Source organism: Macrosteles quadrilineatus, unplaced genomic scaffold (assembly GCF_028750875.1).
Source record: "Macrosteles quadrilineatus isolate MER2022 unplaced genomic scaffold, UCM_ALF_1.0 Scaffold_9__3_contigs__length_116548681, whole genome shotgun sequence".
Taxonomy (NCBI): domain Eukaryota; kingdom Metazoa; phylum Arthropoda; class Insecta; order Hemiptera; family Cicadellidae; genus Macrosteles; species Macrosteles quadrilineatus.
Window position 1 is genome coordinate 43841765 of NW_026542602.1, and position 144179 is coordinate 43985943.

The window sequence follows — 144179 nt, forward strand, 5'->3', positions numbered from 1 at the left end:
AGAAGATTAAATTTTCTACAAGAAAAGTATATAATGTGTTTATTTTGGTTCAACAGATTACGAGTTATAACTTATTTAATTGATATCTTATTAAAATACTCCTTCCATAAGAAATACATGTAAATTAGTATGCGAAATGGGGCGAATCCTATCCGCCCAAAGGAAATATAAATGATATTCTGGAAATCTTGACAAAATTTCCAGTAATTTGACACTTTAATCAATGAAATTGATCCAAAATTAAGGCGAGGGCGAGGTAACAAAATGTCGAGTTTTGGTGTTTTTTTATTGGAAATATAAAAAAAACCTTAAATCATCCCATTTTTAAACGCTCACCCTCGCTTTAATTTTTGACAAAATTTCATGATTTAAGTGTCAAATTACTGGAAATTTGGTCAAGATTTCCAGAATATCAGTTATATTTCCTTTGGGCGGATAGGATTCGCCCCATTTCGCATACTAATTTACATGTATTTCTTATGGAAGGAGTATTTTAATAAGATATCAATTAAATAAGTTATAACTCGTAATCTGTTGAACCAAAATAAACACATTATGTACTTTTCTTGTAGAAAATTTAATCTTCTTCAATTTTATAATTTACTATAGTATACAAAAAGTTGATAGTTTTCGAGATATAATCAAAAAACCCAAAATGCGTACCTTTTTCCCCCCCCTTTTCCCGCCCTCCACCCCTGGCTCACCACCTAGGAGTCAGGACTTTTGGTATGTTAACACCCTAAGCCCCCTGAACAAGTTTCTGAAGGAATCGCTTAGTTACCTGCTCACGCACTCTACACCTACTTTTGGATCATTCATTGACTGGACTAATAAGCAGCTGTTTAGTAAGTGATTCAATCATTTCGTCTATTACGATTGTATTACAGTACATTATACCATCGATACGACGAACAATGGACATCAATAGGCTAAAACCTTACATAATATATATTATACATAATATAAACCTTAAATCAGTCGATATATATTTTTTATTTATACGTTTGCCACAGTCAAATTGTTCATCGCTGATTTTTATTCCTTAGAGACTAAAAATGATTTTTATTCCTTAGAGACTAAAAATGATTTTTACTCCCTAGAGAGTAAAAATGCTACTTGAAATCCACAATGCATGTATTGAAATGGCTGTTTTTGCTGCAGTATGACAAAGAAGTAATTAAAATACATTTGAGATGTTCCAGCACTTTTTAAGACGAACGAACAAAAACATGCCTGTGAGCCTGCTAAAGATTTTCTACAACTTGAATACACTTTAGCAGCTAGTTGAAGAAGCAATACGAAATAATAAATACTTGTAAATAAAGCTTTGTTATATCTATAACATTGTTATTGAGATATTACAAAACAACTAGTATTGTGTAACTGAACGGTGGATTGTGGAATTAACTAATTTGTTTACCAAACCATGTTCCGGTCTTTAACTATTGCAGCTCATTTCACTCTCTGTATATTCTGATCCAGTTAAATCGGATTACTATTGAATTGCTTTTAGTGTTTGACACAGTATCAAAGCCACAATTGTGTTAATAAACCAAATATGTCCCTTTGAAACCTTTTGAGTTGAGTTATTTGATGTGTACAAGGTTCAATTCATTTCCAATAAATTTCTACACACGATTTGATTGATGACGTAATATGATGTGAGAAAGAAACACTTGGAATTTCTAAAGATACGATCAATCTTGTACTCGATAGATGGTGTCGAAGTTTGCTTCGCATTATTAATAACTTTTAAACATCTGGTGTACTTGAATCACATGTAGTACTCGTATTTTATTTATGGTAAGAAAGAAATTGGAATTTTAATTTGAAATTGGAAAGACATTCTCTTAAATTCAGCGAATACTATTTTTGTAACACAGTAGTTTTAGTAGTTGAAGTATGTAACATTATTTTAATCTAGAACGGTAGTCTACTCTAGTTTCCATGGAGTAGGTCGTGTAAATCAGCATTTTGGTGTCACAGACATACAGAAAATGAGGCAATACTCATTTTGTATTTCTTAGGCTGTGGAACGTCAAAATAAAAAAAAAAACTTCATGATTCTACACAATGTACGGATAGAACTGTAATTTTATTTTTACAGTTATCCACATACGTCTTGACAGTGACAACATAAGTGGTTTCTATGTGTGTGTTTGATTCGAATAAATGCAAAACCTGCCGAGATTAAATTTCACTCTAAGGTAGACCATATGTTCTCTGCCAATATAACCATGTATAGTCAGAATCCCCTTGGGCTACGCCTCCCTTAACGTCCAAATTTCAAATAGAATGTTATATAAGTGAATATTGATTTGTATGAGCACTTCTGAAACAGGAACCACACATTTATTTACATTTTGTCGAGTTAATAAGTTTTACACTAAAAATAATTTTAAGTACTGATTAGGAGCTCAAGAAACGACCATATAGCTGTGCGGTAGTAATCAAATTAAATTTAAAAATGGTAACTTTATTGATAGAGTACAAAATTTCACTATAAATATGGTAACGGTTTCCTATAATATTATTATACTCGTGTTTTAAAATACACGTGGTTTAGCTGTCCGCACCAATTAGTCAAAATGTTCGTTAAAATAAATAAAAGTAATCCAACGTAGTAGTAATCTATGAAAATCATTTCCCCCTAAATCGAGCACAACATAAATTTCTAGATTATTTAAATAGTATGTGACCTTTTTGGACCACCTTTGCCTTTTTCAGATTTAATTATTTTTAGGTATTTAATATCAAATGAAAAAAGCTTACGTCCTACTTTCCTACATGTGCTCTTTTAGGATAAAAATAAGCCTTTCCCTGGGGGCTTAAACATTAGCTTAGAAAGCTTTCATGATAATGAAATCAAGTTAGCCTTTTCCAACCAGTCTGAAAATTTTAATTAGCTAAAGTATGTGTGAAATAGTAAATCAATTTTAACAAAGTAAACAAGAGGAAAATGTAGATTTATTCTGTATATTATCAATTATCAATTATTTAAGATGGGGACGCCACTATGTGCGTATTTTAACCCAAATATGAGTGAATGATGAGTGTAGGATGAGTGGCGTGATCTTGTAGTCTTGTTAGTGACTAAGGCCGACATGTTCCTTAGACACAGCTGTTAATTAATAGCCCATACAGCTAATGGCAACTAAGGGACCTACAGTTTATAGTGGAATCCGAACCACATTTTTTCCTTGTAATTTACGAATTGGTCTAATTATCAGGATAGTACTACGGATAGTCGTAGTACTCCCTAGTGCGGACTTTAATCCACAGCATAGCATCCACAGTGCATCCCTATAAATATCCACAATTCGTGACCTCCTAGTAGCTGGACTACAGGACGACGCCACCCGTCCCGTTTTAGCAATATAATCGAAATATCATAGAGGGTTAGTTTGGTTTTAAGCAACAGTTTGTTTAGTTCGTTTGGCTTTATTGCTGTAAATAATCACAAATGGATGACGTAAAAATTCCAATTCACATTTTAACCTAAGTAACATTTTAATGTTACTAAGAGAACTAAACTAAGAGAAAATGTAATTTATTTTCTGGAAAACAACAATATTGTTCTGTATGTATTCTGACCACCTAATATTCGTTTAGACGATCAAGGCGTTTTCAAATTTTCAAAAAAAGGTCTGCAAAATCGCCAAAATGGGTTGGCCATTCCCCACTTCTAACATTGGCCACTGCTAGGGTTAACTTTTGTAATGATGTATAGGCCTACGCTTCATAAGTTTGGACCAATGCAAGAAAATTGTATTTGAAAAGGATAAATAATCCTACCATTAGTGTGTGCCACTGTTGAGATTCTATTGTTTCTCTTTGTTTAAATTCTACATAATATAAAAATATACAATATATTATTTCCCTTTCAACATATTGAAAGGAACTGACCTACTAACCTATATAACCTACACTGGCACTGACCTTTTAACCAATACATATATTGGTTAAAAGGTCAGTGTGAAATAAAGAAATTAGTAATTGACAACATAGGCTGCGAAGGCTTACTTATTGAACTTGTAAGTTATTTGTTTTGTCAGACTACCAAACTCGATGATGGATTCAGTATCCACAGAAATTAATCCATTTGGATAAGTTCTACTAGAAGGTCATACGAGAATTCATTATGGCTTAGTATTCCAACGGTACAACTTTAACCTTTGAACATTACATTAGTAAATTGTCAATAATATCAAAATGCACACCACAACTTTTACGTCACTAAGATATCTCTGTTCTTGGAAGCCAAGAAGTACCAAAGACACAACGTAAAACTAATAACTGCGAAGTGCCGTAGGATACAAAGTAATAAAGGAGAAAGATTAAGAAGTGTTCCAAAACTGACGGAGATGCTTGTTTGTGTTGGAAACGCTTTTGGCTTTCCTCTGTAGCTAGGATTACAAATAAACTGAGTTTTGAGTTACATTTAAACTTAAGAAAAGATACTTTTTATGTGACTGTTACAAACCGTAATGGGACAAAACGTGTGTTTTCCAACTGATTCTATTGGATATAAACTTTTGAATGGGAAGTTTTATTTAACATTCTGTAAATATTTTTATGGGACCATATTCGGTTAATAGCAGTTGTGTTGCTAGCCTAGTTGGACTTGGTTACGGGAGGGACGGGTTCAATTCCCGGCACATACACAAAACTTGGTTTTGGACCTCTTTCCCCCTCTTTTCCTACTGGCGTTGGCACAAGCAAAAGCAGTTTTTTAGCAGCACATTATTAATTTATAAAAATTTTTATAATTACTTTTGAAGTTGTGTTTAATAAAGACTAATTATTAGTTCTGCATGAATTGTAAATTTTTCATAAATTAAAAGAAATTAATACAAAACTAAAAGAAAAGGAAAACCCTAAAATAACTGCGTAAAATTCGAAATGCCAAAAGTTCACCCGTGATAAAACAAAAATTAAGTGGCATTGTTAAACGAGGAGAAAACCTCAAGAGTTATTTGCAAACTTTGCCAAACTTAATTTCCGTATCGATAAGCTGACGAGGATTTTACTTAACGACGGAATTTTTTCTTCAGGTTTTCCACCCGTCTATTTAATTGCATAGAATTAAAAATCTGTTTTTTAAGTATGATTATTACAGATTTTTTTTAATACATAGTTAAAAAATAAAAAAAAAATATATATAAATAGGCTACAAAGCATAAATAACTTCTTGATCAGCATTGTATGTGTCATTAATTACCTGAAAGTACTAAACATACCTCTAATAATACTTGTAATAATATATTTACACTAAAAATATTGACTCACAAGCCGGTAAATACACATCAAAGATGATAAGTGGTCCATCTTTATTAGATGGCAAATTACCATCTTTTATATACACATATCTATCGTCTTGTGAGTCAACAGTATATGTGTAAATATATTATTAAGAGTGTTTTAAACGTATTTTTGTACTATAAGAATATATTTTTAGTGGCCTATGTTTATACTTGTACATTTTTACATAACTGTCAGCCTTTTTCGAGCTCATGATTTGTGCCTTAATGGCCTCTCACGTGGTAACGACCCAGTAATCACTTGCTAACTTCCCTAATGACTTGTAATGGCAGCTGATCGAGGGCTGGAGGGAAACTTCCCTCAACTCCTATATGTTTCTTGTAAACTTCTAAGAATCATTTATCGTTCAGCTTTTACATTTTGAACAAAATATTTATTTACACTTTACGATCTTTGTTTTCTGATAGGCAAGACAATAAAACACCCACAGTGTATGCTTGACCATGTTTTTAAGTACCACAAATATTCGTTAAGTTAGTTATTAGGCTATTCTTCTTTGTGTCTATTATACGATTCCATGAACACAAAAAAAAATATATACTTATAAAACAAATGTTAGTGGAGACTCAGTATATATGATTAAAAGTAGTAATTTTGGAAAACTCATCAAGCTCATGCAAACATTTTATACGTACATAAAAATAGATTTTTGTGTAGGGAAATACGATTTGGGCACTTAAAATACACATTGTACCTTATATGCTTAAAATCAATAGGCTACCATTATTTAATCAATCTTTTTAATACATTCTGCTGGTGTGAGAACTTGTAGTTTTAAAACGATACACAGAAGAATAACACTGGTTACTAAACCATAATATGTTTTTTTACTGAATAAACATTTTTAGCTTTAGAATAACAATAAGTAGTACATGTAATTTGATCAGAACCCTTGTTTATAAAATCATTTAGTTAAATTAAGCTATGTAATAATATAACCTATACATTTCTGAGTGGCTTTTATGGTTTAAAAGTAGACCTCCCTGTACTTGATTTTAGCATTGACAAGTGTAAGTATTATTTTGATTTTTTTCTATTTAAAATTGATACTATATGGTATATACTTAAATACTAAAGCTGATATAATGAAACTAGTTGTTTCTGTTTTACCATAAGATAACCTAATTAAATGGGCTTCACTTGCTATAGTCCAAGATACAAGATTAAGAATGTTGATATATTGATACTATATTGAAATAGAAACAATACATTACATATTTTGCAAAGGTAGGCTAAGCATAAGATTTAAAATACATTTAAATCAATATTTTAATCAGTTCAAATTCACACACCAATATTATAAGATATATTTCAGCCCTCAACTTATTCATTTTTTTTATTACTATTCATTTCCCTACCTAATTACTTTTACCTTTCATTCAACCGAGTACATGTACGTAACCTAACATTTTTCAACTGGTGAACGAATCAAATGTATTCTAACTTTTCTCCCTGCAACGTACCCTTGCCAATGCGACAGTTCACCCTCTGAATATTAAAGTGGCTAAGGGGAAGTTAGGAATACGAGCACAGAAAAAATATCCGGGTGCATTAAAATATATAGGGTGTCCCACGAAGGGGTTTAAACGTTTGATTTAATATTACGTGCCCATTCATACACCGAACTTTTTGAAACTTTACACAGTTTACAAAGTAGGTTCTAAAAATATTCTGGAAAAATTTCAACTCCCTTACCTTAGTAGAAACAAAATGGCGGCATATTGAAAAACGTTACTTTAAAAACGTTAAAAAAGGTATTTTTGGTTTTATAAAATACTAGCTGTTGTACCCGTGCTTTGCAACGGGAAGAGGACACAAAAAAGAAACATTTTTATCTTAAAATCTGTTGCATATAATAAAGTTACACATCCACCAATGCTTTTAGAAACAAAATTCAACTTTTATGGCCTTAATAGAAACGTTTAAGTTATCATTTTTAAATCTGGTAAGTAGTGGATACCACCATTTTGGGTTTGATTAATTTTAAATCTTGTGTAGGCTGATATGAGAAAAACTTACCATATCTTCGAATAAAACTTTTACATACATGATTTACCTTCATCTCCCTTTGTTGCATACCTTTTTTCTTTATTTTTGAAATTTTAAATTTCTATTTTGAAGTTGCAAAAATACTAATTTTTTAATTTAAATTAACATTTTTTAAATTTCACTTTTTTCATATTAAATCACAAATCCTTCCATCTTCAGTTTCTTCACTCACAATAAATCATTAGCAAAACTAAGTCAGCTGTTATAATCTTTAGAAATATTATTGTGCCTTATCAATAGTCTTTTGAAATATTAAAAAAACTATATCTGTACTATAAAAAATGTTAAACAAATAATTTTAGTATTAACGACAGCAGACAAAACTAATATGATTATCAAAGCATCAAGGACCAAGGACAAAAAAATGTAATAGCAAATACAGTATATGTTTCATTGCATCTCTGATTCTACTCTAAAAAAATATCAACAAACAACTTAATATCATACCAGTTCTTTTAATCAGTTCCATCGTCTATTGCCTTTACATTTTCACACTTACCATTAAGTAAACATGGTAACAGATATTTCATTGATTTTAGAAACAAAAGAACACTGTGTACTGCTTAGTTTTATTATATTTTCCTTTCATTTAATTTAATCAGTGATGTGACAAAACACAAATAATAAATTTATCAAATAAAGTAAATGTGAACTAAAAACTATGTTAAGATAAAGCAATAGTATTTAAATCAACGATATACAATTTAGTTATTGATGATCTTCTTTAGTTTAATTTAAGCATTAGTATAGTAGCAAAACACAATAACTAAATTTACCTAAATATACATATAAAAAAAAACAATGTGATGTGAAAGTTATGTTAAGTTAATCTTACACATGTTAAGCAGTTCGAATTTACTTAAAGTAGACTCCAAATTCATATAAAACATCTATACATTGTTATTTTCTTATTGTTTCCATGAAAAAATATCAATAACATTATTTTCATAACACTTAAGACACCTTAAAATCAAAAGTAGAGCCTGAGGTGATGCAGCAATGCGTTTAGAATATTTTGTTATTTCTATAATCATTGACATAGTTTTTGAATAAATGATCTTTGATAAATTTTTAGATTAAATAAACCAACCACATAATTGTATGAAATATTATATTAAATTTCATTGGATCAGCTGTCTTAAAATGTGAAATATGCAATTTGGCAGTTCTTCTTGTTTACATTGAAATGTCAAAGCAAATGTAAACATTGTGAGTATTCTCATTGCAGCCATGGAGACCAATCAATATTTACTTTTAAAATCCTCACCTCAGAACCTTTAAAGCCAAAGGGGCAAAGCCCATGGTCAGTATGGAAGTGTGAATAGTCCTATAATGGTCCTTGGTATGGTAACTATATTTTTGTAAAATTTAAGCCCAGTTGGTTTAGTAGTTTTTGCACCTATTAGTAATACACATACAGACAGACACCATTAGATTTTTATATAATAGTACTAGCTGACCCGGCGAACTTCGTATCGCCTAAGTTATATGTTTCCCCTAAGACAGACCGATGGAAAGAAAGTACCGTTACGTTTAATTTTCAAGATGATCTCGTTCGCATCGCTCAATCACGTCCTGGTTGAAGTTCGTTCGCTACGCTCACTCACCTTTGGGTTGGAGCTCGTTCGCTGCGCTCACTTGCCTTTAGGTTGGAGCTCGTTCGCTACGCTAACTCGCCTCCAGGTTAGCTCGTTCGCTACGCTCACTCGCCTCCAGGTTGAATCGCATCGCTCAATCACGTCCTGGTTGAAGTTCGTTCGCTACGCTCACTCACCTTTGGGTTGGAGCTCGTTCGCTGCGCTCACTTGCCTTTAGGTTGGAGCTCGTTCGCTACGCTAACTCGCCTCCAGGTTAGCTCGTTCGCTACGCTCACTCGCCTCCAGGTTGAAGTTCGTTCGCTACGCTCACTCACCTTTTGGTTGCAAATTAGCTGTTGTCATAAATGTAAAAGAAATAATAGTGCTGCACCCTGTTGGTAATCCTTGTAACTTTAATGCTATTGAACATCATAGAACAGAACCAACTTGTTTAATTGAAACAGCTGTAAGATTCATTAATTCCATTTCTCATAAGGTTAACATGGGAAACTCCTGAGCCACTGGGGCGGAGCCCTTTTAAGAATTTCGAAACGGGAAATAGTTTACTTCCTATTCGCATACCTACAGAATTTACACACCAAATTTCATAACGATCGGTGAAGTCGTTCCGGAGGAGTTTGCAGACAAACACTGTGACACGAGAATTTTATATATTAGATAGATTTGTATTGTTACTTTCCAGGGCAATATGACTTTTAAATAAAAAAAATTAGAACATAGCCAAATGGAAAACTAAAAATAAATCAAATAACTAATAAATAATAATAATAAATAAATAACTAATAATAAATCATGAAAGTAGTTTTTATAGAGAGCACATTGGTAAATTTGTCAATAAGCCGCCATTTTGTTTCTACTAAGGTTAGGGAGTTGACATTTTTTCAGAATATTTTTAGAATCTACTTTGTAAACTGTGTAAAGTTTAAAAAAGTTTGGTGCATGAATGGGCACGTAATATAAAATCAAACGTTTAAACCCCTTCGTGGGACACCCGGTATTAATAACACATGTTAGCATCATGTACATCTGTACAATCAGAATATTCTTCCATGAATATCGACTGATCAATAATCCATTCACTTATCCACAAAATTGGTAAATTTTAAGTTTCACGTATAAAATATTTGCCACACCTATTCATCCATTCGTTTATCCACTAAAATTGGTAAATTTTAAGTCTCAAGTATAAAATATCTGCCAGACCTATGTTTGGTGGAATAAAACACAGCAAAGCCAACATAACGTCATGTAAAGAACATAACAAAACATAAAGTGTTTGTTTTGTCTGAAAGGCAAAGCCTGGGTTCCATCCTATTGAGTATAAAATGTGTACAACTTCAGAGTGGACCTTGTTGCTTTTGTTTGGTATTGTTTGCTAAATTTGACAAATACATTATTTTTGTTATTTATTTATTATATATTTACCTTCCTTTTATTTTTAAGTACCATGAGGATCCGATTACTATAGCTCACTTATTTCCAAAAAATATATCATGACTGTGTTCAAATCTTTAGCCATTGTAACGTCTTTTAAATATATCAAGTAATGTGGAATAAATCTTCTAAAAACTAAACATTCCTTTTACCAAAACTAATACTGTAACTTAAAGTATATCTTGTATACTCAACTGATCCAAGAACGTTAGATTGGTTTATATAATATCTAAAACTCAATCAGTGTATTGATTTGTTAACCTGTTTTATTGTACAACTTAATTTATGGTTTTCCTTTAGAGTCTTCTTTTTATTGCTTGTTTAACCAGATGGAAATAAAATAAAATAAAAAAAAGAAACGGGTCAAAACTATTTTGCAAACCAGAATTTGTGTTGTTGTCGTTGCATTTCAAAATAAATATTCTGTATTATTTTGTTTTAACTACTGAATTAATAACTTGTTAATCATATTTTATACTAATAAACTTTATGATTGTTGGCTTTTTAAGACATAATCAGTTCAGTTGGCTTAATTGGACAAAGGTAAACAATAATTTTAAAGACAATGCTTGGATTTAAAAAAAATCATGGAAAAAGTTATCCAGTGGCAAACATTTTTTTTATAAAAATGGATGAAAAATGCTACTGAAAAAAAAACAAACAAAATAAAACATCTTTACGATCAAAAGTGTTTTATCAAGCTCATTAAAAAGAACACAAACAAGTACAGTGTCCAGAACATGTTCTAACAGTTAACCAAAATAATTAGTTCAGTCAGGGACAAGCAATGTTATCTGTGGGACACATTACAAGGGTCCAGACCCTCATTATTGATGTGTACAAATGTCTGTCTTTGTCAAATTGCACCTTAAATGCGGGGTTTGTCCTGAACTTTGTATTTAGTAAAGGTCAGTTAGTTGAAAAGCCTTCAATTCCTACCCTACAGCTTCCTAAAAATAAATATGCAATGAACAGTGAACACGGAAACAGCTGGTTTTTACCCCACTTTGACACTTTGACGTGAGCCCCTACCCACAATATTTTTACTTTGCAGCCATCCAGATTTTTAAATTATAGTCACGAATAGATTTTTCCCCTTAATTAACATTTTAGGACGCTACGCTCTTATATGAAACAAACAGTTTTATGCATTGGTAGACCTAAAGAGCCGTGGTATTGCCAAAAATAATTAAAATACACCTATCGTATACAAACAAATATTTTAGTTTTTGAGATGCAAAAAGTAAACAATTACATGAATAAATCAAATGCTGTTCGAAATGTTATGGATTTAATTAATTAACAAAGCAGGGCTTAATGTTTAAAAAGAGAAGTTAAAGAAATGCAATTATAGCTATTCTCTCTTATTGCGATTATAAATGCTACTGCAGTAACCTTAATTATTGTTACTTTGCTGATTCAAGCTTTTAAGAGCTCCTAGAAATTCTCAAACGTTTGTTTAAGACTTTAATTATAGTTTAATAATTTCTTTTTTCATGTCGTTAGATAGTACAATGAATTCATATACTGTTTTTGTCATTATAATATAAAAATATATTAAATTTGATGTAATAGTAATATGCTGTGATTTTGTAGTCAATTAGTGAGTCACTGGTGTTAATTTATATAGTCACGGTGAGTCAATTAAATAAATTTAATTCGATTTCATTGGTACTATTGGATTGTAATTATATGCATGAACTTTATATACAAGGTGTTTTTTTTTAAACTTGCATCTTTATTTATGTAAAACCCGCAATAGATAGAAATATGCAGTTGGTGGGAATCATCTGTTGACGTAGGGGGCAAAATTTTTTTGAATTCAACGTTACATTCACATTCCCCCCCCCCTTTCCCCCCTGCCCCCAACTTATTTTTTTTTAAATAGCAAGGTACCCCTTGTGACACATCAAATTAAAGACCATAAAAAAAAGAAAATGTTTGATGAAATAAAATTGAAAATCGGTTCATAAATTTGTGAGATATTCCCCCCTCCACGCCCCGGAACTTAAATTTTTTTTAATAGCAAGGTACTCCTTGTGACATATCAAATAAAACAGCATGAAAAAAGAAAAATGTTTGGTGAAAAAAATTAGAATTGGCTCATGAATTTGTGAGATAATCCCCCCCCCTTTTCCCCTACCCATGACTTTTTTTAATAGTAAAGTACCCGCCCTTGTGACATATCAAATGTAAAATAAATTTCAACAAACATTTTCTTTTTTCATGCTCTTTCATTTGATATGTCACAAGGGGTACCTTGCTATTAAAAAAAATCAAGTTCCGGGGAGAGGGGGGCCCGGAAATATCTCACAAATTTATGAACCGATTTTCAATTATTTTTCATCAAACATTTTCTTTTTTCATGCTCTTTCATTTGATATGTCACAAGGGGTACCTTGCTGTTAAAAAATATTAAGTTGGGGAAAAGGGGGGAAAGGGGGGGAATGTAAATGTAACGTTGAATTCAAAACAATTGGGCCCCCTACGTATAGATGATTCCCGCAAACTGCATATTTCTATCTATTGCGGTTTTTACATAAATAAAGATGCAAGTTAAAAAAAAAAAAAAACACCCTGTATATCTATATACATCTTTAGCAGATTTTCATTAATTGGGATTTCACAATATTCAGAAAAATAAACTAAATAAAGGTATAGTAGGAAATTTATACTATAGTTATTATATTATTGTTTTTGTAAAATGTTTAAGAGATTTTTCCCACCACTGATCAGTAAAGATGCTCATGCAATTTGAGGTACTCTGACTGGGTGGAGGTAAAATGTTTTGTGTAAACCGAGTTGGTGGTCTAAGAACAAACCTTTTTGGGTTGTTTATCTTTTCAGTAATTTTTACCCTTCTAAAACATTTCATGTTTCTATAATAATGTCTTTCCCTAACATTCCTATTTGTGTGTCATATAGGTTCCTTACGACATGAAGACAGTGGAATCTTTAGTTATATTCCGAATCCAAGTCAAAAATGGTTTCCCCAATTTGTTTGTATATATATATCAACAGTCATATAAACATCAGGATATTAAAAAAAATAAAGGGGAATTACATTTGGCTTTGAAAATCAGGTTGTTTCATTAATATTTATTTGATGTAGGAGTCCAAGTAATACTAATATTTTACTGACAATTCTTCGGTAGAAACTGAGCGAAGTTCACGAAACAATAACAACAATTTCTTATATGCAATAAGACTCCTTTTGAACGTGGATAAAAAGTGAGAAAGAAACATTACCATTCCTTGAAACAGGCAGGAAAATACAATTAAACACCTCTTGTTTTCATTAGAATTGTAATGCCTTTGCAGTTAACTTTTAATTGTTTTCCAGATAGTGTTTCAATTTAAGGCTATGTAATTATTCAGCGAGATTGACGTTGAATAAATTATCTGCTTTATAATTACATATTTTGTAGGATTGTAACAATAAATTAGATTTATAAAACCTTCACAAGATCAAATATCCCCTGTAAACCTGCAGACTAAGCAAATTTTCATTTGCCTGGTTAGATTTCCATTAAAACATCATTTCCCTAAGCATGTCTAACTAAAAATCCCCTATTCAAATTGTGTTTTTGATTGTGAACTTTATGTGATGTTGATGAAGACTTCTGCCGGATTTATGACCAACTCCAATTTGATATTGAAACCGATTTGATAATGTGTATTTGACCCAAAAGTAGTAATCCCTTGACAAATTTATGACTGAAGACGGACTAAAAGTGTGCAACCTATTATATATTTTTTTTAATCAGTCGTGGTGGCAAAGATGTTTAAATATACCATAGACAAAAGTTATTATTAGCATATTCTCCTAGTAATAAAGTGAACATATTTCAAGCTTTTCGCATCAAATCTAGAATGTACATGTGAATTGTTATAAAGCTATGAAGTGCCACGTAACATATTTTCGAAACTACCTTAAAGAAGGATAAATGGAGGACGGTAAAATATAAGATCCCGCCCCTGATCCCGAAACAGTTTCGGCTTAGGAGCTTTTCTATACATCTTGCTTCAAGTTTCAAAATGTTGCATAATTATAGAACCATTTCTATTTTTCATGATAATATGCTTGATCTTTTCTGCAACAGAGTGTTATAACATTATTATATTCGCATTGGAACATAAGTCCCTAAAAAGCTCAAATGTAAAACAAATTCTTGTAATATTTAAATAAACTTAGAATCCATTGATATTTCGCGCAGCAGCTCTGAAAATTTTCAGTTAATCATATTTAGATCACTTTAGTCAAAGCAGGATTTATCTAAATAATTTGTTGATTTGTAAACGAACTTCACGTACTCTATCAACATAATTAGAAGAAGAATATTTGTAATCACATGTTCAATGCAAACAAAGAAGATTTTTTTCAATCCCAATGAGTTTTAAATTAAAGAAATTTTTAGTTTTCTTAAAATTTATAGAAATTTCTAGTAGATTTGGATATAATTTGCTATTTTTCCCGACCCCCTGAGACCAACACCTTAAATTTGAGCCCTCTCCCATCATCCTGCGAGCTGTCAAACTCACACAATTTTGATTTTAAAAATCGCTTACAGAATTTATTAATACTATATGGAGGATTAAAATTAAAAATTGTGTGTTGTGTGACAATCGTATACATCACCCTATAATAGTCAACGACCATTGAAATTGGAAGAAAAAAATAGTATACCATTTTCAAGTTGCCAATTGTTTAGTTACACGTCTGCTAAAACAAAAATTTATCATAATAGTTCAGTAGAATTTTAGCCCACTGAATTGTAAAGAATTCAATTTAAGAAATAATGTATTCACGGAGTAAAAAGCTTCCACCACTAGGTATCCGGTAGCCGTGTTTGAACTAATTAAGATTTTCAATTAGTCGAACGGTTGAAGAGTTTGTTAAATAATTTCGTTCCAATACTTCGAAGGAGGCAAGCTGATAATTTAATCTATGATATCCTTGTCCACGTTGCTCCCTACTCTTTGTATAAAATTGGATAACTGCGTTAAAAAAGAAAGTATTTGAGTTTGTAAAACTGTTGTAAAAAATTGTATATAAAATATATATTATTGACTTGGTTGGTTCAATATTTTAACAAGTACAAATATGTAGGACAATATATATTTCATATTTTACACCAATCGATATTTGAATCGTGTTTTTTTGTTAAAAAAACGTTACTGGTTTGGTTACAATGTAATATTCTAAATTATTTGCCTTTAATGTCAATGCAAGTGTTGGAATGGTTTTCAAATATGCCACAGTTTTAAATTATACTAAAAAAATATACAATTAATTATACATAAAAAATACTAATATTTAGTAAATATAAAAAAAAACTTATATGAGGTCCAAACCATTGTAAACCCTCTTGTTCGAAATGGAATCAAGCTAGTTTGCAAACTGTTTAAATTGATATTGGTATACACGATTCGTAAAGATGTTATAATATATTTATTATAATATATAATAATATTTTATAAGCATTTTTCAAACTACTGAGCACAATATTTATCAAAGCTTTAAGTGTTAAAGTATTTTTATCAATATTTAAAATACTTGTCACAATATTTTTATAAAGTATTAAAGTGCAATTTATATTAATTTCCAGGGATACAGTATTTTAATAAAGATTTCTAGAAATCGGGGATTAAATCAAATAATTAATCAACCTTTTGTGACAATGAAAAATAATTGTCACCAAGTTAACTCCAGGGAGTTGTTTTTGCTACAGAAAGCAAAAGTTTTTGCATAAAAATAATAATTTACGAAATTTAGTAATTACAATAGGATGATAAATAAATATATGTTAAATATTTAGGACACCATCTAAAATACGGAAGTGAAATGCGGTATGAACAATGTTGCCATTCCTAAACTTTTTAAGCTAATAATATTTTTTTCATTAAATAGGTAATATTTTCCAACGAAAAATAATGGTATTCAAAACTACTTTCAAAATTAGCATAAATACATACAATAGTAGTAAGCGTAGTTAAGGTTTATAGAGATATTACTTTCTAATAGGTTTGCAGTACTGGTGTTAAGTTTTCAAAGATAAATCTTTTGGTTAAAATATTCCTAGAGGAATGGAGACATAAAGACAGGGGAGGGTTGGGCACATGTGTTATGTAGCGAGGTCTAGACCACGAAATACTGTTATTGTATTCCACGTTTACTGTAGAACATTCAGTGATGTAGTCAAACATGCGAATAAAATATTGTCGAATTTCGTAAAAAGAATTTACAAATAGCTATGTGAATTAGATCTTGCTAGATGGGTGAAAATAAAATTTGGAATGAAAAAGCTAATATAAATTACCATCCCTGGTTTTAGGTGGTTAGAACATTAAAATGTATAATGATCATCCATAAAACACAATTATGGTTACGTAGTTTTACATTTTAAGGGTTTTAAAATATATCTGATAAAATATGTCTATTGGTGCTTCTTGACATTTAAAAGTTTGAATTTTGTTACGAGGTGCTGAAAATACGGTTCTACTATTCTTCATTATTTTAATAATAATTTTCCATTATTCTAGGGTATCTGAGTGCTATTGTTTATTAGGAGGCTGCCAATTTGTTTGCTAGAAATGTCAGTAGGATTTTTATTGTTTGAAACTGAACACAGTTTTCCTTGTTCATTGGTTTTTTAAACATGATCCTGGCAAAAAAAACAACGCTGGATTTTAAGAAAACAGGTAATTTCACTCCAGTATACTCTCACGCTCTATCCATGTTCAGTTTTAAATACGGACGTTGTTCTATAAGTGAACTGGTTAAGTGATTAAACACTAATAAATGAACGCTATCAAATCACTGCCAATGAGAAAAGTCAACAATTAAACTACTCCTATCCAATCAGATTGTTGGTTTGTCTAAAAGCCTCAGTGGTTATTACTAAACCCTAATTATTAATGGGAATTTTAAATTGTTTGTATTGTAAGTTTGTCACTGTCATGTAATTTAAACTGTATTATAGACTAAAGTCTAATATTAAATTGATTAATTTTATTACCAATCGTAAATTAAATGTATCTCACCCCATTCTAAACTAAGATTAAAATACTAATCATCGCGTCTCCGTCTTAATTCCGTGGCAATATTAATGATAATACAACGCTGAGAAGTAAAAGGACGCTGGTAGTACAACACTGAGAAGTAAGAGGACGCGGATAATACTGTACTGATAAGTAAGAGGACGCGGATAATACAACACTAAGAAGCAAGAGAATGCTGATGATACAACACTGAGAAGAAAGAGGACGCTGATAATACAACACTGAGAAGTAAGAGGACGCTGATAATACAATATTGAGAAGTAAGAGGACGCTGATAATACAACACTGAGAAGTAAGAGGACGCTGATAATACAATACTGAGAAGTAAGAGGACGCTGATAATACAACACTGAGAAGTAAGAGGACGCTGATAATACAATACTGAGAAGTAAGATGACGCTGATAATACAATACTGAGAAGTAAGAGGACGCTGATAATACAATACTGAGAAGTAAGAGGACGCTGATAATACAACACTGAGAAGTAAGATGACGCTGATAATACTACACTGAGAAGTAAGATGACGCTGATAATACAATACTGAGAAGTAAGAGGACGCTGATAATACAATACTGAGAAGTAAGATGACGCTGATAATACAATACTGAGAAGTAAGAGGACGCTGATAATACAACACTGAGAAGTAAGATGACGCTGATAATACAATACTGAGAAGTAAGAGGACGCTGATAATACAATACTGAGAAGTAAGAGGACGCTGATAATACTACACTGAGAAGTAAGATGACGCTGATAATACTACACTGAGAAGTAAGAGGACGCTGATAATACAATACTGAGAAGTAAGATGACGCTGATAATACTACACTGAGAAGTAAGAGGACGCTGATAATACTACACTGAGAAGTAAGATGACGCTGATAATACAATACTGAGAAGTAAGAGGACGCTGATAATACAATACTGGGAAGTAAGAGGACGCTGATAATACTACACTGAGAAGTAAGAGGACGCTGATAATACAATACTGAGAAGTAAGATGACGCTGATAATACAATACTGAGAAGTAAGAGGACGCTGATAATACAATACTGAGAAGTAAGATGACGCTGATAATACAATACTGAGAAGTAAGAGGACGCTGATAATACAATACTGGGAAGTAAGAGGACGCTGATAATACTACACTGAGAAGTAAGATGACGCTGATAATACAATACTGAGAAGTAAGATGACGCTGATAATACAATACTGAGAAGTAAGAGGACGCTGATAATACTACACTGAGAAGTAAGATGACGCTGATAATACAATACTGAGAAGTAAGAGGACGCTGATAATACAATACTGGGAAGTGAGAGGACGCTCAGATTAGAAATCGTGATAAAGTGATAAATCCCGGGATTCAGGATGGATCTCGATGTTTGATCGTCTTTCTACGAACACTGGGAGTAAAGCCTCTTGAAAATATCCTTTTGAGTGGAATTAAGTTAGTAGCTTGTGCCAATATATTTATTTTAATCGATGCTTCCTTGTTTTAAAATGAGTAGGCTACATATGTTCAAAGTACGACACGACATTGGCAAAATATTATTTTAACACAATTGTTGTAAATGCATTAACAATTGGGGGACATTTTAAACGGGAAATTTGATTATTTAATTGTAGTTTATCCAAGCTAAACTCTTAAATTATCGAATATTTAACTAGTCTCATAGTAACTGTTTTATGATTGCTTTTACAATATTTTTTTGCAGTTTACCTCAAACCACCTTTAATCATAACTACAATTGGTATAATATTCGTTAAAAACTAAATGAATGGTTAACGATTTGATTATATGCAGAATTAAATACTAAATATGATGATTTACATTCTCTATTGATATACTGTTAGATTGATATGTCACTACTTAACTACGAAGTACTAAGACACGTCAACTTTTAAATTATCTATGAATTTACAACTCAAGTCGTGTTAGGAATACAATTGAATTCATACTAAATATTTCATATTCAATAGCATTGAATTGTAAACTCTTATAATTGCTTTTTTATACATTGCACTCAAGTGTTTTTCAGAGTCCTTGGAGACTAGATGTTTTAACTAGTACAAAAATAAAAAAAAAATAAAAAAATTCTTATCGCACAGTTTACTAGAAATTTTAAGTACAATCACCCTGGTGTTTTTAGACAAATATTTTGAGATGGTAAATAAATCTTCAGCGGCTGTTTGAAATCAACGAAATTAACATTGCTCTTATAGCGGGCAAATCCAAGATGGTCGTTAGCTTTCATGGACTCTCTTGGAGAACAATTCAAAACTACAAAGAATCCTACCAATCACCAATAGATTTTATCTAAGTGAAATTACCGTGACCCTCTCCATACCTAGCCTAAAGTAATGTGAAAAACTATTCCGGGTTATGACCTAGATAAATAAACATTTTAATAATGCTATAGAATTATAATATGAAGGTTGACCGTCGACTGAAACACGAACACCAGGTTTTAAACCGTTCTCCTACATAAACATAAAAGATAATTATGAAGTTGACACAACATAACATAATCATAAATGTAGAATTTATGATCACTAATTCATGATTATTAATTGAACAGCGTAACTGTACATTGTGGAATTTACAATTATTGTTAATGTTTAATATTACTTTCTGTAAACCAATTGCTAATGCAAATGAAGTATGTTTTGTTCAACATGCTTACAAATTACTTTAGTAGAAACCCCGAAGGTCTATTGAACTTGACACTCTCACTTGCACACTTGTCTTCGCTCTCCCTCCCTCACATAGTTTATACTAGCACACTTGTCTTCGCTCTCCCTCCCTCACATAGTTTATACTAGCACACTTGTCTTCGCTCTCCCTCCCTCACATAGTTTATACTTGCACACTTGTCTTCGCTCTCCCTCCCTCACATAGTTTATACTTGCACACTTGTCTTCGCTCTCCCTCCCTCACATAGTTTATACTTGCACACTTGTCTTCGCTCTCCCTCCCTCACATAGTTTATACTAGCACACTTGTCTTCGCTCTCCCTCCCTCACATAGTTTATCGACAGCTCAAGAGCCCATTATCGTCCATTTCAGCTCGTAAAACATCGCTACCAACTGTGAACGTGCTTTCAATAGTTTATATACAATTTTCATAAATGTATAGTTCATTTTTAGACACACTGTTGACTAACCGTAATTTTGTCATTTGTAATCCACTAAAGTAAGTATTATGAGTTGATATTTTTCCTAGGACATTAGGTACGAGCCCGGGATTGTTTTTCACATACTTCAGGCTATAGACCAAGGGGTTTGCAGCATTATCACTTGGATCAAATCCATTGGTGATTTGTCGGGATTTGAACCCGGGATCTCCTCAGGGACCGAAGTCCCACGCTTGCCACTAGACCAACACTCCAACGAGTTGATAGTAGAGATTGAATACTTCTGTCAATTTAATTATACTTAGGAGACACAAGAAATCTGTCATTTTGGAGGCCATGGGGATTGTGATTAACTAAAAATAAAGCTATTGGCATGGTTGCAAAGCAAATCTAGTGGTGTATTCAAATTGTATGTGTTGTATTAAAGCGAAATCACAAGGTATTGCTCATGCATGACATACGTTAAAATGTTGAAACCTCACCGTCCCATAGGACTATGTGCTTCTTAAATTTCCAGGTGTTGATTTCACCACCGTTAAAATATTGGTGCAAAGTACTTTCCTTACATGGGAGCTTCATGACACCATTCTTCTTTCTTTGCCATTAAAATAACCTACGGATCTGTTTTTGACCATATTTGAAACTTTTATGTTGTAATTTATATGTGACTTGTGTTTTGTAGCATGCAATCTACAGTTGACTTGTATATGCGTCAATTTACCTTAATGGACTAAAATGATTCACTTTTTCTGTTTTTAGATATCACTTACATCTAACTTATTTCATTACTAGAGCCTGAAGCGACTCGTTTTAACACGTGGTCAAGTTCAACTACGGAAGCGGCACTGAGGTTGGAATATGAGTAACGATCGATAAACTCTTATGATCCATGTGATGATGTATGTCTTTAGCCAAACTGATACTTCTCTATTCGTTCTGTAAATATGGTAAAAACTATTCTGAATCGTCTTTTTTTTATTTAGTTAGCTCAGTATGACAAAATATATTGTCCAGCAAACAGGCCTGAAGTGCCTTTTCGACCGTAGTTTTTTCTTCACCAAACATGTTTTATGAGTCCCATTAGGCCCCAGTAATGATATACTGGTAATGCGAGTATTTATATATATAGATATTATTGTAGTGAAGAGTTAAGTGGGTACAAGTGGGGGTGAATGAAGTGCCTGTATAATAATTAGTTAGTAGTCTTTGTATCTTAAATGTAGAGAGGTATGCATGCAATTAGATTAAAATATTGCGAAATAATATTACAACTTAAAATATTGTGGGACCTTATACAGTTGGTCGTTTCAGAAATTATATAAAAACATTTTCTATCACCGTAAAAATTTAATATATAATACTTTTATTTTCCATCGTAAAGGATCGGATCTTCTTCTTGACATGAAGACGAAAAAGTTAATTTAATTTCTTCAACCAACAAATTCATGAGCAAGAACGGCGTGGTTAATAAACTTGAGGCTTCACTTTAAGAAAGAGGTTCCTAAGTGCTATAAATTTCCTGAGAAACAATAAAAGGAGGAGTTGCTCGGATCTTCGTATTCCATTGTTTACTTCTCTCGAATGCAGGCAGAGTGCCTTAGTTCGATCACTAATAAGTCTAAAGCTAGGAGCAATTCAATGTTTGCATAGTTTGTTTTTGTATGCTGTATGTTGGTTATAACAAACTTCAAAAATTGTAACAATTCAATAGTTGTTTAAATTATTGTTGCTACCTTCTCATTGTCGGTTATTTCACTCTACAAATAACACAAGTTCTGAGATTGGTTAACAAACTGTGCAAACCTTGAATTGCAATTTCTTTAAACAACCTATACAACTTACCTACAATTATTATATTGAAATTTAAGTTATAATTTAGTTAGTTGTAATTCTAGCACTTGAAAGTGTTTTTCTATATCAAACAGTATTCGAGGAATACCCTTACAAAATGGGAGTGCACATTAACATATTTATTTTAAATGGTGTTCAGGGGTACCCTAAATTTCTAAGGATAAAACAGTTAAAAAAACAACATTACCTACTCATTACAACCGTTAGAGAATCTTGAGCATCTATGAGGTGTGATAACCAATCAGTGATGGAAAATTATCACAATAATCTTGTCCTAAAGTCACCCTACAAAGTGGGCTTCCTTGCACAAATTATAGTACAAAAAACGTTACTTTGGCGCACACCAGTTTTCCAACCAACAACGCAAAACAGCGTGCTTTTATTATGCAGGTTATCCCTATACGCTTGAAAATAAGTTGGCAACACTTAAAGATATTACGACTACGATCAGCTGATGCAGCGTTTACCATTTCGTTTAGTGTTTGGATTTAACTTAACCTAAAAACGTGTAGTATAGTGTTTGAAAGACTAATTAATTAATTATATGATTTAACTGTAGGAATAATATAATGTGTAACACGAGTGCAAACTGCCTTTGCAGCACTCGAGAAACTTTCCACACTCGCCTACGGCTCGTGCGTAAACATTTCTCTCGTGTGCAGCAAAGTGCCACTTCGCCAACTAGTTACACAATAGTTATTTGTGCAACTAGTGAGCAATTGTACTTTACACTCGAGTTGCACATTATATTTTTCCTACGGTTACCATAAAACAAATAAATTGGTAAAGAAACGTGCCTTCACGTTGCAAATCTGGAGTGAGACAAAGTAATTAGAGTGAAACAATGTTAATATTGTCTCACTGATGAGCGAATTGGCCACTTTGCTTTCTCAAATCAGTGAGAGAACATGTACATTGTTAGGTAACTGTAGGAAAATAACTATTTCACACCATAAACTTGGTAATACAAACAATGTACTTAAGAGTACATGTTTATAGTAAGTAGAGTAAGATGTTTTACAAAAATAGACTAATTTCTTAAATTATAGGTAGGCCCAGTTCCAAACACAATATTATAGATCTTCAATCAAGAACACGTAATTTTAGATTTTTTTTAAATGGCAATATATTGTTCGAACTTTTCTATAGGTACATGAATAGCGTATAGCTTCATACCAGAAAACATATTATAATTGGGATTTTGACTGTATGAGTCTAGCTAACTACAGTCAGTAAAAAATAATGAAAACTGTGTAATGACAAACTTGAAAAGTCCTTTAAAAACTATGTCACCTTTGAAAAAAAAAAATATAAGTACAAGTAAAATTTAGATAATTTTACATGAGCAATTTAAAAAGATGTAACGATGACTTCTTGTTTGCATATATCAGACTGAAAATGAATTGTATTACACAGGATGATGTATGGTAGCTGTACATGTCTTGTAACGTTGCTAAGCCTGGATCAACCACAAATTAACAACGTCTTGTCAATTTGGAATATCAAGTGTCAAATAAATGGGAGCATTACTCATATTGCCCATGAACTCTGGCAATTAATTGTTTTAGGACTTCCTTTCTCTTTTAACTTCCGTAAAAAGATTAATGCTTTGGTACCGTTCCGCAGGGCGCAGCACAAACATTTTATCGGCTTAAGTTTGTCATTGAGTTTTTGCCACGTAAAGCCGTGCAATCCTATTAAAAGCACCCGCAACTTTTAATTGGCTTTTAAGCCCTTAATGGTGACTTAACTTTTTTACACACTGTCTGTGGGTTTTATGTGAAAATAGTTAGACTCAGGACATACATAATTTCTTTATATTGGTTAATTAGTTAACATTAATATTAATAGAACTCGTCGTATCTAATCAGAAAATAAAAATAACTACGACTTAACTTCAGTAGGCACCTAACCTTGTTTTAATTTTAGCATCACTCCAGTCAAGTGACTATGAAAATTAGCAATTTTAAACCTTATATTATTTTTTTCCAAAATAGTTTTGTTTATTAAAAAAACAGTCTTCCCAAGTTTGGAATATGGTTTGAAGAAGTTTCATTATGCATAGCTGTCTGGTTCTTGTGTCTGTTGCTATACATAATAATAATTAAGTCAAGCAAATACGTCTAAAACCAGCCCGTTTTAAAGTGATGCCTCTACATAAATATTTAGCTTAAAGAATATAATTTTTGGCACTATTTTTTTATTATCATTTGAACTGTGGACACATTCATACAGTACACAGTATGATGAATGGTCTTGCTAGGAATTACTGGTTATAAATTGCACAAACTTAATTTAGGTGCTTTTGTAGGTTTTTAAAATAGTGTTGTTACTGTTAATGTTATGTTGAGGAGGATATGTTAAGAGGTTTAATGTCACGCTTTTGAATAGCTAAACTACGGTTTTATATATTATCGGTTATTTTTTATAGGTTTGTGGATTTATTTTTTGTAGAAAGAGGTAAAAAATGGTTTAGTGCAATAAAAGTCTGTAAATGCATTTTTACGCTGGCAAGCACAACTGAAATCCTTCAGGCTGAGAATGTCAATATTGAAATACGAAAAATTTGTAATTCATAACAGCGAGACAAGATGAAATCTTCATGAGAAATCTATTGTTAAAAACGTCTCTTAAATCGTCTGACTCGGTAGGAGCTCAGTGAGATTTATTAATGCGGAGTCTCTCTGCCTCCAAAACAAATCTAAGTAACTTGAAATCTCATTAATTCCTGGCAGCAATTTAGTTTAAATTGAAACAGTGGAATTAGAAAACATAGGACGAATCTAGGTTAAAATTTATATAGCACCCAAATATCATGAATACTTTAACTTGATTATTTACAGTATTCTTAAATTAAAAGTTTCCTTTTTATGTGTGAAATCAAACTGGATTAGTTTTTATGTTATGAAATATTATTTCAATTTTATAAAGTAAAGCTAACAAATCAAACGTGGAGTTCATTATTCTGCAAACAGATGCAATTTGTCATTGGGCTACTAATGTTGGGTTACAAAAAGCTAGATTGAATCAAGACCAGGGTTTGGATCGTTTCATAAAAAAGGTAAAAAAAAACCAGAAATACAGAAAAAATACAACCAGAAAATATCAGACATTACAGGCAAAGTATCAGACATTCTATAGAATTACTAGGCATTTTATACTATGCCTAAAATGAATCAGGAAAAGTATGAAATATAACTTTAAATTTATTCTATACTACTAATTATTAATATTATATTACAAAGAATATAAAGCATTAACGCAAATATATAAAGCATTATATAATGTTTTCAGGGTATTTTCACATATTGGTTAAATTGCCGCTTAAAAATCGTAAAATTCATCGGTTAAGTGCATAGCTTTAGTAAATGAATGAAAAATTTGGGTAGAACCACCTGCTCTAAATTTAATTTAGTGCCCATTAGAAACTATTGTATTCTTCATTGAAGTTCACTATGTAGAATTTTAAATTCTTAAAAAACAACGCACAAAAACGGTGAAATGTTGAAACTGCCAACAATAAAGAAGTGCTTTCTGCATCCCCGTTGCAGCATAATAAGAATCCCTACTGTCTGCTTACAACACCACGCTAAGTGCAATGCATTGTTGAATGTGAATTGTATATTAGTTTGAAAGCCTACCACAAAGAAGTCATTCAAAGTTTGCTGCCACGTTAACTTTAAACATATTTTCGAGATATTTGACATGAGAATGGAAGGATATTTTATGTATCTAAATTCATGAAGACTTTGTTACCACCCTAATACATTTTGTTTCTATTTATTTTGTTGTCATTCCTTGATCTATGATGACAATTTAGATTGCACAACGGACAGTTTTTAACTAAGTAAAAAGCTACGCTAACAAAACTAACAGGAAACCAAAATGTTTAATCCAAATGCTACTGAACATCCGTTCATAAATGAACGCTTGCATTTTTCAACGCGAATCACACCAAATCAATAAAATTGTCCTCTAATATATGACAGCAACGTGTTCATCCCTTGATGTACTCTCAAAAATTGGAGTACGCAAAATATTTTTTACTCCTTAGTAAATTTTACACACAAAAACGATGGTCAAACTGCAACCGAAAAATGTGTTTCCTTTAATGTTTGTTTGTACAATTTTCATCCTGTCATAAATCCTGTCATACAATGTTCATGTCTTCATAAAAATTTGAATACCTTGTCTCACAAAAAACTAAATAAATACAATACCCGGAAACATAACGCAGTCCGTATCACAGTACAACTCCCTAGACTAAAGTGTTTTGCTACAAAGTTACATACATTAAGTCATCCCTTGACACCGGGTTACCATTGTCGTAAAGGTGGGTTAACCCAGTTTCAGGACCTTCCCCAAAAACGGGTCTCGGCCGTGAAGCACAATAAGTCGTATTGATTGTGCAGCGGGCGGGCGTCAGGGGTGGGTCGGGCATTCGGGCGGCTTCGGATGCTGTACGGAGCTCAGTTAGTGTATCGCGGTGGTAGTGGTGACGTCATCGGTATGTCGTGGGAGTCCATCGCCTCACGGGAGTACCTAGGGTAGGTCAACATGTATATATATATATATATATATATTATTTATTTTTCAATTTTGGTTTGAATGTGTTGATTTTTGAAATTCAGATTCGTAAAAAACAAACTTTGACTTTACAGAGTTTTAGTTTCCCACCTCAAATTATTGTGGTAAAAGAGACACTCGTTAAACATAAATTGTGTATACTATTTCTTGTATTTTCTTCAATGCTTAATCGTGCTCAAATATTTTAAATTTAGTTGCAATAATAGAAAAAATTGTTTATCATTTTTCTCAGAGATAATATAATTAATTTTAAAAATCCTACCAATGACAGAAGGAAATCCAATTTTAAAATTCTTACTACAGAAGCATACAATAAGTATTTATCCTAAAAATACATAAGTTGAGAATAAATCTGCATTTAACTTTTCCTAGTTATATAATGAATATAACTGTGTGATTAATAAAAAAATAGTTCCTTCACTATCCAAACCAGTTCAAAGAAAACAGAGGCCTTGACCTACATAAAAGACAAAGTAGGTCAAACGATTCCGCGTGAGTTAACGAAAAAACACTTTCAATTCTGTGGCATTTGAAACTCCTTGCTTAGCACCCGTAATAAACTAGATTATATTTTGAGCGACACGAATTTCTATATAATATAATAAAAACAAGGTAAGGTAATGCAATAGTATGTAAATAAAAATCTCACACACTTTTATAAAGGATTTATTATTAAGTAATCACACCCTTTAGATAGAAATACTATAAAGATTTACCATACAATAAACTTAAAAACAAACACCGGACTCTATTTAATAGTAAAATTTAAAAAAATGCTCTAATCTGGATCATTATCGAGAGATTTTTTATCGTTTTAATCCGTTTATGTAAACGGTTTTGGATGGAGTTTAGCTTCAATTAGTGAAATTAAACCATTAAAATAATTCATAATAATTTAGAGTTAATTTGCAAAAATCATCTTTATACCGTTGCGTTTGCAGAAACTCACTTTTAATGCCTGTTAGTCAGCTCTAATTGCCTCAGATTTTTATGAAGTTAACAAGTCTGTTTCAAACTACAATGAATATTTTTTATGTTTACTCACATCATTGAATAAAATAGTTAAATTTATGGTACATTCATTATTTGATAACTAAAGCAAATACATTTTACAGTAATTTTGAAGCATGAAAAAATATTATTTTTTTTATTTATGCTAAAATTTGTTTAAATTTAACATGGGAGAAACAAAACTACGTAAAACCCAACAAGAAAAATAATTTAAATGATATGCTTATTTCAAGAAAAAGCTGAGAGTATTAAATCTTTTAATTTTATAACCACAATTATATTTCGGGATTCTATTCTAACCAACTTTGAATATATTTGCTGAAACATTTCAACAAAATTTTCAAATAAATTTAATATGAGGAAATATTTATTTACATTATGATACAGGCATGAACGAGAATTGTTGATGCAGTGAAAATCTTATATACTAAAAAACGTTTGCAAAACTTATGACAGCTAGCCTGACCATACTACTGGACCCAATTTCACGCGGTTGGTACCAAATGAAAGATATTTTCCTGTAGATAAGCAGAATCTCTGTATAAATTAAAATAGGCCCCAAAATAACTACCAAAAATTAATTTGTAATTTAAAAAAAATTAACATGGTGGGCCTTTTGGGTTGCCATGTTGGCGACGAAAAAATAAACACAAAATAAAAACAAATGGAAGAAATTCCAATCACATGTTTTATTTACAGCTTGGGGTAAAATAGAGAAGTTTGCAAAATACATACTTTCGATCGACTTTTCGACCACTGGGAGAGCTCTCGTTAAAACTAATTTGACCTTATAAATTTTACTATTGAAGGAAGAAAAACGACTGCTTTTATTAATTTATATTAATTTTTTGTTATCAAATAAGTACTCCAAATTACAAGTCAGTAATATCAAACATTCATACTACCTCATTTAAAATAAATCAACTTATTTGATGATTCAGTTATTTTAAAACAACGTTAAAAGTTAACAAAGAAATGTTCCACTAGAAAAATGGACCATCTTCAACTAAAATATATGAGTTGTAAAAAATAAAATGAAATACATTCTTTGCCAACATAGAAATTGTTATCCTTTAAGACTTCCAGAAGATTTCATACAAGAGAGGCCATTTTCCATGTTATTAGGGAAGACAGAAAAGCTTTAGGAGGGAAGAAAATTGGCAAACGTCCAACTGATGAGGTGCAATAAGACAAAGGGGATGAAAGCCGGGAACCACCCTTACGATTGATGACTTTCTTTAGAACTCCTTACACAGCTTATCATTACTAGCTCTTGATCGATTTGGATGTTTTAAAAGTCACTATGTAAATGTATATTGTAATAATGTAAAATGTAACAAGCTGCTATACCCGTGCTTTGCAACGGGAAGAAAATGTGCCCTAGAGAGCTAATAAAGTGGTGCTGATGTGTGTTTTAAAATACGCAGTAACTCTATGATTTAGTTTGAAAATATAAACTGATTTAAAAGTGTAATTCTTCTTACTTTCAAACCCCTACTTTTGATATTAATAGATCACTTAGAATACGACAACATACCTTAGTGTAGCAATAGCATCAATTATTGCTTCATATTGATGCTTTATGAATAACATGTTTTACCATTTTCTTCAATTTTATTCAACCCTCTTCACATGTAGCTTACAATATAAATGAAAAAATGAAACTTTGAGCAATACTTTACAAAACGTATACAACCTCACTTTAAAACCAAACATAACCCTCCTCAATCTACATAAAGCGTCACAAACATCTTATTCGAGTAAATAAACAAACACCAGTTCATTGTACTGACCAGCTGTTTCATTAGCTAAATTAAATTAAATCATGTGAACATTGGAAGTATGCCAGGCGTATCCCTTTGGACATCAGCCTGTGGGGCAGAGCCCTGAGGAAATCCGTCCATATCAATACTTTTCGGCAAATATACACACTCTAAGCTTCATTTTTATGTGCCATATGCCTGTATTTTTATTTTGTAAATGACCTCAACCGTTTACATAAAGTTTGATTGTATCACTTTAATAATGTAATAGATTGAACATTGTATTAGAGAAGTGTGAAAGTAGGCCTATGCAGTTGTCTTTGAATGTAAAAAAATTAAATTTCACACTAATTTGTATATGAAAGAGGGTATCTTTAAAATATTAGCTGGTTTTCATAACTATCAGCTATTTTTATTCGATATTACTATCCAGCTATGGTTCGATCAGTACACGCCTAATCTATCTACATAAGCCTCAAATACCACTGACTCATTCATTCACTCACTCATCACGAAATCTCAGAAACCATAAGACCTAGGAACCTGAAACTTGGCAGGCATCTTCCTTTTGGGTAGTAGACGCTCACTAAGAAAGGATTTTACCCTCCGACCTCTGGGCTCCGCCCCAGTGGCTCTGGAGTTTCCCATGTTAACCTTATGAGAAATGGAATTAATGAATCTTAACAGCTGTTTCAATTAAACAAGTTGTTTCTGTTCTATGATGTTCAATCAATAGCATTAAAGTTACAAAGATTACCAACAGGGTGCAGCACAAGGTGAGTGAGCGTAGCGAACCAACTTCAACCTGGAGGCGAGTTAGCATAGTGAACGAGGTAACCTGAAGGCAAGTGAGCGTAGCGAACGAGCTCCAACCTAAAGGTGAGTGAGCGTAGTGAACGAACATCAACCAGGACGTGATTGAGCCATGCGAACGAGATCATCTTGAAAATTAAGAAGTTAAACGGGGCAAAGCCCGCGGGTTACAGCTAGTAATATAATATATACGGAATAAAATGGACCACATTGAGCTAGTTTTGCAACTATTTAAAGTTGCAGTATTACAAACGAAGTGGGTATAAGCTTGACATAAATATCAAAACGAGTAAATTCACCGGGTATTCGTTATAAATGCTAAGAGATGAAAAGTGGGTCCATGAATAATTTTGTTAGGTTTTATTTTAATAAAATAGATGTTGTTTTATTATTGTTTCGACAAAGTCAATCACAGAGGAACGACCAAAATATAATCTAGGAATCGGAATATTTCTCAACTGATATCGTGATTGATGCCGTATTTTGAGGTCTTTCGTAGATACAGTAGTAATAATTTCCTTTTCTAATTTTCTTTCAAATTAACATTCTATTCAATTTCAATTTTTATTGTTTCCATTACAGTTCATTTTATTGAACTCCCTCTGATTTCTTAGTTAGAAATATTTTTCCTTTTTCAAATCAAAATCTTGAGGTGCATTTATATACACCAAGTTTTGTTACACGCCTAGTTCTTTAATTGGCTTCATAGTACAGGTAAAATAGGGTTTTATAAACAACAAAATTTGTACATTCATGAAATTTCACCTGTGAGTTACTAATAATATGAGAAATGAAGATCCGATGAGTCTCCAAAATGTTGGGCGTCCTAAGGCCCTTTTTGCTCCGAAGGGCCCCCTTTCCTGAATAATTTTGTTTTTACGTTTAAGGTCGAGTGAGGTGTGGTTTTCGATGGTTTTAGTTATTTTAATCGATTAGGAGTAGTTTTAAGTGTAATAAACCACATCATACAGGGTGTTTCGAAATATTATTACTTTTTACGATATTTAAACATTTATTTATACAGTAATAAAATTAGTTACCTCCATGCTCTATATAAAAGGGGATTATTGAAAATAATTGTAATTCTTTACTTTACTACGTAAGGGGAAAGGATCACAAGGAGTAAGAGAAAATATTAAATACCCCCGTCACAGCAAACCTGCAGACCTAGCGAATTTCCGTTTTACTTACTTGATTTTCAATTAAATCTAAAATAGCATTGCGTTTAACGATTACCTAGGTTTGCTGCAACAAGGAGGCTAATAAAGTGTCTTTATAGTAAAATAATAATAGCCTAGTATAAAACAAATAAGTTTGATCAAAATATCTCTATTAACATACAAACAAAATCATTTTAAACTATTCTACATAAGAATAACATGGGAATTTTAAATTTACAATTTTAGTATTTATATCCGTAACTAATAACCATACAAAACACGTTAATATACTAAATTATTTGTTTTTAAGCTATTTAAAATGTTCTAGAGAAAAATTGGAAAACTTTGTGTTTAAAGTAAATAAGAAAACCCAAACTTTACCCCATAAACCTCGTTCCCATTGTTCAGGACAAAAATGCTTGTACCGACAATGCTGCTCTGATGTCTTAGTGCTGTCCTGGTCGTCATAACCACGAAAGATAACCGTACTTGTATTGATTGAAAATAAGTTTGAGGAATTTAAGAAACAAGTTGCAAACGCCAGTATGTATGAAAGGTGTTTTTGCACCACATTGTTCGTGCTTTAAGATAGGTGTTGCCTGTTCTGCAATATGCAAGGTAGGTTTGTAAAGGGGAATCCTGCTAGAACACCAACTTGGACGAAATCAGTAAAGATGGACAAGTTGCTAAGAATAATAAAATTGTTAATTAGTCGTTTGAGAATAATTATTGTGATGATGAAATTGTAAAGAAAAAATACTAGAAAAATAGCTTTAGTTTAAGTACTTCGTTTTAATATGTAATGTAAGGTTTTATACAAATACAATTGTTTTTATTTTTAATAAATGTAAAAAATAACTTAAATAACTACCTAAGAAAAATACATATCAATTTGAAATTGGTCTTAATAGATTTGCATAAAAAACACGTTGAAAGATTATTCACACCACCTTAAAAGTTGAAATTTTAGCCTAGTAACCTATGTAACTATGTTATAGTGTAAAACTTAATGCCTCCCCTTTTAGCGAACATCCCATATAGGAGATAAGCTATTACCGAAGGTCTTATGGTAAAACATAGACCCGAAACCGATTTACGTTTTCATTTTGATGCCCCCAGAAGCCTAAAGCACCATCCACTCAAAATATTATATATGTGTTTAAATACATATATATAATATAATATATCCATGTTATATACGTGTACGTAAACATGATAACTCGAGTAATTTTTGTTCAATTTTAACGAAACCGGCATAATTGGTTCATGGAACAGGGTTTTATGTGGTAAAAATTTTTAATCTTTGACCCTCAAAAGACAAAGTTTCCCAATTTTTCTCTAGAGCATTTTAAAAAGCTTGAAGAAAACAAATAATTTAGTATATTAACGTGTTTTGTAAGAGTATTAGTTACGAATGAAATTAAAAAATTGTAAATTTATAATTCCCATGTTATTCTTAGGTAGAATAGTGTAAAATGATTTTGATTGTTTGTTAATAGATATATTTTGATCAAACTTATTTGTTTTATACTAGGCTATTAATATTTTACTATTAAGACACTTTATTAGCCTCCTTGTAGCAGCAAACCTAGGTAATCGTTAAACGTAATGCTATTTTAGATTTAATTTAAAATCAAGTAAGTAAAACGGAAATTCGCTAGGTCTGCAGGTTTGCTGTGACGGGGGTATTTAATATTTTCTCTTACTCCTTGTGATCCTTCCCTCTTATATAGTAAGGAATTACAGTTATTCTCAATAATTCCCTTTTATATAGAGCATGGAGGTAACTAATTTGATCACTTTATGAATAAATGTTTAAATATCGTAAAAAGTAATAATATTTCGAAACACCCTGTATGGAGTGGCTTAATACACTTAAAACTAGTCCCAATCTCTAAATGTCGAAATGCAATAAAAAAGTACTATATTTAAATTAAATGAACAATGAATGTAAGATTGAGTTAGATGCACTTAGTTAGGACTTAATAATAAAGGACACCTTTAGGCCCTGTTTTGCATTGTAACGGTTATTTAATAAACGATAGATACAGATAGTTATAAATTCTGAAACAAGCACAGAATGCTTATTAAACACCGACGTATAACAGCCAATTAGAGTCTAGTAGGGACTCTGCTCCTTTGTCAACCTCATACACACTAATTGACTGTTGTGTTTGAGGAGGAACTCCTGAGAGTTATTAAGCTACATAAAACTGGTATACAAGTTACGTGGAATTTATATTGACTTAAATGCATGTTTATCTAAATAGGATGTATCATTGTATCTTTATAACGTGTTAAGGACGCAACTAAAAATTTTTTAATCCAAAACTAATGGGAGATTTGTTAGATTACTTGTGCAGCTGTTATTGTGTAAGATCAGCTGTTTTTTCATCCAGAAACACCTATTATGGAGATTTGTTAGATTACCTGTGCAGCTTTTTTATTGTGTAAGATCAGCTGTTTTTTCATCCAGAAACACCTAGTGACACAGTAACATTTGTAGCAATTGTTTTAGGCCTTTTACCAAATAAAAATACAGGCATATAGTAATATGGCACATCAAAATGAAGCTTAGAGTGTGTGAATCTGCCTAAAAGTGTTGGTGTGAGTGAATTTCCTAAGCCTTACATGATTCCAATGTTTAAATTATTCGATTTCATTATTTAAAAGAAACAGCTGGCCAATTCAGTAAACTAGAGTTTGTTTATTTTCTTGAAAAATACGTCTTTGATGTTTTATTTTCATGAAAAAGTTCGTGTGTTATTTAGTAAGAGGTTTGGTTATGTTTGGTTAAATACAGTAAGTACGAGTCTTGTAGAATATATCACTAGGTGATAAAATGATGTTTTTATTTTAAAATGAATAATAGATTTGTGAACTACTTTATACAGAAAACCGAAGGAATAACCTTTATTCTCCTCCCGTTGTAGCACGTTTATAGCAGCTCGTAATAGTGTATTTCATCACTAGGGCCTAAAGTTACTGTTTTTGACGCAAGTAAGGGGGAACGGAATATGAGTGGGAGTCAAAATAAAAGTTACTGTGTGTATAAAACACTTTATGTTTGTCATACTGCATCGTTATTTTTGCCAAATCACTCACGTAAACTTCGTGCATTGTGTAAATTCAGAAATTAGCTCCCCAATTCAATTATATACGAACATCTGTTATTGATATTCAGATGCAATATGTATTACTTCCCCAACTATAATACATTCATATATCCAGAAATAACGTAAAATTTGTCTAAGGGTTTATATTGTAATGAAATACACAACATGCAACTATTAGTAACCGAAACAAATATTAATAATCATACAATTTAAATATGTGTTTATAGTCACTATTTTCTTTGAGAATCATCGGGCAAATTTTACGTCTATAAAAATGTAAAGCTGATATTCTTGACTCAAGCTGATTATTCTTTGCACTGCAGAGAAAGCTTTACTACCACAACGCATGTTTAAAACAGCTGTTTTCTGCAGTGTGACTAGAAAGCCTAATTTTCAAGCTCAGCTGACCTAAATCAATCAGCTAGAGACTTTTCTCAGGATTGTACCAGCAACCTTATTATTAGACGAGCTCTAGCACTATTCATCTTTAAAATAAATGTTCTGCACAAATTAAGTTACATATAATAACGTTTTTACACCACTGTACGTGAAAAATATATTAGTTATCTGGATCCAAATCCGTACCTTTATGGCATTCCCAAATCATATTTAAAATAGTGAAAAATACTGGTTTTCTGTATTAAAAAGAGAACCATTTTCTTCTCAAGTTAGTAATTAGCGAAGTAATGAAATTGAATAAACCAGGATGTCATGAGTTGTATTTACGTTCATCCAGTTGGCAGCCCTGGGTTGACCCTGTGGTGGGGTCAAGGTAGGTCAATATTGCCAACCTACGTGCGACAAAGTTTGCTCCATTACACTCGGTGCTAGGATCCAAGGCAACCAACCATGCAGTTATTTATTTGGTTGGTATTATCGTGTATAAATATACTTTTTTGAATGTTGAACACTTGAAGAATAAAGTAAGCGATAGAAACAAAATGTATTGGAAAGGTAAATCGGGGATTTGTTGACTCTTGGAAATGTTTGCTTTACGATTGGGGGGTTTATTGTTGTTTAACTCCTACAGTTCTACATTTCTTTTAAACTCCAAACTTGTAAGAGATTGATTCTAAAATTTTTAATAGTTTTAACTCTATAATTTACATTTGTTAAATCAGTGGGTAGAAAAATGTATTAAAATTCTGTTTGGAAACCAAATTTTCAGCAATTCCAATACGACATTTGCTAAATATTAGGATTATAAACTCAATTTTACAGCAAGGGGTATACAATATTTATGCTAAATTATGACCATAATTATACAATTATACAATATTTTTGCTATTGATAAGTTGATGCCATATTCTGTATTATACAATTAATTGTCGAATTAAATAAGATAGGCTATATCACAGGTTTATTATACAACAAATAAAGATTACGCTGATTAATAAGTAACAGCGATACGTAAGTGGGTTTTAACTCTGAAGATTGTAAATAATTACTCTGAATACTGTAAATAATTTTTACTTAAACCTGTTTTTTATTATAATTTGCAAAATTAATCATGAGCTTTCACAGGGTGGTTGCATTAGTAAGAAAATCAAACAACTTACGTTTAATGAATATAAGATTTTAGTTATAATACGTGTTACCAACCTATTGTGTTGTATGGGTAGGTTATGTTATAACATACTGTAGAGGGTTGCGGCTGGACTAGCATTTTATACTGCTGAACTTCTGAATTTGAACTTTGGGATCAATCCTAGCCAATCATTAATGGTCCTTAGCTCATGATAACTTTATCCAGTTGTTCGGAGGCTATCTTTATCTGCAGGTTCACTTACATACAAAAAATCTGTCAGTTAATACTATGATTACAAACTGTTAACAATTTCATCGTGACAGACTCAAAATGATAATCAGTGTTTCTTCAAAATTCTATCCATGAGATTAAATTTTACAACGTGCCTTCTCCAAGATTTAGCCAATAACACATGTAATAAAAAATATCCAAAATTTTTGATCATATAATTTTTCACATCAGGAATGCTTCTGAAATTCTATCAGTGTCTCAAAAACATCACAGAGAAAGGATCTCACGTTATCAGCTGAAAAGCTGCTTCCCTCATTGATTACTTCTTGATCAGTAACTTCATATATCTCCAAGTATTGGGTACAGAATGAGCAGTCGCCTCTCGTTCAATATTACCAACATCTTCTTCTATTGAAACCCGTATTTTCTTGCAGTATCATGTTGAAATAATTCTTTACAGTAAATACAGCGATGTATTAATTTTCAAAGATATTGTTTCATCATCCGACCCAACGGTTTAATTTTATTTCAGAGTTACACACATGTCGTTTCTTAATGATCTGACATTGATTGCAGCTCAGTATTTTACGTTTCCAAATTTTTGATTAAATTTAATTTATTTAATACCTTTTCAGAACGATCTGACATTCAACAAGTCGTAAGTTCCCTCTCAACCCTGGTACATATTAGTTAAAATCAAAGACATCTAAGTTGTAAAGATAAGATTGCAACGCTTCCTTCGCATAAATTTTGATCAATTCAACGACATTGGATACGAACATTTAATCAGGTAGCAGCATCTCTTTACATCTGTGCAAAATACTGGCAGTTTTTAGTCACCAATGTGGTTTTAACAAGGATTTTGGTTCAGCAGAGGAGTAAAGCCTCTAAAATTCAACACGGTACACAAATCCCCTTCGTTGAGTCGCTAAGGTTAGAATGTAATTAGTCAGGTAATAGTTGAGCCGTTTTTATGTGTCTGGCTTTTTTGTGTACAAGCTTATTTTCATACATTAGGCAATACAAATCCTTAATTCATTTGAATATTTAAATGACACATTTTATTAAACATGTTAAGAGTTTACTTAAGAGTAAAACATGCATATATCTGGTTTTATTCAGAAACAAACCTAATATTCATGTTTCTATTGGTTACGGTAATTTCAATCACAAATGAAATAAGTAATTAGCAATAAAATTATTTAATTATATTATTTACAATAAGTGATCCCTCTTTAATATAAGTTAGGCTGGAGGCAACAATTGGGTTTGAAGTATTGTAAAATAATGGTACTTGATCGTGGTGTAACAAAGGAGTCGAAGGCTCTTGACAGACTTGTGGACAAAAGGAAACTGGTAATTTTCTCCTAAACGGACTATTGAAGTGTATTTATCGAACTTAAATACAAAACCAATTCAATTGATTAAATCAGATTCTGATGGTATGACAGTCGTATGTTCTTTGATAAATATAGGTGTATAGGAAATAAATAATTAAGTACAAAGTGGACAATTACAGCAACAATAACACTACAATACTACGGAATATGCAAAACATAAAATAAAACCATAAAACAACTTTTAATCGTGAGCTTTAGCTAATTAGCGAGTTTTTGAAATAACTTTTTGAAATAAAAATTGTGTTTTAAACAGTTCAATATCGTCTTGCTTTAAAATACTGAAAAGAATTAAACAAATATTTATCAGATGGCTGTTTGTAGAGGAATATTCCAATTTAGAGAGAGCTCATTATTACTAATAAACATATCGATTTTACAGTCAGGTCTACAGATTAAAATAAGCTAGGACATTCAGCATTGGTTATTGGTGGGATTTAAACTCTAGACCCCAGGACTAAGGTTCCGTCCTCTAACCACTACAGTCTGTATAATGGAACCTGTCTCCTGACTGGGTCTACTTGGAGACTGACCAATGGTTTAAGGCCCGGGTCAGTCCCATTTAGACGAAGGGTCAGGAGACAGGTACCATCATACCAACTATAGTTTACCCCCTCCCCTACATTCATGGTAAACAAACAACCAAAAACGCTTACAATTCAAAAACAAGTTGTTATTTAATTTTAAAATATGTGAATCTTTAGCTATCTGAAGCATTACATAATATATAGGTATTTGAATTAAGACCACAAGGAAAGAGTAATTGGAAAAAGTCAAAGACTACAAAACCCCCAAGATTAATCTTCTCCTGGGTATTAGTTCCGTCTGATGACATCGGTAAATCCTCTAACTTTTAACGGAACTTAAGTAATTAATTTATGACTCCACTATTTTTGGAAAATGCTCACTCGAAGTTCCCTTTAGGGAATTGGTGTTGCAGATACTAATAATTATTTATTTACAAAATAAAATAATTTATCCATTATAGTCTACCATGATGTGGTAGGTTTTGGAAGAAAAGGAAGGATGATGGGTTAGGGGATGTCTGTGTTCTTTGAGATAAGGATAAGATAAAATGACCGTACGTGCTCAAGCGAGAAATAAGCAAGATCAAGAACCCTTCACATGTATTTTATCTTCTTTATCAGCATTTCCGATCAAATAAAATAAATAAAACCAAAAATATTCTTTTACTTTTGAATATGATGTAAACATATATTCAAAACTAATAAAAATCTTATACGTTAATTGAGGTACTTGTAGGTAACAAATATAGTTTTATATTTTAAGGTAATATTTGTAGTAAAATTATATGTGACTGCTAAACACTCTGTTTTCAGACAAAAGCCTGCCCTAAACCTTCTTAATTTTTATAGTAAACTAGCTGTTGTACCCATCCTTTTACTACGGTAAGAAAATTGACCTTCGAACAAATGGGTGTCCCCTTAATATCAAAATATATCTTGATAGTTAAAACTATCTCGTAAATATCAGCCTTTTAAAACTACATTTAATTTAATCTAGATTATATATTATAATGAAAGTAGCCTAAACGTTTGACAATAGGACGCCAAACGTAGACTTATAATAGTATACAAAGACAAAGCTAAGAATCAAAGTTAATCAACTACCTATTTTAAAAATTCAGAAAAATTCAGAAGTTGTTGTAGGTATTTAAAATTATGATTACAAATTTGTATAAGAAAGGAAATGGTGTCTTAAATTTGTAAAAAAACAATATTGTCTTGCTATTATAAAATAAATAATCTATGACAACATTTTAGACTAGATAAACCCACCACAAATAAACCTACCACATGGAGTTGTGTAAAATATTATAATTAATTTGTTTGTATTAGCTGTTTGAAATTGTGAAACAAGCATTTGACAGTTCAGATTGATTAAATTGTAATGTCAACGCAAAGGTAAACATTGTGAATTTTCTCATGCTTCCATGGAGAACGATTAATATTTACTTTTGAAAACCTCACCTCAAACTTTGGACATCCAAAGGGCGTAGCCCGAGAGGAACTCAGGGAAGTGAATCGCCCTAAGACATTTCTTCATATGTTGACTATATTTGTGCTTGATTTTAGGTGTATCGGTTTAGTATTTTAGTCATGAGAGCTGCAAAGACAGACAAACCATCTCAATTTTATAAGAGTATAGATTTAATAGATTGGCAAGGCTACATGGTTTTTTGAAAAAAAAACACAAAGATTTCCCTAATAATCTTTTTTATCGATTAGACCTCACCGAGATGTTTTGTAAAATTGAGGAGAAATGTTTCTGAGATACCAGAAATAAAATTATTTCAATTTCGATTTAAAATACAGTTTAAACTGTGCATTCACAAGTGTTTCACAAACAAAGTTTAGAACTTAAGTCGCCCTTTGTTGTGAACTTTAAATAATCTTTTTTATTTTTACCTTTAGTTCTAAGATTTAAAACGAAACCGTTTTAAGGCTACAGAGACTAATTGAAAAATACCAGTATTTAATCAAGATTCAACAGTTACTTCAATGCATTAGTAGATTAAAAGATTATCAAGTGGAAAAAGGAATCGGAGAAATTATCGAGTTATCTCTAGAAACCAGCAAGATTAATCTTCTCCTGGGCGATAATTCCTCGGAGGATCTTGATGTCAGTTAAGCGTGTGATGCTATCAGTAAATCTTCCAACTTTTAACCGAACTCGAAGTTAATTAACTTATAACCCAAAACCTTTCTAATCCATCTGATCATAATGGTCTGTCATGTAGTGATTGATCTATTGTTCTCAGCCTAAAGGAAAATAAGGTTAAACGTTTTTATCATCAACTTCATCTCCTAAACAACGGTACTCTACAAAAGTAATGAAATAAGCCAATTTGAGCCAAATAGTAAAACATTTTGAGTTCTTGTAAAGTTCAATTTAGGGGTTGGAAGTAATGAATATGCATAACATTTTTATTGACATAACAGTTGATAAGGCTCGTACCTTAAATCTTCTACTCGTGTCGTTAATACTATTTACGCCAGTTGCGTACACTACTTTATCTACGGCAGTGTTTTAATTACTAAAAACCACTTCTCATAACTTCTAAGAGAGAACTTACATAACTACTAAAATAACTAAAAGAGAAAACTTCTATTTTTTCGTTTATAACCTCTCATTGTCACTGACAGTGATACAAGTTGTACCAAACACTAATTGCACCACTCAACAATTAAATTGGCCTGAACAGCTGATTAGTTGAAGTTCGAATCCTCAAAATTTTACTTCTTCTCTTTCAATCCTTGAACCTCATTGGTCCGTTACCCGTGTTGTTATGAGTAAAACTATGCTGTTATGTGAAACTTTTCAATTCTGAGAACTTGAGTGAAACGGCTACTTTAAAAAACGGTCGTAGGTAAAGACATTTTATCCACGTAACAGATGCGATATTTTGTCTACATAACTTTTACGGTATTTTTGAGACGTTTTACACGAGACTGAAAGATATTGATAATATCTAAATTCGCGATGACAAATCCGGTTGGATGCCAACTTTGCTGTTAAGTCTGGGAGAAAATCGGATTATTGGTGTATTTTGTGAGTGGATTTCACATGCGAAACACACTTATCGATGTACATCAAATCTGCTATATTACGATGTTGTGTATTAAGACAAAAGGTCACGACAATTTCAATGGTTTTTTTATATGATTCAAACATCCAAACCTAAGTATTTCATTTCTTTTTGTTGCCGAGTAGCTACAGTGTTTGCCCTTAAAACTGAAGAATGCTTGCTCGATCTGAGCTGGGTCGATTGTGGACTAGAACCCACTACCCAATTACATTATTTGTCATAGGGCTATCAATAAAAGGTGCTAAAAATGCTGACTTTAGATAGCACCAAGTAATACAAGATAAAGTCCACAAACCAACCAACAAAAAAAGACAGTCTCTTACAAAAAACATAAAACGGATAACTTTAAACAGACAAAATAATTCTATGAACTCTATTTTGGTATTTTAAAAACCATATAACTATAATGCTAGCACAAGCTAAGGAATTTGTAATTGAATTTGATAATAAATCACTAAGCCAAACGTGACATAAAACTAACAGGTCAATGTAACATAATGGTGAGCCTCGAATAATAGGGTGTGGTTTGTCTAGTGGTTAGAGGGCAAAACTTTCTATTCCCAAGGACGTGCTTAAATCCCGCAGATTACGTATGTGATAATGGGGTGATCCGGTGGTTTAAGAGTTAACTTAAGGTTTAAGTTTACCTGAATGGAAAATAAGGCTAATATCTCATGGTTGAGATTTATCTTTACTGGGAAACACTGTGTACTAAAAGCCTTGCGACAATGTATGTTGTTGTGTTGTAATAATGGCTCTTAAAAATGAAACTGAAATACAAACGTATGGCTTTGATGAAATGTTCGACTATTGCAATGATAATAAATAGATATAGTTTAGGAGTGTGATTAAATTAACAGAACGTAGTTTGTTCTATCTGTAATTGTAATCTGTAATAACAAGGCTAATCTTGGCTACGACGTACATCTGTTACAAAACTGTATATTCATCAAGTAATAGCTTTAATTCCAATGGTTCATAAGCTATATAAATAACGTGTTTTAATAAATTTCAAACTATCAGTAATAGTATAACTGTACTATATTTCTCTATAAATAATAAATTAATACCATTATTTACTATATTAAATAAATTACAACTGCCAATACATAGATTATCCTTTAAAATGTATATGAGCTTGTAAATTTTGAAAAGAAATGGAAGTTGATGGGTTAGGGGATGTCTGTGTTCTTTGAGATAAGGATAAGATAAAATGGCCGTACGTGCTCAAGCGAAAAATAAGCAAGATCAAGAACCCTTCACATGTATTTTATCTTCTTTATCAGCATTACTGATCAAATAAAATAAATAAAACCAAGATTATTCGCTTACTTCTGAATATGATGTAAGCATATATTCAAAACTAATAAGGAAATTATACGTTAATTTAGGTACTAGCAGGCAATTAAAATAGTTTATATTTTAAGGCAATATATTTGTAATAAAATTATATGTGACTGCTAAACACTCTGTTTCAGACAGAAGCCTGTCCTAAACCATCTTAAACTTTATAGTAAACTAGCTGTTGTACTCGCTTTTACAACGGGAAGAAAATTGACCTTTGAAAAATATATCTTGTTAGTTAAAACAACCTCGGAAATATCAGCCTTTTAAAACTACATTTAATTTAATCTAGATTATATATTACTAGGTGAAACCCGTCGAAATCGACGGTTACTTTCAAGGCTTGCAACTGATATAACTGCGACAAATTGAGTGAAATTATACATATTTTGAGCATTTAGCATTGTTTAAAGAGTAATAAGTGTAAAAACAATAATGATATTAATTGCGTTAGTTGCCAAATATGGTTGATCATTCAATGAATAAAATATTTCCCATACTGTACATCATCGGAGTTATTATTAGTATGTTAACTGGTACATCTTCTTTTAGAAGAACCTTTAAATAGTATTAAAATCATATTGGTGGATCTTTTGTAGTTAAAACTTCCGCGATTTCATCTGTCTAATAAAGATTAATCTATGATTTTATTGGAGAAAAATATCTGTTTATTGAAAAGACACGTTCTGACTTTAAAAGGGAGGTCCATCCGTTGCAGTGCAAGTTTGATTTTTCCTTCGTCACGTCACGTCAGTTCATATCGTACTTCTGTGCCAATAAATAACCCTCAAGCATAGTTTTGGGAAATTGGTTGGGGGGATGTTGAAGCTAATAAGACACTTCTGCACTTGTATTATTTTGCATTTTATTACACAATCGAAGATTTTTCCAATGATTTAAAACATGTATGGCAATAATCTTATAGTATGACAAAATATAGCCAAAAGTGGTGAAAAAGACAGACACCAACCCGTACAATAGATATAAGATAGTTCAATAAGAAATAATTGTTAAATAACAGTTACTGTGATAAAAGGATTTTCCACTGATTTCGTAATGGAACGTTATATTGCAAAATATGACATGATACAGAAGAAAATCAATTTTAAAATCAGAAAATAACATTGCAAATACTTCTTTTGGACAATTCAGTAACTCCCAATAAATTTGTGTTGTTTAAAATACAATTTTAAATTAACAGCTGTTTCATTAAAAAGTATTATCCACATGGACAAAATGTAAACAAATCTGTGGAGGGATCTTTAAGAGCTTCTGGGGCAGAGCCCTAACGGGATTCACTTAGTTTTTATTTTGGTAACTCATCTAGGGACCAAGACCTTTCTTTGGACACCTCTACCAAGTTTCTACGCCCAGTCGTTCTCTCAAATTCATGGAGACAAAGTTTCCAATTAAATATTTAGATTCCCCCATGTTAATCTTATGGGAGAAAATCCAACTTTGGTGGAGGATCCTGCCCAAACTAATAAAGATTTCAAAAAACGAAAAAGACTTTGCAAAACTACAGATCAGGGCCATTCATTTGACACTTTAATCATCAAAATCGGTCTAAAAATGAGGGAGGAGTTCTGTTTACAAAAATCGGCTTAGCGTATTATATATATAGATAATGAAAGTAGCCTAAACGTTTGACAATAGGATGCCAAACGTAGACTTATAATACAGTAGTATACAAAGACAAAGCAAAGAAGCAAAGATAAGCAACTACCATTTAACACTTCAGAAAACTCCAGAAGTTGTGGTAGGAATTTAAATTTATGATTAAACATTTGTATAGCAAAGCAAATGGTGTAAGCACTCGCTCTTCTTCATTTGTTAAAAAACAATATTGTCTTGCTATTATAAAATAAATAATCTATGGCAACATTTTAGACTAAATAAATTCACCACAAATAAACCTATTACTTAGAGTTGTGTAAAATATTATATTTAATTAGTTTGTATTAGCTGTTTGAAATTGTGAAACAAGCATTTGACAGTTCAGATTGTTTACATTGAAATGTCAACGAAAAGGTAAACATTGTGAATATTCTCATGCTTCCATGGAGACCGATTAATATTTACTTTTGAAAACCTCACCTCAAACTTTGGACATCCAAAGGACTAGAGCCCTAGAGGAACTCAGGGAAGGGAACAGCCCTAAGACATTCCTATATATGTGTACCATCTTTCTGCTTAACTTTGGGTGTGTCGGTTACAGACAAACCACCTCAATTTTATAATACTATGGATTAATAGATTACCAATTCTACTATACTACTATACTACAATACTACTATTCTCATGCTTCCATGGAGTTGATTAATATTTACTTTTGAAAATCTCACCTCAAACTTTGGACATCCAAAGGGCGTAGCCCTAGAGGAACTCAGGGAAGGGAACAGCCCTAAGACATTCCTACATATGTGGACCTTCTTCGTGCTTAACTTTGGGTGTATCGGTTAAATATTTTAGTCGTGAGAACTGCACAGACAGACAAACCACCTCAATTTTTATAATAGTATAGATTAATAGATTGACAATACTACATTTTTTTACTCAAACATAATAATCTTTTTTGATGGATTAGACCTCACCAAGAAGTTTTGTGAAATTTTTCTGAGATACCAAAAATAAAATTATTTCAATTTCGATTTAAAATACAGTAAAAGCTGTTCATTCACAGGTGTTTCACAAACAAAGTTTATAACTTAAGTCGCCATTTGTTGTGAACTTTAAATCATCATTTTTATTTCCCCCTTTATTTCTAAGATTTAAAATAAAACTGTTTGGGTAAAGAGACTAATTGAAAAATACCAGTATTTAATCAAGCTTCAATAGTTACTTCAATGCATTAGTAGATTAAAAGATTATCAAGTGGAAAAAGGAATCGGAGAAATTATCGAGTTATCTCTAGAAACCAGCAAGATTAATCTTCTCATGGGCGATAATTCCTCGGAGGATCTTGATGTCAGTTAAGCGTGTGATGCTATCAGTAAATCTTCCAACTTTTAACCGAACTCGAAGTTAATTAACTTATAACCCAAAACCTTTCTAATCCATCTGATCATAATGGTCTGTCATGTAGTGATTGATCTATTGTTCTCAGCTTAAAGGAAAATAAGGTTAAACGTTTTACCATCAACTTCATCTCCAAAGCAACGGTACTCTACAAAAGTAATGACATAAGCCAATTTGAGCCAACTAGTAAAACATTTTGAGTTCTTGTAAGTTCAATTAAGGGATTGGAAGTAATTAATATGCATAACTTTTTGTTCACATAACAGTTGATAGTAGTTAACTCAACGATTGCGTTAACATTATTTTTACGTGAGTTGCGTACGCTACTTTACCTTTGACACTGTTTTAATTACTAAAACCCACTGCTCATAACTTCTAAGAGAGAAATTACATAGTTACTATCATAACTAAAAGAGAAAATTTATATGTTTTCGTTTATAACCTGTCATCGCCACTGACAGTGATGCAACGAAACATTGTACCAAACACTAATTGCACCTCTCAACAATTAAATTGGCCTGAACAGCTGATTAGTTGAAGTTCGAATTCTTAAAATTTTACTTCTCAATCCAACCTCATTGGTCCGTTACCCGTATTGTTATGATTAAAACTATGCTGTTATGAAAGTAAACAATGCTCTTATGTGAAACTTTTCAATTCTGAAAACTTAAGTGAAATGGCTACTTAAAAAACGGTAGTAGGTCAAGACATTTTATCCACATTTTAATTTCCTAAGCCAAATGGTTACAGGGCTTGTCCTCAAAATTGAAGAGTGTTGATTCGATGCGATATTTTGTCACAAAATCCTTACGATATTTTTTAGATGTTTTACAAGAGACTGAAAGATATTGATAATATCTAAATTCGCTACGACAAATCCGGTTAGATGCCAACTTTGCTGTTAAGTCTGGCAGAAAATCGGATTATTGGTGTATTTTGTGAGTGGATTTCACATGCGAAACACACTTATCGATATACATAAAATCTGCTATATTACGATGTTGTGTATTATCCCGATGATTTCAATGGGTTTTTAGCGAATTCCCCTATAGGGAAGTAGCTATTACCGTAGGTGGCACGGTAAGACCTAGACCCGGGACCGATTTACTTTTTCATTTTGATGTCCCCAGAGGCCAAAAACACTATTCGTTCAAATTTTTATATATGTATATATATATATATAGACTTATATATATATATATATATATATATATATATATATATATATATATATACGTCCGTGAACGCGATAACTTGAGTAATTTTTGTCCGATTTTGATGAAATTTGGTTTAAAGGTGTAAAGCGGGATAAACTTGAATTAGTTCGCGAACCAGCACGATCGGACCATGGAAACAGGGCTTTACAGGGGGTTTTATGGGGTAAAAATTGGTTTTTCTCACTTTTGACCCTCAAAACACAAAATTTCCCAATTTCTCTTTAGACCTTTTTAAAGAGCTTAAAAAAACAAATAATTTAGTATGTAAAAGTATTTTTGTTCGATTATTAGTAACGGAGAAAATTAAAAAAATTTTAAATTTAAAATTCCCATGTTATTCTTATGGAGAATATTGTCAAATGTTGTAGTTTGCTTGTTTATGAATATATTTTGATCAAACTTGGCAAATTTATTTATTTTGTACTAAGCTATCAATATTTTACTCAAAAACACACTTTATTAGTTTCCTTGTAGCAGCAAACCTAGGTACTCGTTAAACCTAATGTTATTAAAATATATTTAACTGAAAATCAATTCAGACAAATGGAAATTCGCTTAGTCGGCAGGTTTGCTGCGGCGGGGGTATTTAATGATTCAAACATCCAAACCTAAGTATTTCATAATTTACTTGGTTATTGGGGAGCTACAGTGTTTGCCCTTAAAACTGAAGAATGCTTGCTCGATCTGAGCTGGGTCGATTGTGGACTAGAACCCATTACCCAATTACAGTATTTATCATAGGGCTATCAATAAAATGTGCTAAAAATTATCACTTTATATAGCAACAAGTAATACAAGATCAACTCCACAAACCAACCAACAAAGACAGTCTTTTACAAAAAACCTTAAACGAATAACTTTAAACAGAGAAAATAATTCTATGAACTCTATTTTTGGTATTTTAAAAACAATATAACTATAATGCTAGCACAAGCTAAGTAATTTGTAATTGAATTTAATAATAAATCTCTAAGCCAAACGTGACATAAAACTAACAGGTCAATGTAACATAATGGTGAGCCTCGAATAATAGGGTGTGGTTTGTCTAGTGGTTAGACGGCAAAACTTTCTATCCCTGAGGCCGTGCTTAAATCCCGCAGATTACGTATGTGATAATGGGGTGATCCGGTGGTTACTCAACTTAAGGTTTAAGTTTACCTGTATGGAAAATAAGGCTCAGGGTTGAGATTTATCTGTACGGGGGAACACTGTGTACTAAAAGCCTTCCGATAATGTATGTTGATGTAATAATGGCTCTTAAAAATGAAACTGAAATACAAACGTATGGCTTTGTTGAAATGTTCAACTATTGCAATGATAATCCTGGGGCTCCGTCCCAGTGGCTCTGGAGTTTCCCGTGTTAACCTTATGAGTAATCGTATTTAAAAAGGAATAAAAGAATTTTGTCAGCTGTTTCAACTACACAAGTTGGTTCTATGATATTGAATAGCATTAAAAAAAGGTTTACAACCTTGTTAACAAGGTTTACCAACAGGGTGCAGTAACATTATTTTTTTTACATTTATGACAACAGCTATCCTATTAATGCCATAAAGGTAAAATTTTGTTTTTAAAAGGCTTATGTGTAACTATTTAATCAACAGATGTAAAGATCAAAATGTTTCTATTTCGTGTTCTCTTCCCGTTGCAAAGCACGGGTACAACAGCTAGTAAATAGATATAGTTAGGAGTGTGATTAAATTAACAGAACGTAGTTTGTTATATCTGTACAGAACAAGGCTAATCTTGCCTACGACGTAGATCTGTTACAAAACTGTATATTCATCAAAAAATAGTTTTAATTCCAATGGCTTATAAGCTATATAAATAACGTGTTTTAATGAATGTTAAACTATCAGTAATAGTATAACAGTTCTATATCTCAATAAATAATTAATACCATTATTTACTATATAAAATAAATTACAACTACCAATACATAGATTATCTTCTAAAATGTATATGAGGTTGTAAATTTTGAAAAGAAATGGAAGTTGATGGGTTTAGGGGATGTCTGTGTTCTTTGAGATAAGGATAAGATAAAATGACCGTACGTGCTCAAGCGAGAAATAAGCAAGATCAAGAACCCTTCACATGTATTTTATCTGTTGTATTGGACTTTTCCATCACAATACTAGTAAGCGAAATTAATGTAACTCAGGCACTGAATAAATATTTCTGGTTCAAATGAGAATGTTGTTGAACATGAATAGATATTTTTTGGTACAAACTGTAAAAATGTAAATATCTTAAATTTATAAGTTGGGTATGACGGAAAATACAACTTTGGGAGCTGTGAGCTGATATAAATTATTTGTGGTGAGGTTAAATCACTTTACCTAACCCGCCATGTTAAACTTCCCTATCCTAAGCGTGATGTATACAACTTCCTTACTTCTCGAGTGATGTAAAGTATCAAAAAACTCACTCGGTGATGTAATGAAACCCATTTAAATAACATTGAGTGGATAACTTAAAAAATATAACTCTATGGAGCCAACGACGTTTAACGCTAGAAATCAGCTGTATGCTTGAATTTTATTGTTATTGTTATGTTTTGGAGAATTTTCCTAACCTAGCTTTTATTGTTTGTAAATGAACCTTACTGTTATAAGATGAGTGAAATGGGTAATGAAAAATATTGTTCGTAACCTCCTGTATATTGTCGGGTCAGGTAAAATCTTGTACGTTACACGTTACGCAAGAGCGTGTTTACATCACTTAGGTAAATTATGCAACTCGCTTCGCTCGTTGCACAACTTTCACCTGCGTGATGTAAAAACGCTCTTACTACACTTGTAATGTAAATAGCTATTACTACATTTGTTTACTTATTTATACCACATGAATGTTTGTACGAAAGGACTTGACGATTTATCTAATGCAAATTTGTTTCAAGAGACAATGGTTGATATACAATAAAATACTAGGTGGCGTTCGCAGATGCATCCACAAAATTGAGCGGAGTCATCAAGGGTTCATATTATATTGTTTTTGTCATACTGCAGTAAAAACAGTCGTCATTGGTGCATGCGCTGAGGGTCTAAAGTAGCATTTTTATTCATTAGGGAATAAAATTCGTTTAAGCCTCTATGGAGTAAAACTCAGCTGTTGTCAACTCAGTTGTAAATTTCTATTGTAAACGATTGAATACGTATCGAAATATGTAACGATTCGTGCTTCATAATCATTTTAACCTTCAGTCTACAGTCTCTTCCCATAGCATTTTAGAACTGCAGATACATTAATCCATTCCCACACTCAACACTGCCCACCATTACTAATTCCTTCACCACCCCCTACGTCGTGGAGCTGTTTCCCTCTCTTCCCATAGCATTTTAGGGTTGCAGATACATTAATGTAATTGCCAAAGACAGTTCCCACACTCTGCACTGCAAGCCTTACTACTTCCTTCACCATTTCCTATGTCATAGACCTGTTTCCTTCCCTTCTCATAGCATTTAAGTATTAGATACATTTATCTAACTGCCCAAACGGTTCCCTCACTCTGCAATGCCAGCCTTTACTACTTTCTTCACCACTTCCTACGTCGTGGGGCCTGTTTCCTTCCCTTCTCATAGCATTTTAGGATTGAAGATACATTAATCTAACTGCCACAGACGGTTCTCACAATATGTTCATACTTTACTAATTCCTAGGCCACTTCCTACATCGTGGACCTGTTTTCATCACTTTCCATAGCATTTTAGTATTTTAGATACGTTAATCTAATTGCCACAAACATTGCCCACACTCCGCACTGCTAGCCTTTACTACTTCTTTCACCATTTTCTATGTCGTGGGCATGCTTCCATCCCTTCTCATAGCATTTCAGCATTGCAGATACATTAATCTAACTGCTACCAGTTCCCAAACTCCACACTGCTCACCTTACTTCTTCCTTCACCTCTTCTCACGTCGCAGACCTGTTTCCCTCTCTTCCCATAGCATTTTAAGATTGTAGATATCAAGATCCTTAATCTAATCGTCATAAACAGTTCCCACCCTCCGAAAAACTCGCCTTTACTGCTTCCTTCATCACTTCCTACGTCACGGACCTGTTTACCTCCCTTCCCTTAGCATTATTGGAATGCGAATACCTTAATCTATTGGTCATAAACAGATCCCACACTCCAGGCAGCTCGCCTTGACTACTTTCTTCACCACTTTGTACATCGCGGACCTGTTTTCCTCCCGTCCCATAGCATTTTAGGATTGTAGATACCTTAACCGAATAGTCATAAACAGTTTCCACACTCCGGACAGCTCGCCTTGACTATTTCTTTCACCACTTCCTACGTCGCGGACCCGTTTTCCTCCCTTCCCATAGAATTTTAGGAATGCAGATACCTTAATCTAATCGTCATAAACAGTTCCCACACTCCGGGCAGATCGCCTTGACTACTTCCTTCACCACTTCCTACGTCACGGACCCGTTTTCCTCTCTTCCCATAGAATTTTAGGAATGCAGATACCTACCTAAATCTGTCTTAAACATCCTGTCTTATAATCTTGTATAATCCTGTGTATAATCCTGTCTTAAACCGTTTATACACTCCAGACTGCTCACCTTTACTACTTCCTTCACCACTTCCTACGTCACGGACCTCAAGCTAGTGTCTTCATTTGATTATATTTATGATCCATACCACCGTTTATGTTCTAATATCTGTGGAATATAATGCTATCAGCTATTTATTTATCTACTGCATTCAAAAGTCAACAGCTGATCATATGTCTTTGTTTTTGTGTCAAATACTGCTTCCATAAGGATTACATTGAAACTTTGAGACCCAGTGGGGCGGATTCCTGAGAGACTTTTTTAACGCCATATAGATGTTGGCACTCACCGATATGGTCTTTATCACCATGCAAAATTTGAAAACGATTGATTCAGCCGTCTAGGAGGAGTTTGCGTATTACGAAATGCATAAAAGTCGACGTATAAGAGCTTCGCTCGCTTCGCTCGCTCCCCTCAATAAAGATGATACATTCAGACATTGCTTAAAAATTTACTTCTAACAACGTATTATTTATGTCAACATTTTATATAATTTACATTGTTAGTATCAGGTGTTAACATTGACTTTGGAATCATTGTTTAGTTATCTCATCTGGACAAGCTGCGGCCTGTTTTTATCCAAATGTATTACATTTGAATACATATGTAATAGATCGTACTACTATGTGTGCAAATACTTGAACTTGTTAGTAGTTTTCATCCAAAGAATATTTGAAAACAATTTATACTGATTACATATTCATTTAAAATTATACTTCAAGGTAATATTTCCTTGTATATTGAGGGTATAACATTTATTTTGTACTTATATAATAGCCTCTAATAACAGTTGTTGAATGAAGGTGTTACGCGTTACGCTAAGGATTAGTTAAGTGATGGCTTCGATAAAACAAAAGAGATCAAGAGCTTTTGGGTCTTTAGGCCAAGTGAAATCTTTCTCATACACGATACTTCAAAGAGTTATCTGTTGCATTTGCCAGAGTTTTACTTTCAATTTAAAATATTTTGAACAAATAATTAAGCGTAAAAATTATGATATGATTTTATTTTAGGATCTATTCTGCCACTTTTGTTTGAAGTGTCAAACAAGAACACTGATTTATAATTTTTTGGGCCAACTAAAGACTTAAAATGGTTTCCTGCAAATGGTAATCCTTCGTTGTTGTTTTGGCAAATAGTTTGGGTTCTTCTGAACCATCATCAGGCCTCAAGGTTTCAGGTAATCACTTCATTTGAATGTCGTTAACAGAGTTAAATAATACACCTGATGATGGTCCAGAAGAACAGAAACTAGTTGTCAAAACAGCAACAACGGATTACTATATGCGGGTATAGTGAACCATTTTAAGTATAACACAGTAATACGGAGGCTAATCAACTCTTTGACAACTAAATACGTTTATGTTTATTTTCGGAACACTTGAGAGAGTTGAAGATTACAATCTTTTTTCGATTTTTAGGTAGATTTAAAGCCGTTACTAAATTGACCCAAATGCAACAAATTTTTGCTTTCCCTTCGAATAATGCAATTACAGTACCAATAAGGCTATAAGTAATAATAAAAATAATACTAAACGTAGAATCTTTATTTGTATGCAAGCCATTGACTTTTAATACATATAAACTAATATAGGTAAAAGTGTTGAACAAAGCAGTACGGCAAGGAAAAGAATTCTCAAAATATGGCTTCAGATTTTTCAACATAGCAGTAACTTCCTAAAGAATTATTTCTTTCCAATAACTATACAGGACTAATATTACTATTGATTTTACAAAGGTCAATGGTCGAATGCTATGATAATGTTCATATTTGGCTCATGCCCATATATGAATCCAATAGCTACGACAAACAAAAATAATATATACAAAACTTAAAACAGTAATATACATATTTCTGGCCAGCATACTTTAACTTTACGTTCCCCATTTCACATATATATTTTAAGGTAACGTCAACATTCTCAAACGTAAGTTTACAAGGAAATAAGCTGATAAAGTTATTACAGTAGGATGGGAAAATTACTTACATCTAAAGTCAACAGACCCATTTCATACTGAAATGTTTATGTGGAGAAATACGTAACACGAAGGCAAGAGATACAGGGAGGACGTGCCTCTGAGATAAGGGGGATATAAAATATCTGGACGTGCAGGGTGTGAAATACGAAGGTTAAGATCTCTCCGCGCGTGTGTTTGCTCTAGTTTTCCTTGTGTTTCCTCAAAATCTTTTGTTACTCAGACACAATTGTTTACGATTGTACACACGTTATGGAACAGCTCCATAGAGTTAGTTCTGTCCGATGCACTGTAGAAGTCGTGTTTTCTAATTATTGTGTTATTTCAGTTATTTAAATCCTCTTTAACCAAATAAAACTATCTAATCATAAACCAAAACTCGTCCCCTAGTTATATAACCAAACAGTAAAGCACAAAACCATGAAATTAACCCTAAAATAATGGAAACGTCATTTCGTCAACACTCAACACTAGCGATCAATGTCACCGGATATGAACTAGACACGAAGAGATCGAAATAACAAATATTTAAACTTTATTAATATTATATAATACAGGATTATTAAGCTAAATGAATGTTGGAAAACTCTTTTGGTAAATTTCCCATATAGGAAATAGTTCGTTATCATAATCATTATTCGGCCCATTTTCGTGGCACTTTTACGGATGTAATGGAGCCTATCTTACCCTGTAAATCGCGGTCAAACTCGGTAAAGACAGCAATTTTGGACGAATTTCAGGGTGAAAACTATATTTGCGGAATAAGTGTGGCGGGTAGTGTTCAAAATAGGCCAAATAATTATACAAAAGAGTTTAAAAAAAAATTGTTTGGAGACCCTAAGCTAAGAAAATACCCTTTATATATACTAGCTGTTACCCACGGGCTTCACCCCGTTTGACTTCATAAGTATTAATAAAATTATTGGTTGGTTAAGTTAAGCTTAAATAAACAAAATAGAATACAGTAATAAAAACAAATAAGTACAGCTGAAGTATTTTTTACATTAGGTATATGAAAAGTTCCCTTTAGAAAGGAATTACGACCTTAAAGGGCAATTTATAAAACAATGGATAGTTTTGTGCAAGGTTTCTCGTCATGACGAACATTTAATATGGTTTATGGGGGTGTGACTTGTAGTTTTCTCAAAGGTTCATGGGTACTTTTGGCTTTATATATAGAAGATTCAGTTTTTTTTTTTTCAACTGAATTCGACTATCTGTTTACGTCAGGAAAAATCTTTTAAAAAATATTCACACTTTCCTTCTCTTTAAGTATTAGTCACAGCAATAACTTGCGCCCACTTCGAAACCACAACTGGAACCACTCATTTAACAAATTTCATAAAATTTTACGGAATCTCAGGACTTTTTTGACAGAAAACAATAAATTATATATTTCGATTTAGCGTGAAAATACAGTAAGCAGACTATATATGTAATTTTTACTATTATATGGTGGGTTATATTAAACTTTTGTCAATAGCCTAGATATCTTTTAAAAACTTTATTAATAAAACATTTTTATGACCTTTTGGCCCGTTATAACACTTTCCCTAGAAATACTTTTGGTGAAAACGCCTCCTTCATCCTGAAAGTCACGGTCACAAAAGCGCTGGAAATTGGAGTTTTGACGATTTTCAAAAAAAACTTTTGTGGGTAAAAATAATATTAGCTGAAAATTTGCCAGAGAGAAAAAGTGTTTATAATGACATACGTAATACATTTTAATCAACATAATGGTTAGGTATAGCCTACCTTAGTAAAAATGCCATTGAAATAAATATTATATAATTACTGTATTTTTTACCCTAAATCCGAAACTTTGATCGATGACAAAAGTGACAAAATCAAAAGAAAAGGCATGTAGTGAAAATAAACAATTGCCTTAGCCTTAACTTATTACCAATACTTAATAGACTAATGACATTCATTGGGTCTGATGATGATTGGAGTATCCAATCGAAACCGATTACATCTTACCATATTTGATGTAAATTTACCGTCTTGTGAATTAACACTATAAGCGTAAATATATGTTTTAAGTGTTATTAGACGCATATTTTATTTAATTTCTGTAAATTTAATATCACGTACAATGCTGAAGTTGTTCATTAATTAAAAAGCAGCATAATCTGTTCCGTAATTTAAATTTAATAAACTAAAAAATATCGAGATCGAGAATCAATGGTTTTTAATTTAACAAGTCATTACATGGGAACGACCATCTCGGGGCGCAATAGAAGCCTCCCTCTCGAGAAGTAATTATTAAACCCCCTCCCCCCCCCCATCATCACGACCAGGGAGCACAACGCTTCCACCTCAACCCATTCAAGGGCTTACAATGACTATTGAGGCGAAGAACGTTTTTGCTCTTGACGTTTAAGGGCAGACCCTCATTACGAGTATTATTTCTTTCATAATCCAGCTTTTAGAGTTCTGAGGTTCAACCTTTCAATAAATGTAAACGCGTAATTCTTAAGTTCGACCCACTACCGTTCTCTAGATTGAAATTGGTAGTCCGTTATCTATACCCCCTCCCTAAAAATTTAAGTAATCCTAAGATAGGCTTAGTATCAAAATCATTGTATGGGACTTACTTTTGGCTAGTCTGGGTGAGGCATTAATAGTTTCATCTTGAACCTATTTTACACAAATAATGTAAGTATATCCGTGATGTTCAAACAGGGAGATCAATATCTGGGCGACTTAGTAGACATAATGTATTGGAGGCTGGTTTCATGCACTCTTACCACTGTGGTCACCAGTAGCCTAGGTGACTTAACACGGTCACGGCACAGATCAATGGTGCAAGTGGTACAACAAAAATAACTGACAGTTAAAGATAGAAAAAATTACAAAAATTCCATACCAACAAATCACTGAGTAACAAAGTCCAATTAACGGCCTTGACTAATGTTATACCTTTTGAAAGAAAGCTTGTGACTCTAACAAAATCAAAATTGAGTGTATCGCTAACCTACTGGGCAGTATTTATTTTTCTTGATGTCGATGCCAATATCATTTTCATAAAGAAAGTAGATACAGTACATACAGTGGTACTCAAATAACAGTTTTAGGGAAAATGGTCAAAACCATACGTGCTGTGGATCTGACGGGAATCAAACCCATCCATCCTGCACTGAAGTTCGATACGCTAATCTAGGCTAGCAACACACCCGTACTCTTGGACGTAGGCACGAAAGAGATAGATTTGATCCTTGATGTACCGGCAAATATTTTTGGGGTTTTGACAGCTTTCCCTCAAAGCCGCTTTAAAAACCTTTCCACAGGTGTTAGAAGTGTATTATAAAAATAAGGTTTAAGTTAGTCCACTCTAAATTACATTCGTGGAAGTATTAATATACAATACATGTTTCTAATGAGATTTACATGTTTTGTATTCGCTTCAAATTTGATTCCAAAATTAGTACAATGTAAATCGGTTTATGTGGGTGTAAGCTGCAAAACGCTGTTACAGTAAAGAGCTTAAAGTCGTATCAGCCATGTTTATTGGTTTAGGTATTTCGATGGAGTTTGTTCGAGTTTTGACACAAATCGTATTTTGTATAACTTTAAATTCATTGGATTATTAGATTATTGGATTATTAGATTCAGGAGTATTTTAAAATTTATTTAACTTTATTGTTGGTTTAACAGGATGGTTTTAAATTTATTTAACGGATTTTGCAAAAAATAAAATCAAAAATTGTTTTAAAAATAATGTGATGTTAAAATTGTGACTTTTATTGTTCAGTTTAGTGAATCGTCAATTTTTTGCAATGAGTTTTGCAGTTTTCTAACATTATTCGTCGAGTTGTTAGTGCGTTTATATTTAATTGACACCCACCCCCGTATTGAACCCGGGGGTGAGGGTTTGGTAGAAAACCCCCGTTTTGAAAACGAGATATAATAAAGTATTTAAATAATAAATCATTCTTATCCTGAAATCTAAAACTTTGGCCCCTAAGTTCCCTAGTTAGTTACACCATGTTACACACTATTTATGAAATTAGCAGATATTAGACCCCTACAAAGAAGTTATCAGTATAAGGGAATCTTAATATAAAAAAAACCAATCGAATAAACATTTGAATAGCCAATTTCAACAGCTTCTCTCTAAAAAGCATCTGTGTTATATTATTCAAAGTGAGTCTCTTTTAGTTTATCTTTTGTAAAAAACCACATTATGGGAAATCTTTCATGAAGTCTCACCTAAAATATCTTACAATAAAACTTTTTTGTTGATTTAAAGGATGATAAACAGCCTGAGCTAGACCTAACTATTGCTAAGTCGCTGAGTGGGTTTTGATCGTATGGTTATCGAACAGTTTGCAGGTTTGAACCTGAGAAATGTATGTAGCTTGTAGAAAGTTTGAAACTAGGCCAAATTGGCCTTCATTTGTAGTGGGCCAAGTGGGTATAAATGGTCCTGGCTAATAAAACAGCTGATCTTAGTCTGTAACAAAGCTATCATCTTATCTATCCAACATTCATCTTTCCCTCAAATACGGTACGCACCATGGTGTATCGACATCATACAAATATAATAATCTAATCAATATGCCAACGATTTTATCCTGTAAAGTTGCAGACGCTTTTCAGTAATTAGACCCATTAGAAACATTTAATCTTGGTCATCGTCAAAGCCAACACTCAACTTCACTAATTTTCAACTTAAAATACTCACCCTGGTGCAATTTCTTCGTATAAACTTAAGATATGTACATATTGATGCTGGAAAAGGACCTAAGAGAGAAAACTAAAACTGCCAAACTCCTGGTAGAATTCGTGATGGGTTGGTCGAAGAGAACAGTGAGCTCACAATAGAAAACAACTGCCCTGACGAATTTTCCATAAGCATCCCATCAGCAGGCGCCAGCTGACTATTCAAGTTCAAAAACAGCTTTAGTCCAGTAGGGTTTCAGCTGACTGGACTGGAACATTGCGACGATGACGAGGAAGGTATCCCCCTTCGCTATTCGTAAGAGATGATGTTTGAATCAAGGACTAAACCAAGTAATTGTTTTCGTGGCGTCTTCATCTCAACTTATCGATGAATTAATTGTACTTTTCCATGTTCCAGAGGCACCGCGTCCCACCAGCTGTCCGCCACCGCCCTCCTCTCCTCCCCGGACGGCTCACGGCATCCTCTGGACTTGTATGAGTTCACCGAGGAGGACTTCACTCCCCGCCGGGCTGGACCTGGACTGTGGGAGTGTCTGGTGGGGTGTCGACACAAGATGGACCAGCAGCTAGCCCGCAGGAGGGTGAGTGACTGAAAGTCATGCAAATAATGTAACATAAGAATAACACATACACACACACACACACACAACCTTTTACCATCCTCATGGAACAGCTGAAGCCAATATTATTGTTAGTTCTGTCCGGTTTTCTGTAGATGTCGTGTTGTGGTTACAATTTGTTTAAATTATTTTAGGGTTAGTTTCTCATTATTTGTGTATCACTGTTTGGTTATATAGCTAGTGGACGAGTTATTGTTTATGATTAGATAGTTTTATTTGGTTAAACGAGGATTTAAATTACTGAAATAACAAGAAACAAATTGTAAACAAACACGACATCTACAGAAAACCGGACAGAAATAACAATAAAATTGGCTTCAGCTGTTCCATAAGGATAGGAAATCTACTAAGGGACTATGTTTTATCTATGCTTTTACTGAAATAAAGGGTTTTAAAGCTCCTGTTCATATGTAAAAAAATATTACTTTATTCCCGAGGTGATTCGTCATATAACAGCTTTTGATGGTTTGAGCTATCAAACTTCAGTTTTTGCTATCTAATGACAGTGGTTGATTGTATTGACAGTTGATGGTATTCTAATGGCAGTCTGTATCTATTGTCAATATTACAATCTATTGACTGTCGTTGTATCTATTAACAGTAGTTGATATTTTATGACAGTAGTAATTTCTATTGGACTATTTTTCTATCTTAGTTGTTTGTTATCTACTGACAACTTTGTATTTTATTGGCCATTGTTGTCATTTACTAACAGCTGATCAGTATACAGCTGTTGTATTCCAATGACCTCAGTACCATTCTAATTATTTCAAGTCGATAATTATATGGTAAGAATACCAAGCTTTGGACTGTTAAGGCAACTAAAATATTCAAACGGCACGAAAAAAAAATAAAGTAACTTATATATTTAATTTTTCATTAATATATTCTTGGCTTTCAATACAATGCTTTTGAAGTATTAACCATACCAAACAAAAACTAGTACAGTAATAGTAATTTTAAACAATTTGTGTAAGAATCATTCATAAACTTTATTCCATAACAACAATACCGAGCTAGGACTTTTTTTAAACAACTCTAGCAAAACACAACCAAACGTCAATATTCTCAACAAAATTCTCAATATTCGTCAACCAGATTTACTCATTGTTAATACACAAGCAAGATTAATCCAAAGCCAGATAATATTAATTTTTGGGACATTAATTAATGGTGCTATCCAACAAAAATTTACATGTTACTGTATACATAAACAGAGGTTAGAAGTTTCCTTACAAACAAAGTTTTAAATTTGTAACAGCATAGAGAAAGACAAAGGTTCAGAAAAAGAGGAGAAAGGAACCATTTCAGTCAACAAATCAATCTCTAAAGAATGAAAACTACTTATAAATACGCAATATTTACGTAAGTAATAATAGTTTCCAAATTAACAATCTTTTAAAAACAAGGCAAACGCTAACTAATCCTTGGAAATTTTCAACTGCTCATAACACCATTACGACAATGGTGTAGTGCTAAGTGCAGACCCTTGTCTCAGAATTGCTCTGCTTAGCTTACAAAAGGGTTGTGCAACTGATCTTAGTAGGCTCTTAGTGTAATCGCCCAAACAACCCGGCTAATTTGACTTTGTGGTGTTGTGACCTTCGTCGATTGAAAGATCATTGAAATGGGTTTGGTTTTGATATCACTTTGGAGATTTCATTAACTGTGAACACATTTTTATTTGGAAATTGTTTAATTCACACTACTATTCATTATGGAAGAAAACTTTAAGTTAAAAACCTCTCCAGGATTAATTTGTAATAGACCTTCTGAAACAGAACGTCTTGTTTTGTAAGAAATTAAAACCCCACTTTATGTAAGTGGTTTAGGCCTCTTCAAGTTGAATTAATCAGAAGTATAATGTAATAATTTTTAACACAGAACTATTTCCTTTTGAGCAGGAGTTAACCTAAATTAAGTAGAAGCCATTTCCATTTATAACTATGATATTTTTATTATTAAATAGTTAAAGAATTGAAGAAATAGAACACTGTTACTGAATTTGCATCTGGGTATCTCACTCCTAATTAAATAATATTGAAGGATTTTACTTTAAAATATCAATATGAAGCCTTCTGTCGAGGTTTAGCTAGATCTGTTCTATAATATACAACAGGAACTCATCTGTGGAATATAAATGTGTATAAAAACAATTATTAAGCTAAATATAAATTTAATTAATTGATGTGTGTGTGTTCTTATTATCAGCATTGTTATATAGTCAAGCAAATTTAATAAATTGAAGTTAACAGTGAATTTAATTTTCTTAGACTTAGTTCAATAATATTTGTAATACGAATTTTAATAACAGATTTAATTTTAAAATATTCTAATGGATAGTGATTAATTAAATTAAATGATCACGAGTTAGTTCTCCAATGAGATAAAAGATAATTAATGAAACCAACTTTGGTCAACGGAAGTGCAAACAGAAACTTGGTTGCCTCTACGCAAATTGTAAATAATCAAATAATTCTTCTCAACATGTTATAATGACTAAATTCGTTTTATAACCAAAACATTAATTAGTATTGTGGTTTATTTCCAACATATTCATTTAGTAGATAACTTTTCATGAATGGTTTTGCGTTACAAATTTTCCTGTAGCCTTGTAAAGTCAATTTTTAAAGGTGATCAAACAAAGACCTTGCTTTTGTCATTACCGTTTAACAAATACTATCTGAATAAAAAAAAAATATACATCACAGATTCAACGTTTCAGTTAGTCGCATTATCGTTGATTGACTTTAGGTACTGGAAAAAGTAGTAGAGACTCAAATTGTAAATAGCATTATTCCAGCCACCTACCATTAGCCCAAAATCCAATGTCATGCCAATAAGCTTTGTGTTAGGGATGGATTACGTTGTATTTATTTTTACTCTTTGCTTATAATACACACTAAATAATTAAAATATATATTTACAATCTCAAACCCCTCTGACAGATGAGTCCAAATTATTTCGTAAAATGTTCCTCAATCACTATCTTCAGTGAGTACAAACGTGTACAGCAACTCTCATGAAGATTAGCTTTGAAACTAATTCGAGGTGATGACAAACAATGTTTATTTATATTTCCCAATATTTTTAAATCAAAGCACTAATACAGTCTCCATGTTGTTCAGGTGGAGCAGGGACTGCGCCTATACAACCAGCACAAGCAGCAAGCAGCAGTTTCCAAGTGGCGGAGCGCGCTCAAGAGGATACGGAAACCTGGGGACAAGTTTATCCTGCTAGGCTATCTCTACCAGGCCTACATGGACTGGGGCAAGTTCAGGTAGTTTATCTATAAAAATATTAATCGTTTCATTCAATTTGTTGACTTACCACCTTTTCACAATCATTGATTGAGATGGGGACACCTAGGTGTGTATTTGAACCCGAATATTGTTAAAGGATGATGAAGGATGAGCGTAGAATATAGGTATTTTTAGCTTTGTTGCTGACGAAGATCAGCTGTTTAATTAAACAGCTGTTTATTGAAAGCCAGGGATCAGGGACTGCTGGGTCTAGTTTTGAAGAATCATTTATGGTTTCAGGACAATTAATATAATCAGGAATTACATCTCGATTTGAGGTCCCAAACAGCTATCATAAAACAGCACGGAAAATTACAACGGATATTATTGATAATTTATGTTAATATGAATATTCCAATCAGTCTACAATCAAATCATATTTATAATTCAATAATAGTGATAATCACAATATTCATAGTCGGGGCAGCGTGTTTGTTCGACTAAATTATAAATGTCCACATTGAAATGCAGTAATTACACTCATTAAATCCTATGACTGGAAACAGTAAATCGTGTGTTAATTGCTTTGTTCGTGATTGAGGTTTTCTAAATATACATTTTGATTGTAGAACTACAAAAATACGTTATGCGATAGTCTTCATTTGAATGTTTTAACAATATGATTGATATATAATTAATTAGATGTATTTGTAATGTGCATTAAAACACAACCAACACTAACAAAAACACAAGGTGAAAAACCTTTAGGTTTTGATAATGTATTGTGTGGAACAAAGGCATTTAAAAATATCGATCAAGAGTAGTTAATTCCTGTAATACCGAGACAACTGTAAAGGTTGTCCTCAAATAATTGATCTCCTTTTCTGTTTTTTTTTTGTTTTTTTTTTTTGTATCCAGACAAACACATAATTTTTAATAGTCTGTGCGTAGTTATCTGTCTATCAGATCTGTATGTGATTTGCAATTAAATTTGGATTGCTTAAGATTTGTTTGAGGTACAAATTATAGCAGTAACACTATTACTAAGAATAATATGTATGTATTAATTTTCACGTTTCCAAATTTAACTATTATCGTTTCCGGATGTTGCATTAAAGAAAATATAGATATTAACTCAGAAAAAGTGGACTTGGTTTTCACATTGATTTACTCACTCAACTCATATTGTATTTACATTTTTAAAAGTAAACACTAACATTTTAATAATTAGAAAACATATGATTCAAATAAAGAATTGATGGTAAAGTCTAACCATGCATCTTTTACCAGTTAAACCATAACCTAAAACATGTATACGTCTACGTATTGAAACAAAATAAAATGCTATAAGCTTTGTCTTATGAATGTCTAAACATCTTACTTAAAGATAAATTACTTAATTATACTTAACACTTTACAAATATCTTTAATATTTAATTCCGTAAGCGAATCGGTCCACACGAAATAACTCGAGCTAGGAAAAAGGTGGCATGGATTTTGAGGATTCATTGTAAAGCGTATGGTTTCCAAGGACGGTGGGAAAAATACCAGAAGTGTCAAGAATTACCCCTGCTCTGCCCCACTGGCCGTCAAAGATCCAGTCACTGTCTAATGGCAGTCTATCAGTCTATAAGCTGTTTTGAATATACCAGCTGATTTAAACATTGGGTATTTGTTTGTTTATTGATTTTAGTGTTCTGTTTTTAAGTTAGAACAGTAATGCAGAGGTTTTTGGGGGAAGACTGCAACTAAATAGAGTATTTAGGAATGGTGCACAGCAAAAGGGATGGTTAAGGCCAAATTACTACGAAGGTAAAGGGCAGCAACTACTTCTATGGGCTCATATTTTTGTTCTTAAAATCACTATAGTATACACCACATTGTAAATCACTACAGGCGAAGGACTTTTGCACAGTTAAATCAGCTGATTTTGCCTATTTAACACTAATAAGCTGGTTCGAAGTTTAACTAAGAATGAACAATTTTGTACAGAGAGAGCATGGAGTTCGCACACCGTCAGTTGAACATCGCCGAGGAGGCGGACAGCCCCAACCTGAGGGCGGAGGCCTACCTGAACCTGGCGCGGACCCATGAGAGGATGGGCGCGTTGGAGCGGGCCCTGGCGTGTGCGAGACATTCCCTGTACAACGAGTGTGATCAGTGCAGGACTGCGGGGTTGGTGCAGATCACTGTAGGCAGTGTACATCTGGAGTTGGCTACCTTCTGCAAGGCGCTCCAGGCCTTCCAGCAGGCCCACAGCATCGCGCAGAGGATACAGGACCCAGCGCTGGAACTACAGGTAGTGTAGTCTTTGTAAAACACAACAGGGTCAACACAAACAAAACACAAACCTTTCAAAATACACACTCCACCAATCAATGGTGGGGAATGGTAGGGGCAGTGAGCTGGTCAAGTGGTAGAGCGCGTGACTTTGGTCCTTGAGGTCCCTGGTTTAAATTCCGCCGGAACACCAATGGATTTTATGTATGTGATAATGCGCCAACCCCTAAAAAACAACTCCGGGCTCGTGCCTAGCGTCCTATGAAAACAAAAAAAATGGATAACGGACATTGCAATCCTCTAAAGCTTGCATGAATGTGTAAACCCGTCTTGTGATAGAGCAAGGTGTCCTAGATTGTAAAGGGAGGATATAAAAATATTTTCATCTTCTGTATAGGGTGTCCAGTAAGTACAAAGAATTTAGGAATAGATTAAACGTATCAGATGTATCTATTTGAACTTGGTTTTTTTGATAGAAAACATTAAATTCTCGATTAAAATATTTAACATTTTTTCACAAAATTTGCCACTTTTGAATAGTTTAAGCTGTACGAATTTAAATGACCGCTATTTTGAAGAAAAAAATGTTTGCGAAGAAATGTATACTTGATTTTTTTGCATTTAATTTATTCCTACATCCGTGAACTTACTTACGGGACAACTTACATACACAGCAGATATATATATATATATATATATATATATATATATATATATATATATATATATATAGATATATAAATATATTTGTTATGCCTTTCCTACACATGATAGGGCATTATGCTCTAGCACAAGATGCTTTTACACACTCAGACTAGGGTTAAGGGGTCGCGGCATTATCGCGTGGATAACATCCATTGGTGATTGGTGGGATTTGAACCCAGGACCTCTGGAACAAAAGTCCCACACTCTACCACTAGACTAGCTCACTCCCTTTTTAGGATACATATCAAAGGTGTAATTTCCACTTACTAAAACCTGAGCTAGAGTCAAAATGGTACATTATTGATCTACAGATTAAATCTACCACAATACCTAATAATAAAGTACAAGCATTACAAAAAGGTGAAAAATGACAAAACATTCATTATGATTTCTTGTCAGTCATCGAGTTTGCAAAGTTTGATAGTGTTCATAAATTCAGTATTTCCCCCATTTTGATAAACTATGTAAACTATGGAATCCTACGGACACAAACCTTGGATGCTGAGCATCATGTTAAACTAGAAATGTATATGCAAGTAACATATATGGTACGTGAGGACATAAAAACAAACATTACAAGCAACGAAGAGGTAAGTCCCTATAATCCAGTAACAGACCGATGGGGACAGTTCTGACCACCTGATAATCTGTAATCTTTTATATCAACACCTTTCTTCTCACGGTAATCAGTGTTGGTAAAAATATTTTCACCAAACTTAAATACAGGGTTATTACAAATGATGTTCATGATTTCATACATACATAAAATATAGTTTTATTTGTTATACAAAGAAATAAAATGGTTACAACTTTTGAAAAACTCAAAAAGTTTCGACACAGATACACAGAACTGTAAATGCTCGATACGAGAACCCCTTGTGGTACGACAGATGTCAATAATGTAGTCAAGCTCTTGCTAGACTTTGAAAAGTGTGTCTAGGTCTATTGTTTCGATAGCATTGGTAATCCGTTGCTGGATCTCAAGTATGCTATCTGATAATGGTGGTGTGTACGCCTTATTTTTTATGTATCCCCACAAGAAAAAAATCAGGGGGTGATTTCCGGAGATCTTGTAGGCCAGTTCAGGGGTGTGTCATTATTCGGACCACCGAGCTCGTTCCATATCTCAGGCAGCACATTGTTAAGTTCAGCCCTACTACAAGTAACATTCAAATGCAGCCATTTCTCTTAAATTTCAAGTGTCACTTGCCAATATAGTGGTTACTAGGAGGATAATCGTTAAACCTGGTTCTAAAGTGTCGTTGCACACTAATAACAGATTGGTTAATGGTTAATGTAATATTCTAATTGGCAAAAAGCTTCCCTGCCTTCAAATTCAGCCATTACACAACACTTACAACAATTGACTTGACAAACAGCTGATATGCACCCAAACCAATGTAAATGAAACTTTATGAGTTTTTCTTTCCAATGGTACCAACTAAAATAGTCTTGAAACAAATTAACCCAGTAATATTTATAATCAAAATAAGGAACATCATTTGTAATAACCCTGTATTTACTTTCATATTAATAAGATGTTATTGTAATCGTTATTCTGGTGTAGTAATTAATATCATCTAGTAAAGCTGTAATATCCTCAATGGTAACTGTATGGGGAAATAGTATTTTATTTACAAGTAAATTGCACACATAAACAAATTTTGCTAAACATAAACACGATTACGATTAAATCAACACTCTGTAACATTAATTCTGCAGTCCGTAGTAATTACATTCTCTAGTAAAAATCTGTGAATTTTGGAGAAGAGTACGTATCTTTATACCCAAGAAATAGCAGTTATCGTTTAGAACCACATCTTTATTTACATAGTAACTTGTAGTTCAAAAATACCTCACCAAAATCTTTCATTGCATAAAAACTCATTTTTACATAGTAATAGACTTGGACAGCGCTGAACATAGGTAAAACCACAGTCATCTGAAATGAAAAAGCAAGTCCGCAAACGCCCCTTAGCACTTTAATATATAAACCATGGAATAATAATTTTACTGAACTTCAAATTTTAATCAATGTATGAAAAAGTTGCCATCACTCTTTTACATGAGGCTCCATATCTTCGGCCCCAATCAATTACGCAAAAAGCCCATCCTCTATAAACTACTTCAGCTTGTGTTTTGACATTGGAAACTTTAATTAGACTCGATGGACAAACGTCAAAGCAGTATTGGAGCTCAATGTACAAATTGATTGTTGATTACTAATTAACTATTTCCAATTAAATGATCACACCCGCCAATGTCAATTGATGTTTTCCGGTTTTAGATCACTTTGCTTATTGCCACAAAGGTTCATGTTTTCTTTTTTTATTGACTTACACCAATTTCCTTTGAGTGTCAATGTCATACAAATTTTGATGGTATTAAGCAAAAGAATGTTTTGTCAGCTTCTTTCTAAATAGGTAATTGTAAAACTTTTCTAAGTTGGATTTTTGTGGCTATTTTGTTATTTAAATTTAACAAATCAAAATATTCATAAACAGCAATAGTTTATAGTTTAGTTTATACGCTTATAGTTTATACGGCTTATAGTTTATACGCTTATAGTTTATACGGCTTATAGTTTATACGGCTTATAGTTTATACGGCTTATAGTTTATACGGATTTTGATACATTAGGACGTGACTGTTATCTTATTTCGTTAGAAAAACAACTACTGTATTTAAATAATTTATAACGTTTTGCTCAATTAAATCTTGGTATTTTGAATGTACTGTATATTCAATGTTAAGTATGGATTAAGCCCAAGTTGAACGATTTTACCGAAATTATTCCTTGATTATGGATCAGTGACAGCAAATAATGATTGTTACATTTTATAGTATGTAACAAATTAAAAAGTGGTTTTGTAAAAAAAAAAACTACTTAATCTGTGCTGCAACGGTAATTCTCTCTAAAATAACACTGAATTAAATAGTTTAGTGTCTCTATTAAGATATTAAAAACTAAACTCTTTAAATTAAAACATTGCTGCTCATCGTATTCATATTGCAACATTATTTTACAAAATAGCTTAGAAAACGAAATGACTATTCTCGTAAAGATATCTCAAAACAACAATTAATTTGTTTTCAATTTTTCTAATGCAAATGAGCAGCTGGTTAGTAAGTGATTCAATCATTTTGTCTATTACGATAGTGTTAGTCGACACTGTACTATCGATATGTCGAACTATTGAAAAGAGTGCAACAATAAGCTAAAGCCGATCAAATCAATCAATATATAATTACGATACATGCAATTGTTAGAATCGATTACGGCAGGGATACAATACATAGCTACTTTAGACCCACAACGCTTGTATTAAAAACGGCTGTTTTTGTTGAAGTATGACCAACATCTAGCATTATTATGTTTGATATTTCAAAACTGGGCTCAGCTGTCATTGATTGGGCTATAAACAATTCTGGCTGAATGTATCTACAAACTTCCAATTGTAGTTATAAATGCTGTAATAGTATATTTCGTACCTAGGGCCGAAAATAAGGTTTTGCTGACTCGATATAGTTTTTAAGTTCTCGACTTCGTCTCGAACTTAAAACGATCGAGCTGCAAAGCCATTTCGGTCCGTGGTACGAACGCTATTTTTCACCACACTATACCTTATTACCACTATTCACCACAATAATAATGCACAGTGATAGTCAACACAACTACAACTTTAAGGTTATGTGAAGAAATTAATTGAGGAATCAGCAAAAATTATAATAAATAGTTTCTAGGCAGTGGTGACAATAAAGCAATATTGCAATGCTATATGGATACTGATTGTGTATTTAATATGCATTCATGTTTTAGGAAATTAAGCGGGCAGCTGATTTTGCAGCCCTAGGGATGTAAAAACTTGCTCGGTCCCCAAATAGCGATAACAGCTGGCATGGCCAGCAAAACGTAACTTTCAGCCACCAATTAACGTACAGTATTATATAAAACAGCTAAACATATCATCGTGTGGTGAAAAAGTCATTTTGGCCTAATTCATTTTTCACTTATCTTAACATTCAATTTAGTTTGAAATATATCTTAGTTGAGTCACCATCTTATTACAGTTATGCAGTTATAAGCACTCAATGTAGATCAATGTGTATACAAGTGAGTAGCAAACGTAACTTGTATACCAGTTTTGTATAGCTTAATAACTCTCAGGAGTTCCTCCTCAAACACAGCAGTCAATTAGTGTGTATGAGGTTGACAAAGCAGCAGAGTCCCTACTAGAAAAGACTCTAATTGGCTGTTATACGTCACTGTTTAGTAAGCATTCTGCACTTTTTCCCTGGATTTATCATTAAACACTATTTCATGAAGAATATTAAACAAGGCATTCCATTTAAGAGTAAAAATAAAATGGAAGCTATGTTTATTATTTAGTGTTTAGTTAAGTTCTTAGTATTGAAATTTTCCCACCAGTTGCCTCAGGATAACAATTGTTATGGTTAAACACAGTTTTACATATTATTTATTCATATTTATAATTTAGTTAAAGGAGCGTCAGGATGACGATTTTAATTTGTGAATGAGAGAAGGGTGAATTTAGAACGGAGTTGAAGTATGAAGTCTTTACATAAGACCATGTGTTTCTTCCGCGGTGATAAAAAAAACATGATAGAGGGCAAGTAGGCTCAGTTTTAAACTATCAAAAACTTATAGACTTTTAACAGAACAGAACAAACTACTCTATGACTGCATGACAAGTGCGCTATAACCCACCTATCAAGGTCAAATATTTAAGTGAATTTATTTATAATTTATTTCGACTAATATTTTATTGACTAAATTATTTACTCATACTAGATGTTTGTATAAGATTCAGTTTTTATTATTCCAATAAAATAGGATAGATGAGTTAAGTTTTGAACCATAAAAATCTACAAAATAATTTCAGGACCTCTCTGATTACTGAGAAATATCCACTCAACTAGATTAACCACTTGGCTATATTTTGATTGTACCCATCTAAGCTAGTGGCTTAGATTCCCTTTTTTTCAAGGAGAACGATCCTAACTCCGTATTGTCACTTTCTAACACCGAATTATTTCGTAAACATTATTAATTGATAGCCCAGTGACCAACAGTGACTGGGTCTGGTAACGATCTCGCTTGCAATCGAATCAGCGTCCTTATAACCAGCACTAACCTCTACTCAGACAATATTCATAACAACTTCTACTCACATTCTATTGACATTTAGGTGTACGTTGGCTTGTCAGAGCTCTTCGGCAGACTACAAGACGCCGACAAGAGCGCGAGGTACGCCTCCAAGGCGTACGACCTCAGCAGGAACCTGCAGCTCGGGGACCTCAACAGCAGACACCACAGGGCCGCGCTGCTGCAGATGGCTTCAGCACTCAGGAAACAAGGAGAGCTTGGGGACGCTCATGACTACTGCAGCGTGAGTATCTGTCCACATTATCCGGACAATGGTTTAACCGGACTAGACTCGGCAGAATGACATCTCTGAAACCGGACTGGGTCGGCAGGAAGTGGGTGGAAATCAAACGAATTTTCTCTTAGGAAAGATTTGGGAACATCAATCATGTGTCCAGTTTGACTATTTTACGGCCATTATTGGTTTATATGCGTTAGATGTTCCTAATTTAATGAGTTGTAGGGGATGTCGGTTTATCCGGAACTCCCACTATCCAGATTGGTCTCAACCCTGGATAGGGAGTCTACTGTAATGAATTTTTATGTTGGCAGCTTGGTTAGCTTGCATTTTCCTATCTATATAGGCCTAAGACATTTCTGTATATCCGTAAAACGTATTCAGCAAAGTAAGGGGTGAGCCGGTTCAGTGTGCAAGTGAATCGTACAAATAAGATTTAGCGCAATGGCGTGGGAACTCATGACATTGCTATCATGGATTTTAAATACTTCAAGTTGGTACGTCGTGTGGCCAACCGGGCCAATGATTAATATTTACTAGAAGTAAAAGTGCTAGTGCCTTTTAAGCCAATAGCATTTTACCAGTAAGTAAAGCAATCATGAAAACCTTCTAAGGAAAACGGTGCAATCTCTCATATTTTCGTGGATATGGTCTAACCTGCCCCTCTAGCATTGAGCAACACGATTAGAATATGTTGGATATTTTGTGCACGTTAAATAATGATTAATGCTAATAATAATGTATCTTTACATATACGAAAACTTCGTGGGAATGAGTTGCTGAATTTCAGTGTAATAAAAAGTGAATCAAGCTCCAAACGAATAAACAAAAACATCGGCTGACCTGGAATGCAAAAGGGGACATTTTTGGTTCAGATGCCTAGTATTTAATAAACTCATCAATCCAGAACAAATTAAAGATATAATGTTTCACTAAAAAACAATGCAATTCACTAGCAATTTGTTATCATAAATTTCTAATACATTTTCTTTCCCTTTACTGTACAACACGTATTACATTGTTTCCATATAGCCATAAAATCCATAAATCCCCAAAGAGTTTCAACGATAAAACTACTTTCATGCACATATTATCAAAAATGTATTTGACCCACTATACTTGTCTACATACTAAGTAGTTTGGAAGACTTGTAAAGATAATGTAGCCAACTTTGAGCAAGCAAAGGAAGGTAATATAGTTAGGAAAGTTTTAGAAGGCAACGTTGTCGCTTTAAACTTCGTTCCTCCTTGCACTCTCGAATAAAAAACATTTACGCTCCTTCCATGCTTTAACCTGGATGTTAGAAATTATGGTAGTTACAAAAAATTTAATTTGTTTGGAAACGATTTGATAAAATATTCATTGAAGGAATTATGGTACAGAATTTTATTTTCTGCTAAGTTGGCACTATACCATTCAAGTATTGAGATATTTGCATAATTCAATGCAGTGATTAATTATAGTACATGAACTATTGTACTAATAAACGTTTGACATAGCTTCCTTGGTTTTCCTGTCCATATCGGTACCACAGACAATAAATAATAGAGTATTTCTCTTGTCAGTGTTACCATCGACATTTAAAAGGCACATTCCTTTACCTTTTCTTAAAATATCATAAACATTTTGTTCATATTACTGGCATTTCAATAAAGCAATCATAATAGGAGCGGACTTAAAAAATGTCTGACGGGAATATTGATCACGCAAAGAGCTACACTATTTAGAATGCATAGTGCATGTTTATGCAAAATATGTTTTCAGCTTTGCAAAGCTCTTATTGATGAAACACAAAGTGGAGCTCAAGGCAATATTGAATGAATTAGAATATATCAGTTATCAGTATATTAGTAATAATATTTTCAGCATGCGTTAAGACTTGACTGTAATGAATTAGAGCTTTTAAAATATGAATAGATTGAATTTGATCAAAACTAATGTAATGAAATAAAAAATATAAAAGATTAAAAATCAATAAAACATATTAAGTTATTAAAATAAAATAGAATATTATCAAGTGAAATGGAATAACTTAAAATGGAATTTCTTGAATAAAATTGAATATATTTAAATTGAATCACAAATAATTTATTCATGTCCATTAGAATAAAATGTAACTGAATACAGGGAAATTGAATTAAATGAAAAACCCCAACTACTCATGCCTATTCAAACTGAAAAGGGTGGAATTAATTTAAATGCAAATTTATGGAATGGATGCAATGGTTGAGAATTAAATTATATGGGGTATAACTGTAATCTGAGTGAAACGGAATAAAATGTATTTCCATAAAATGTTGTTTTATAAAATGTTTTAAAATAATAAAATCCATATTAGTTTAGATAATTTGAGGGCATGCGTCATAATGACTTTTCGACTTCTAGAGCGTTAACATCAGTTGTCGTATCAGTCATAAGATTACACGCCCAACTTCGCTGAGCCCATTAGCCCCAGCTTCAAACGTTACGGATAAAACCGATGTAATAGTTTATACGTAAAACATACCATATAAATTTCATATAAATTGTGTAAATCATTGTGCCAAAGGAGAAATTTAGTCGGCGATGAATTAGTGTAAACAGCGTCAAACACTATGTAATTTTGAACTAATCTTACTGGATTATTCTGTTAAAATCCTAACTTGTAAAAGGAAATAAATTGTGTAATATCGTGTAAAACTTGTTTGGAACTAAACAGGAATTCAGACAATCAGCGATGCATTTTCTTAAACATCTTTGATCACTACGGGATCTTAAAAACAATCTAACTGGGTTGTACTGTTAAAACAAAACGTGTAAAGTGCATCTATAAATGGTGTAAAACTCCTTGTTTATAACGAGGCTGAAAATCAGAAAATTAATTGTCGACGAATTTGGGTCTATAAGTATCTTACAAACATTACGGAATATTAAATTTGATGTGAAATGTTTAGTCAAATAAAATGCAAAAGACTCACCTCTACTTATGAATCGTGTACGATCTCCTTTTTGGTGAGGAGACAACTAACAGCGAAGAATCAGAATGTAAACTGACTCAGTGCTGTACTTCCAATAATTATGGTTTTCCGATAATGTGATAAACTTTATTCCGGATGGAATAGGAAATCATGTTATATAGGGCACATGTCGTTGGGTTCCCACAAATGTTTAAATTTTCCACCAGAGTTAACTGTTTATGGCAAACGTTTTAAGTCATTTTAATCGCAGTGCAGTCTGTGGTATAATATATCTTATACAATAGAAATCTCTGGGGAGTGAGCTGGTCTAGTGTTTAGGGCGTGTTACTACAGACCCTAATGTCCCGGGTTCAAATCCCGCCAAATCACCAATTGTTTTATTTAAGTAATACTAGTGTACCTGTTGCTCGAATTCGAGCAATTGCGAAGCATTACAGGTGAGTCAAAGATTATGGAAATACTGACGATCTACACAACAGTTAGATATAATCAAAATATTTTGTAAATATCTTATCTTTTTTCAAAAAGCTGATCTTGTTTTTTTTGTGTTTTTGGTGTAAAAACGACATTATTTCTATTTCTTCTACTTGGTTGTGTTCTATGACTTTTTTCCATTGTTTGCAAATCGGTTATTTCAATGATTGCTCAAGAAATGTAGCGCAATGACAATTCAGTTTTATTTTTAGCCTATATCAAATTGTCCAGAATTGCTCGCTCTTTTCCATTGTAATGATTACACCAACCCAAGTTTCGTCTACAGATGCAATATGCCAAGGAATATCACCTACGTAAAATCTCCAAGAAGTGGTAAAAAAGGCAGAAACCAACCCATACAATAGATATAAGTTAACTCCATAAGAAATAATTTTAAAAGTTACTGTGATATTAGGATTTTCCACTGATTTGGTAATAGAACATTATATTGCAAAACATGACACGATGCAGAATAAAATCAATTTTAAAATCAGAAAAATCCAGTGCAAATACTGAACTTCATTTTGACAAATTCAATAAATCACAATTTAAATATTAACAGCTGTTGCATTAAAAAGTAGTGTAGAATTATGCATATGGTCGTAATGTAAACAAATCTGAAGAGGCAACTTTAAAGGCTTCTGGGGCAGAACCCCAAGGGAATTTACCTCTTTCCTCTTTTGATGGCTCATCTACAGACCAAGACCTTTCTTTAGAGACCCCTACCAAGTTTCTACGCCCAGCCGTTCTCTCAAATTAGCTGTGAAAAAAATCCCGTTTTTCTCCATAAGAATAACATGGAATGGGAATTTAAAGGCCACGGGGCAGAGCCCCAAGGGAATTCACCATGTTTCTCTTTTGATGGCTCATCTACAGACCAAGACCTTTCTTTAGACACCTCTACCAAGTTTCTACGCCCAGCCGTTCTCTCAAATTAGCTGTGACAAAAATCCCGTTTTTCTCCATAAGAATAACATGGAATGGGAATTTAAAGGCCACGGGGCAGAGCCCCAAGGGAATTCACCATGTTTCTCTTTTGATGGCTCATCTACAGACCAAGACCTTTCTTTAGAGACCCCTACCAAGTTTCTACGCCCAGCCGTTCTCTCAAATTAGCTGTGACAAAAATCCCGTTTTTCTCCATAAGAATAACATGGAATGGGAATTTAAAGGCCACGGGGCAGAGCCCCAAGGGAATTCACCATGTTTCTCTTTTGATGGCTCATCTACAGACCAAGACCTTTCTTTAGACACCTCTACCGAGTTTCTACACCCAGCCGTTCTCTCAAAATAGCTATTACAAAGAAAAACAGTTTCAAATTAATATACAGGGTGATTTGTACTGACAAAATTTTTTTGGTGTAAGTACAAAGTAAATTAAGTGTGATGGTGCATATCAAATGTTTCAAGTCTAAAAATTAGCTTCCCAAAAATTATTTTATGTTTTTCAAAACTAACCATGTTTTTAAACTTAATACAGTGATTTCACAATTACCTGTATATGGTTTTGAGTAGATAATGTCATTTTCGTGTTCTACATTAAATTTTGAACAAGAATAATGGAAAAAGACGGAGGATCAGTTGTAAAAACTCCATTGTAAATAGATTCAAAGATAAAATTAAGATATTTGATAAATATTTTAATAACAATGGTCTATCGAATTTTTCACACCCTGTATACAAGAAAGTGTCGGAATATATTAAAAACTGCGCCATTTTATAAGCTTTCCAACGATATGCTACACTATTGAGGTTTATGTCTGCTTATGTACGCTTTAATGGTTTGAAGACTACAAAGCATGATGTCTTTAACATTTAAAACATAGAAAGTCGGCATGTATTAAGCAAAAGTTGTATTTTTGATTCAGCTTGAACAGTAAAAACAGTAAAAAGTTCCCTGTTTTCTGGTATTCAAACCACTAAAACAAGCAAGAAAATATCTAAACCTTAATAGTGTAGCATATGGTTGGAAAGCTTATAAAATGGCGCAGTTTTTAACATATTCCGACACTTTCTTGTATACAGGGTGTGTAAAATGCAATAGACCATTGTTTTAAAAATTTGTATCAAATATCTTAATTGTTATCTTTGAATCTATTTACAATGGAGTTTTTACAACTGATCCTCCGTCTTTTTCCATTATTCTTGTTCAAAATTTAATGTAGAACACGAAAATGACATTATCTACTCAAAACCATATACAGGTAATTGAGAAATCGCTGTATTAAGTTTAAAAGCATGGTTATTTTTGAAAAACATAAAATAATTTTTTGGGACGCTAATTTTGAGACTTGGAACATTTGATATGCATCATCACACTTCATTTACTTTGTACTTACATAAAAAAAATTTTGTCACACTGAGTACAAATCACCCTGTATAGATTGTTGCAACCAATCCCAAGCTCGTGCCCTAGCGTCCTAGGACAAAAAAGGTAAATAATCTAAGCGACCAGTAACAGAGAAGTATACAGAAACACATCTCTTGCCTAATTGAGAAACATTTACTCAACGTTCAATTAACGATAAAGATGGATTCCGAACCACTGGGTAATAATATCACCACGTAATCATTAATGTTGATGGTGTCATGATTTAAACTTGTGCTCCTCGGAACAGAAATCCCGTTCTTTAACTACTAAACAACCCCTGCTTCCTTATTAGTCATCATGTCTTTTGTCAAAACATTTAAGACTACTTACGTCTAAGTTTTAAGGATACTCTACTCTAAATATACTATAAATCATCGCACTATTTTCAGAATCGTTCTTTCATACTATTTAGATTTCCAAACATAAATACAACTCTTGGATTCGTTCTAAGTAAGTTTGCCAAAGTTTTTGTCGACAGCTCGCTCCTTCTGTAGTTTGCTAACTTAATATTACCTTCCACGTCTTTGAAACTAAAACATTCTTTAAAGCATTGTTATTTTACAAAGCAGCAATATAAAATATGATCAAAGCTAACATTTATATATATTCTGGGAAAATATACATTTTACCTGTATTGAAGTAGTAACATATTATACATATTAATTTAAATTGTTTATTTTCACACATATAGCCAGAAATGTAAGTAAGAGAAAATTGATGATATTTATATAATGGCATTTTCAATATAATTTTAGGCTATAGTTTGAGAGTTTAATCACGATGCAGATTGAAAACATTTAAAACTAAATTTATTAGGAATGGATGCTTATTTGTTCAAGCAAATACCACGTATGGCGGTATAGCGGTAAATTTATCCAACTTTTTGAACAGAAATAGCCAAACCGTACATTTTTTACCTAGCGTCAAAAAACTAACTGGGTAGCTGAGTGGTTATAATGCTTGCCAAGTAATTAGTAGCTCATCGGGTTTTCTATGTTTTTGTGAGGGAGGGGTTGAAGCTGACTTTCTTGTTCGCTATTTTGGCATTTTCTTGCTTAAAATAAGATCAACCTTACATTTGATTACTATTTTATAACTATATCTTGAGTAAAAACTAATAACATTAAACTTAAAGACAACATTCGTTAGCTTTTCTCTTATCTTATAATTTTTTAACTGTTTGAAATCTGTGAAATTAAATTAAGACAATAATTATTAAATTTTGTTTTTAATTTACACGTATGTCAAAAATATATAACACATATATTTTTCCCTTGTAAGATCTCTTACATTAATACGTAAGGGCTGTTTTCTATGAACAAAACTACTCCGTTATTTCTGGACCGATTTTAACGTTTGAGGTATGAAATAATATGTCTCAATTCGTCTAACTCTCCGTCTCAAATCTGCAAAGCTGGCATGTTCTTTGGACACAGCTGTTAATTAATAGCCCATACAGCTAATTGCAACTAAGGGACCTACAGTTTATAGTGGAATCCGAACCCCATTTTTCCTTGTAATTAACGAATTGGTCTAATCATCAGGATAATACTGCGGATAGTCGTAGTACTCACTAGTGCGGACGTTAATCCACATCAGGGAGCATCGCATCCACAGTGCATGCCTATAAATATCCACAATTCGTGACCTCATAGTAGCTGGATTACAGGACGACGCCACCCGTCCCAGTCACCATTATCACCATGATTTAAATTTAAACTCAGAAATCGTGATTTTCCTTTTTTGCCGTCCTTGAAAATTTGTAGCACCAATTTTTTTTTTAATCATTCTGACCATTTATTTTATTAAGATATTAAAGGTGTTTTATGATTGAAAAATGAAAAATCTTAAAAATTACATGTGATAGGTTAACATCAGGAACCTAAATTTACAGTTTAATAGTTCCGTGATTATTTACCCGATAAATAGGTCCGCTATTTTACAACGTACACTAAACATAAGTTCCAATCACAAGAAGTGATGGTAGCAGGGTGATAGGAGGGGGATGTGGGGGGGGGTTTGACAAGCCATTAGTGACGTCATTACAGCCTTGATTGGTCATTTAAATGTCACATGCATTTAGCCTTGGCGGGTGTTTGAATTTGTGTGTTGATGAATATATTATTATCACTCGATTAAACTCGTATTGGTTTGACAGATTAAGTGACCTCCACATCTGACGATGAAAACGTTTTACAATTTTGTGACGGATAAAATTAACTTTCAATCATCCTGTAGTTAAATGTGTTGTTTTCGATGCTGCTATAATTGTTTTGATTTAAAGAAAAATAGTCAATTCGTTCATTTTTTCAACTTAGTCCACATAATTTTCGAAATAAAATAGTTCCGAATAACGTACTATTGTATCGAGATCATAATACGTTGGGAATTTTACTACATTAATTGTATCTTTATTAATGTTCAACCTAATTGAAATGCAAACAGGCTTTTGCACTTTGGATTGGAATATATTCTTCCTTTGGCGTAGGTAGGCCTACGTTACTAGTAAATTTCCTCAAACGGCCTTAACAGACTAAATAGTTGAATACACATGTGTGTCAGCAATTGAATATGCAATTACAAAATATATTGCTATTAAATTGACACATAAGTTCTACAAAATGTAAGTAGTGATAAACAAATTTGTGTACAAATATACGCGTGAGTTTTGACGCCAATCAGTTTTTCATTCATTTGTACATCAAGGGGATATTATATTGTTCATTTTTCTAATCGACATATGATGAGGCAAGTTTGTTATTTCGAAAACACATTTTCATTGCCTAGAAATCAGTCCAATGTTAGCATTGACTGTACACAAGCGCCCGTATTTGATCTGATGCAATAATGATACTGTATCTGATTTGCATCCTCCCAACGGAAGGCTCACGGAGCGATTATAATTTCAAACTCATCTACTCATTTTAGCGAATTCCCCATATAGGGAATAAGCTATTAACGTAGGTCTCATGGTAAGACCTGGACCCGGGACCCGGGATCGATTTCCTTTTTTCGTTTTGAGGTCCCAAAAGGCCAAAAACACCATCCGTTCAAATTCATATATAAATATACTCATGTATAAACACATCTTACATGTGCATATTTTAATTATTTTTTAATTTATTTTAATATTTTAACTCTAATTAAGTCACTTTTACGGAATGTATGTAACACTTTTCAAACATGTAACAACATTTTTTTGTACAGTTACTTTATATTTCATCACATATTTGTTAAATACAGTAGAGTCTTTGAATGATTGACTTAGTAAACAAATAAAATAAAACTCTACATTTTCGAAAATATTTAAATTACTCTATTACAGTATTTAATCTTAAATACATAACATAATACAATAACCTATATGATATTGAGGTCACTATTTTGTATAGATTTTCACACTCCATATGAAGCGGAAAGGTCTATAAAGAAAACATACGATTTAACTCATAATAGTACTAGAATGGTAATTGATTACCTTAGTAATCATTTCATTCACAACCAAACCATTGTTCGTATCAACAATGGAGACTTGGATAGGTCTGACTGTCATTAATTCACTCATCTGGGGATATTCAATTACTACTGAGGTTTGTTTTGCAGGCATTCAATCCTACAAATCCGCCATTCAGATTTCCCAATGTAGGATAATTGACTTTGGATATTACCTGTAGTCTCATCGTCTTATTGTAAACTATATGCCTGATTTTAGAGAATTTCCAATATAGGGAATACGCTATTACCGTAGGTCTCATAAGACCTGGACCAAGGACTGATTTACTTTTCGTTTTAAGGTCCCCACAGGCTAAAAATATTATCCGTTCAAATTCATATATAAATATATTTACAGGATATGTGTCTGTTAGCACGATATCTCGAGCAAAAATGATCTGATTTTGAAGAAATTCTGTATAAACGTTTAAACCTACATTTATTCGAACGAGTTGGCGAACCAGCACGATCGGACTATGGGAACGGGGGTTTTGTGAGGTAAAAATATATACAATTTGGTTTTCCCATTTTCACCCTAGAAATATAAAATTTTGTATTTTTTTAACCATTTTGTCGAGCTAAAAAACAAATAATTTAATTTAGTATAGTGAAGAGTTGTTGTATACCCAAAGGTTACAGAAACATCCAAAAGAGTGTAAATTAAAATACTATGTTATTCTTAAGGAGAAGACATAAACTGGACATATTTTAATGGGACTTGGAATTTTTTTACTTCATACTAAGCTAACAATATTTTAACTATAAAAACACCTCATTATCTTCCCTGTAGCAGCAAACCTAAGTCCTCATTATAATTAACGATATTTAAATACGAAATAAATCTGACAATAAAGGAATAATTATGGTAATTCCAGCCAGGTAAATGAAAATTCGCTTAGTCTGCAGGTTTACTTCGGTGGGGTTCGAACTAGTTTAATGGTAGATTGTGGGACTTCAGTCACTGAGATCCTGAGTTCAAGTCTCACCAATCACCAATGTATTTTATCTAAGTGATAATGCGACTCAGCCTAGGTCTAAGAGGGGCTGAAGCTAAAGTAATGTGGAAAAAATCCCAAGTTAGAACTTACAGGATAAAAAAAACTCATTATTTAACAGTTTTAAATAGTTTCTAAAATAAGAATACTTTAAAGAAACACCTTGACATATTTCGTAGTTTCAAAGACGTGGAAGGTAATATTAAGTTAGCAAACTACAGAAGAAGCGAGCTGTCGACAAAAACTTGAAGTTTTCTTTCAAACTTTGAACGAATCCAAGAACTATATTTATGTTGGGTTCTAAACTTTTATATTTAAGTGCAACTCCTTAAACATTGCAATTCTAGACAGCGTACTCTGCCCAAAGACTTAAGAAATTATGGAACTCCAGGACATTTAGAGATTATTAGTTATATCTACCACTACGATCACCACACAACGAAAATATATTGAAGATGCTATTATTTTAGTAACGAAAATTGAAAGAAAACCATTCTTTGAACGTGTGTCCTACAACCTGTATATCTGGAATTTTGTTTAAATATTTTTTTTAATCTAAAGCGATGATCAATCGATTTAGACTGTACCTAACAATTATTAACGAATTGACCGAAAAAAGTAATTACAGTAAATTATCCGTAGACAAATTAAATTTAACTTATCATGTCAAATAAATTAATGGTAATGAAAAAAACGGAAACAAAATATTGATACAACATTTTATAAAGGCATTCTGTATAATCAAAAATAGTGTTGTTGAAACAAAATAAAGATATCTTGATGACATTTGGTACACAAATTTAAGTAGTACTTAAGTTTTGGAAATATTTGAACATAAAAAACTAATATCAAAACCTAATGGCGGTCATTTTAATTGTAATAAATCAAGTTACTTAAGAAAATACTTATTATAAGCCAGGAAAACTTTTTTCTGTTGCATTAATATTTCATAACAACAAAATAAAAATTAAAAAGATTAAAGAATTAACATAAAAATAGCGTATTTAAGTCGCACATTCAGAGAATTGTGATTATTTAGCAATATATTATTCGATCTTTTCAAACTTGATGTACGATAATAATAATTTAGAGCGACAGGAGGACAAATTACTTTTAAACCGTCTAAGTCAATCAAAACAACATATTGGTTCATTGAAAGCTTGACTTGTGATCAACAAAATGAAGATTGATTTTGTTTCTCGAGTTTATTAAATTATTACTCTGCAATCTCAATATAACTTTTATCATATCAGAAGTTTGCTACCACCTAATATTGTCAAAGTACAAACACAACTTGTTAGATAAAAATAGTATCGAGGTATACAGTTTTGCACAACATAAATAAAGTAAAAAATGATTTTACTAATAAAACTAGTATGCATTTAAATATACAAGGTTTTATTATTTTGACCATAAAACGTTGCTAAAAATAGTAAACAATTAAATGTATTAGGCATATGTAGTAGCAAAGTTTCTATTTTCATTATTTTTTTAGTATTCATTGTTGTATCCAATACCAGAATAAAAACTAACAATAAATTATGGACATTGTGTATGAGTAATATTAAACTTACTAATATTTTAACCGATTAACAAAGCTCTATCATAAAAAAATTACAAAATTTCGCTTTCCCTTACAAAAAAACATTTAAACAAACCTAAATCAAATATTAACTTACTATAAAAGTTGTATAGCAGAAAGATTTGATTTTTTTAATATTTTCTTCTTTACATGGTTAAAATAAAGTTATCTCTAATAAAAAAAGAAATTTTAATCACCATATTTAAAAATTCAAGTCATAATGCACTAAACTAAAATGATTATATCTTAAGCTGTTTACTTCTAAAATGCAGTAATTCATAAGATTATACTTAAGTTAAAAGGGCTCTAAAAGGAAGTAAAGAAGGAAATGGTTGTCCCTTCTCGGCGCTATCTGGTGTACTTTATGGTCAAAAACATTCTGTAAGAATGGCTATTTTCAGTCAGATCTTTGAAATCACCAAAGTCTGTTCTATTTCTTACACAATATTATCCATCCATATGATACGAAAGGAATTTTAACATAATGAATTTCAAAATAGTTTATTTATAAAATTTATTGAAATTGATTTTGCATACTATAGCTACGTACCATCATAAAAGACCTCAGTAACAAGGGTTTTCTGCAATGAGAATTTAGTTGAACTCTTTTATAGAAAACTTTGGCTACTGAAGTTTTAGTTCAGCGTGAGTTTGAGTACACTGCTACTTCTAATGGTATATCTTTCACTAAATGAATGCCAATAAAACGTCGTATATGCTGTAGTTCGACTAGTTAGGTATTTATTCTGATTTAATTACCAAGTTGGTGTTCAAAATAAGAATGGTGTAGCCACTTAATCTGTCGGATGACTCTAAAAGTTTTTCTCTTATTTTAGAGTAAATTTTGTGTACTTTACCCTTAACTTTTAATACTAGAGGAAATAATTGTATACATCCTTTATAATTGTATAGATCGTTTTATATTGTTAACATTTTAAAACTTGTAAAATAACCAGAAATAAATGTGGAATATTGAAAACGCAATCTACAAATATTGGACAGACACTTCCCTAAAAATCAGCTGATAAAAGACATAAAAAAAATTAATTGTTAATGTTTTACTTAAGCTGTTTACTTCTAAAATGCGGTAATTCACAAGATTATACTTGAGTTAAAAGTGTTCTAAAAGGAAGTAAAGAAGGAAATGGTTGTCCGATCTTGGCGCTAAATGTGGAATTTAGGCTCAAAAATTTCGCGGTTTGAAGGGAAGTTCCCCCACTACTTTTTTGCTTAATATATGGCACAGCTGATTTATGTTTTGACAAACCTCAGCTGTTTACTATTACTTTAAAGGTAGTTTCAAGCGGAGGGAATATATTTTTTCCTCTAAAAACGCCTAAATTTTGTGAACTGAGTATAATACTTATGTTTTTACAGGAAGCTACAAGACTAGCTCTCGTATCCGGCGACCAGTCAACCTACGCTAAGAGCATCCGCATCATGGGAGATATTTATAGAAAAAAGTCTGAAATTAGCGTAAGTTTCATGTAAAAATATGTTAAGTAGTATAACAATATTTTGTTTATATTACTTTGTGCTTGATATATGGTGGTTGAGAACTACCGGAAGACAAAAATATTGTTTGGTTAAAAAATTTTTTTGAAAATTTTATAGCATTTAGCTGACCACATAGAACCATGGTAAAATCATAGCTAGTTAATTCTGCATGTTTATGTCATTTAAGGAAAAAACGTCAAAAGGGGTAAAGAAACCAATTGATATGCGTAAGTAATTTATAAAATGTGTCCTTACCCAAGAAGACAAAATACATGATTTTGATATATGGATATTGTAACCAACGTTCAATAACCAAAGGCTATATATCCAATATGAATATTTTCTCTGTTGCTTGTGGTCACTTATTTAGGAATGCATTAGCCATTGTACACCATACATTTGGGCTTAGACAGCTAGGATGCTAATGGAAAGTGGTTCATTCGAACCTCTTTAATATACCAACTAGCTTTTAACTTATTTATCTGTATAAGTAAGAGTGGATTGGTCTTGCCAACTCAGATAGTAGATTCCATCTGATGAAGGGGTTAACGCAGACTAAATCTATGGGCACTGACACTACCAGTGTCAGATATGAATTTAGTTTCGTCACTCCTACACAATATTTTAAAATCCGTACACCTACCCCAAAGATCGTTCATGGACATGACAGTAGCACTTGGGTCGTCCACGCTCGCAACGTCTCGCAATTCAGTCATCCGTCATAGTCATGCCGCCCTTAGACACTTGCTTTTCATGTATCGTGCGAAACAAATCTTTCTCTTGGCTTAGGTAAAACAACTTTTACACACATTGTTGTATTCGTCTACCGATCTAATCCTTGTCAAAGGGCCAAAACTACAAACCCCCTAACTCCCTTAACTCCTTTTAACTCCCTTAAACTTGAAGTGCCCTAACTCCCTGATTGTTTTCCAGAACGCCTACCGCCAGTACGAGAGTGCGATGAGCTCGGCGTGTGCGATGGGTGACCGCCTCTGCCAGATGGAAGCGATGGATGGAGCTGCAAGATGTCTGGAGGCACTGAGACTGCAGCAGAAAATCTGCAACTGTCGACCACTCGAGTTCAACATAAGACTGCTGGAGGTTGCAATAGCTATAGGTGCTAAGGTATGAAACACCATAGTTATGCCTACTACCATGCCTACTCCCATGCCTACTACCATAGTTATTCCAGTAGCATAGTTACTGTCAAGGTATGGACAGGGCCACCATAGTTAGCACCTTACATAAACTTTTCTTGCTACTATAACCTACCTTTCAAGAAACAAAAGAAATACACCCTGATCAGAAGGGAACCGCCATTATCCACCCACATGACCATAACAACGCCATATATTTTTTAATTACTTTGCACCGTGAGATGAGAGAAGAGATACATGTGTTTTTTTTTTTGTAGCTCCTGATACGGACGGTGCGAGTGAGGTTGTGTAGGATCTACCAGAGTCTAGGGGACGAGGAACACCAGGACGAACATGCGAGAGCGGTCCAAAGCCTGGAGGAGGAGCTGGAACTGCAGTGTGGAGCGTGCAGCCTGCCTCTGGGCTTCGAAGCAGACAGTCTGGAGGCTCTGCCGTGTGCTCACATACTGCACGCCAGGTATACCAAGCATTAATTGCAAGCAAGCATTAAACTAGATTAAAAACCGGTAAAAATAAATGTATACTAATCGTTATAAATATCCTCAATCATGCCTCAAATAACTTGCCAGCAATAAAACTTAACTACGAATATTGCTAAAGTGGTATCTAGAAGATGTTGACCTAATAAAATATATGAAACCAGACAGCCAGTAGATGTTTCTTACTGGTTGGGTTCTAGTTTTCCGCTCTATAGCAACTTACTACTACAAGTCTTACCTAAAAATACTTTGGAGGATCGAACCTTGAATAAGTACAGGTAGACCTTAGGAACATACAGAAGAGAGACTGAACCCACAATATTAAGTCCCCTGGGGGACTTTGTCAAGTAATCATTTTGTAATCTCTCCTCACTAGCTCTTCACTTCACAATATCCCCCAGGGGACTAAATATTGTGTGTTCAGTGTTTCTTCTGTGTGTTTTAAGACCAACCTATAATTCTACAAGTTAAGCTAGCTGCTATCCTCCTAATTCTACAATTCAAAATCCTGATCTAGATTCTTTTCTTGAACAAAACTAAAATAGTAGACGCAGAAGGTTCCTAACCACATTACCTAACCAGCAATTGTTTTTCCAGATGCGCACACGAAATCCTCCGCCGGAGGGATAAGAAGAAGAAGCGCGTGTGTCCAGACTGCGAGAGAACCGTGAGTTCCCGCCTTTACCTCCACTGTGAGGACCCGCACCACTCCACCTTCAGTCTGGGCAGTCTGTCACTACAGGCGTCCTCGGCCGTCTAACATTCGGCCCCGCCAAGCCGCAGGACCAAATACCTCACTAGCCCTGCCAGCTTCAACCTCTCTTTCGAGCAGCCATCTCAGACCTCGTACTTTACCTCTCGTTAAGTACAGGTGACACTATTGGGTGGAGAAACACGTTTGAAATCAGCTGTTACACGAGGTTTTGGAATCGCTCTGCCTAGAATAACAAGTAAGGGACATATTTTTAAGACATCATCGAAGCGTTAATTGAATGCATTGTTTTCATTGTCGTTTGCTATAGACTCTTCTACAAGTGTTGGTGGGTGGCAACGTTGCACCTATTGTCATCGTATTACCTTGAAAACGTGCAAACATAAACATTGCACAGGACCTTCATTATGAATTAGTACAACAGCTGTTTCGGTGAGCCTGGGATGCGGTGTTGCCATTTTTGTCTCACCACAGCGTTGTATTAGCTGTGCAGTTGCAAATGTTTCCAGGCTAGGCAGTTTTTAACACGATTACTTGAGAAAGAGTATTCTGTACAATTCAATTTTGTGTATTTACTCCATTGGCATACGTATTTTTTTAAGGTAATGGTCTCAACCATGATGCTTTTTCCATAAAGGCAATTTTTTGTATAATCTAAAATTGTAGACTGGACCCAATTCACAACATTCCAACATTCACATTTGAAAGCGAGTGCTACAAAAACTTTGCTAACATGAACAATATATTTTTCGGTGATAGCCACATATTGTTATTCTGGGTAGGAGTGTTATCCATGGAAATAAAATGGCTTAACACTACTGTCGTTAGAGTTGTGTCAGTGATTAACATACGAAAACTGTCTGAAGGGGAAAAATAATTTGATAATGTGCAACAATAGTGTATTGTGCAACAAAAACAAAAATGAACTTGAAGAATTAAAAAAAACATTTTAATTTCGTTTCAGTGTTTGTTTGACTAGAGGAACTACACTTACTTTGTGCACTTCATAAATTGAAATTGAAACCACTGTATTTTATAGTTAAAAATACAAATGTTTTACAAACAGACTGTTTTACAAATGTATTTTTTATGAAATCAGACGAAACTTCACCGAGAGTAATAACAATAACTATGAAAACGACGTAGTAAAAATTAAGCACCTCTTTAGGAAGTGAAACGGTTATTATTTTTCTTTCAAAGTACGGGTTCACTTTCTGTCAGCGTTATCTTATCACACCTGAGTCTAAAGAGAATTCAACTGAATTCAACTCGTTAAACTATATTGTGTATGCAATAAGAGAAATATGAAACTAAACTCAAATTAGGAAATTACAAATTTAAGTCGAGTTGAACAAAAACTACAGTAAAGAGTTGAGTTTGAAGTCGGTGGTGAAACTTATTTGCATGTTTCTTACTGTAAAAAAGGTTCTGCTTCTATTCCAGGAAAACTGTGATGTACTAAAGTAAATAGAGTTTTGTTTTACTTTTACTAACGTTTCTCATATTATAAACGTTGGTCTACGAAGTCTATTCTTTAAAAATATATTAAAACGGACAATTTGGAGGTAGTATTTATTTTTCAAATCTATTTTTGTAAAAAATGCAAACTACCTAACTACTGTATCTGCCGTTTATTTGCATCGAATCATTTACCCTTTAGTTTTTAATCCAGTACCACAGATGTTTTCTAGAGGCAGGCCCACCCTAAACTCATTTCAGTATTATTAAAAAAGTGCCAAGTGTTAGTTGAATTCATGAGTTTTATTATTTTGATACATTAACTCGTTGCCAAATGATTTAAGTTTGCAAAGTGGTAGTTTTTTTTGTGATCAAGGCCGAATTTTAGAGTGTTGTCAGGATTTAGTACTCATGCTCACTATATTGCCGTTGCCTATGGATACCGAAGTAGATATTCCGTATTACCCACTGTAACTGACTTGCCGACCACAATGAACTTATAAGAGCCTACAATTTAATGAGATACTACTTGAGCTTTAAATTCTCTTTTTTTGTTTGTTTCAATATACTTGATGGTTTTATCGTATAGCGAAAGATTTTACAACCTAGAGTTGCTCTTCTAGTTTTTCATGGCTAAAAGCCGGGTTATAAGATAAATACAATCACAATTACAGTGTAGCTTAATTGAACTTATTCTTGCTATTTTTCTTTAAAACTGGTGTCAACAGATGGGAATAGAATATCTACTTCACAATAATTAATGTACTACCTACATTTTAAAGTAACAATACAATGGTGAATTCAAAATTTGCAAAAACCATAAACAAAGGAAACTGTAATAACTAAGCAGTTATGTTGGTTCATGAAGTGTTTGACGTTTTGTACTAATCAAACCAAAACAATCCAATTACTGATAATCTACAATTTAATGTGTAAAGATAGAAACTTGTAAATATGTTAGGAAGGCTAACACTGCCACTAGATGGTGCTTGATATAGAACTGCTCAATCTGGGTATAATTATACTTGTACTTCACGTACGTTGCTATACATATCTGCTATACACCAACTGCCCTTGGTTGGCTTTCTACGTAATATTGTACGTCATAACAATCAAATAACATGTTTAAAAAACATCGACTATTGATACTGGAAAGGTGTATGTTTATTGGATTCAATTTGGTGGTAAAAGACGATGAGCAAAAAGGTTTAGGTTAAAATCTTTTATCTGCACCCTGATTTAGAAATCATGTTTGGTAAGGTTAGGTTAGGAAGGGTATTTGTGTTTCGTGATTAAAAAAAATATAATATATCTATGAAAACTAATTTATTATGGAACAGATAACGGTTGTTGACCAAAGGGTGTTTAAAAATTTGAACCACAAAGATTTTTCGAATACTTTAGCAACTACGTGCTATGTTTTTTCTGCACGTCATATATTTTTAAATTGGGACTCCAGTACTTATAGTCGATGAGAAAGTAAAAATAAAAAAGTGTAATATCCAAAATAGTCTCTTTAAACAGCTTAGCTTAACGATTTAAACTGTCAATTTTACAATCAGTGTTTAAACGTAATGTGTATAGTAAAGTAAATGTGTTTAAGAAAATAACTTTTATGTGACTGTACATAGTAAATTGATGTGTTAAATGTGAAATTTAAATATGTTAGTGTAAAGTTAAGCTACTATTAAAAAATCAACTTTGTTTGAAAGTTAAATTTAAAATAAATTGTACCTTTTAGTCGTGAAAGGAAAATATGTTAAAAATGCAATTGTATAAGTTTTAAACTGTTTACTGAACTTAATCATATATTGAGGGTGTTATATTGTATATTTTGTAAATTTCTTGATTAAAAGATTGTGTCTTGGAATTGTTAAAGATAATTATGTTAAACGTAAGATTGTTTATCTAGTTAAATGTGAGCTGGTAATGGTAATTATTTTATATTTTGTTATTTTAAAACCAGAGTCATAGTTGTTTCATAATTAAAAAGTTATTTAAAAACGAATATTTGAACTAGAAATTAAAAAATGTGATTTCTTACCAACAAAACAAATTTTACAATTGTATTTGCCTTGTAACTTATTATTGCTTGTATTTTTCTAAAACCTATACGAGTTTAAAATTACACAGTGTATATTTCTTTTTAGAAAGGGCAATTAAGATGGAATTAGTACGTAATCAAACTCCACGATAATTGATAATATTTACTAACACATTTTCAAACTTGTTGTTAACGATTGATAGTACTTGTTCTGGTATTTTACTGAGGTTTTTGTTTGAATTAGTCTCTCATTCTTTGCACAATTGTTACCTGTTATTTGACTGTCATAGTCTTTTGCACGTCCTGTTATACGCTTTAAACTGGGAACTTTATAAACTGACTAATATTTTGACTGGGTAGTTAAGAACTAACAAATAACTACTAAATATGTCAGAGAATTGATTTTGCTGCGTAAATGCTTAGCAATAAAACCACAAAAACACTTTTTCCTACGGTCACCCGACAAAGTTGGCTTCCTTGTACTGTTTATAGTACAGAAAGCTGCTAATTGCTGCATATTTATACTTTGCCGTACGGTTTATACTTTGTCGTACGGTTTATACTTTGCCGCACACCAGGATTCCAACGAAACAACACAAATCAGCGTGGTTCTATTATTCACGTAATCCGTGTACGCTTGGAAATAGGTTGGCAACACTTAAAGATAATAATACTATGAGCAGCTGATTGACTATTATAACTACGATTTAACCTGTCATTTCGTGTTTATAGTTTCGGTATTTCTGAACTTTCTGGACTTTTCTTTTAAACGTTTTTAAAACATTCCTACGATCTTAATAAACAAGAAAATACCTTTAAAGCATTTTTTTTAGGCGCGGAAACCACTTCAAATTACAAAAACATACGGAACTATATTCTCAAAACGCGGAGCACATTTCTTGCCCAGGATAAATAGCGGAGTGATACGGACCACGGGTACTACTTTCTCTAGGGCACCATTTGTGTTGCCAGCTGAACCTAAAAACGTGTTGTATAGTGTTTGAAAGACTAATTATTTATTTGCTTAATAGTGACTGTAGGAAAAATATAATGTGTAACACGAGTGAAAAAGGCCTTTGCTGCACTCGAGATCATTCCGCACTCGCCTGCGGCTCGTGCGTAAACATTGCTCTCGTGTGCAGCAAAGTGCCACTTTCACCACTAGTTACACAAATAACTATTGCATCCCAACTTGCAAACAAAAAAGCAACGAGGTGGTTTAAAGTTTAAATTAATTATTTCACTAGAGACATTTTTTCTTAGGTGATAGACATAAAAACATCGGAAATACTTAAAGTGCGAAAGATAGGTCAACTACTTTTGACATGGCCAAACAGAGAAAACTACTAAATATAATGCTAGATGATAATTCCATAGACAAAAATAATAGAATATTTGATTCTTTGGCTATGATAATAATGTGCCACGTATAGCAATTATAATCAATGGCTAAATGCATTCAAACGGAAGGTGAACTATGGTTGGAATGAGTACAAATTGTGGTTTCAACAAATTAAACTACCCATGCGGAACAATACACTGGTTCCAGTTTATTAGAATTATGTGCGTTCTACCATATAATGGCGTGGCTTTGACACATGCAGTAATATACCCTGTGTAAATACTAATAACATTGAAAGCATAAATTATAATAAAACTAGACGAATTTGGATTACTGTAGAGGATACAGCATTGCAAACATTCTGAGTAAACTGCTGGTTAATTGTTGTATAGGCCTGCAAAGTTAGGGGAAATAAATTGGTTTTCTGTTGGTTCGTTGTCTTCTTTTAACAACCGTGTGAAAATTTCAATCGAATATTTTAATTTTTATTAAAAACTCGTCACTTGGATATCACAAATCTATAAAATGGAAGCATATCCATGAAAAAACGTAACTTAAATAAAAATATCGAACATAATTTTAGGTCACCTAACCTTTCCTAATCTAACCTATCATATCCTAACCAAACCAATAATTGCACCAACAATGTAAACCTTATAAAATAACCATTTCCACATAGCCTACCTCGTCCTAATCTAATCCAACCCTAGCCTAACCAAATTTTAAATATAAAACAAACCGTAAAAAAAATTTTAAACGCAGTATATTTTTGCAATGCAAAACATAACCTAATCTAACTTTTTCCAACCCAAACAATTTAAAATTGGAACCTACACTTTGCAAAGTAGCCTAAATAATAGATTTTTCACTTTACTTCATATATTCGCTATACTCCTCTACAAAACGTATAATTACGTTTAAACTGCAAGGTAAAATAGATTAATAGGCGAAAAACACATAAATTGATATAGGTCCAATGACATAAAAACAACATATTCACTACGTAAAGGCATTAAACTAATTGAGAACTTTGAAGGAATGCGATGATTTTCTACCAGAATAAAAGGTAGCCATAGAATAAAGAGTGGCTTTTTTGAAATCATTATTTACAAAATGTTTTTTTATTAAATGAAACATTTATGGTATAGAGCAAGGGATAATTTCAATTATTGGTGTTTTCAAAATAACATAGTGTATCTGCTACTTGTTATGAAAGCTGGTTCTTTCATATCACTCTGAATTGACGCCATTATATTGTTTATAACACTTTGATAAGTTCCCATGCTTATCTCTGTTACTGTTGGCAAAGTTAAATAGTATGATAAGACGGCTTATCCAGTTTGTACATTGTTGTAACAATTGTTATAATAAATATGTTACTGAAAACATCTCTATCAGTTTACTTACCTGTTCTTATCTTAAAGGCATGGCCCCCACATTTAATTGTGGGCCCTGTTACCAGGATCTGGCTCGGGCCCCCCTACCAACCGGGGGGTCGGGGGGTATGGAAGGGAAAATGTTGAAAATGTCATGTATTTTAGTGAGTTTTTAAGGCTATCTAGGTATTAAATTTGTGAGTGGTAAATGGCACTTTTGCAGCCTTTTTTAAGGAAGAAAAGAGTTCTTCAATGAGTTTTATAAGACTTAAAATTACAGGAATTCAGCAATTAAAACTATTATATCAATACACAAAAGCTCCATGCCTATTAATATTTTGTCCTTTTTATTTCCCTGTAAGAGGGTTTGGCTATCTTAACTGCTATAATTGTACTTTGTAATATGGAGTAGGAAAAAACTTACGTAAATTGAGTTTAACAGCTTACACCAATGAAATCATATTTTATTCAGTGACAATTTTCATCAAGAATTTTAACAATACTACATTTTTTGGGAGTGGATGCCTGAGCTGCCGAACTTGCGCCGAGTAGTCACGGAGAAAAACAAATGTGCACGAGTAAAGCCGAGAATGACCGATGCTATCCGATCCATGCTTTAGTACAGTATTATACCGAGCAAATTGGGAAGAAAACTTAGGTCAAAATTATTAGGCCTACAATCTTTCATATTTTTTAAACTCCAAAAGTAAAGAATTTTTAAGTTTGTGTCAAATAACCTAGATTGCAATAATTATTAATTGAAATATTCCATACATAAAAGTGCAACCGGGACCAAATGTTGATAAAACGGGACAAATAAGCGTCCCGAGAGGATTTGTCGGGATGGACCAGTCCCCCTAAAACGGGACGTCTGGTCACCTTAGCTATGGTACATAGTACATGTCAATTTTTCAATGCTTTACAAATTGTATTTTAACTTATAACTATAAGGATTCATTCTTGAAACTATCAGTTCAATTATAAAACCAAACTTTGTTTATTATGGGGGGAATGAGGTAGGAGTGGCTAGGCGCCTGGCGGGAGGAAGGGGTAGAGGGAGTTTGTGGAGCCGGCCACTGGGGCCCGAGCTGGCTGTTCTGCTGTTGTATAGTACATACGCACCTACGCACCTATAGAATTTAAATATAAACTTCCTTAGAATCAAGAATTAATACATTTTAAATTATTTTACTTTGTTTTTTGTAAAATATTTAAATATTATTTTTTTATCTTCAATTTAAGGATCTGCTGTAAAGTGATCTTCAATGGGGAAAAAAATAAAAAAACAAATGGGTAGGCCCGGGCCCCCTGAGGGCCCGGGCCCTGTGACTAGAGTTGCGCCAGCCCCACCCTTGTGGGGGCCATGCTTAAAGGGTTTGTGTTTTTATTAATACTAGTTATATTTGTACTGTAGTATTTTATTTCTAACTACTATAAACTGGTACTTAAATATTGTATCTATACTATGTATGCTGACACAAAATTACTCGTAGTAGGTTACAATAACAATTATTGGATTTACACCTTTACGTTTTTTTTGTCCTAGCAAGCGAAGGCACGAGCCTGGGATTGTTTTTCACATTACTTCAGGCTAGACCTAGGGGTTGCGGCACTATCACTTAGATAAAATCCATTGATGACATGGCGGGGATCGAACCCGGGACCTCAGGGACTGAAGTACCGCGCTCTAACCACTACGCCAGCTCGCTCCCCGTTACACCTTTACGTTAGGGCTGGAGAAGGTGCAACTAACTTTAAGAGTGTTTCGAATTTTTCCAAACGTCAATTGAAAAGAAAATCCTTATTAATTAAGACTGAATAAGTATGAAAAGTCATTTAAAATATTAATAACTTGATTTTTACTTCAAACTTTTCTGTACTACTATAAAAAATAATACCAAATATTATATTCTTCTTTAAAAAATTGTCTGATTCAATATGAAATAAAATGAATCTTAAATATTAAATTATATTATTTACATCAACATTATATCTTTGAATCTTTAATAAAATGTATAAAATTTTTTAATGTAATAACCACCATCTAATACCCACAGATACATGTCTAATAGGTAAATCCACAAATAAAAAATCCTAAAAATATTACAGTATTAACAATTAACAATGGATACCACTTAAGCTTCCTATTTGGACCACATTATACTGAAGGTTAATAATGCTTTATTAACAAGACATAAATAAACTTGTAATGTTATTTAGTAAAAATTTGATAAAATAGTAAGGATGCTGCAATTACTTTGAAATAGCTTGTAGTCTAGTAATTTTTATAAGAACGTTATACAAACTGAAAACACCTCCAACCACCTTCAAAATTCCTATAATTCCTAAATAGTATGTTGGAGTTTGATTTGTCACGAAAAAATATTATTAAAGGTTAAACATTTATTGACAATAAGATATTAAAGAAGATCATAAACAACGCTAAGCTCCAATAAACTTTACAACTGCAATGATTACAGTCGTGGTTGTATCATAAAGTAGCTTATTTGCATTTCAAAACTCCGCGCGGTGTAAAACGTGTTAATAAAGTTTATTGGGAATATAACGCAGAATGAGCAAACAGGGAATGTCTAATTTAACCAGAGAGCACAGAATAGAAATTCTATTCTGTGCTCTCTGAATTTAACTTGCAGTAGTACACAGCGCATTTTAATAATATAAGAAATCGATCTTTTACTGAAATACAAATGAAATGTGCTTTTTAAATTGAAACTGAGGTTTTCTTCAATATTCATAAAGTTATCGTGTTGTTGAAGTTCGTGTTCAGTGTGGCTTATTATAGTTTCATCAACCGCAATGCAACAGATTATTAATGGCTTAATTAGAGATAAATGTCTGTCTACTGTAAGATACACAAATAGTCAATAAGTTAGTAATACGTTTTTCTGCCATATCATGTACATAATATGATGTATTTTTTAGCCTTTTCAATGTATCTTCCTTATTACACAAGCTTAAAACAGCTTACTAGCAAATACTATATGAGTGTTCATACGTACAGTTAAAAAAGCCACAAACAGAAGGTAAAGAAAATACTGAGCTTTTATATTTAAAATTAAACACAATTTGTACGGTTAAATAATGTTGTATACAAAAAGTGTACTGAAAAAATGAAATAATAATGAAACCAAGATATTCCACTCGTTTGGAAGTAATCACAAAGTAAGAAGAAGACAAGGAAAAGATAAGGATTACATAGCGTCTTCAGCTAACAAAGAAACTGTCCGTTTGTGTTGGAAATGTGCCTCTCTTTTCAGCACAGCTCAGAAGTAAAATGTTGGCTAACATTTAGAAGGCTCGATGCGTTTACTGACAAACTTTGAAATGCCATTATACCGAGCTTTGCAGGGAAAATAGTTTAATATCTATTGAGATTATCAAATTTAACCAGAACAGTGACGATAAACTATAATGGGTGCGTAGTCTCAAGATGTGTATACACACAAGGTCAAGCAAGGTGTGTACAACGAGAGCTAATAACGCACGTTGTACCAATGATTTAAACTAATTAGCATGAAAAAGAAGGTACACAATTTAGGGCTTGTCATCACGTCTCTCCTGAAAGGGAACACTGTTAATTACTTTGACTATGCACTTAGTGTGAAGGTCTAGGTAACATGTCCAGCTGGTGTGGTAAAGGGAGGTACACAATGTAGGGCTTGTCATCAAGTCTCTCCTGAAAGGGAACACTGTTAATTACTTTGACTATACACGTAGTGTGAAGGTCTAGGTAACATGTCCAGCTGGTGTGGTAAAGGGAGGTACACAATGTAGGGCTTGTCATCAAGTCTCTCCTGAAAGGGAACACTGTTAATTACTTTGGCTATGCACGTAGTGTGAAGGTCTAGGTAACATGTCCAGCTGGTGTGGTAAAGGGAGGTACACAATGTAGGGCTTGTCATCAAGTCTCTCCTGAAAGGGAACACTGTTAATTACTTTGACTATACACGTAGTGTGAAGGTCTAGGTAACATGTCCAGCTGGTGTGTTAAAGGGAGGTACACAATGCAGGGATTGTCATCAAGTCTCACCTCAAAGGGAACACTGTTAATTACTTTGGCTATGCACGTAGTGTGAAGGTCTAGGTAACATGCCCAGCTGGTGTGGTAAAGGGAGGTACACAATGTAGGGCTTGTCATCAAGTCTCACCTCAAAGGGAACACTGTTAATTACTTTGACTATGCACGTAGTGTGAAGGTCTAGGTAACATGTCCAGCTGGTGTGGTAAAGGGAGGTACACAATGTAGGGATTGTCATCAAGTCTCACCTCAAAGGGAACACTGTTAATTACTTTGACTATGCACGTAGTGTGAAGGTCTAGGTAACATGTCCAGCTGGTGTGGTAAAGGGAGGTACACAATGTAGGGATTGTCATCAAGTCTCACCTCAAAGGGAACACTGTTAATTACTTTGACTATGCACGTAGTGTGAAGGTCTAGGTAACATGTCCAGCTGGTGTGGTAAAGAGAGGTACACAATGTAGGGCTTGTCATCAAGTCTCACCTCAAAGGGAACACTGTTAATTACTTTGACTATGCACGTAGTGTGAAGGTCTAGGTAACATGTCCAGCTGGTGTGGTAAAGGGAGGTACACAATGTAGGGATTGTCATCAAGTCTCACCTCAAAGGGAACACTGTTAATTACTTTGGCTATGCACGTAGTGTGGAGGTCTAGGTAACATGCCCAGCTGGTGTGGTAAAGGGAGGTACACAATGTAGCGATTGTCATCAAGTCTCACCTCAAAGGGAACACTGTTAATTACTTTGACTATGCACGTAGTGTGAAGGTCTAGGTAACATGTCCAGCTGGTGTGGTAAAGGGAGGTACACAATGTAGGGCTTGTCATCAAGTCTCACCTCAAAGGGAACACTGTTAATTACTTTGGCTATGCACGTAGTGTGAAGGTCTAGGTAACATGCCCAGCTGGTGTGGTAAAGAGAGGTACACAATGTAGGGATTGTCATCAAGTCTCACCTCAAAGGGAACACTGTTAATTACTTTGACTATGCACGTAGTGTGAAGGTCTAGGTAACATGTCCAGCTGGTGTGGTAAAGGGAGGTACACAATGTAGGGCTTGTCATCAAGTCTCACCTCAAAGGGAACACTGTTAATTACTTTGGCTATGCACGTAGTGTGAAGGTCTAGGTAACATGCCCAGCTGGTGTGGTAAAGAGAGGTACACAATGTAGGGCTTGTCATCAAGTCTCACCTCAAAGGGAACACTGTTAATTACTTTGACTATGCACGTAGTGTGAAGGTCTAGGTAACATGCCCAGCTGGTGTGGTAAAGAGAGGTACACAATGTAGGGATTGTCATCAAGTCTCACCTCAAAGGGAACACTGTTAATTACTTTGACTATGCACGTAGTGTGAAGGTCTAGGTAACATGTCCAGCTGGTGTGGTAAAGGGAGGTACACAATGTAGGGCTTGTCATCAAGTCTCACCTCAAAGGGAACACTGTTAATTACTTTGAATATGCACGTAGTGTGAAGGTCTAGGTAACATGCCCAGCTGGTGTGGTAAAGGGAGGTACACAATGTAGGGATTGTCATCAAGTCTCACCTCAAAGGGAACACTGTTAATTACTTTGACTATGCACGTAGTGTGAAGGTCTAGGTAACATGTCCAGCTGGTGTGGTAAAGGGAGGTACACAATGTAGGGCTTGTCATCAAGTCTCACCTCAAAGGGAACACTGTTAATTACTTTGGCTATGCACGTAGTGTGAAGGTCTAGTTAACATGCCCAGCTGGTGTGGTAAAGGGAGGTACACAATGTAGGGCTTGTCATCAAGTCTCACCTCAAAGGGAACACTGTTAATTACTTTGGCTATGCACGTAGTGTGAAGGTCTAGGTAACATGCCCAGCTGGTGTGGTAAAGAGAGGTACACAATGTAGGGATTGTCATCAAGTCTCACCTCAAAGGGAACACTGTTAATTACTTTGACTATGCACGTAGTGTGAAGGTCTAGGTAACATGTCCAGCTGGTGTGGTAAAGGGAGGTACACAATGTAGGGCTTGTCATCAAGTCTCACCTCAAAGGGAACACTGTTAATTACTTTGACTATGCACGTAGTGTGAAGGTCTAGGTAACATGCCCAGCTGGTGTGGTAAAGGGAGGTACACAATGTAGGGATTGTCATCAAGTCTCACCTCAAAGGGAACACTGTTAATTACTTTGACTATGCACGTAGTGTGAAGGTCTAGGTAACATGTCCAGCTGGTGTGGTAAAGGGAGGTACACAATGTAGGGCTTGTCATCAAGTCTCACCTCAAAGGGAACACTGTTAATTACTTTGGCTATGCACGTAGTGTGAAGGTCTAGGTAACATGCCCAGCTGGTGTGGTAAAGGGAGGTACACAATGTAGGGCTTGTCATCAAGTCTCACCTCAAAGGGAACACTGTTAATTACTTTGGCTATGCACGTAGTGTGAAGGTCTAGGTAACATGCCCAGCTGGTGTGGTAAAGGGAGGTACACAATGTAGGGATTGTCATCAAGTCTCACCTCAAAGGGAACACTGTTAATTACTTTGACTATGCACGTAGTGTGAAGGTCTAGGTTTCATGTCCAGCTGGTGTGGTAAAGGGAGGTACACAATGTAGGGCTTGTCATCAAGTCTCACCTCAAAGGGAACACTGTTAATTACTTTGGCTATGCACGTAGTGTGAAGGTCTAGGTAACATGCCCAGCTGGTGTGGTAAAGAGAGGTACACAATGTAGGGCTTGTCATCAAGTCTCACCTCAAAGGGAACACTGTTAATTACTTTGGCTATGCACGTAGTGTGAAGGTCTAGGTAACATGCCCAGCTGGTGTGATAAAGGGAGGTACACAATGTAGGGCTTGTCATCAAGTCTCACCTCAAAGTAACACTGTAAATTACTTTGGCTATGCACGTAGTGTGAAGGTCTAGGTAACATGCCCAGCTGGTGTGATAAAGAGAGGTACACAATGTAGGGCTTGTCATCAAGTCTCACCTCAAAGGGAACACTGTTAATTACTTTGGCTATGCACGTAGTGTGAAGGTCTAGGTAACATGCCCAGCTGGTGTGATAAAGGGAGGTACACAATGTAGGGCTTGTCATCAAGTCTCACCTCAAAGTAACACTGTAAATTACTTTGGCTATGCACGTAGTGTGAAGGTCTAGGTAACATGCCCAGCTGGTGTGATAAAGGGAGGTACACAATGTAGGGCTTGTCATCAAGTCTCACCTCAAAGGGAACACTGTTAATTACTTTGGCTATGCACGTAGTGTGAAGGTCTAGGTAACATGCCCAGCTGGTGTGGTAAAGGGAGGTACACAATGTAGGGCTTGTCATCAAGTCTCGCCTCAAAGGGAACACTGTTAATTACTTTGACTATGCACGTAGTGTGAAGGTCTAGGTAACATGCCCAGCTGGTGTGGTAAAGAGAGGTACACAATGTAGGGCTTGTCATCAAGTCTCACCTCAAAGGGAACACTGTTAATTACTTTGACTATGCACGTAGTGTGAAGGTCTAGGTAACATGTCCAGCTGGTGTGGTAAAGAGAGGTACACAATGTAGGGCTTGTCATCAAGTCTCACCTCAAAGGGAACACTGTTAATTACTTTGACTATGCACGTAGTGTGAAGGTCTAGGTAACATGTCCAGCTGGTGTGGTAAAGAGAGGTACACAATGTAGGGCTTGTCATCAAGTCTCACCTCAAAGGGAACACTGTTAATTACTTTGACTATGCACGTAGTGTGAAGGTCTAGGTAACATGTCCAGCTGGTGTGGTAAAGGGAGGTACACAATGTAGGGCTTGTCATCAAGTCTCACCTCAAAGGGAACACTGTTAATTACTTTGACTATGCATGTAGTGTGAAGGTCTAGGTAACATGTCCAGCTGGTGTGGTAACGAGAGGTACACAATGTAGGACTTGTCATCAAGTCTCACCTCAAAGGGAACACTGTTAATTACTTTGGCTATGCACGTAGTGTGAAGGTCTAGGTAACATGTCCAGCTGGTGTGGTAACGAGAGGTACACAATGTAGGGCTTGTCATCAAGTCTCACCTCAAAGAGAACACTGTTAATTACTTTGCCTATGCACGTAGTGTGAAGGTCAAACTGCTTATACTAAGCTTTAATGCCATATAAAGTATTTTAACGTAACATAACTAAGGGGGTGGGGGGATAGAAAAAGGATATCTGACTTTGGCACACTTTACAAAACACTCATTAGTAGAGGGAAGGACGGTTATTATCACATGACGTCATAATTAATGTGATTAGGTAAGTATCTAGAGATGGGGAGTATCGTAGTCAGGGCTGGGCATGTACTCTGGTGATGTGTGTGATCACAGATGTTGTAGATGGTATTGTTATTAGGTCAAGGTCGTTTGAATCTGTTTTAAAAAAATATTCTGCACTAATGGATAAATAGTGCAGAATATTTTTTATTTTTTCATTTATTTTTATTACAATCATAAATAGTAATAATAATGTACAGTAGTTATATCTAAGTTAAATCTAAGAAGTGTTGGAATCGTTCTTCGTCGTAGAGCTGCTTCCGTATAATATGTTGAATGCTGATGAATGGTCGGTATCAAATTTTCTTCGATTGGGGCATGGTGGTTTGTAAGCTCCGTAGTCTGGAAGCAGAGTGCTGTTAGCTGTTGTTGTTATTGTAATTGCATACCCACTTGCAATTAGAACTCTCAACTCTTCAGCAAAAACCTCAATGTCATGGTAGGTTGAAAGGTAAACATCGTCGTACTGGACAAACTTAACTTTGAGAGACATGATTGTTGTGTTGAGCTGAAGTTGCCTCTAGCAAGTCCTCAGAACGATTGAAAGCATGTAACTACCTTCATGTATTTATAGGTAAACTCACCCCCCCCCTAGCTACCCCCACCACTAATCTTTTCGAAGGGGGCCTCGTATTACACCATAAATATTTTCATCACAGAAATAATGGGGGTTCTGCAATAAACACAATCGTCAACACTTAGAGCGCACATAATGCAGCTGCAAAAATGCTTGCAAGGTAAAAACACAATTTCCCTTTCTGCGGACAAACATACTATGCACTCCGAGCCTTGTTTTTGCACCGGTTCGTTTGTTCCCAAGCCTTTGGTTGAGCATCTCTTTTTAACTATCGCATTTTTATTTATTTGCTTGGAATGTTTGTCCACAAAGTCTTGTCCCTTGTTAACAATCACAAAGGGACATCTTGGAAACCATCGCGCATGTTCTTGCCATGGATCATCTTCTTCTTGCCAATCCTTTAATCCCCCTCCACAGTAGTAACATATAGTTTCATCATTTTTCCCCGTGTAAAAAAATCCAGCTTCGGATAATTCCCATTTGGAATTGTTTACGACAGAGTTAAGTAGACTTTTTTCAAAAGAATTCAACCTAGTTTGAAAGTGGGTATAGTTTGGAAAGGCAATCTTAATCTTCAAAATGGTTGCAGACATGTTAAGGTACTAGATGGCTTGCTACGATCCAAATGATTAAAGCCCAACTGTTAGCAACGTTTTATACGCAAATAAGAAGAGGGGTGGGGGTTAGCTCGTATGTAATCGTTTGTATAATTTTGTTTCTGATTTAGGCCAAGGTCATCCATATTAGTTTTTAAAAAATATCATGTTAGTATTTTAAACAAAATACTAACATCATACTTTATAACTTTTTATTTATATACAATCATATGTACAATATTCTAACAACAGTGCAGAGACAGTTCTGTAGAGTTGTTTCCACTAACTCCATGAGACACCAAATAGAGTGAGCCAGGTTCTATGCTGCGTAGATCCTCATTCTGTAACATGTTGACAAACCGTTTTGGAAGAAACATTTGGAACTTTGGTTCATCTCCTGGAGTAAAAGGTGCATCGCTTAAGGAGACTAAAATAGCATCCCCAATAGATGTTTCCATTTTCTTCATTGTATGCACAATATAATGTTTTTGTTCTTTAAGTTCCGAACACTTTTTAGTAATTAAAACACTTGACTTTGAATGAGTGTTGAACTGATCAACAAGGTTCTGGAGTTGAGATGCCATCTTTATCGACCAAGCTGTAGGTGTTTTCCTGTCCTAGGTTAGAACAATACTGATGTGTTGTCTGCACACTTTCCTCATATTTATACCCATCGATTCCCCCACTACCACAGCTCTCCTTTTGGTTTAGGAATGATGCTAAACGGTATGCATTTTTTAAAGCACAATGACCTTGACGATGACATTTGTTTTTGCCTGCAAGACAAATACTGTCATAACACACATTAAAATGTGAGTCAATCGGTACATCAATCACGTTGCCAATGGTATATTTTTGAATCCAGTTTCGTTTTTCCAAACCTTTAGTGTATATACGGTTGAATTCTGCACAATAGTGGTACATTACATCATCGATGGTGTTGTAATCTAAAAAACCTTCGTTCCATGCAATGAGATGAAAATTCCTAGTAAGCCACTTATTAGTTAACTTGGCTTTAGTATTAAGTTTTTTAAAAGGATGTGGTGGTTTAAACATAAAGGGATAGACAACGTATGTTAATAAATCTAAAATTACTAACTCCTTAACAACATATTCATTTGTATTTCCACGAAAAGCTTGGAACTCAATTACACATGGTTTCTCTTCTATTGTTTTAACTTTGTCTGCGAACCATACCCTCTGCTCCATGGTAAGAATGTTAAGTAACTGATTTCCACACCACGGTAGGTTTTATATCTATACCAGGCCGTACAGTTAAGGCGCGTTGATGTATATTTAACGTGGGCATCATCCCCAGTAGGCCTACCCCACGAGGTTAAATTAGTTTTTTTAAAATTTCAAACCATTACACACTTAGATGGGCTGTGTTTCTTCAATAGTTTCTTTTACTTCATTTGTTGTGGTCTTATTAATCTCGTAGTCTTTTATACTCCGCCACATTTCAACCTCATAGGGGATTCGATTAAAAATTGATGTATCGATCGGTCCGTGTAGAATCTGGGAGTCGGGGTATTGATCCATAGCATCCACTAAATATTCCTTTATTACAGAGCTTGAAAATGTTAGTTGTTTCATGTATCTAGTTACAGGTGAAGCGGCACAACTCAAAACATAAAATTCTTCCCTTGTTAGTTGAATCTTAATATCGTGTTTTGATAGGTCTCTGAAACGTATTTGCTGTCCTCCACGATACTTATAAATATCTATTTCTATGTCACAATCCAATAACCGAATAGCCGTTTTTTTACCAAACATGTTTTTAGCTAAATAACATTCGATTAAGTGCAAATGTTTTATGAATGAGTCCCATGCATGCTCTGAAAACAACAACATTTTTGATCCATGGTTTAAAATTGCGTTAGGTGTGTATGACAGGTCCTTCACTAATCCGATTGCAATGCCTTTAGTCATACATCTTGAAATGGGGTAAAATATACGGAGGAAAATATCCATCAACATATTAAGAGGAAGGTCGTCTTCGGGGGTTTTCTTCCTCTTTAGAACTGAGTTAGATGCAAAGACATTGTTTTCACAATTGTTCAAATCATTGTTATCTTGAGTATGGAATTTTAGAAACTCTGATAATTCATCTTCACAAAGCTTAACTTTTGCGTCATATTCTTCTCCTCCAACCACCACCTCTTCTTCCACTTTGGTACTGCTTTTATCTTTGTCCGTTACAGAATTCATGTCCACCGTATTATATGTTGCTTCAACCACTGACAAATATATACTGAATCCTTGTTTAAGTGCCTGCTATTTATACCTTGTCTTGCTGTGGTTTATAAAACCATCTTTACTATACCGGTTAAAGGAGTGTATGTCACAATTTTGTCATGAAGAATCAAACAGTACGCACTTGTATTAGAAGGTATGTTGGATTCAAACTCCATTTCTAATTTTATATCCACACTAGAAGATTTGACGGATTCATTTTGTTTTGAACAATCAATAACCACGATTGGAGCTTTTGAAATAAATTCAGTTGGCGATAGTAAAGGTGTGTTTGCCTTGCCATAATATGAAGATTGAAATCTAGCATACATATCGTATAAAATACTATACCGCTTCTTTCCAAAAGAAACATTTAAATTGTCGTATGGGAAGAATTGAGAGTTAAGGTACAGTTTACAGTTTTTAAGTTTACAATGATCGAATAATGTTGCATCAGCAGTTATGTTACTCCTTCTGTCTGTTTGCAGCCCAACTATCACATATCTAGGTTTTTCTAAATGATTAGAAGTCTTTACAGTCCATGTATGTCTTTCTGTCTCAGGTAGAATAGGGTATTCATGCAATTCCCAGCTTCTGAATGGTAGAACGATGTCACGATCAGCTTTCAACTGCCTTAAAAGTGTAATCCTGTGTTCATCTGCCAGTTTCAGGTGTGGGACTCTCCAGACTATCTTATTCAAGTATAATTTCCATTCCAAAGCTTCTTCGGTCGTTGATTGAGGAGCTATAATAAGGTCTTTGTCATTTGAAGATCGTAACAGGACCAATTCTTGTTTTACGTTAATCAATATCTTATTGTAATCCTCAGCAAAACCTAGTAACAGCTTTAACGGCACAGAAAAATCAAAATTACCATCTGCATTAGGTTTTATGGAATCTGAACTGGGATTAACCCATCCAGCAACCTCTAGTAAATTTCTTGTGTTTGGTGATAATGAGCATAGTCCTTTAAGTGTACTAGATATTCCTACTCTTTTTGTAGAGTCTATGGTAACTCCTGAAATTTCATACCTTATTTCATCAAAGAGAAAAGCCATTGGGTTACTAACGAAAGGGATTGTTGTTCCTATAGTTCCATCCTTTTTTGTTACTGTTCCTTCGATGTATAAACAACTCTCAGAAGGAAGGGTGTAGACATCTTGCTGTTGGATTGGGATTCTAATTTCATCGTTATTGTTTAATTTCGATGAAGCGTAAGGGTTGTGGGTGTGATACTCCTTTTCCCATAGAGTCTCGTCGAAAGTTGGACCGTGCGTTATATCCAGTATATCCATTATTGTTTACATGCAGACCAATATCCTGTAGAAATTTTATGTTTTCAACTGTTAACTCTTCTGATGCAGGTGGCCTACTAACTCTTAAATCACCAGTGCTCTTCTTTTTAAAGGATAGTCCCATTATTCATAAACTGGGTTAACATAAGAAAATGAACAGAAGTTTATCTTACCCTCTAGAGTTTAAGGGGTCCTGGTTTCATCTAAAATATAAATGAAGATGTTTGATATAATATAACTACTATTCATTCTGTAAAGTATCTGATTTTTTATACTTATTATCAGGATATGTCAAGAATTTCCCTAATTTGATATCGAGGGTTCAGAATGATATTTCGATATATTTTTAAGTTGTTGACCATCATATTCAGGTTTGATCATGCGTTCTTCTTCATTCCAAACAAACTTTGATCCCATATATGTTATAAGCCGATCTTTTACCCGATATACATGTGTGGGAAATTTGTAATCTCCACCACGATAAGATGCAAATCCACTTATACTACTATCTTTAGCTATTATTACAGGAGTTAATGGATTATTTATAACCAAGTCGAATTCCTTATCACCACATTTAAAGATGTCTTTTTCCTGATCGTATGTCAATGTTTGGCTAACAGTGCTTACATCATCTTTGTTGATTCCTTGAGCAACATTAGTGATTCTCCTATTTTTAGCATCAAAGCAACATCCTTCAGGAGGAGAAATTGTCTTTTTTACTTCTTTTACCGCTTCCTCAAGACCACCATTAGAAGATTTCAAGTTTTGTGTTAATGTGGAAAATTGATCGCTTAATTCTTTCAATTTGTCCAACTTTTCATCTATTTTAAGAAGTTTTTCTTCCACACTTTTAAAATCTAGTTTATTAACATAGTAACGGTTTAAATAACCTTTTGTTACCGGTTGATGTGCTGTTTCATAATCAGATGCAACCCTAAATCTTTTTGTATCTTCTTCATCGTCATCATCTTCCAGCTCTACTTGTCTCTCACGTTTTTGTGTATACAAAGAGTGGCCAAATTTATCAATTATGTGGTGCCTTATCATTTCAGGTGTTCAACTTTCAACGTGTACAAACATAATAATGATTTTCCAAAAGAAATTTACTTATATATTAAAACACAATTGAAAAACAGTTTTTTCGCACTACTTATTTTTCTTTAAGTGTAAACAAACTGTAATTCTTTCATTTCTGAAATCTACCAGTCTATTGTCTTGGTCCATGATTTTTAGTGTAATGTTGCTGATTGTCCGGGTAGTGATTGGTAAGTAAATTACAGGATTAGGTATCTCTACCAGTTTATAACCAGGTGGTACAGAGGGAAAGAATTGGAAAATCATATGACCTTGTTTGTTGTTAATGAATGATCCGGTGGCTATATTACAATCTATTCTTACTGTGTTTACTTTAAAAATGTCTACAACGTTTTCTGAGTAATAACTGATTCCAGGTTCAGCTTTAATACTACCGAATCCTAATAGTTTTCCAATGGAATTAGGCTTAGAAAAATCTACTTCCACAGTACACTTTAACATAGATTTTAAAGTATTGTTGTTGGTTCCTAGTTGGATATAGTATTTCTTTTCCTTTGTTGTTATTTTTTGGAATTTTTCTTGTATATAGTCTCTTATGTCCTGCACCTCATATGCACCTTTTGGAATAGTTATTACTTTATCTTTATCGAAATGAAACAGGTTGTTTGTTTCATCAACGTTTGGTATTGAGTTGTACGATTCAAAACTGAGAAGACCGATTTCATACTCATCAAGAGAACTCAACTCAATAGGCGGGAAATAATCGATAGAGAGCACAGAGCTCCTACCTGATAGTGTTAGGGTCTGAGACATAACTGAATGCTATAGGTTAATTACCACTTATTTATAGACAACTAATGCTTTTCTTTAAAAATTCTAAACACAAATGGCCACATATTGATGTATCTTCTGGTTGTTGTCCTTCATAGTTATAGTATACAATTTTTGAAGATTTGAAATATTCAAGAAGTTCCTTCGGAGGTGGTAAGTTCCCAAAACTGTCAAAGTAGTAAACTATTTCACCAAGTTTTTTGTAACAAACCCAATGAGTGCCAGGACCTCTAGCATTATCAAGATTCACTATACCAGTCTCGTTATATTTTACTACAGATGGTAGTTCATCCTTCATAAAAACGCCTCTGAAGAAAGGTATGCGTAAACAGCTAGCGTATCGTAAAAGCTCAATATTGCTTAAGGATTTATCCGGAATTATCAACTTATTCTTCTTGTTTAATAAACACGGTATGGCCTTAGATATAACCCTCCTCCGTTCTTTATCATATGAACCATGCCCCCGTGCCTGCACCCAGACTAACGAAATGGAAGCGTGATCCATGCGCAGGCCCGAGGAACGGCCCACAAAACTTTACTTAACAAAATGAGAACCATGGATGGAGGTTCAAGAACAACACGCCATTTGAGAGAAACGAGCTGTAATTAATCATTTTAAAGAATAACACAACAACAATAATCAACAATAATACATGAATTAAATACTCTCACTCTCAATTAAACTTTAAAAAATTTTGATACCCGTTTACCCTACTAACTTACATTATTTCATTAATCATTTTCAAATAGGCTAAATTTCAAAAATAAATCTTATTAGCTTTTACCTTTCAAAAAAAAACTTTTAAATTAACAAATTACAACATGATATATATAATGACTCTTTTAATAAATTCATTTCATCTGGTAACTATAGAAACTTTAGGGGCCCCAAATTAGAATTCAATAGAATATTTAAAAAAATTATAAAATCTAAAAAATCAACAAGTAGCCTAGGCTAAAGAATTTAAAATTTAAAAGGAATAACAATTAATAGAGATCTGTGCACAAATTAACAAAATAACAATTAAAATCCCTCAGTCCATAGCGGTAACAATAAATTAGGTTTAAGTAACTTGCGGTAGGGCGTTCAGTTCAATGGTTCTGGGCAAGCAGCACCGGAGGGGGAAACGAGCATGACGGAAGAGGGGGGCCATGATCCAGGGGTGGCCAAGAGCAGTAGAATCCACTCCGTCAATGCTGATGCGGCTGCTACATGTTCCTCCTCACGGGCCCTGAGTGACAAAACCCAGGAAACACAGTAGTAAGAGTCTAAGTTCATTACGGCAAGGTTCACTGTCACACATTTGTTTTGTTTTTCACTGACTTCCAAAAATCCACAGATTAGGCCTAACATAATATTTTCAAAAAAATTATAAATTTTTAAAAGGTTTATCTCTCTTTAACAGCTCTTTAACAATATAAAACATTTTAAACAATAACAATATTTTAAACATAACAATTAACAGGTTAAACAGTACAAGAATGGTAACATTAATATTTGCGGTAAAGGTGTCAGCAGGCTAGACGGGTATGTGACAGTGATAAATTTCACCAATAGAGAGAAAATATTTAAATTGCCTGGTCCAAAGTGGCCAGAAGAACAAGTTAACAGAGAACAATTGACACTTAAACACAGAAAAATACTTTAAAATTGACAAAAAACGTTCCATACAAAAAATTTAGGCCTAACGCAACAACTCATGTATTTTTGCTAATTTCTCCAAAAGTTGTGCTCCGAATTTGTTCGGAATGGTCTCAAAAGCTGGGGAAAATGTTCCCGCAGCCTTTCCAGACCATCCCAAACCTTAACTCAAAGGCTGAAACCAGTGGCCTTCCAGGATACCCAGTTCAAACCTGAATGAACAGTTGCCAAACTAAAAATTACTGTAACTTTCTTAAAACTTGAGTAAAATGACTCAAACTTTCTGGGGAGCTTTAAGAGCAGTTAATACAACTTAATTTAACTAGTTTGGCAAGGACAAAGCAAAATAAAAGACTTTAACCTTACTTGACTGGGTAACACAAACTGAACATTTTACAAGACAAAACAACACTAAAAATTGTACGGGACACAAAACAAAAGACTACCAGAAGTAGTAGCCTAAGACAATTACATTTACTGAGCAAAAATTGTAAGCCTAGGCCTACCACAAAACAGTCAGAAGGACCCAAAACTGACTTGGCAGTTTCTCTCAAATAGCGGCTTTCCAACAAACATTTCTCAGTCAATTCTAGGCCTAGCATTTCGGGCAAAGCCCTGAATTATACAAAACAACAGAGAACAGGGAAACTAACTATCAAAAGTCTTCCACGACCCCAAGACTAGGTTCTAAACCTAGTGCAACATGAGGCAATAACCTAACTTTAGCAAAATGTGAAAAACTTACCCAAAAGGCGCGCGGGGCGTACTAAAGTTACTCCATAAAGAAAGTTCTCACAAACGGCCAAGAATAAAACTTAAAAGGCACATTTATTATCCAAAAAAGGAAGATTTAAAAGGATAAAAATCTTCAGTGAAGTACTCAAATCCGACGTCTCGCAACCTCTGACACTTCGCGGTCGGAGTAATAAGAACAAAACCCACAGCCTTGTTCGGGGGGCCGTGGAGTGACAACGAAACACTGAACTAGCCTACTATAAAAAAAACACTTGAACCATTGATCATGAGTCGTGACATTCGCCCGGTGGAAATAGTCACGGCTCAACCTCCCTCCCCAAAAGAGGACACTCCTCCCCAAAAGGGACAAACAAACAAGCCTCTCCCCCACTTCCTGAAAAGAGATTGACCTGAAAGACAACTCAAGTGTCTGTGGTGGGGAACGCCAAGGGACTTCCAAACTGAGGGGAAAACTCACCCCCAGGGTTTGCTCTGGCCAGAGCTGGAAAATTTTGTGAGGGAAATTCCTTCGCAGAACACAGGGGACAGGAGAAGTGATCAGGTTCTCTGGCCCAGTGCACTTCCCACCCAGACACAAGAGGAAAGAAAATTGCCTACGGAAGAGTTCCGCGGAAGGGCTTGAGATGAGAAATGTGCGCCCTCCGGAACACCTTTCCAGTCCGCGGATCTCCAAGCTCCGCCGTGACAGGCGTCAAAAACCTCAGGATGCGGTGGGGACCTGACCACCGATGACACAACTTTGCAGCTCTCTTGTCCACAGCCGAACTGGCTGGATGAGCTTTACAAAACACCAAATCCCCCACCTGGAAAGGGTTGTCTACTCTACCACGATTGTGCTTCCTCCGGACCAATTCCCTAGCTCTGATCAAGTTTCTCCTGGCCGCTTGCCAAGTTGCCTTGACATCAGCCGCACCAGGAGGTGGCAGAAGGTCGCCAATTCCCCACACATTCGCTAACGGGTTGTTAGGCGGATAGCCTAGAAACAGCTCGAAAGGGACCGCCTTGTGACTCTCATGGTGAGCAGTATTGAAAGCAAACTGAAGCCAAGGGAGTTCCTGATCCCAGGTGGTCTGCTTGTCAGCATGGAAAGCTATGAGAGCGGAGCGAAGATTGCGATTGAACCTTTCAGCATGAGAAGGCTGTGGATAGTAAGGGGAAGTAGTCACATGGCGGATTCCGTGCCCAAAGCACATTCTTTTGAACAGATGGGAAACAAACTGTGTTCCGTTGTCGGAAACAATGGTGGCGGGTATTCCAAAATGTTGGAAGAGGTGAGTTCGAAGTACCTGCACGGTGAGCTGTGCAGTGGCATTCCTTAAGGGGAAAAGCCAACAAAACTTGGAGAAGGCATCCACACAAACAAGTAGGAACTTATTTCCTGACTTGCTACGCGGGAGAGGCCCTACATAGTCAATGAAAACCTTCTCCAAAGGTCTTTCCGCCACCTCAGATGACAACAAACCAAACTTAGAGTTTTGAGCGGGCTTGCTCAGTGAGCACGTTTGACAAGAACGCACCCTAGCAGCAAGATCCCGATCCATACCCTTCCAGATGAACATTTCCCTAACCTTCGCAATGGTCTTGTGGATACCTAGATGCCCACCCACAGGAGAAGAATGAAAATACTCAAAGACCATAGGGATTAGAAGACTAGGCAGCACAACTTTAGGTTTGCCTCGCTGCCGAGCGCGACAGCAAAGGGCACCCTGGGACAGAAAATATGGGGGGTGGGCTCCCCCATTTTGAAGCTCACCAATGATCTTTGCCAGCTCAGGATCCTTCAGCTGATGGGGAATGAAATCAGAAAAGGCGAGTGGAAACTCCAAGAGCACGGCACAACCCGGTTGCTCTTGGTCAGAAGGATGATCGTCGGGTGAATGGTACATCCTAGATAGTGTGTCAGCAATCACATTCTGAGTGCCTCGAACGTGTTGCACTTGGAACTTAAGGGACGATATTTGGACAACCCAACGACCAATTTTCCCAAGCTGGCGTGGATGTGCAAGAAGCCACGAGAGTGCCTGGTTGTCGGTTTCCAATAAAAACTCCTTGTGCTCCAAAAAGCGTCTGAATTTATTGACTCCAAACACGACAGCCAAACACTCGAGTTCATACACCGAAGAGCTTTTCTTTTCGCAGGGACTCAAAGTGCGTGAGGCGTACGCAATTGGCTGCCTAACACCATCCACCTCTTGTGACAACACAGCCGCAATTGCGACGGAGGAAGCATCTGTTTGCAAGACAAAGTTTTGATTGAAATCCGGCATCGCCAAAACAGGGGGCTGCATGATAGCCTCCTTGAGAAGATCAAAAGACGTCTGCTGCGCTTCACCCCAGACAAACTTGGCGCCCTTCTTCCGAAGCTCATTGAGAGGAGCCGCCAATTCAGCAACATTGGGTATGAAGCGTCGGTAAAAACCTACCATGCCGATGAACCTAGCAATACCCTTGACATCTCTGGGAGGAGGAAACTCCCTGATAGCCTGTGTTCTAGCGGGGTCGATGCAGACGCCTCTATGAGAGATAAGATGACCAAGGAACGAAATTTCCGGCTTTGCAAAACTAACCTTGTCAGGATTCACGGTAAGGCCAGCCCTATTCAATCTACTCATGACTTCTTCAAGATGAATCAGGTGATCTTCGAAGCTCTCACTGTACACCAAGAGATCGTCGAGGTAATTGAACACAAACTTGAACTTGACATCATGAAAGATGGAATCAAGGAGTCTGGTGAGAGTCTGGGCCCCCACAGCAAGACCCATCGGAACTCTTGTGAACTGATACAAATTCCACGGAACGCAGAAAGCAGTGAGAGGTCGAGACTCAGGTTTCAAAGGAATCTGATGATAGGCCTGATTCAGATCAAAAACAGAAAAATACTTGGCCTTACCGAACCAATCAAACGCAGAATGCAAATCGGGGAGAGGCACAGAGTCGATTTCAATTTGCGCATTCAATTTGCGATAGTCCAAAACCATTCGGGACTTGCCATTGGGTTTTGGGACGAGAAAGGCTGGACTAGCGTAGCTCGAACGGGAAGGTTCAATGACACCATTTTCCAGAAGTTCGTCAATGATTTTTCTGAGAGTTTCCATTTTGGGTGGAGCTAATTTGTATGGGTGAGAGCGAACGGGACGGGTATCTGTTAGACGAATCTCGTACTCTAACAGGTTAGTGACTCCGAGCTTTGGCGTCAGCACATCTGGGAAACGAGAACACAAGGTTCTGATGGCTTCAGCCTCGCAAGTAGTCAGATGCCCTAACGGATCAATTGTTGGCTTGCTGGGTATCTCAGGCTCGACTACCGCAGCACCACCACCAATTTCATCAGCAAAAGATATTAATACCCGTCTCGCAAATCGGAAAAAACACTGACCTCTGCCTAAATCCAAAATTAGGCCAGTGTGCTTGATAAAATCCGCTCCCAAAATGACAGGGAAACAAAGGTCCTTAGCCACCCAAAAACTCCAAACCCAAGAAAAATGTTCAATTTTGAACTTGAAACGGGCTTCATAGATGATGGGAAGGGGTGAATTTGACGCAGTCCAGCAGATAGGGGTTTTTCGCTCAACTTGCTTGATAAGCCCAGACGATTCAAGTTTTTCAAAAAGGGACAAGGAAATGAGGCAACGGGCTGACCCAGAATCCACTAGGGCCTTCTGCACCGTGGAACCTATGAAGACGTTGAGACGTGGGCAAGTTGAGCGCGCCGCTTTCACGCCCATGGTAGCAAGGCCCGCAATCCCCCGCAGCAGAGGCTCGGTCACAGGCACAACACTCCCAGAAGGGGAGGCAACAGAAACATTAACTGACTTTAACTTAGACTTTGACTTACTTGAAAAAACATTCAAATTATTGCCCTTTACATTATCACCAACAACCTCACAGGAAGGATTGGGCAATTTTTCCTCCTGTGAGCAAACTAGTTTTTTGGACCACGTCCAAAATTTCCACCTTGACGGCAATGCCGCCGAATGTGACCTGGTTGCCCACAACCAAAACAAACAACAGGTTGCCTCTGCCACTGCGGCGGTTCAGGACCCAACACTCCCACGGGTGCTATGACAGCATGATGACCAGCTAGGGGAAGATGCCCCGCCGCTTGGTCTCTCTGAAAATCAGCGTCCTGGACAGATCTCGAAAGGATGGAAAGTCTGTCCAGGTCCGCAAAAGATGCAGGCCGTGGTGCAAAAACCAGACGTGAGCGTTCCTCAGGCTTCAACCCCTGAAGCACAATGTCAATGAGTTCAAGCTCACTGATCCCCAAACGCAAGACCCTTTCCACCGTGCGAATGTCCCCCACGTACTGGCTGAGAGACTCGGCTGGCTGCTGAGGACGAAAAACTCTCTCAACTTTCAGCTTCTCCATGACCCGACGGGGCATGAAAAGCTCCAAAACTTCTTTATGGAAAACATCAAAGGTGACGCCTCTGCGCAAACAATCAAGCAATCTGTCCCCCAACGGTTTCAGACAGTATGGAGCAATGAGTTCCATCAAAGTTGCGTCTGACATGCCAGGGTATTCACGCATGCGCAAAACACTCTCCAGAAAAAAACAAAGACCATTCACATCTAACCCGTCCACCGGCCGGAAACCACTCAGGACAGAGGCAAGGGGATGGGGAAGTTTGCCAAAGGAGTTAGAGATGGAAGGGGAACTATGAACTTGAGAAGGAAAGGGAGATGGGGACTGGACATTCAGCGTAGCCGCAGCCAAGGTGGACGTGTGAGAGGGGGACGGTGTGACATTTGCATTTGACATTTGAACATTTGCAGGCAACTGGAGCAGTGTACTTGGCGTAGGCGGAGCCTGGGGGGTACCCACTGGAGTCACATCAACTGACCTTGGTACTTCGTTTGAAGTTTCCGAAGAACGGTTGTCTTCAAAAATTTCAACTTTCTCCTTGACAGACTTTCCTGCCTTAATACTCTCCAAAATACCTTCCAGCTCAAGAATTCTGGCTTCCACCCAGCTCTTGTCTTCATCCTGGATTTCAGGTTGCCCTGAAACCAAGAGCAGACGCTTACGCCAGTGCGTCAGCTGTGTGATAGCCGAACTCTTAGCTGAGCCCATAGGCAAACTACTCCAACTATCAATTTCCCCACTTAGCTCTTCCATCCTCTCTTTACATGCCTCCAGTTCCTCATCCAAACTGAGCGACTCAACCCAAGCTTGAGGCATGCTAGCAATTTGTCTGAACTGTGTACGCAAAGTGCGTACATCAGTTCCAGGAGTCTCCCCCCGGGACCGCACCTCGTACACCAGCTCCGGCTTCCTCAAATATTCCGGCACAATTGACGCCATACCGAGTCTCAACCAGTACTTGACTCAAAACAGACAACAAAAATTGTTTCACAAAACAAACACAGAAATTTAATTCCTAAGGCTTCTGGACGTTGATGCCTACGCACCTGATGGGGCCCAAAAGAAGAACCTGCCCATTCATACCGCAAGTACCGCAAGAAAAAACAACAACAAATGACCCACGAACGTACACACACACAAACATACACCGATACATACACTAGACAACACCTAACACTTGTGTGATGGGGGGTACACACAAACCTTTTTTTTTTTTTTTTTTTTTTTTTTTTGACACATGACCATGCTTTTGACACTCTTGCTCCCGAAGGATGCAAGTCATTACCACCGATTCCACCCGGTGCCTCGGCCAAAGGGCGAGCTCCTAATAAAATGTGTTTACGCCCCACCACAACAACAACAAGACCTTTTTCCAAAACTGCCAGGCCAGAACATTCCCAAGAAACCAATCCATCCACGGCTCTTCAAAACAAACCAAAAAAACAGAACGTGGACAGTGATCGCATCTCTAAGTATCCGAGTCGTGAAACCAAGTTTCACGGCAAGGCACCCAGGACGCAACCCACCAACCACGCTCTGCTACCAGATGAACCATGCCCCCGTGCCTGCACCCAGACTAACGAAATGGAAGCGTGATCCATGCGCAGGCCCGAGGAACGGCCCACAAAACTTTACTTAACAAAATGAGAACCATGGATGGAGGTTCAAGAACAACACGCCATTTGAGAGAAACGAGCTGTAATTAATCATTTTAAAGAATAACACAACAACAATAATCAACAATAATACATGAATTAAATACTCTCACTCTCAATTAAACTTTAAAAAATTTTGATACCCGTTTACCCTACTAACTTACATTATTTCATTAATCATTTTCAAATAGGCTAAATTTCAAAAATAAATCTTATTAGCTTTTACCTTTCAAAAAAAAACTTTTAAATTAACAAATTACAACATGATATATATAATGACTCTTTTAATAAATTCATTTCATCTGGTAACTATAGAAACTTTAGGGGCCCCAAATTAGAATTCAATAGAATATTTAAAAAAATTATAAAATCTAAAAAATCAACAAGTAGCCTAGGCTAAAGAATTTAAAATTTAAAAGGAATAACAATTAATAGAGATCTGTGCACAAATTAACAAAATAACAATTAAAATCCCTCAGTCCATAGCGGTAACAATAAATTAGGTTTAAGTAACTTGCGGTAGGGCGTTCAGTTCAATGGTTCTGGGCAAGCAGCACCGGAGGGGGAAACGAGCATGACGGAAGAGGGGGGCCATGATCCAGGGGTGGCCAAGAGCAGTAGAATCCACTCCGTCAATGCTGATGCGGCTGCTACATGTTCCTCCTCACGGGCCCTGAGTGACAAAACCCAGGAAACACAGTAGTAAGAGTCTAAGTTCATTACGGCAAGGTTCACTGTCACACATTTGTTTTGTTTTTCACTGACTTCCAAAAATCCACAGATTAGGCCTAACATAATATTTTCAAAAAAATTATAAATTTTTAAAAGGTTTATCTCTCTTTAACAGCTCTTTAACAATATAAAACATTTTAAACAATAACAATATTTTAAACATAACAATTAACAGGTTAAACAGTACAAGAATGGTAACATTAATATTTGCGGTAAAGGTGTCAGCAGGCTAGACGGGTATGTGACAGTGATAAATTTCACCAATAGAGAGAAAATATTTAAATTGCCTGGTCCAAAGTGGCCAGAAGAACAAGTTAACAGAGAACAATTGACACTTAAACACAGAAAAATACTTTAAAATTGACAAAAAACGTTCCATACAAAAAATTTAGGCCTAACGCAACAACTCATGTATTTTTGCTAATTTCTCCAAAAGTTGTGCTCCGAATTTGTTCGGAATGGTCTCAAAAGCTGGGGAAAATGTTCCCGCAGCCTTTCCAGACCATCCCAAACCTTAACTCAAAGGCTGAAACCAGTGGCCTTCCAGGATACCCAGTTCAAACCTGAATGAACAGTTGCCAAACTAAAAATTACTGTAACTTTCTTAAAACTTGAGTAAAATGACTCAAACTTTCTGGGGAGCTTTAAGAGCAGTTAATACAACTTAATTTAACTAGTTTGGCAAGGACAAAGCAAAATAAAAGACTTTAACCTTACTTGACTGGGTAACACAAACTGAACATTTTACAAGACAAAACAACACTAAAAATTGTACGGGACACAAAACAAAAGACTACCAGAAGTAGTAGCCTAAGACAATTACATTTACTGAGCAAAAATTGTAAGCCTAGGCCTACCACAAAACAGTCAGAAGGACCCAAAACTGACTTGGCAGTTTCTCTCAAATAGCGGCTTTCCAACAAACATTTCTCAGTCAATTCTAGGCCTAGCATTTCGGGCAAAGCCCTGAATTATACAAAACAACAGAGAACAGGGAAACTAACTATCAAAAGTCTTCCACGACCCCAAGACTAGGTTCTAAACCTAGTGCAACATGAGGCAATAACCTAACTTTAGCAAAATGTGAAAAACTTACCCAAAAGGCGCGCGGGGCGTACTAAAGTTACTCCATAAAGAAAGTTCTCACAAACGGCCAAGAATAAAACTTAAAAGGCACATTTATTATCCAAAAAAGGAAGATTTAAAAGGATAAAAATCTTCAGTGAAGTACTCAAATCCGACGTCTCGCAACCTCTGACACTTCGCGGTCGGAGTAATAAGAACAAAACCCACAGCCTTGTTCGGGGGGCCGTGGAGTGACAACGAAACACTGAACTAGCCTACTATAAAAAAAACACTTGAACCATTGATCATGAGTCGTGACATTCGCCCGGTGGAAATAGTCACGGCTCACATAGACCAAATTGTAGGTTTGTTCTTTTTTTTTCTATGAGAAGTTCTGTTTCGTTTCCTTCTTATATTTCCTCCACGTTTCTTAACATTACTATGTCTTCCTTTTCTCCTTTTTCCTCCACCAAAAGCTGTTTTTCCTTTCATTGCTGCCGCTACTGCTAACGCTGCTGCTTTCTCTCCAATACTACTATCACTTGCTTTTACACGTTGCCAAGCTTTCTCAGCAAGTATTTTGTCTGCTACTGATCGGTCTTTTAAATTACCAAATTTTGAATATGCTGTATCGTGATCTTTACAAGCTTGATCGAGCTTATTTATTCCCGGATCTCCTCTAGCAAGGCGTTTTTTTAATTTTGTTCCAGGACCACAGTACTGATAACCACCAATTAAATGCAATTCCACAGGCAGTAAATCAATAGCTTTGTTGACTAATGCTCCAACTGGTTTAGTAAGTATAGAAAGTGCCGTCGATGTTATTCCCCTTCCTCTCTTGAAGGTCTCTCGATTGCGAATGGCACGGTTGTGGTTTAACATTTGTTTTATAGTAAAATCACAAATGAAGAGTGCACTCTATAAATATGTATCAACGAATGATTAATAAATGGTTTTTCTTTTAATTTATATGATTTGTTTAATAAACACTGGTAATTAAACTGGTCTATGTAAGCTTTGTACACAAACAATACAGTGTATTAGCACAACAATTACTTCTTTGTAATTTTAATAAATAAATAGCAGTTATTAGTATTACTCAATTATCCCTCGATTGCGCAGTTCATCTACTAAAGCTACCCATTCGTTTTCTAACCCTGAATGACCAGCTTCAATAGCTTCACGTATCAATTTCATTCTATCAATTAATTTGTTTGCATTGTTGTAATATATTACGTTAGTGTTGGAGCAGTCTTTAAATAGTCCTTCGCCAGAATAAGTTGAAATGTCATCTTTCCTTTTTCTCTTATGAATTGTATCAATGTCGATTGATGACATTGCCCTTCTTTTAACTCTTTTGACTTGTGACGGGAATAGTTCTGAAATGATAGTTGTGTATTTAACAGATTGGTTTCTATGTATTGGTAAATTAGAGTTGTAACCTTTTCTATGAAGGTTTGTTTTAGCACAAATGTTTTTAAATAAAACTAAATCTTTTTTATTATATTTACCAGGCTTGTTTTTAAATATAAGTTCGAATAAACCAGGTGTCCCCTTATATTTTTTGTTTCCTACATGTATAACATCATTTTCATCAATGTCTAGCTTACTATTTCCAATCATTAGTCCTTTTTCTTCAAGTCTAGCACCATACACATGGTATTTTCTGTTAGCATTTGTAGAATGTAACATTTTTAATAAATACTTCCTTCCAAGCACAGATTTAGAAGTTATATCTTCTCCCAATTTACTTATTTCAGATGGATGAATATCTGCATTCTTAATACTTTCATATTCTTCAGGAATTTCTAAAGTTTGATCCCCTTCTCTAGAATCTTTATCCGATTCATCACTCTCCTCAGCATCCTCAAATTCTTCTAAATCCTCGTAGTCGTTATAAGTCGTTACTGGTTCTAAACCACCATCTTGTACTTCTGATTTCGATACAGGTAGTAACATTTCACTATCTTTAGTTTGAATTGATTTAGAAAATGTGTGTGACAAGTCTTTTATGGGTTCAATGATAGGTTTAAATGTTGTTTCTAAATACCTATCTCTTTCACTTATTCCCATTCTTAGAGCCCTGTTTTTTCTTCTAATGGAATCACTTAGTGTTTTTATTTCCTTTATAAGCTTTTCTTGGCTACCCATGTTCTCAAGATGAAATTCAATCTACTAATAGATAAGGTTTATAACTGTTAGTGTATTATAACGAACCTATCAAACCCTATTCGATATCGCCCGTTTTTTATAGTTTGATCCTTATCAATTACAACAAATCCATATTTTTCACCCCAAGCCTTACAACATATTGTTTTTAACATTTCAAATGGCATATCAACACCTACATGATCATTATATATGTGTTTTAAATTCATCTCATCTTGTTTAAAAATTATAATTACATTTGCATTATCCCTTATTAATTGTTTTGGAATTTTGCTATATGTTTGACCAATGTATATACAGTCTATACTGTTGTGTCTCCCCATGGAAAAATAGTTTCGTATCGTGTCATGATTTTCACACGACACGTCATCAAATATGAATACAGAATGAGGTTTAGCTTCACCAGGTTGTAGTATTTCACTGCTTGCATCAAATTTGAATAAAGATACCTCTTTTACGTCTGAAATTATTTTATCTAATAGTTGATATTTAGGTTGAGCCAATGATTTTGAAAATATATAAACATTATTAAACCGCAAACCATGTGGGTTTGTTAACAAGTTAAATACAACATTAGTTTTTCCACAATTGGATGGTCCACTTACAATAGCCCTAACACTATCGGGTAATAGTTTACCATGTCTTCCTTCTTTGAGTTTTACATTATCTACAGTTAAATTGTCTATATTCTCAATTTCAAAAGAATATCCATTGTGTATAATCTCCATGACATCACTCTGTGATAGTTGTTTCATAAATGACGTATTCTATATAATATTTTCTTTAGACACCCAAGTGTCTTCACTTTTATCAAAACCTAGCCAGCGAACCAAAACCTTATCTTTTTTACGCTTTAAAACTTTTTCAACAAGGTAAATATCTCCTGTAGAAGATTTTAACATCTCATGACCATAAAAACCTCCATGTAAAATTTGACCTTTATTGTCCTTCAAAATATATGTTTCTGGATATGTCGGTTGCACTCTATAAACAGTGAAAACTTCGTTAGTCCAGTTCGGTAGATATTTCTTACTAAATATCCCCTTATATTTACTTATACGAACTTTATCACCTTCAACAAATTTATGTGGTAAAATCTTTTCAACCTTTGGGCGTGTATTTCTTTTAATGTTGTTCAAGACTTGTTCTGAATTATTTTCATTTACCTCACTTGGGGTCATACCTATGGTTCTATGAAACCTATTGTTGTAGTTGTTCAACAAATCTCCAAGTATATTAATCCATACATAAGAACCTCTATTTGAAAATTCCTTAAACAAATCTCCTTTTATTGTTCTATTAAATCGTTCGATAATTGCAGCCTTTTTTTCAGATTTTGTTGAATAGTGATTTATATTATATTTTTTCATTAGCACTGAAAAGTCCTTATTGAAATATTCTTTTCCATCGTCAGTTTGCAAATGTTTGATAATATTATTATCCCTCCGGATAACTGTCTCCATAGCCTTGGTCACACTTTTTCCGGTTTTATCCTTCAAAGGCATGGCATCAGCAACTTTTGTGAAGCAGTTTATCACTGTCAGTATATATTTAAATCCCTTATTAAATTTACTGTAAGGTATCATTTCAATTAGATCCGCTTGGTATAAGTCATTAATTCCTTTTAGTATTGTATTCCTCCTTGGAAAGTTTTTCCTTGCAGGTTTGTGAATTTCAGAAACAATTTGCCATTTAGAAACCATAATTAATTTTAACATCCGTTGTACAGGTCAGTCGTAATAATGGACATCTCTGATAATTATCAATTGGTTATATAGGTCAAGGTCATTTGAAATATGTGTAAAAAAGAGGGGGGCAGTGTATAATGCCCCCCTCCTTTTTACGGGGAGGATATTGGGATAATCTAGGACAGGAAAAGTTTGGATGTATTAGGTTAATTTGTTACAATTGAATAGTGTCCAAAAGGAAGTGTATCAATACCATTTTCGAGTATATATCTTTTGTTATCATTGGATGTTAATGCAGTCTTCTCTTGCACAATTGTATATAGTCTATGGTTAAAGCTTCTGATTGTTTTGAAACTTGCAACATGAACTTGGTTTTCAAATAAACACTTTTTAAAATGTTCAAATTTGAGTTTCTTCTTCAAATATAAACTTTTGATTCCTTTTGCCTTTTTTATTACACCAATATCACTGTCAGTACTTCCAGTGTATAATTTTAATGAGTATAGCTTCGACATCAGTGCTACTACTTCTTCCAAAGGGATTCCATTTGTTTCGTCTTTGAACTTTCCTAACACCTTTTTGTGTTTACCATTGTCATAGTTATGATGATCCCTCGGGTAGTCAGAAAAGTCGAAATCGTCTTTATACATAAATGTTCGTAAATCTTCATACATATCATGAGTTTTGATCCAATAAAGGAATGCGTCGGTATCCATATATATAATTCCAATATTGTCTCTTCCGTAAAATGAAACCATCTTGTTATAATGTGAGTCGTACATGTGTGTTTTTGAAATGTCAAGTATACACATACCAACATACATAGGTCTATCCATTTTAATAGTAGTTTTGTCCATTGACACACAAACAAGATTTTCATTTATGATAATAGATGATTTAAAATTTGGTTGCCTTACAAGTTTTTCTACCTTTTTGGGATCCGATACTAACTTAACATTTTTATGTTTTCTTTTATTTTCTAAGGTCTTTCCAAATATCGCATTATTCATCAGCTTAAAAAAGTCCTTTTGGAAAGCTGATGATGCTGCAGCTCTTCTTTTTGTGTTTGAGTCAATATATGTTTTTAACCAACATGATTGATTAAACTGTAAAACACGGTGAACTTTTTTTAATTTTAGACCGAGTTCAATGGCTTGTTGGACAACCCAAAAATGGGCAACATAGCGTTTCTTGTCGTTAAGCGTCATCATCAGCTTAGGGTGTTTTCCCTCTGGTGGTATTTCGGATTTAGCTAATAGAGGTAAATCATAGTGATGATCATGAAGTGTGGATGGGTATTCAAAATCACACTCCATTATAAATCCGGTGTCGCCATTTTTTGGGATAGTTGTCACATCACCTAATAATATTGGATCAATCCATTGAAAATTACCATATGGAAGTGGGTTTGACATTGCCCACCCATATAAGTTATTAGCGTCAAAATACCCTAGATAAACTGATGGGTCCTCCTTCTTGAAGCCTGGAATGTGTTTATTATTTGCTTTTACATGTCGTGTAACACTCTGGGTAAGCCCTCCACGGATACTAGATTCAATCATGAGAACCATATCAATGTCTGTTAACAGCTGTAATGTACATTTTGTTTCTTTTAACATAGCTTGCCAAGCTAATCCAGGTGAGGTGTAAGAATGTAGTGGGTCTAATCCATAGGCCGCTATACAGGTGTTACGGAATTCCTCCATTATATCGCAAAGAAGTGTTACATCTAACTTCACATAAAAGTCACTATACTCGCCTAAGGTGTTCATTTTTAACTCGTTCCATACCTGGCAAGCATGTTGATAGTCTTCAGGGTCAATATTAGAATCATTTAACTGACTGTAAAATGCCTCAATGGGTGGCAGTGACGTCTCGTTGAATCTTTCAGGATTATCAATATAATCATAAGGGTACACTCCTTTACGAAGAACCAAATCCATTTTATCAGATGCAACAATCTTTTGAGTTTCAATAAAGTGTTCTCTTTGCAAATTAGCTGTCAATTTCTCTAAACTAGAAGCCATGAATCTAAAAGAGTCAACAAACCTTAATTTTATTTTACCCACTTTTTTCGAAAAACTTATAAATTTCTCCGTGCTTGTAGCTAAAACATCAATCGCCCCTTTGTCCCTACCTAATTCAGGAATTATGAAATGTGAGTCATATCCACTTAAATTGTGGAACACTACAGGGATAAACTTTGGTAATTTAAAATTAATGTTACACCTGTTGCAAGCAGGGCCTTTGTAAAAACCAGTCAGGTGATCATGATCACGCACACGCCTGTTGTCTTCTGTAAAACTACAGTCACAAAGGTAACATCTATCCGCACTTTCATGGAATGTCAATTCATCATGTTGAAGATTGTTCATCGGAACTACATAACTATACAGTTTTTCTACCTTATTAGCTATATCATACAGGTTATCTACAAATGTCTTAGCAGCATTTTCACCTCGATATACAAGTGGTTGGGTTGTTAACCCATACCGACGTAGATGATCTTCTTCCAAAGTTGATTTAAGCATTAAACAAAAGCTGTTTGGTTCATGAAATTGAAATTTTTTAATTTTACATTGATCACACTCATCTATAACTAAAGGAACTAATGATGACTCAAAGTCTGCATATATAACAATTGGTATTCGATATTGTTGAGCGGTTTTGTTGAATTTAATAAAAGCTCTATTAGGGGGAGGTAATTTAACCCTTACTTCATCCTTACTATTGCAGAGACGTTGGTGGTCAAGTAACCATTCCTTACCACCCATCTGAAATGGTTTGGCAACATAGCAAAAACAACGTTTGCAAATAGTGAGTCTCATCTTCCTTTTGGATAGTTGTCTTGATAAAAGTGCATTAAAGTTTTTGATGTATACATAATGTGAGATTTTACCATTTGTGAGGAGTAAAAGATCAGTATGGTCTTTACGCTCATGAGATGTAACCTGAATGGGAAAAACATTATTAGACTCATCCAATCCATAGACATTAACTGATGAATTAAGATTCTGTTTTTCAAATCTCTTGATATCTTTTAAAGACACTGGGTAAGACAAACCTGAGAAATTATATTTATGAGCCACTTCACTATAATACCGGCTAGGTCTATAGGCATTCCTATCTTCAACAAACTTTGCTAAAAGTGCATATTTAAAACATTCATTGTCCTCATTTTGAACATTTATACAAGTTCTTGTATCAGCAATTTTTTTAGGCAGTGGAATGAAACTACTACCTCTATCACCATATCCATGTTTATGTACACGTATATCTAAACTGTCTACACTTAGCAAAGACCACCCAGATCCTCTTCCTTCATGTTCAGATATTTTAACAACAATTTCTTGTAAGCAACTGTCGACTTCAGCCTCTATATCACTGGTTACCATGATCGATTTATTTCGTGTTATAAACCCCCGCGGGGAAACCTCATTTTGCACATTTGTAAATCTAGTGTCCAAGAGCAAGCCGAATTTGATAAAATTAAGTCTGGTTAGTTCCTTTTCTAGTGTTTCTATGATAAGGGGTTTAGCTTTTAAAATAAAATCTGACAATTCATAATTGTTATTAGAAATTTTGAAATGGTTTACTATTGCTTTAGGAAATGCTTGAGCTAATATTTCTACTGACAATTGTTGGTTTGGTGGTGCATACTGTATAACTGTTGATCTATTCTGTTGCAAGAAGGGGTCTTCAACGAAATCTTCATATTCCATCGGTGTTGAAGATTCATTAGGTCTATGTAAGAGTTCATGATGAATATTTAAGAGCAATTCATCCTCAAAAGACTCCCAACAATTTTCACATTGATACATTTTTGCAGGTTTAAGACACTACTTAGAAAACTATCTACATTACACACTGCATGGTTGTATTCACAGTAATGATATGGGTGGGGCTCAGGACTCATATATATAGCACAGTGTATAACCCCCACTCCATTTTTATTCAATGAAGGGGCGTGTTAAACCCCCCACCAATGGCTTAAGTATTTTATAAATAACACCTGAAATAGGGATTTAGCATACACATTCACAATGCCTCCTACAGACCACACATACCTTACTGGAGTAGAGCCCAGAATCTTACCGACTGATTTTGATGAAGCAGGGAATGTGGAAGAAAACAATACAGAAAGTGACGAGGACTTGCAAGAGATGCTAGAAGAACAAGTGGACGAAGAGTTTATTAATGAACAAATTCAACCCACTGAAGACACACCAATTAAAGAATTTCATTCGGACTATTGTGAAACACCAACGATTCCAGTTCAAGCAGATGAAGTTGAAAATGGTGAAAACAAACTTTGTCGAATATTACAGTTTTGTGGTAATGTTCGTAGAAGATTATCATTTAGTTCAGAGAGTGAATCATAAAACATGTAGCTATTTTATTGTTTTTTAAAAATTCTTCAGTTTGACCTTGACCTAATTGTTTGGGCACAGTATTACGCTTTAACAATATTCTATGACTGTATTGGTCTTAATTATGAGTACCTAAAATGATTTGGAATATTAACAATAGATAAGGTTTTCATAAGAAAAACTAAACATAAAATTCAAGCACATTTTATTTTTGTCTAAATAGAAAAAACAAATAATGACAAAATATAAAATATATTGTAAACAGTTTTTGTATTGAACTAATATGAAGTAAATTTTGTTTTGCTAAATAAATGCTATTTTGATTTAATTTGAAAGTCCAGGAATAATTTAAAGTTTAAGTATAAAGATAAGAGTTCAAAAACAATAGAATATATATATATGGAGGAATTAGCCTGAGAAAGTTACTACAAATAAGTATATATATATGTATATATTTTACCTTGAATTGTTAAGTTATACAGCATGGCATTGAAGAAATATAATCTTTATTGTACAATATGAACGATTAAAATGTTAAATATAACTTGGTCTAAATATATTATACACAAAACTTTAGGAACACATTATAAGGTTATGACAAATGTGTTCCTAAACCTTTACGATAAAATAGGTTGAAAAGCTCAAGGTCACTCTTTGAATGCAAAAATTGGGAACGCATTTGTTATGATACAACAAATGCGTTCCCAATTTTTGCATACTAAAGAAAAATAAAGAAAATAATAACAACACGTTAAAACTAAAAACCAATTTACAATGTTACTGTAACCAATCCCGAAGACCGATCACGAATTAAGTAGTATCGGTGTGGTGTATTCGGGATGGTCATGCCTCTTGGTAATTTAAGGCGGAACCTGTCATTTCCTTCTTTTAAAATGACTTCACCACTAGGTGTCATCATTAGAATTTCTAACTTTTTGTTTTTGGGCAACCTATTAATTCTGGTTTTTTTGGCAATAATTTGTGGTGGACGACAGGGTCGAGCAAAGCCTGACGTCCGTGGTTGGCTGGGTAAGATCTTGTTTATCACAACAACACGGGAGGTGCTCGGTGCCGGATCAGATAAGCAAGATTTTTCCTGAGCCTGATTTTGTACAATAATTGATGGTCTTGATCTTTCAAATGATGGAGGATTTTCTGTGACAGGATTATTATTAACAATTTTAGGTTGGGCGGGTACCATCCTGCTTTTCCCCTTAGTGTGGAGGCTACACACATTGGTATCGGAAAAGCAGGATTTTTCACAGCGCTCACCTTTTTTCACCCCTTTTTGGAAAACATAAGTACATTGAGACTTGATCTTAAATGCTGCTCGTCTTTTTGCCATAAGTTTTTGCATTTTTTCAGAAGGGGTTTTTTGTGAGGGAAGGGATTCTTTTGAGGACTCGGGTTTTGCAAATAGTTTTCTTACAACAGCAGGTGCAGCAGGGAGGGATTTGGGTGGAGGTAATGGAATGGTTATTTCAGGAGAATCTATGTTGGTAATCTGGTTTGAGGATGGATTTAAATTAGGAAGAGTTAGGTTAGGTGTTTGAGGTTTTGGAGATGACTTATCTTTGTTAGGAGATGACTTGTTTTTGAGAGGAGACGGCTTATCTTTGGGAGGAGATGGCTTTTCAGGAGATTTGATAGGGGATAGTAAGGAGACAATCAAGGGAGAAAGTAGCATTGATAGGGGGGACATATTTCTTTGTTTTCGGGGGGATGACGTAGAAGACGAGGACGAGGATGATGAAGACAAGGAGTCAAAAGACGAGGATGAAGAAGAAGAAGACGATGGCGATGATGGAGGCCTAGGTTTCAAAGTGTTGGCAGCAGAAGAAGAAGGTCCAGGCTCTTGAATATTCTTGACGATAGAAGTTGACGATCCAGGCTCTGGAGAAATCTTGGAGACAGGCAGAGGCTTTGAAGTGTTGGCAGCAGCAGAAGGTCCAGAAGAAGTGTTGGCAGCAGCAGAAGAAGGTCCAGGCTCCTGAATCGTCTTGGAGACAGTACATTCTTTCCTTATTTCCCCATTCAATGCCTGGAGAAGTTTGGACCTTTTCACTCCAGCCACCGGCTTCATCGGCTTAGTGGTCTTTCTAAAGCAGGGGTCCATGGCTCTTCTGCAGGCAGGCAACAGAATGATGTTATTAACCAAAATGCTCTCACATATATACCCACTCCAAGTGGTGGGGGATATAGGTATAGGACAGAGTGGGGGAAGTTAGGAGTGTTGTAAAAGGGTGGGAAATAATTATATCTAATAGGAAGAGTTTGGCTATGGAATGATAAACTATTTTCAAAGATAAAGTTTCAACTAACCAATCATAAAAGTAGGTCAAGGTCATCCTCTATTAAAAAAAAACCGAAAGCCATGCAAGAAAAATAGTAGTGCAAAGATTCAAACTACCAACACCAAAACACAACTACTGGTGCATAGTATCTACAAGACTATCTACAAGTAAGACTACAACAGTACATGCATGAAGAACCTGAAAATGATTAGACATATAGACAAGATTTGAATAGGGTATGGAGATCTAAGTACAATTGGTTTTCATGCCATTTTGCACTTTAAGGAAACACATAAGGTTTTCTTGCCTCTATGTGTGTTAAGGAAGGATAGAGTTTAACCTGAAAATGATTAGACATATAGACAAGATTTGAATAGGGTATGGAGATCTAAGTACAATTGGTTTTCATGCCATTTTGCACTTTAAGGAAACATCAGGTTTTCTTGCCTCTATGTGTGTTAAGGAAGGATAGAGTTTAACCTGAAAATGATTAGACATATAGACAAGATTTGAATAGGGTATGGAGATCTAAGTACAATTGGTTTTCATGCCATTTTGCACTTTAAGGAAACACATAAGGTTTTCTTGCCTCTATGTGTGTTAAGGAAGGATAGAGTTTAACCTGAAAATGATTAAACATATATACAAGATTTGAATAGGGTATGGAGATCTAAGTACAATTGGTTTTCATGCCATTTTGCACTTTAAGGAAACATCAGGTTTTCTTGCCTCTATGTGTGTTAAGGAAGGATAGAGTTTAACCTGAAAATGATTAGACATATACATTGGAGGTCAACCTGCAAACAGAATAAACAACAAGTTAGTTAACCAGAAAACAAAACAAGTGAATATAGTAATGCAACAACAAGTTAGTTAACCTGAAAGGAAAAAACAAGTAAACATAGCAATTCAACAAAAGATTAGTTATTATTAACCTGAAAAAGAAATGAGCTGATATATGAATGCGGGCCCAACATTGCATAAGTTAGCTCACCGTTCATCACTTGATGTGCAGCTTGCTTGTGCACATGATGTGTACCTGGCAAGAGCACGTGATGAACAGTGAAGTTTGAAAGAACTCCAACTAGTTTTATGCGCTCTGGTGGGGGGCCGGGCTATATGGGGGTGTGGTCTACTCAGCCAATCACAGGACAGGTGGTGTAGTGGGGAGGGCTCACTGGGGGCGTGGTCTACTCAGCCAATCAACGGACAAGTGGTGTAGTGGAAGTCTCGCAATAATGAAGCAAAGGGGGGGGGGGGTAACTAACACGTGCAGCTACTAATCATATTTGTATCAATCCAAAACAATATACATGCTTAAAACTGAAGTAAAGTCCATTAAAAGGTATAAGTTGTTCGCTTAAGAATGGTATATAATCAGAGAAACAATTTTCTTCAGGCCTCAAGAACAAGATATTAAATCAATTAAATTACTAACCAAGCTAATTACAATATGAGAATACAACAACATTTAGCAGACACCAATATGTAACCCATGCAATATATTTAATTATACATGTAGATTTCAACTAATATATCACATCATTTCAGCTACGCAAACACAATATGGAACAGAGAATAATTAGACCTACCTATTTCAGTAGAAATCAGGAACACTTGGTGTATAAAGTTAGGCCACGATAACTCTAGAAAAGAAAATGCACATTAAATTTATTAAGTATTGTAACCATTTTATGCATTTATTTTGAAAAAAAAAAATCTTAAGCAAGCTATATTTTAATTTCAAATTATCAGAAGATACATAAAACGGTTTTGTTATTGCTTAAAGACCTATGAGATAGTTTGATTATTGTTTTCAAACCATTCCCAATAACAATCAAATAAGGAAATCACTGACAGTATTTTCTATCTTAAACAATCGTATAAGAATCATCTTCATCAAGCTACATTTTAACAAAGTCAAAATTCAAACCTTTGAATGATCACAAAAACAGTTTTATTACTGTCGCAAGAAGGAAAAAGTTATCAGTTATTTTCAATCATATACAATTGCAATTCCCAATAAAAATCAAATAAGAAAATCACTAACATTATTTCCATTATAAACAATCGTATAAGGAAACACCTACATTTTAACAAAGTCAAAAACATATATTAAATTAATCGAAAGATCACAAAAACTGTTTTATTATTTAAAAACCTAGCAGTGTGAAGCGATTCCCAATAAAGCTACATTTTAACAAAGTCGAAATTCAAACCTTTGAATGATCACAAAAACAGTTTTATTACTGTCGCAAGAAGGAAATAGCCATCAGTTATTTTCAATCATATACAATTCCCAATAAAAATCAAATAAGAAAATCACTAACATTATTTCCATTATAAACAATCGTATAAGGAAACACCTACATTTTAACAAAGTCAAAAACATATATTAAATTAATCGAAAGATCACAAAAACTGTTTTATTATTTATAAACCTAGCAGTGTGAAGCGATTCCCAATAAAGCTACATTTTAACAAAGTCGAAATTCAAACCTTTGAATGATCACAAAAACAGTTTTATTACTGTCGCAAGAAGGAAATAGCCATCAGTTATTTTCAATCATATACAATTCCCAATAAAAATCAAATAAGAAAATCACTAACATTATTTCCATTATAAACAATCGTATAAGGAAACACCTACATTTTAACAAAGTCAAAAACGTATATTAAATTAATCGAAAGATCACAAAAACTGTTTTATTATTTAAAAACCTAGCAGTGTGAAGCGATTCCCAATAAAGCTACATTTTAACAAAGTCGAATTTCAAACCTTTGAATGATCACAAAAACAGTTTTATTACTGTCGCAAGAAGGAAATAGCTATCAGTTATTTTCAATCATATACAATTGCAATTCATAATAAAAATCAAATAAGAAAATCACTAACATTATATCCATTATAAACAATCGTATAAGGAAACACCTACATTTTAACAAAGTCAAAAACGTAAATTAAACTAATCGAAAGATGACAAAAACTGTTTTATTATTATTTAAAAACCTAGCAGTGTGAAGCGATTCCCAATAAAAATCAAACAAGGAAATCACTAACATTTACTTCCATCTCAAACAACCATATAAGAAAGAAGCAATTTATAATTCATCAAATGATCACAAAAAGCAGATATGTTACGATTTTAGACCTAACAGTATGTGAGGTAATTCTCGATAAAAATCAAATAAGAAAGAAGCAATCTATTCCAGCTATATTTTACTAAAGTCAAAAGACTTAATTTAGAAGTTATCAAATGACCACAAAAAGCAGTTATGTTATGATTTAACACATAACAGGATGAGAGGCTATTCTCAATAAATATCACTAACAGTTTCTTCCATCTTAAAAATTTGAATCAAACTATATCTATATATAAAGCCAAAAGCACCCATAAACTTTTGAGAAAACTAAAAGTCACACCCCCATTATTGAGCGAAGCTCACTTTCCCTCACTTTGTAACTTCTTTATAAGAGCATCAGAATGTAATGGCTTGACCAATTAATATGAAATTTGGCCAACAGCTAAACAATACTGAGTACAATGTTTTGGTAAAAAATATTTGCGAATTTCCTTCTGGATTTTATTTTACGGGTCACGCAATTTCGCTTGTTATTTTAATGTAAGTTGAAATAAAAATTATATTGGGTTTATGACATATGGGTTTATCTCATTTCATTTAAATAAGATAAACATATATTAATTGTTTGTAACTGTTTTGTTTACATTTCAATGTTTACTTTCATCCTAGGTTAAAGTTGGAATGTAACAGTTTATCAATGGAAGTAACAGTTTTGCTATATTTGTTTGTTGCTCAAAGGCCCAACGTAATATTGGTCGTCGCACCAATAATGCAAATATTGTAAGAGAGTGGTGTCGTGAACAAAAAGAACCAGATGAAGCTGATAATGATAGGCAGATAGCTAATCAATTCCAACATGAATTAGATGCACTAAAATTTTACACTTTGGACTAACTGTCATCAGCAACGACTAACAGCTTCAAATCAATTACCAATTTGTTCCCGTTGTCGTTCAAATGCAACGTAATTCACGGCGTTAAATAATATGGATGTGTCAAGTGCCCCGAACGAATTAACTGACCTGGCGATTGTAGAACAAATTTTGATTGCACGAGTACATCCTGCTATGCACATTTACAAAGTACAAGCAAATGGTCAGGATGGCCAGTTTCACTACAAAGGTACAGTATGAACTATCAGATAAATTTGTCATTCTTTAGAACTTAAATAATATCGGGCAAACAAACGGTGCATCTGTTGAAAGGGAACATATTGTAGGGTGTTAGCTGCTTTAGCCATTGACAATCTTTAAATAATGCTTCGCTCATTTATGCGTCTAAAGTGTAACGGCAGACCACCTTAGTATTAGCGGGAAGTCTCAAATCAAAGAAATAAAATTACCCAAACTTAAATTACGCAACACAGGCTATCAGTTAGGCAACAGTTTTCTTTAATTCTCAATGCTGTAAAAACTTTGTTGTAACATGTTAACCCAAATTGAAGCAGATCGTTTAGCATTCATTGGAAGTTATCAGTTAAAACTGAGAGCAAAAAAAAAAAATAATGTAGGCAAACCTTTTACAACACAAAAAGAGATATTTAAAATTATTTTCTAACAAGTGTTTAAACAACTCTAAGATATAGCTAGAATTACTCAAATTGAAGCACGGGTTCTCTAGTACTAATATAATAATAGTTATAAATATATGCCACAAGAAAGATTAATTGCCTGTATGAATAAAATCTATTACAAAATATGAGACATACATTAAATGATTAAGCAATCTTAATTCAACTGTCTCATATTGAAAAACTACTAATTTAATATATATAGAAATTTTCGTAAAACCACAAGCTCAACAACAGAACTCAAAATATTTTCCATACAAATAGCTTTATGTATTTAAGGTCTAAAACAGTAAGAACTAATATATTAAGAGAGTATAATTACCTGTATCAGAAAAATCCCCAAATCACAATATGTAGATGTGGAATATGTAGAACTAGAAACACTTGAACTTAAAAAATCGGCAAATATAATCAAAACGCTCGAAATTAAATAAAGCAACAAGATAATTGGTAATTAATGTTCACAGACTACAGTATTCGAGGAATAGGTTCACTAGCAAAGACAAGTGAATACTGGTTAGTTGACGCTGCAGACAGACCTTGAAGATTATGCAGTGACAATAAAAGTGCAACGCTACTTACCTATAAGATGCAAATAATTGCAGAACTGCATAAAGTGTCTAGATGCTACATTCCAAACAGAACTCAATATATCAATTATTCAATCCAAGTAGGCTGTTCACATTGTTCAAGCCAACACAGACAGGATGTCTAGGTACCTAAAGTCGTGCCTACAGGATGGAGCAAGTTACGTGACGCGCATGCGTACGTGCACATGTTTTCCTCCCGTCTTAGGCAAGACAATATTAAGACTGAAACCTATTACCCAAACTTCTATAAGCACTATATAAGTGTTAACAGTGCGAATTACCAGTCATTTGACTATTACCAATCACTAGGTGAACATGTCCTCTGGAAATGCTCCTTCTATTCAAGAAAACAAAATATCTTCGACAACGGACAACAATATATCTCCATTAACAGATAACTCAAATAGTAATCAAGGACAAAACACAGTAGACATAACTATGTTAATAATACAAGATCCCAAAGTTACCAGCACAACATATTTTTTAAATCAGGCGTTTGAAGAACTCATGCGGCAGCTAGTAGATGGATAGATCAAAAATGAAAATATACTACAATATTTTACCTATAAGTACAGAATATTTTTAAAACACATTCAGACGTCCTTGACCTAATAACAATACCATCTACAACATCTGTGATCACACACATCACCAGAGTACATGCCCAGCCCTGACTACGATACTCCCTATCACTATATTCTTACCTAATTACATTAATTATGACGTCATGTGATAATAACCGTCCTTCCCTCTACTCTCTCATTCAACTATTATTTATCTAATATAATAGACTACAGCCGATCTATATAAATTAGATGTTTACTTCAGTATCCAAGAGTCAATACCCAATATTATGCAGTATACTACCATAAAACTTTGTAATTGAACAATACATAATGTAAAGCAATAATAGACTCTACGATCCCTAGTTAAATTATTCCAGGAACATTCTGAAACAAATATAATCCCAAAGACAATGATATCGTTGTGTTGACGAGGGTCTGGTACCCTAACGTCTGATTAACATGCACCTTTAATCTGTGATGTAGTCCCTTGACTTTAACTCTCTCTTCCTACCATTCAAGATCGATTCTTTATAAAATGAACAGACCCTAAAGTAAATGACTTAGGCTACACTCAAGTGATATATTTATACAAGTTTAAATTTGTAAAATCTAATTTAATTTTTAAGTATACACTTTGAAATTTATATATTTTTTGAGCATCCATAAATATGAATACCTATATCAAAATCTGTCAATTCAGAACGTAAATTAAAACTGATTTTATGTACTTGACTTATCTTCCCAAACCTGTTTTTACAGCTTCTCTAGGCAACTAAAACTAAAAATATATAATTTACAACACATACAACAATAAAATGGTCTATTTCGATACATCCTAATAGATCTATTTCCATACATTTAGGATTTATTTGAAAATCAGGCACCTAGAGTCGGGACCAAATAAGTTTTCAGTTGAGGGAGGAGCCTTTTTACCATATGGGTTTGAATGAACCAATGAGAACCGTGCGGTGTTGCCAAATCTAATAATACCAGCTGATTTGAAAATATTGCTCAGTATATTTTATTAGTGCGATGTGGCAACATTGCACTAGCCTTGTCTTGTGATTGGCTGCCACCAACTGCAAACTTACGTGGTCCCTACTTTAGGTACCCATGTATATAATCCAGCTATTCCTATTAATTTTCCACAACTTGTTTTGTACCATCTTTGATAATAAATCCAGCTAAAGATTTACTTTAAACATAATCCAATAACAGCCAAAGACAGTAAAGTAGAGAAGGAATAAATTCAGATTTTACCTAAGCCGTGGATACATATTTGTCTTCAGAAAGATAAAGTAAAACATATCTACGCTTTTATCAATGATAATAACATTCACCCTGAAATCAAAGTCATCGATATTATAGAGGGTCTAGCAATGCAAAATTTAATACAGTTGGATAAAAATCGATACTCTCATTCATAAAATAAAACCGTTTTTTTGTTTAATAACATTTCTAATTTATTCGACAAAATATAGTACACCAGCGAAGCCACAAAAATGATGATACCCATTTATATATTGGAAATACTAACTCGGTCATATCTGAAAGGTATCAGAGAATGTAATGTCAGGAACATAACCGTCAGAATCAAACATCAATTTCTAAGAACTCTCTGAGACCTTTCAAACTAAGCTACTATCAGCAATTCTTATTGTGTAAAAACACATAATTTATTTATATGCATTTAATAAAAAAAATGTATTTTTCTATGTCATTCAAATGATATGTTTCGTTTGTTTATACATTTAAACAACATAAACTATTACAGTTCACTGTTACCTTACATGTACTAAACATTTTCTATCTTTTCTTTTATAATTTAATTCAATTTTACTTTACATTTTAGTCCTTCGAGCCGGATTCTTTTTCTAGCTTTGGTAGATTGAACATGAGTGGGGAGTGGGTGTGTTTTTGAACTTTGCTAGTTAGGTTTGTCTGCATCAACAGTAAAACTCAAAATAGCTACAACAATGATTGGTAGTAATACGTATTTAAATTTTTCTTGCCACTACAGGAAAATAGGTTATCGATGAGAAATTGTACTTCCCAATCAATTTATACTATTAATGGTTTTTTATGACATGTTTCAAGTGATAAAATTTTGTTCTAACAATTCTCAACCTTAAGCGTTGTGAAGCTCGTAAAAAGCATATAAAATCTCGTAAAAAGGTTGCCACTTAACTCACAAATGTTGTTGTAACTAATAGCAAATGTTGTTTTTTCTACATTGTTATAGAGGTATATTTTTAGGAAATGTTTTGTAAGGTTTGTATTTATTAGGTGCTGGACATAGTAAATCGGGATATTGTAAAATACTATCTTGTTGAAGTACATTTATTTAATTCTATACGAATTCATTTACATATACGACACAATTATGGCACAATGATTGTTGAACAAAAGGTAGATTTTTACCGATGTCACATGAAGGTGTGTAGAGTTGTTGCATCAATTTTAATTAATTATTTCATTAACTTTAATTGGGATCAAGCAATTTATAAGACAATTTAATTAGGACATGAAATAAATATAAGAAATAGAATAAATCTCTTAATACGTGAGGGCTGTTTTTTGTGAACAAACTCCTCCGTTGTTTCTGGTCCGATTTTAACGTTTGAGGTGTCAAATAATTCGTCTCAATTCGTAGTTTTGCATAAAGGTTTTAGAATTTAAAAACTCTTGCCCTTAAGGGCACGAGATGCTCTCAAATGTCACATTTCCCCCATAAGAATTACATTGAAAACAAATTTAAAAACAAAAGCAGCCGACAGCTTTAAGTCGGGAAACTTTTGTAGAAAACACAAAAAAATAAGGCCGGGTCCAAAAAATGCTAAAATGCGCTATTAAATACCGTGATTATTTTAATTAATTACATAAGCATTTAGATGGATCTTTTAAACTCATCGAAAATTATGACTGTTATTACTGCAGGTACTTTTAAAATAACTTCTGTATAATACCGGTACTTGACAATTGCTCGATTTTGAGAAACAGGTACATTAGTATTTTTTTGATAACTAAACAAATATACTATTTATGAAAAAGTATGAATACTTAAGTTATAAACATATATTTTTATACCGTAGTAGTTTTAGTGATTGCCTGGCAACCAACAGGGCAAGCCGGTTCGATCCTGAGAAGAATAAGTAGCTTATTGAAGCTTTAGAAATAGACCCAACTTCACAAATCCTTGTAACTTTAATAAATGTTCTTTACATTAAAGAAGTATCTTGTTGAAGGAGGTCTTGGTGAAAAAAGCTACAAAAGGCCTTCATTATCCACGCATTCTTCACATATATTTCGGTTAAAATATGCAATATCAAATCCTTGTCTAAATGCTACGCAATGCAGATCATAGAATACAATGATGAATATATATTTGAGGTGAACCATTATTTTAAACGTTTTAGATAACAAGTATAGTTAAAAAATGTGCTATACATATTTAAAACATATATTTCAGAATAGTAGCCTATTTTAAACAGCTATATTTCTTTACTTTCGTGTTTTAAACTTAGAACTAAAACTAGTTTTTTGTAAATACTCAATTTTATAGGCAACTACTTAGGACTTTTTTTTACATAAAAAGCCAAATTGCTTGACTCCAGCTATTTCAGAGCTTAGTTATCGCAGGGATCTTTTATTTTAAGTTATTCAAGCTCATAGAATGCTCTGCACAGTGTTTTTCATGCACTAAATTGCTCGCGCTTTGAAAGTAGTAGACAGTTAGTTAACTTCTGTTTTGTATGTGAGGCAATTTATTTTCTACGTTTTGTTTCATGAAAAATAGCTATTTTATAAATTGGGTACTTTGTTTTTTAGAAAATAATGTGTTTTCACAAATTAAAAAGTAGGGAAAAAATATGTGTTGTTTGTTAAATTTTAGAATATTTGTAAAACATTTTTTGAAATGTTTTAAATTATCTCCGATACAGAGATAAGTCTGGGTAAATATATCTATATTATTTATTTTAGAGACATACCGTATGAAGATTCTGAACCACAACTTTATTTTATATGGATAGCTTAATGTTACTGATACCTAAATAAATTGATAGGTATGGATTTTTTTTATTTTTCAGTTGAAGATGAATCCTGAATACATAAATTGTACGATTATGAACTGCGTGAAATAAAGTAGTCCGTGATAATTAAAATAAAATTATAAATGTTGAGTAAATTAATATCCACCGATCAAAGTACAACCATTGACTACATATACCTACAGGTATATATAGTCTATATATACCTGTATGTATATATAGTCAATGGTACAACCCAGTCTATTCGTGGCAATTCAACCAACCCAAGGTGCAACGTGACAAGGACAGACATTTGTACACATCAATAATGAAGGTCTGGACCCTTGTAATGTGCCCCACAGATAACATTGCTTGTCCCTGACTGAATTAATTACTTTGGTCTTTTGTACTCAAGTAGGTGCTTTATATTGTAACAGTTGCTTTTAATAGATCAATCTTATAACTTTTATTTATGTTTGAACAAATTATGAAAAGTGTAGGCTATGAATAAACCTTTGGTAAAATAATGTTATTACTTATTGGCTTTTTCTTTTACACAAAGTTACCTATTGACGGCTAAACTATGGCGTTTACTTTAAATTTCAAAGATGTAAGCCATTTTGACGCAGTAAGTTTTGCAACTTTATATCGTCGGAAACCCTACGTCACCTTATCGATACGGAAACCAACTTTGACAAAGTTTGCAAATGACTCAAGTTGCATTGTCTTATAACTTCACAATGGCGCAAATATAACACGGATAAAATGTTTGTTGGTACTTGAACACTTAAATGTGCTCGAATGAGTGTTAATAAACTCTTCTAATACATTGGAGATAAATGGTTTGCATATAAGAGGAATGATTTTGCATAAAACAATGATGATTCAATACGTTTTAATGTAAATTGATGAGTCACCAGGTAACACAGACACAACTTTTCTGTAGTCTTTTCGGTAGTCTAAAAAGTGCATTTTATACCACGCAGTTATTACCAATGGGATTTATATTTCCTTGGTGTATTAGCAAACTATTTTCCAAAAGACCTTTTATTTCTACATTGAGTAAAACTTTAGTGTGCAATTACTTATAGAATTTCCACTGGCAATCCTATGCAATCCTATTTGTAGTACTGCTACAATGTACCGATTAGTAATAAGTATTTAAATTATTATTCTTACCACTAAAGAAAATAATGTTTCACTAATCAATCATAGTTCTACAATCAATTTATATTATTAATGGTTTGTTCATGACATGTTTCAAGTGATACAGTTTTATTCTAACAATTTACACTCTTAAGCTAGTAGAAAAATTATGTAACTTACCTGATTACGTTTTAGACTTAAATGTGAAGAACCAATATGATTCTCTCATCTTTGATAGCGTATGACAGGATCCCTGATTATTGGATTATCTTTAGCGTTCGTGACATAATGTCTTCACATGTTGAACACGACATTAGAAAATGTTGTTATTGATAGATTGGTAGAGATATATTTTCAAGAAATTGTTTTAAGGTTAGTATAAATAATTAATGCTAGCCTTAAAAAATATTTCTTCACATAACAATTATTGGGTGCGGGCCTTTGTAAATCGGGACATCATATTGTAATACTATATAGTTGAAGTACATTTATTTAATTCTATACGAATTTATAAACATATACGACACAATTATGGCACAATTATTGTTAAATAAAAGGTCGATTTTTACCAATGTCACATGAAGGTTTGTAGAGTTGTTGCATCAATTTTGATTAATTATTTTAGTAACTTTAATTAGCATATTAACACGAAATAAATATAAGAAACAGAATAAATATAATTTTTTGATAACTTAACAAACATACTATTTATGAAAAAGTATGAATACTTAAGTTAAAACATATATTTTTATACCGTAGTAGTTTTAGTGATTGCCTGGCAACCAACAGGGCAAGCCGGTTCGATCCTGAGAAGAATAAGTAGCTTATTGAAGCTTTAGAAATAGACCCAACTTGACAATATTCTTGTAACTTTAATAAATGTTCTTCATTACAGAAGCATCTTGTTGAAGGAGGTCTTGTTATAAAAAAAAACAAACTACAAAAAGCCTCTCGCATAACTATCCACGCATTCTTCACATATATTTCGGTTAAAATATGCAATATTAAATCCTTGTCTAAATGCTAGGCAATGCAGATCATGGAATACAATGATGAATATATATTTCAGGTGAACCATTATTTTAAATGGTTTGGATAAAAAGTATGGTTAAAAGATGTGCTATACATATTTCAAACATATATTTCAGAATAGTAGTCTATTTTAAACATGTATATTTCTTTACTTTCGTGTTTTAAACTTAGAACTAAAACTAGTTTTTTTGTAAATATTCATCTTTATAAGCATCTACTAAGCAGTTTTTACATAAAAAGCCAAATTGCTTGACCCAGCTATTTCAGAGCTTAGTTATCGCAGGGATCTTTTATTTTAAGTTATTCAAGCTCATACAATGTTCTGCACAGTGTTTTTCATTCACTAAATTGCTCGCGCTTTGAAACTAGTAGACAGTTAGTTAACTTCTATGTTTTATGTGAGGCAATTTATTTTCTACATTTAGTTTCATGAAAAATAGCTATTTTATAAATTGGGTACTTTGTTTTTTAGAAAATAATGTGTTTTCACAAATTAAAAAGTAGGAATATAAAATGTGATGTTATTGTTAAATTTTATTTATAGAATATTTGTAAAACATTTTAAAATATGTTTTTATTGATCTTCGATACAGTGATGGTTCTAGGTAAAGATACCTATATTCTTTATTTAGAGACATACCTTATGAAGATTCTGAACCACAACTGTGTGTATGTCAGATAGCTAAATGTTACAGATACCAAAATAAATTGATAGCTTTGATTTTTTTTAATTTTTCATCTAAAGCTGAATCCTGAATACATAAATTGTACGATTATGAACTACATGAAATAAAGTAGCCCGAGATTATATTCATTAAATTAAATTAAGTTATTAATTTTGAGTAAATTAATATCCATTGATCAAAGTACAACCATTGACTATATATACCTACAGGTATATATAGTATATGCATGTATGTATATATAGTCAATGGTACAACCCAGTGTATTCGTGGCAATTCAACCAACCCAAGGTGCAATGTGACAAGGACAGACATTTGTACACATCAATAATGAAGGTCTGACCCTTGTAATGTGCTCCACAGATAACATTGCTTGTCCCTGACTGAATTAATTACTTTGGTCTTTTGTACTCACTTAGGAGGTTTATATAAAATATATACATGTTTAAAATAGACTACTATTCTAAAATATATGTTTGAAATATGTATAGCACATCTTTTACACAATATTGTAACAGTTGCTTTTAATGGATCATTATTATTAACTTTTATGTATGTGTGAACAAATTATGAAAAAAGTGTAGGCTATGAATAAACCGTTGATAAAATAATATTATTACTTATTGGCTTTTTCTTTTACATAACGTTACCTATTGACGAGTAAATTATTGTGCTATAAGATGTAAACCATAACGACACAGTAAGTTTCGCAACTTTATATCGTCGGAAACACTTCGTCACCTTATCGATACGGAAACCAACTTTGACAAAGTTTGCAAATGACTCAAGTTGCATTGTCTTATAACTTCACAATGGTGCAGAGATAACACGGATAAAATCTTTGTTGGTACTTCAAGACTTAAATGTGCTCGTATGTATAGTAAACTCTGCTAATACATTGGAGATAAATGGTTTGAAGTATATAAGAGGAATGCTTTTGCATAATACAATGATGAGTCAATACATTTTAATGTGAATTGAAGAGTCACCAGGTAACACAGACAGAACTTTTTACTTTCCCTCTCTTATACATGTTGTTACTGACAGACACGAATTATTGGACTACATTGGTCTAACCTTCAAAATCCCCAGCACGTAAAGGAAAACATGTTGGCCACTTTGAAGCACTTTATGTCAGATCTGACTATATTTCAGGAGAGAATGGACTAACTAACTTGGTTGACAGAATTCATCATTCGTTTACATGACACGAGCCACCTTCTTCACTCAGTTGAAAATCTGCCCTGTACAAGCTCGCATTAGTGTCTTTTACAAACTTCCATTAGAATCTATAATTTGTTTACTACTAACTTAATATTAACTTAATCCTTAAAACCTAATATTTGTTTTTGTCCCTTACCACATAAATATTGAGTTTGATTTCAGGTGGTAGTTAACAAAAGTGCATTTTATACTACGCAGTTATTTCCAATGGGATTTATTATTTCCTTGGTGTATCAGCAAACTATTTTCAAAAAGACCTATTATTTCTACATTGAGTAAAACTTTAGTGTGCAATTACTTATAGAATTCCCACTGGCAATCCTATGCAAACAGGGGGTCTAATTTCACGAATGTTTGTTCTCGCTGATAGACTGTTCCTTCAGACTGTTGTACTATTCGATTTCACCTGATTGATTGAAGGCTGGAATACCAAATAATATATTTTGTTCTTGTTTGGAATATCTTTAAAATCATAAATTAGCTTAAAGTATAATAGTTTCATTCCCAATCGTACAAAATAGTACAAATACTACAAAAGTTTTAAAATCCGTAAGAAAGTTTCTGGCTCAAAGTCTTGGATTTTATCTCATTGAAAGTAATTTTTATATCATTAACTTTGGACACAGCAAGTGACTTATCGAACTACAGTAAAATATGAGAAATGTTTTGATGTGTTTTAAATGCGGTTACGGCTAAATTCGCTGATGACAGCCTTATCTTGCTGAGTCTTCTTTTTACTTTAGCATGACTTTCATATAGTGTAAAACGTATTATAACATCATAAAATAAAAATGAAAATAAATAAGACTGATAATTTAAAGTTTATTTAGCTCACTTGGTCCCTCCTCCGTTACTACAACCAAAATGTATAGCACAAGTAGTAAAATATATCTTAAAAGAAGACAGGTAGATTTAGTTGATATCAGAATAAAAAATCTACACCATCATGAAACACAACATAAAAGTCTTCAGGAATATACTATAGCATAGGAAGAAGTATAATTTTTTTTAGGGTTATATAAGTAAATTTGTTTAGAAAAAATTGACACTTTAACCGCTGATGTAATAATGCTATTGTAACATGTAACTGTATTGCCCACATGGGAGTGTCTATAATCTTCAATATTAATGATCTAAATAATCTCACATCCCCTGTGTGTCTAAACATGCATCATCCGGTATAGGTACTCCAAGATCTCTTAACAATCCTGCTTCAGTAATATATTCTACACCATCGAAAAAATATTAACCGAAGAGGGGAATGGTTGTGAAAATCCCTACATCTTGTTTAACGCACAACCAAATAAAAATAAAATGTTTTCCAAAAAGTGGTTAAAATAACGCTTTCTACATCCGTTGGAACCAAAATAAAAGCTCTTTAATTAACATGACAAAAATATATATCAGTTATATACAGTTATATACAGTTATATACAGTTATATACAGTTATATACAGTATATATACAGTATTATATACAGTATATATATACCTATATCAGTTATATACAGCATTAATATAGGTTCTATGTAGGTACCATAGGCTGTGTAGTTATCATAGACTATGTAGGTATCATAGAATATGTTGGTATAGGTTCTATATACTAACGTTGGTACACGTTTGTATGTGCCATGTTTCGGTGTAAAACATTTTAGTAACATTTTAAAACAACAAATAATTGTTGTTTGGTGAACACCTATATGAAGGTTTTGTCACTATAAACATCTTATGGATCTAATTTGTAATATTATAATGAAGTAACATTATAAACTGTTAAGTTTTTATTATTTAAAGACAATTTTTAAATGTAACATGTGAATAGTAGTAGGAAAATGAAGTAAAACATAGGTTCAAGGGGAATATACGCTTAAATAGCGTTAAACGGTTTCATTGATTGTTTGACTTTATGAAGTTTTTTTTTATTACAATGCGATTGATAATGTTGAATTTTCCCGTTACTAATATTTGACAGAGGGTAAAATTGATTTAATAC

At 33.9% G+C, this 144179-nt stretch overlaps 2 protein-coding genes across 2 annotated transcripts; one reads left to right on the forward strand and one right to left on the reverse strand.

The window, feature by feature from the left end:
- The first annotated feature begins 26943 nt into the window (after positions 1–26943).
- On the forward strand, positions 26944–86861 carry LOC129003854 (43 kDa receptor-associated protein of the synapse homolog). The gene is made up of 9 exons (XM_054432180.1): positions 26944–27002; positions 58872–59055; positions 62223–62374; positions 64329–64635; positions 70532–70732; positions 83975–84073; positions 85028–85219; positions 85509–85708; positions 86328–86861. The coding sequence occupies exons 1-9, from the start codon at positions 26965–26967 to the stop codon at positions 86488–86490; spliced, it is 1536 nt and encodes a 511-aa protein (XP_054288155.1). The 5' UTR covers positions 26944–26964; the 3' UTR covers positions 86491–86861.
- A 39879-nt stretch (positions 86862–126740) lies between these two features.
- Positions 126741–128087, reverse strand: LOC129003365 (uncharacterized). Its single transcript, XM_054431657.1, has one exon. The coding sequence runs from the start codon at positions 128085–128087 to the stop codon at positions 126741–126743; it is 1347 nt and encodes a 448-aa protein (XP_054287632.1).
- Positions 128088–144179: the final 16092 nt, after the last annotated feature.

Excerpts from the sequence above, each read along its gene's own strand:
- LOC129003365 (XM_054431657.1), bottom strand. The coding sequence starts at position 128,087 with ATGGACCCCTGCTTTAGAAAGACCACTAAGCCGATGAAGCCGGTGGCT.
- LOC129003854 (XM_054432180.1), top strand. The coding sequence starts at position 26,965 with ATGTCGTGGGAGTCCATCGCCTCACGGGAGTACCTAGG. Across the intron at positions 27,003-58,871 it reads GCCTCACGGGAGTACCTAGG|AGGCACCGCGTCCCACCAGC; the intron begins GTAGGTCAACAT and ends TCCATGTTCCAG. Across the intron at positions 85,220-85,508 it reads CAATAGCTATAGGTGCTAAG|CTCCTGATACGGACGGTGCG; the intron begins GTATGAAACACC and ends TTTTTTTTGTAG.